Raw genomic sequence first — 143709 nt, 5'->3', positions numbered from 1 at the left:
CCTAGCGGTGCTCAGATCCCTTTGGATGAAATGCCTCTTTGTGCCAGGACACAAATACGTTTAATATTTCTTCCTCACTTGCGGGAACTCGGATCTTAGGTGGTGCAAGAATCAGGAGAGTCAAAGCTACAGGCTGTAGATGCCAGCTAGAAATGGAGAAAGGCTTGGCCAGCGTAACAATTGTCCCCTGGCCCAGACAAGACCATCTCCCTCTTACCCAGGCAGTAAAGCCCGACGCAAACTCCTCATGCAACCCTACTCTCTTTAAAAACCACTACAGAAAAATAAAGAAAAAAAAGCAGTTGTTAAGAGGACATCAGGGCATGGCTGAGACTCCCATGCCTGCAAAAGCAGGGAAACCCAAGGTGGTGGGGACCAGAATGGAAGTCTCATTGCCAGAGCTATACAGCATCAGATGCTCTCTCGCTCTTGGTTTTCAACTGCTCACACATGAAGCCCAGATGGTTTTCAGAGTGAGGGAGAAGGGTGCCATGCCATATTCCAGTAAATACCATATGCCATCCAGACACTTTGGACTGAATCCAGCTTCTGTTAGGCTGGGGACCTGGCTCCTCCAGCAGACAGCAAACTCCTTTTGTGCTCAGTGCATGCCTAAAACAGCTGTCTGAGGAAAATACACATTTTGTCCAGATAATCTTTGTTATACTTGGCACAAATAGAAGATTTCCAATGCTCAGCCATCCAGCATTTGCTTCCAGACTTGGCTCAAACAGAAAGAGTTAACTCTTCCTCCTGTATATACAGTTTAAGGATAGATTGTCCTTGATAGAAAACTTCAATCAATTTTAAAAAGCAGTGTTCTACTCAGCCCCAGTGACTGCTTGCTTCTCCAGACAGAGCTTGCTAGAATGGCTCTGGCATCAACAGCTCTGAATGAGAGAGCATGTCTGATACATCCACCCCAAAAGAGTAAAGCCCACCTCCCAAACACACCAGCACAGCAGGGCAGGAGGCTCAGCTGTCACCTTTTTGATTAAATTTTACTCTTCCTGTACTTCATTCTTTACAATTATTGCTCAAAACGTGTCTTCTGTAAGAAAGCAATGACATGAATAGATGTAATTGTGAAGGATATTTTTCTCTATGCCAAGATAGGGATTATGAAAGTCCGGTAAAGAGCCATGGTCATATTTTTGAGTTGAATATCTGATTGAAACCCCATACATTTCATTTGAAAATATGCAGCTCATCAACTGAAAATGGTCTTGCAAACATAAATTGATCTTTTTTTTTTGGCAGTCTTGAAACCCCAAGCTGTGGGGTGCAATTGACACACCAGAGGGTTGTGATGCCATCCAAAGTGACCCAGACAGGCTTGAGCAGTGGGCCCAGGTGAACCTCATGAGGTTCAACAAATCCAAATGCAAGGTCTTGCACCTGGGTTGAGGCAGCCCCCACTACCAATACAAGCTGGGCAGGTAAGGATGGAGCAAAGCACTGTTGGAGAAGACTTGGGGTACTACTGGATTGGACGTGAGCCAGCAATGTGACCCAGAAAGCCATCCATACTCTGGGCTACACTGAAAGAAATATGGCTTCTCTGGGGAGTTGGAATAGACAGCCTTCAGAGGTCTCTTCCAACTCTAAGGATTTTATGATTCTATTTTGTGGGGTTGTAATGTTATAATGGGATGGTAACAGCAGGATGGCAATATCTTTGGCTACAGCAAATAAGAACAAGCCCTAATGCAGCAGCCACAGATGCAAAAATGAAGGAGAAGTGCCACTTACCTTCGAAAGACCTCAGATAGGCAGGGATCTCCAGCAAGAGGTGCCCACACCTCCACTGCCAACCTTAAATGAGGGCTGGGAAGGGGTGGATCCTGGTCCCATCCCTTCCAATCACTCAGATGCATTGCTTGCACCTGAGCTCCCCTGCCTTCCCACCAGGTGCTCAAACAATTTCAGGCCATGACTATTTCCACTACACTGGTACTGTGTCAAAGGCCTTGCTGAAGACAAAAGATGACATCAGTGGCTCTTCCCTCGTTCACTGATGCAGTGGCAACATCGCCAAAGGCCATTAGGTTGGTCAAGCAGGACCTGGCCTTGGTGAAGCCATGCTGGTTCTCCCATACCACCTCCCTCTCTTCCATGTGCCTTAGCATAGCTTCCAGAAGGATCTGCTCCATGATCTTTCCCAGCACAGGGGTGAGACTGTCAGGGCAGTAGTTCCCAGGGTCATCCTTTTTACCTTTGTTAAAAATGAGTGTGATGATGCTTTTTTTCCACTCACCGTGAACTTCGCCCGATTGCCTCAACATTTCCAACAGCATTGAGAGCGGCTCGGTGACTACATCAGCCAGTTCCCTCAGGACTCTGGGATGCATCTCATTAGGATCCATAGGATTTCCCACCAGGCAGTGTCTCAAGCAGTCCAATCAAAGATATCAAGCAGCTAAAACAAAGTCTGTTTGACCTTCCTCTGCATTGCCCTAGCCAGCAGTGCTGCGCTGTCCCCAGCCCACGACCAGCATCCAGCCTGGGTTCTGGGGCAGCTCTCACCTTCCAGGACACGTTTTAATAAGAGAATCAGCAGAAACACAAAGAAAGCTCCAAGAAATAGCAGTAACAGACTGGAACAGCAAAATTTTGTTCTACTAAGCTACATTTTTACAGCACAAGATAGATCCAGCTACGGCTAAGACTCATGAGAGCACACGGAAGTCAACAGAATCTCACCTTGGGTGAAGTCCCATGTCAACAGCCCTTTCAGCTCCTGACACAAGGGTCCAGACTATTTGTGCAAGAAGAAAGAACTCGTGCATGTGGGGTAACATAAGGAAAACACAAGTAGACAACTACAGAGGAGAAACAGCTGCACAGTATACAGGAGCAAAAAACAAAACGAAACAGAACAATGGTTCACTTGAAGAGCTTGAGTGAATAACAGCTATTAATCTTCTCAGTCACCCAGGGACCCATGACACCCAGCCCCCGCAATGATCAGCAAGTATCCTCTCTCATGAAGGAAGTAAGAAGGTAGAAAGTCCAAGATGACACCTGGCACTAACCAGCTACCTGGAATGCACTGCAGGGAGCGTACCTGCTTAAATACATTAGACCTGGACTGCTCACGATCCAGTGTGTCCTAAAGAGCCTGCACAAGTAAAGCAAGGACCTTTTTTAAAAGGCACATGCTGTAAGGATTACATCGTTCATTTGTGTCATTAAACTTTTACCATGAAGTGGTATATAGCCATCTCTTCAGTTCCACGTTGACGTTTTGACTGCTTGGGAATCACAAAACTCATTTTGTGCAGGGGGTGAAGGAGAACCAGGCTCAGAAGGCCGAGCTGGGAAGACTTGGTTCTGAGTGCCCTGGAAAATTCTAGAAGTCGTTTCTCTGTATCACAGAATGTCAGGGATTGGAAAGGAACCCTGAAAGATCAGTTAGTCCAATCCCCCTGCCATGGCAGGAACGCCTAGATTAAGAGACCCAGGAACACATCCAGCATCACTCTTTGCTTCCTTCATCCACCACCTGCCTCCTCATTTTGGTTTCTACTCTCCAATGCACACAAACTGCTCAGGCATTCAGCTTCTGTCTGAAGAGTTTCAAGATCTTACGCTGGACAAGACAAACAATAGCTGATCCAAGCATTTCTTATAGGCTTGCTCTTTAGCCAAACTCACTTTTTCAGGACACAGTGCTTCAAGTACATATGGCCTGCAACCTGCAAGGGGGCAAGTGTGACTGGGAAACAAGAACAGTAAGAACCAAAAAAATGGAGGACTCATTCCCCCAAAGAACCAAGAAATGCTTTCTCTGACCTGAATTTCAAAGCTTACTTCCCTTTCAGAAAGCATGGCATAGCTTCCAGTCAGTTTTACTCACATCTCTCCTCTACAAATTAAGCAAAAATACTGGGGACTTGATGAAGGGAGTTTAGATGTCTGGCTCACAGGCAAAGATCAGGAACAGAAAGTCGTGCTCCTCTCCTACGGTCCACGTGCACAAGACTCACCATAACAGACAGTTTCTTTGTTCGAGCCAAATCAGAGACCCAGTAGCCCTTCTGGCATTTGTTTTGGCCACAGAAGCCAAAAAATGCACCCTCTCATGAAAGAGGACAGTGTGGATTTAACACAAAAACCAGCTAGCAAGTTTTGTCCCACTCGAGCTGTCTGCTTAGTGGGAGGTTTGCCAGCATTAACATGCTAGTCATGGCCCAGCTGGAGCAGCAGAGCAACCAGTTCCTCCTCACACACACGTGAAGGAGCAAAACAGGAGGTGGGCGCTGATGAAGCCACTGCAAGGCAGTGCATTGTCTGCTGAGCCCTGCCCTCGTAAGCGGCACTAACCTCAAGCCTGCCAGGGCTGAAAGCTCATCTGCTTCCTCTTCCACAAGGTACTGCTGTGAGCCCTTCCCCTGTGCAGCCCTCCCAGACACAGCACGCAAGGCAATGCTGCCTTCACCTTGGCATGGTAGCTAAGCTGCCAATAACATCACACTGGACAGAGTAAAGCCACAGAGAACAGCTTCTCTCTGATAGAGAATGAGGTAATTGAAAAATATCTGAAGCAGACACTAAATACAGGAACGAACTCTTGCTGATCAGAGCTCCGGGCAGGTAGGTGAATGTGCCCTTTTCAGCTTTTACACTGCAGAGTACACACGATCGCCTCACCATGAGGATGAACAAATACAATCTCCTAAGTCAGACTACTGCATCATGTATTTTCTCAAAAGCTCTATCAAGTCGTAGCTTTGAGCTCTGTAGCTCCAGTTACTTGCCTGGCTTTCTTAGCAGCCTGGAAACTGGTGCTGGCATTGCTCGGATAGCCTACTCACTCCTTTGCAAGCTCTGCATGTCTGCATACGTGTCTCCCATGTTTACTCATTTGTGTTGTGTATCTTGATATGCTACAGCAATTCACCAGTCTAATCACACGCCTTGTTGCATTACCACACCAGTGATAGTTGGTTGAACCACACACCACATCCTTGCAATTGTTCCTATTACTCACAACTGACTTATTTAAATTTCAGCTTGCTGGGCTTTGCCAAAAAGATGAACAAGGGCCCTGTCAGCCCTCCTTGCAGCTGACCAGGTGACTAGGCTGCGAGTTTGATCTGTGAAACAGTCCCAGCAATTTGGCAAGCGCCTGCTTTCTCCAGCAGCCAAGTTTCCTTGCATCAAACCAGCAGGACTCGAGGCCTGGGAAGTAAACTCTTGAATTGCAACAGGAATCAAAATGGAAGGCAGATGAAAATGAAGTCGAAGTTAAATTGTGATTTAAAGCACGTCAACAAGCACCTCCATGGCCTTGCTTGTAGCATGATGGCAGCTGTGCCTCCTGCATTGCAGGCCTTCCTCGGCACTCACCCTCACTTGTGGATGCACTGCAGGCAACCCCCAACAAAAGAAGTGAAGTGCGTCTAGTTAGGTACAAGTAACTGAGCTTGTGGGGGATTTCCTAGGCGTGGAACCAACAGCCTGATGGCTGCTGGCTGCTTCGGAGGCTGAGCCTACCATCAAATGCCTCACAAACGCTCCTCTGACAAAAGACTTCGACTCCTTGCTTTCACAAAAGGGGAACAAACATAAGGCAAGTTCAGACAAGGCTGGTGGCTGCTTGCCCAGCCAGGCCTCAGCTAGTCCTTCATAGTAAATATTTGTTCTTAATTACAGCACCATTTGCCCCCAGGAGCTTGCCTGCAACATGTAGAAGAGAGGGGAATTACACTGTTGATAGATAAATAATAGCTCTTTCATCCAAAGATGAAAGCCTCCTGAATTCTTGCCCCATGGCTTAGGGTAAGGGTTTAAAATCTTTGTCCCACTCCGGGGCATGCTGATAACTCCCACCAGTTACTGTAGGCTGTGAGGAGGAGCTTCACCGCTGCAGCTCCCTGCAGCCCTGCTGGAAGCCAGACTGGTCTCCAGCAAGTCAGACAAACCTCGCTCTTGCAACTGGACCAGCAGGCTGTGATCTGTCACTGTGTCACACAGTGAGGACATCCTGCTTCCAGCAGCACAAAGCACACACCGCTCTGCCGAGCTTCCTCCTCACCCTGCCAAGACAGTGAAGCTGGGTAGATGAGGTCTGAGGGAACTAGATCTGTGCTGCAGCCAGGAACAGTCTTCTTCTCTACTGGTCCACAGCAGACAGCTCTTCTCCTCTGTGCCCAACGGAGGCCCCTGAAGGCCTGGAGCACCTCCGAGGGAAGCACAAGGCACTCCCCAAACCCCGAGCAGCCACGTGAGGCAGTCCCTCAGACAGTACATGGGAGGCAGCCAGTTCCCACTCTCCCAAAAAGCTGACAGGTTTTGAGTTTTGATCTCCTGCTCAGCTTCTAAAATACCCAAAATTCAAATATTTATCAGCAAGACAAAGGGAAATCTATGGCTGACTTCCACTCTGCCTGATGAGGAGGCAAGAAGTGACATCTTCCCACTCACCCCGAGAAAACCCAGCCGACCCCCCGGGCAACAGTGAGGGAACACAAGCATCCCCCTTTTTTTTCCCTGAGCCACCTAGCTCACAACACCACTGCAAGGCCCTTGGCCTCTTGGAGTCAGCACTCAGTCCCACAACACATTACCCGTTTTTTCCATAAGGAAAAACAAAACACAACAAGCAAACAAAAATCCGAGCAATTAAAACCATTATTTACCTACGGCTCCTACTTCCCTCACCCATTGCCAGTCATCAGACTGAGCACAGACAGTAGAAAAATGCCTGCTATCACCAGAGAGGAGCCCTCAAACAGCAGGGGAAAGTTAAGCACACAGAAGTTGGATACTGTCATGTTTAAAAACCCTTCCTCCCACATTCAGCCCATGGCTCACCGGAGGCTTTTTGCAGGTCCTGACTAGGCTGGAACAGCCAGAGATGCTGCTGCACTTTTAATGGAAAGTCTCCAGCATCATCCATCATCTCTCCCTCCTTATGTCCTTACCATTTCCAAGCAAGTTTTCCCTGGTTTTCTTTCTTTTTTCCATATCCCATCAAGCTTTTTTGTTTTGTTTTGTTTTTTAATTTTTCTTTAAGCTCTGCTCTTAAAAAAAAAAAAAAAGTGCCATTCTCTCCCCACAGCTGTAACAGACTGGCCTGAAATCTGATGCTAGCATGCAAAAAATATTTTTGTCTTTCCTTTCTAATTTTGTTCACCTCTCTACTGCAACACTTGAATCATTTAGCATCTTCCCTCTCTTAGCCAAAGCTTTCAAGTTTCGAGAGATTTAATTAAGCCTCCAAAAACCCCCAACCTAATGCTCCCTATTAACACTCTCAGAGGGAGTTGGAATTTTTTCAACTTGACCCATATCTGTAGCGTAAGCAGAGGTAGAGAGAAAGATCTGCTGCACACATCCTCCTCTCTGTTGAACTGCTGCCATAGTTCAGGACAGCCAATGCCAGGCCTCACATCTGCTTTCTTTTTAATTTTTTTTACAGTAACTCAGACTCACGAGCAGTGAAGACAGATGTGTCTTGTGCCATTGTCAATGGTTTACGGGCTGGTTCAGCCTGGTGATTGGCAGCGTGAAGGGATCCACAGATCTGCACCTCCAGGAAGGGGAAACAGGACCCCAAATAATTAAAAACAGCGGCAACAACCTGAGGAGAAACAAACTAATTTGCTAAATATGGAATTGGAACGCAAGATAACACGCTGTAATACAATATAATCAGAATTGAAGCAAGGCAATCAAATATGATGAAAGAAAGAGCGTCTGAGAACGGAAGGCCTCACCACACTGAGGTGAGATGCGCAGTCGGGTTGAGCAGCAGCGAGGAGAGCTGAAGGTAAAAACAAGAAGGACATCAGTGACCTTGTCAGGGGTTATACCTCCTCTCTGAACACCAAGGTTCTGGGTACGTAGTTCTTCTCTTCCAGACAGGTGCCTGGAACTGGAGCATTAACACTTTAGCTCCCAGTGCACTACATGATGCTGTGATGTGGAGCAATAACCAAAAACCATAAAACCATGACAGGCATTATGTTTAGTAAAGGACTGCTCTGGAGCTACAGGACCAGAAATGTAACTGGTGTCAAGTCTTTCCTCTGGTATGTTGCTAAGTCCTACCTTCCTGAATCTCTTCATTACATCCTCTGGATGTTTACTTTGCTTCCTGCCACTAAATTCGTCAGACAGGCTTCCTTGCCTGTGGTTGTCATAAGGCGTAGAGAGGTGCATTCTACAGGGTGTCTAAACAGTGTGCCTATACATCTATGTATATCTTCACTCTATTTGGGCTAAAGCTTGTAAAGAAACAGTACATTTAAGATGAGAAGTCAACAAGGAGGGAAGTTCTAAACCACTTTCACAACAAACTTTTGCTTATTCCTGGTTGAGGCTGATTCCTTAACACAACAGTTTGCCACAAACCCAAACCTCACCTATGCCCTCCATCTGTAAAAGCAACTTAAAACCAAAACCATCATTCAGTTCCCACTGCTCACGCAGAGTCCCATTCTCCTGAATCTCCCGAGCCTCTTAAACCCAGACCACCAGCTTACAACCTTGTAAAAAATGAAAGATGAGGGGTTTGGGGTCAATTTGCCTCTTTTCTTCTGAAAGCATCGCAGGGGAAAACAGCAAGAAGCATAAACAAATTGACACACAAAGGGTTGAAACTAAGAGAAAATAAATATTCCAACAAAAACAAATTACTTCCAGATTAATACTTTTTCCTGTCCTGACACAGGCCAAATGATCTCAAAATGCTAGCAAGGAGGTGAGCTTCTCCTAACTCTGTTCTCTAACAGATGCAAAGCACTTCTGGGAAAGGAAAGCAGAGAGTGGGGCTGTATTGATGTCTCACAAAACCTGAAAGCCTGAAGACTATTGTGCAGTAGCAGCTACTGGTCTCTTCTTGAATGAAGTCACCTTGAGACCAAAGCAAAACATCCAGGCTCTTGATCCTTACAATCCCTTGAAATAATGAGGAAGGATGCACAGATATTAAGTTAATTTATTCAAAGCACCCCACCACCACCACCTTTGGCAACACACAGCATAAATATTCACTAGGGAATGGAGCAGGGCAGGGGAGATCAGAAAGCATGCTACACAATTTATGAGTCACAGCAAGCTGGAACAGAGGATTCATTAACTGGATTCAGGTGATCCTACTAGCTTTGCAATTGTTGCACATCAGGCTGCAGAGTAATTAGGGCTGCAGTTCAGAAGGCTTAGGCAGAACATTTTTTTATTAAAGTACAGTTGTTAATCACCCTGACTGAAGTCTTCAGAACTACTAGCCTGCTGCACAGCAGTCATAATTAGAATCATACAATCATAGAATCACTAAGGTTTGAACAAACCTCCAAGATCATCCAGTCCAACCATCCACCTACCAGGAGTATTTCCCAACTAAACCACATCCCTTAGTACAACATCTACGTGTTTCTTGAGCTCTTCCAGAGATGGTGACTCCACCACCTCCCTGGAAAGCCCATCCCAGCACCTGAACACTCTTTCAGAGAACAGATTTTTTGTAACATTTAATCTGAATTTACCATGGTGCAATTTGAGGCTATTCCCACTAAGTCCTATCTCTAGTTACGTGGGAGAAGAGTCTGACTCCCACCTCACCACAGCCTCCCTTTAGGGAGTGGTAGAGAGATAAGGTCACCCGTGAGCCTCCTCTTCTCCAGTCCCCCCAGCCCAGTTCCCTCATAAGATTTGTTCTCCAGACTCCTCACCAGCTTTGTTGGATACCCTTCAGGGCCTCAATGTCTTTCTTCTAAACAATGAATACAGCACTCAAAGTACGGCCTTAGCAGTGCCGAGAACAGCAGAATGATCACTTCCCTGCTCCTGCTGACAATCCTACTTCTTACACAAGCCAGGATGCCAGTGGCCTTCATGGCTACCTGGGCGTGCTGCTGGCTTATGCTTAGCCAGGTGTTGACCAGCACTCCCAGGACTATTTGTTCTGCACAGTCTTTGAGCCACCCTGCCCCAAAGTCTGCCCCAGGAGTTGCCTGGGGCTGTTGTGGCCAAAGCACAGCACCCAGCACTTGGTCTTGTTGAACTTCATCCTGTTACCCTCAGCCCATGGATCCAGCCTGTCCAGATCCCTCTCGTAGGGCCTTCCTACTCTCAAGCAGATCGACACTTCCTGCCAACTTGGTGTCGCCTGCATGGAGGGTGCACTCAATGCCCTCATCCAGATATTGAACAGGGCAGGCCCCAGTACTGACCCCTAACAGTCACCAGCTGGATTTAATTCATTTACCACCACTCCTCAGACCCAACCCTCCAGCCGGTTTTTACCCAGCACTACACCTGTCCAAGCCAAGAATTGCTAACTTCTCTAAGAGGATGTTGTGGGAGACAGTGCCAAAGGGTTTACTAAAGTCTAGATAGATCACATCCACAGAGCTTTCCTTATTCACCAGGCACGTTGCTCAATCATACAAGGAGATCAGGTTGGTCAAGCAGGACCTGCCTTTCCTCAACCCATGCTGGCTGGACCTGATCAGCCGGTTGTCCCCCATGTACTCTGTGATCTCACTCAGGATGATCTGCTCCATAACCTCTCCTGGCACCAAGGTCAGGCTGACAGTCCTGTAGTTCCCCAGAACCTCCTTATAACCCTTCTTGTAGATGGGAGTCACATGGGCAAGCCTCCAATCTTCTGGGACCATTCTGGCTGACCAGGAACACTGATAAATAGTGGAAAGCAACTTGGCAATCACCGCCGCCAGCTCCCTCAGCTGGATTCTATCCAGCCCCATGCACTTACGACAGTCCAGGTGGAGAAGTAGGTCTCAAACTGTTCTCACCTGAATTGTGGGGGGTTTATTCTGCTCCCCATCCCAGACTTCCAGGTCAGGGGGTATGATGGCAATTGGTCTCACTTTTAAAGACAGATGTAAAGAAGGCACTGAGAACCTCAGCCTTTTCCATATCCTCAGTGGTCAATTTCCCCGCTGCATACAGTAAATTATGGCAATTATCCTTATCCCTCCTCCTCCTGATAACACGTTTGTAAAAAAGTTTTTTGTTCTATTTTACCCCAACTGCCAAGTTGAGTTCAAGCTGAGCTTTCTAATTTCTCCCTGGAAATTCTAACAACTTCTTTGTACTCTCCCTGAGTTGCCTATTCCTTCTTCCATTGGAGGTAGACTTTTTTGCTGGAACCTCAGAAAAGTTCCCTGTTCATCCACGCAAGTCTTCCCTGCCAGCTCATCTCACAGCACAGGGGGACACTTGCTCCTGCATCTCTAAGACTTCCCTCTTGAGGGGCGTCCAGCGCCTTGCTCAGTGTCTGAGCAATTCAAAGTCTGCCCTCCAAGCCCACGGCAGCAGTTTTGCTGATGCCACTCCTGACCTCACCAAGAACAGAGAACTCTACCATGTCATGCTCATTCTGCCCTGGAAAGCTCCTGACCTCCACATCTCACACCAGTCCTCCTGTTTGTGAACAGCAGCTCTAGCACTGCACCTCCCCTGGTGGGCTCCCCTACCAGCTGCACCAGGAAGTTATCTGCCACACACTCCAGAAACCTCCTAGACTGCCTCTACTGCGCTGTATTCTATTTCCAGGATATATCAGAGAGTTGCCTGGGATCATCTGCGAGTTTAGAGGAACAAAGAAAACCTAAGGGAGTTCAATGGGACAGGTCCCTCCAACACTATCACAGACTTTTGATCAGGTTTCCAAGAACACCTAGGAGGCAAACAGAGAATGAAAAAACACTTCCTATGCAGGAAGGATTTGACATCAGAAACATAGCAAGACACCATCCAGATATGCAATAATTCAGAGTCAACTACTGTAAGTCCTAATTACTGCCTAAAATTTCAGTGGTCCACCTGAATTACACGGTCTCTATCTGCTGAGAATGTCTAGCCACCCTGCAGCATCTGATAAAAGCTGGGCTTATGTTTATTCCTCCAGAAGGAAGAGCATCTTCCAGTGCAGACAGACCCAGCCACGCCAGGCAGACATAAAGGGCACGCATCTCATAACAGCAGTGCAGTGTAGTTGGTTTCCCCTACACGGCCAGCCATGGGAACAGATAATGCATGCCAGCTCCAGTCTCTGATCGAACTGCCACCAGGTTAAGGCAGGTGTCATTCAGGTGACAGAGAACTGTGCTCAGCAAGTCCAGCCACAGTATTGAGAAACAGCAAGGCATCCAGGCATCATCTGTCCTGCCTCATTCCCATAGACAGTAAACACACAGTCCTACACAAAAATAGGTGGGCAGACACATTAGCAGAGTTAAGAGGAGAAATGTCCCCTTTCTACCTCTCAAACCTTCTCTTTCACCAGCACTGCTCATTCCCCTTCACCGCCTCCTGTGCTCAGAGGATTACCACCAGTACCCGTTTGCCTCCCTTCCCAGTTTCATCCCTGCCATACCAGCTGGTATCTGCAGCAAGCACATTCCTGCCACAAGGGAGCCATAGGCTACAAGACACTCTTCAATAATTCTGGGTACTCCATAATAAACCTTGCTAGAACTTCCAAAACCAAACACTCACACGCACACTAAGTTGATAAGATGCTTATCAACAGTCTAAGGGGAAGCTCAGAAAGGAGAATGTGTGAAAAGAACAAAAAGGAGCATGCATTTGTACATAGACTGAGGGGACACAAAAGTAATGTTAGGGCCAATCATCACTACAGGCACTGGAAGAGGTCTGTTTGTAATTACCAGGCACCTTCAGAAGGCATGCTTTGAGTTTTTGCTCTCTGGAGAGCAAAGACTGAGAAATTCTGCTTTGTCCAAGGTCTCCAAATAATTGACTTTTTGCTGCTCCACACTGGGCTTGGTCCAGTGGGAAATGCATGGTGGATCTCTGAGAGGAGCTCCCTCAGAAATGTCATGCTCAAATGCACAGCAGAGAAGACAAAGGAGATTCTGACCAACGCAGAAATGTGATTCTGAGGAAGTACATTTTGTTTTTCAATAACCAGGCTAAATGAAAGTGTTTAATAGCTTACTATTCAAAGTGGAAACAATAGGGCAGATTTTTCCTTGAGCACTTCAAGTACTTTAGGACATGTGCCCTACAGAGAAGGGATTCATTTCCTCAAGAACTTTGGTTCATTTTCCAGTCATGCAGACTTTCTTGAGACACTGAGCTGGGAGAAGAGAGTCTATCCACATCTGCCACAGCCAACACACCAAGGCAGCTTAGGTGATGTTCCAAAGCAAGCCCTGTCATTCTTTCACTCACTGATGTAAGGTGGGCTTTTGTATGGCATCTAAACTGGCACAGGTTTTGCATCATTATCCTCATGCAGCACCGAGCACAGGACTAATGATCTAACACAAATAATTAAATCATGCTTGGCAGTTGACAGAAGGAGGGAGTTGGCTGGAACAGCTCATTGTGACAGTTTGTTCTTAGCTTCCTCAAATTGCAGAGGTGAAAATTGTTGCCTTGCCTGGCAGGCATCACTCAGAATCTCAGCACAAGGATACCTCTGAATTCCCAGACAATAAACTGCCTGCAAACTGGATTGTCTGACCAGATACAGGGGGATAACTGCGTGGCTCTGGCCTTTCAGCATCCTTCCAAAAGGAGGTAAAAATGGTAAGATGCTCCAAAGCTTCTATAGACTCTTCCAAATAATAATAAAAAAAAAATAGTAAAAACAGATACGACCTTCATAACCCATCAATATTGACCTTAATTAAACATTTTGCTCTTTGAGATTCGATGGTAAAGCTAGTTGCAGAATTCAGAGTAAGCACTCAAATGATTTAGCTCCTTTCTCAGTTCACCTATTAGCCACAAACAAACTCCAGCTTCAGTGACTGTTCACTAATGCAGCGCATCTTCTATGTGAACATGTTTAACAGATAATTCGCAAACAATTCCTTTGGCCAACAAATCACACAATTTCCAAACTGAAAAATCACTTAAATTAGCTCCTGGATTTGTATTCCACTTGGAGATATATTTAAGGGATCTGCTTTTCTAGGTACTGAATCACAGAATCACCAAGGTTGGAAAAGACCCACAGGACCACCCAAGTCCAGCCATCCACCCATCACCAACAGCACTCACTAAACCACGTCCCTCATCACAAAATCCAGACGTTCCTTGAACACCTCCAGGGTCAGTGACTCCACCACCTCCCTGGCAGCCCATTCCACTGCCTGACCACTCTTTCAGAAAAGTAGCATTTCTCAACATCCAGCCTAAATCTCCCCTGGCGCAGCTTGAAGCCATTCCCTCTAGTTCTGCTTGTGGAATATCATAGCATTGGTTTGAGGGAACTTCCACAGTCACTTTTTAGTAGGCTACATTTCTCTAATTTTAAACCTGAAAGTTATGCACAGAGTTCCCAAATTACAGACTCACATTCCACAAGCACTGCTGAGAATAAGCTATTAACATTCCCACTAAACTCTTGGACAGTGGTGCACACAGCCAGAAGCTCTATGTGCTGATTTCCCTTTGAATTCTTTTTAGCTTTCCTCCCACCCCCGGAAGGCTTCATTTAGCTCCACTGGACATACACAAAAATTGAACATTTCCCTTTCTAGTACCTCACACCAACTGATAGTTGATTCACAGATTCTCCTGGTCTAGAAGGCTTTGCATTCTTAAGGGAATGTGTGGGGTCTTTTTGGTGTGCTTTCCTGTTTACACTTCCATTGTTTGTGTCTTTTTTTTCTTTCTTTCTTCTCTGAAGTAAAAGAAGCAGTTTTAATTAAGAAATTTTATATTCCTTACTTTGGGAGAGTAAGGAAGAGGCTACTGGAGCAGAGGAAGAATAAAAACAGAATTAGGGTTATAGCCTTTTTCCTTTTCAGATTTTAGAGATTACCTCAAATCCCTCGCATAGAAGATACCTGTCTTTCAGTAGGCACAGCAGAGGTGGTTACGTAAAGCTTTGAAAGGTGACACACTGAGCCCCAATGGCTGAAGAGCAGTGATGCTTGCTAAAAGCCATTGGCCTTAATCAGAAAGAGCTGCCAACAGCAGAACTGCCCATTCCTCTCGGTCTGTGTTTGCAGGAAACATGATAAATATTTTCCAAATGAAAGACACAGGACTTGCCACCTTCTTAGTTCACACAATAGCCATGTGTGATGCCACAGGGGTGCTGGCTGCAATGATGTCTCTGCTAAGTAGTGCAGTGAAGAATGGAGAGGGAGAAATGTTTACCCTCAGTTGGCTCACTCTGTTTATTTGCAATACACCTGAAACCACTTTTGGAGCCAGGAAAGAAGGAGACATAGACTAGAAGTAGGCTGTGCTCTCCACTCACAGCTTTGCCCTGCTCACCAGAAGTAGGCGACTGCGGGCAACTGAAACTGGCTCATCGCTTTCTTAGTGTTGATAACGCTCCTGTGATCCGTGGTAATAAGCACACAACAAAACTCAAGAAAGGCCTCTGCCTTCAGGAAACAGGTGATTTCCGTCAAAGCCACTCGGGTAACAAGTTCAATGAATGAAGAATGCCCTAAGGAAAAAGGAGGATGAGCAAGAGTTCAGTGCAGTACATCCAGCAAATGCTGTTTATGCAACATACCAGTCCATACCAGTGCTGCAAAGAGCATTTACCTAGTCTGACCCAGAGCTGAAAGTCAGACAGTCCTGAAACCCCATCCTGAGATGTGTGTTGTGCATCATCTGCCTGCAGCATCTTTCTTTGGGCCTTTCCACATGGCACGATGCTGCCGTGAGAGACACCTTCCCAGGTGTGGATGGCTACAGATCAAGGCTCCAGCAGTGAGGCAGTGTGGCATGACACCTTACACTATTGCTTAGAGAAGGTTTAAGAAGGCTGGGCCACAAGGTTCCAGGGAAAGATGGCTTGGTAGAAGCTCCGTTGATTTCTACCTTTCTGTTGGTGTCTCAGCCCAGGGTACACTCACTGCCCACACAGACTGGGCACTTCCCTCCATCCATGCCTGGGCTTAGCACAGCCAGCTTGCAGCACAGGGACTCTCCTCCAGCAACACACATGAAACAAGTGTTCTCCAATTCATCCTCCCAGCAAGCAGTTCTCACCCCCTTGGCACATTCCCCCATAAGGCTTTAAAAGCATCCTAGGCCAAAGGGGACTAGAGCTTCTTAATTGCAGGGCCTCTGCTGATCTGAGAAGGTAGACATATCACACAGTGGTAGCGGGATAGCAAAGAAACACCACTCAAACATCCATGCTACAGCAGGATTCACTGAAAAATCTAACAGACAAGGATGGGATTCAACCCATCTGAGAGAGTGGAACATCTGCCAAGGAGGAGAAGACATGGAAGGCAGCAAAATTCAGCAATCCCAGAGACCAAGCAGAGCACTTCACTAGGGCACCATGGAGCACCAGAGTCAGCATTTCCAGGTCTCAGTGCCACCCAGGCAGGACTAAAACTTCACTTTATCTCCAGCAACAGCCTCCTGTCCCACGCCAGCACTGCAATGGCTTTTCCCTGTCCAGCGGCTCAGCTCAGCCCTTGTGTGCAACAGCCAAACAGAGGTGTGCTACTACAACTGTCTAGGCTAAAACTAGGGCACAGTGCAGGGCTAACTCAAGGTATAGCAAATAATTTTATGCATTTTGATACATTGGCTAAACAGTCCCAAAAACAGCAAAAACACGTAGCCTTGCTTTCCATTTTTGATAAAGGAATGAGAGCAGGTTTCAAGACTGCAAAAAAAAAAAAAAATTTTTTTTTTTTTTTTTTTTTTTTTTTTTTTGTATATTTGAGACTTAATTTCCTGTTGACATAATATACATTACCTGAGAATTCTCAGATGGAATGTATAAGGTTGCCACCAGATATTCAACTTCAAGGAAAATCTGGTCGTGTCTCTTTATCAGACTTTTGTATGCATCCTTTGAGACAATCTTGCTCTCTGATTGAGTTCATCTTCAACACTGACCAAACACATCTTTCATTTTATTAAAAAATAATAATAAAAAAAAAACCAACACCAAGAAACAGCCACCAGAGCTAACCTGTGCACTGTTCATAAGAACACAGATATACTATTTATAATAAAGGACACAAAACCTGCTACAATGACAAGAAAATAGCAAAGAAAATCTCCTGGGTATGCTATGGAAGGCCATGTGGCACGACCTTTCTGCTGACTTTCAAGCAAAAATCAACCATCTTGGGAGGGCCAGAAACAGAAATGGGAAATGAAGATATGAATAGGCTGAAAGGGCTCATTCTAATGCATGTTTGGGATGGGGAACTACTACTGTTCTTCTTAGGTCAAGCCTGGTGTGATCTGTTCTCATGGGACTAACTCAAAGAGAAAGAAACCTCCTAAGAAACAGCAGGGGTTCTGCACATCACCTCCGCTTCACCAACTTGGCTTAAGATAAAGCCCATAAAGCTTCTGAAAGAACAAGCAGCAACCAGCTCAGAGCTGGGCAATAAATAAAACAGCAAGCACCCATACAGCTAAGCACCTCCAAAGAGGATAGATAGCAAAAAGCCAAACAAGTCCAAACCTGCAAGGACACCATGGGATTTTCTGGGAACTTGCAACACTGCCTTCAGGGTGGAGATGAACAACCGGTGTCCGTGCCTTGTTGCATTGTATTCGTGTGTATGGTTACCAGATTGCACTAGAACAACAGCTTCACATGAGCATATGGCTAATGAACCTCACACACCTCTGTAAAGGCAATTAATTTCTCACAAACACGCACGTGCTCTCACCTCGCTTGCAAACTAAACACATAAGAGACAACTGCAGGCTTTGTGTATGGTGCTGTGATTCAGGTAAGACAGAAGATAATCCCTAATTTTTATGGATTGTCCAAAAAGGGTTATAAAAGCAACTGTCTGCAGAGAATTTCCCACCACAAACAGTTCCAGCACACTCCACCCAGCCCACAAGAAAAGTAAGCAGGAAGGATAGGCTGAGAGCCTGACTGCTTCAGGCTCCAGTTCCAGGTTTATGCAGGAGAAAGGAACAACTCCAGACCTCTGCCAACCCACTTATGCTAAGAAGAAAAGACTTGTCATCTTCTGTATTTTCAGCATTGTCCTTGCAACATTAAATGCCAAACAATAAATCCTGTTAGCATGTCTACTTCAGAAAACAAACAAACAAACAAACAAACAAAAACCACACAGCCCTTTTTCTCCTCTTCATGTAGCATTTTAACCAAAACCAAGCTGAGAAATCAAAAAGCACTCCATGCACCATAGTTTCAGTCAGCACAAGAGTGACATGAAATAAAGGTTTTGAAGCCCCTTTGTCCTGTCCTTTTTCAGGCTACTCCTCCAGAGACACAAAGCAAAATCTGTCCCTTCCTCTCTGCCAAAGCTGAGATCAAACAGCAGCCTCAGCACATCTAAAGTTACAGTTAAAGCTACTCTTAGCAAAGATGATCTTTCCCTCACCAAATGCTAAAGATCTCTAACATTTTCCTGTATATTATCTGTATCCAGCAGCGTACTTATAAGATTAGCCTAAAATTAGGACAGTTTCCTCATTCTTCCTTCACTCTTACCACAGCCTGGTTCCTGGGAATCCGATCCTATCTTCCACATAGGTTACTCCCTGTTGATAGGAAATAACTAGTGCATGTGGGTAGGAAGCACCAACAAAGGATTATGAGGATTAAGAGAGAGTCCTCATTGTGACATATCTCCACAGTAGATCAGGAGACTCAGCAGGCCCATTTGATCAACAGGAACATTAGGAAACCGTCTTACTCTTGCTCTCCCACACAGTGTCTCATCCCACTGTAGCACGGGTTAAAGTAGCACAGGGGCTTTGGAGAGACGACGAGTTGCTCTGGCCCACCTAGCTACTTCCATGCCACCTTCTTCTCCAGCAGGAGAATACAGCAATGTAAAAAAATTAAGCAGAAGCACAATACAGCAATGAGAGATGACGGGTCAAACAAAGGAAACACTTGGAAATGGTGCCTTGCCCCAGCGTTACCCAGAAAAACGAGAGGCAGTTTAGTGACCAGGACAGTGGCTTTCCATCACCTAAGGAAGCTATTCATTTCAGTAGCTGGTGAGGAAGAAGAACTTCAAGATGCTTGTTGAGTAAAAGCTCCTCTCCCTGCTTTGATTGTCCTACAGTACATTGCCCATGCGTTTCAATGTCCTTTTGAAACAGATGTACAATAACCTCAAGAGTTTTCCTCCTCCAGCCATGTACTCGGGCATCTTTCTTCTCCAAACAGAAAGAGAGGACAAGCTCCAACCTCCTTAAGGCCTCCTCACAAGCATGCAGCCACAGTGAACTGTGCATGGCTTATTCCAGGACAGAATCTTCTTGGAATCATAGCTTTGAGTTGGAAGGGACTTTTGAAGGTCATCTAGTCCAACTCCCATGCAATGTAGAGGGACAACTACAGCTAGATCAGGTTGCTCACAAGAGCAGAAGAATCAGGCTTGATCCACTAAACTGGATCAAGCTCCATCCTGCTCCGTCTCCAACAGTAGCTGATAGTAGCACCTAGGAAAGCAAGAATAGAGTAACAGAGTGGCTGTTAGAAAACAACCTTTTTACCAGGCTATTTGCAGCTCCAGGACTTTCTCAACCAGGGACTGTGCATTGGTAATTCATAGCCCTCAGTGGATTTTCTTTTTATTAGTTATTCCAGTCTTCCCATAACCTGCATTAACTTTTGTTCACTTCAAACTTGCACAGTCCATTTATACAGTTTGTTCTCAGGGTGAGTTGTTTTCTTGTGAATTAACTGTCTGATGGTTTTGCTTCTTGCTGCTACCCAAACCTTGTTCCTATAGCTCAGTTCATTTTGCTTCTGAGATCTTATCACCAAGTGACATCATCCTGTTCTAATCTAAGTCGAAGTGCAGCAGGCTTAAGCTCTCCCTCCTGGATTGCTTTTTCAGCATCCTATGCCACAACCCCACCACTCCACATTACAAGGACTTACTACTGTTATTCACTGTAGCTTTTGTTTTCTTGCTGCTCTGATTAGTAAGCAGTGTACTTCAGCTGCCTTTTACTCCTCTTTATCACAATCAGACCCGCTCAACAACTCTGGCCTTTGACAGGCCCTTGTCACTGCTGACTGATGTCAATTTTCCATCAGTAAAGCTGGCTCTTCACCTTTCAATCTTTATTTCCTTTCTTTCAGATTACTATTTATCCATTAGAGACACACTTGTGATATCTCAAAATCCTAAGAGCATAACAGGAATTCTGACTTGCCATGGGTGGCTGGATCCTGGAGTGTTTTCTCAATCTACTCTCACCTTACACCTCAGCTTGCAGGCTTCAGCTACACCACACATGAAGCATCCCAGTGAGGGTGCCTGTGCCAGTGAAGGAGAAAAGCTGTACCCAAGGCACAGCACAGTCATAATATTTGGTACAGACCAACAAGTGAGGCAGCAGCCAGGCACTGAGACTGCTCTTCTCAGGGTGAGCATCCTCAGCACTCCTAAACTCAAGCTACTGCAAGAAAATAGCAGAGCTCAGATAATCCATTCCCTCCCCCCCCCCCTTTCTCTGCAGGAGAAACCTGCAGGTCTCCACAGAAACACTACCAGGACTTCCTCCTGCAACACCTCGGGCTTGGAGCAGCCACACAGTGAGCTGTCATCACACAGCAACCCAGCTTGCTTCCAAGCCCTAGAAATCATCCAGAGGAAAAAAAAAAAAGTGTGGCTCTTCCCAACATTCTTTTCCTGGGTATTGTTCCTCAATACCACAGAGATGAACAGCCTTTTCCCCCTAGTGACAACGTGCCATCCTGACACCCACATCCTACTCCCATTGTTCATATGAAGTCCTCACCTCCCAGCCACATCATGCTTTTGTGTCCTTCAGAGTCCTCAGCCCAGAGCTACCCACATTTCAGCACCCAGAAACAACCCCAAGGAAAAGCATCTTCCTCTTGCTTCACAAAGAAGGGCTGATTACTTCATGTAATGTAACGATAGTAAGTGAACAAGCTGGACACAGAGAAGCAAGATCAGTTCTCACAAAGATTGGCTAGCAATGAGTGGTTTAAGACAGGTAATGAGTGGGTGGCATTTGTCAGCTTAGTAATGTAGCTTATAATTTGTTTATTAACCTTGCTACTGCTTTCACTGCTGTTGGAATTAAATACTACCTGTGAGTCCTAATGAGCATCTGCCATGCCTGACCTACAAACATCCTTGGGCTTCTGCTGCACAGGCTGCACTACGCATTGGATGCATAGTGGCATTACAAAGCCAATAAAAAAAGCATCCCAACTTTCAGGGGAAAAAGTGAAGATCTCCTGAGACAAAACCAAATGCATCTTCACAGAATTTTTGGAGAGTGAAGATGACTAACCCTCATCTAGAGTTTCATTCATAGTTATTCCAGCTTGATTTTTAACAGTGAGGCAAGGAGAACGTTCCTGCACACACATCTTCATCTATTGGTGGCTAATTAGCTAGGACAGCCACCATTCTCCAGGTGAGGTAGCCCCATCCCAGCTGTCTCAGTTTCAGTTGGGACAAAGTTGTTTTTCTTCATAGCATCAGATATGATGCTGCATTTTCGTTTGAGGAGAGAAACAACACTGGTAACACACCAGTGTTTCTAGCTGTCGCTGAGCAGTGCTGCACAGAGCCAAGGGCATTTCAGTTTTCTGTTTCTCCTACTATCATACCAGTGGGGGGACACGGAGCTGGGAGGGGACAAAAATTAGGACAGCTAACTCAAAATACAAAGGGATATTCCATACCATAGGGTATCACGTAGAAGGAAAGTTTTGAAAGGGATTGGGTCTTCATTGGGCTCTTCTCAGCTGCTTAGGGGGTGTTACCTCAACACTGGTCAACAGGTGGTACACTGCTTGTACATCACTTGTCATATAACAGATATATATAAATATGTGTGTATAACTGTTATCCTTTTTTTTTTCCTCCCCCCCCTTCCTTTTGTCTTAGTAAGTAGTTTTATCTCAACCCACGAGTTCCACTTTGTTTTGTTTTGTTTTTTTTCCAATTCTCTCTCCATTTCATGGGAAAGGGAGGAAGTGAGCAAACAACTGTGTGGTGCTTGGCCATCTACTGCAACACCAGCCCCTCACCAAGCAATAGTGTTCCCTATTTGATGCACTGGACCTCTCATTCAGGATCAGAGTGGTCACTGCCCTTGTTAACCAAAGACTGGCATGAGCATCAGGAGCTTTCCTGGTGTGCCACGTACAATCAAGAAGTACTTTCCACAGGATAGATTTGTGCCCCTCCTGAGAGGATCTGTCCTTCCCATCCAGGAGGGGCCCAGCTGGTCCAGTCTATGGAATGAGTCTGTGTGCACCAGACTGATACTGCTGCTCAGGGAGAAGCATCAAGAGGCAACAAGCTGGGGATCTCCTGGCTAGTGTTAGTTTAAGCCACACTCAGGCAGCTGTGGTCCTGTCCTGTTCACTGAGAATTCTCTCTCAGTGGTAGCACTAACTGTATGAAGAACTGCACACTGGCAGACAGCTTCAAACATGACCAGATTTGTTTTATTAAGAATACTGACATGTAAATCCTGCTATATGTGTGCACATGCACTTCTGTCCACTTCTACGAGATTTAAAGCTAGACCAGGAATTTCTCTAGAACACCATCGGCAGCTGCCGACACGAGAAAGGAACAAATTGGCTGCTTTGTGCTTTTTCAGACAGCTCTTTGTGCAGAACAGTTTGGCAGCTTATTTGCAGCCCTATTGGCCTGACACCTTTCAGCTGTGCTGCAGGACCCACCAAGCACACCTGGGTCAGTGGAGAACCGCTCCTTTACTAACATGCAGCAACACTCCAACCCCTCCCGAAACCACCTTCAGTCATTACCTTTGTAAAGAAAAACATGCTACAGCAACATAAATAAAAATCAGCAGCAAATTTCAGCACTGAACTGCACTATCAGTGCATGTTTGGGCACAGGCTAGCACCCACTGAAGTCAGCAAAAGTTTTGAAAGAGAAAACACCTCCCACACAAAGGAGAGACAGAGGAAGCAGTCAGAGCTGTGAGGCAGATAAGCTGCCTGTCAGAACAGGCTTGGACTGTCCTCTAGCAGGAAGAAATTGTCCAGTGAGAGAGAAAGCTATTTGGGGAATGAATTAATAGTGAAATTCTTGCTTAATTAATAAATAAATCGCCTTACCCAAACGTCTCTCAGCTTTCTGCCAAATGGACGAATGGCCAAGATATGGCTTCATGAACCTCTAGTGCAGGGTCACGTGAAGGCAACAGCCTAGATAGGAGCAAAAGGAAGGTGATGAACAGTGAAAAGGACACAGAATGGACAGCAGAGCTGATCACTGTGCTGTCTGGGGAGATGACAACTTTCTTTGGACAAAACACCCAGAATCCCTTCTAACTCACATCCAGCATCCTGCTTTGAACAGCTTTAAAAGAATCTTTGGCTTTTGGGAGCAATCCCGCAACAGCTGCTGCCTGTTCCAAGCAGCAGGACATCAGCCATTCAGGTAAAGGAGAGAATTTTAGAGCAAGAACCAAACTGCACCACTGGAGAGCAGCAGCCAAATGACGTGGCTCTGAATTGGACACGTCTGAGGGAGGCAGAACAAATGCCACAAGAAAGGCCACAAACACCTCTCTCTCCCTTGAGAATTTCCCGTACAGAAAAATGCTGTCTTCCTAAGGTGTCTCATCTGCAATCCAACCTTAGACCTCAGTTTCTTGCTAGCACAAGACTTTCATGAACACTGGATGAACACCAGGGTCTCACCAATGTGCACCAATATGGTCCCCTCCATTTTGTACAGGGTTTATCACAACTCATTTCCCAGAAGGGATAAAGACAGAAAAACAAAAACAAGACAAAACCCAAGCAAAACTGCAGCTCTCCTTACAAGAAAAGAAGGGGAAAAAAAAAAAGAAAAAAAAAAAGACAATACAACCAGAAACAAAGAGTGAACTTCATAAAAGCAGAACTCCAAATTATGAAGAGTTTGCCCTTGAGGCAGATACTGAAGATGAGAAGTACAGTGTCTGAATGCAGAGATTTTTGTTGCTACCAAAAAGCAGTGAGAAACCCCAGCAAATTACTTTACATAAGCCAGATGTTTCTCCAGGGGGAAAAAAAGAGTAGGAAAATACTTCTGGATTCCTCCTCTTCCACTCAGACTTGGTTCCCTTACCAGCTACTTCTTAAGGCCCTACATGTTTTTGGATTCCTTGTGCCACAAAGCAGCCATGATCACCTTCCCCGTAGTGCACTTGGTCTCCATTTCCAACAGGCCTGATATTTAAGAGAAAGCCCAGACTCCAGCCTCATGCAGAAGAACCCCAGATTCATAATGACAGCTGCCATGTGAGAATACTTCAAATCCCAATTATTCGGAGGAACAAAAAGCAGCAAAGAAGCAAAAAAAAAAAAAAAAAAAAAAAAAAGATAATGCAAAGCATGTGCAGTTTTAGCAATGACCACCATCAACCAGAGCAGAATAGAAAGACTGAACAAGGAGTGCTGGTGATCTCACCTTACACCACGTGGAGATGGGGGCCCCACCATGTGGTGTAAGGTGGGTCCAAGCTGACCACACAGGCCGAGCGTCAGCAGTCTGGGTGTCTGCACCTGCCCTGTGATTAATTCCCAACCAATAATTAATCACCACCACCGACTGTGCCATCAAAGCGAAACCACAGCTTCCGTCCTGACCGAGTTCCCAACCCAATGATATAATCGCGATACAGTCGAGCAGGAGAGCCCAGAGGCACAACTAACTCACACAGACCCACTGCAAGTAGCTCTTCATCTCTAACTGCTCCAGCCACTGCCATCACGGCTGCCAACATCTGCCACAGCCACCACAGGCAAAGGCGCTCGGCCACCGCCAGCTGCTGAAGAGCAATTTCTGGACGAGTTCTCCCACACTTCCTTTGCAAGACTCAGCTGTGCATTTGTAGCCACTGCAGCACTCACCAGCAGGCCTATCAGGCCTTCCCAGGCCATCAGACCAGGCTCCTCCACACGTAACCCAGGCAGCAAAACACGCATGGGGATCAGAGCAGATCCTTGAGGGGTTTTGAAGAAGGAGAGGGTGAAAGCAGAGCCACAGCCAGATTATTAAAAGGAGACAGGGGTTACTGAGGTATTTCCGCCTTGCTCCAATCCCTCCCAGCTCAAGAAGAGGCCCTTGTCCACCGCTCCAGAATCAAGGGGGTGACAGCCATGACAGGGAGGGATGTGCACAAAATGGCTGCCCCTTCCCAGGCTGAGGGAGATCATTCCTGAAGGGAGGGACAAACAGGGCACAGGGGCTGCTTCTGACTCTCCCAACCTTCCGGACGTTTTACCTCCCTTCCCCATCCCATTAAGTTCAACCAACCACGCATTCAGATCCAAAGCACTACTAGAAATATTTGAGAAGGCACAGGGGCATTTGGCTTGACATCCAGAAGAAATCCCCCTTTCACGTATTTCCTAAGCAGCCCAGAACATAACTGCCACAGACTGACCCAATCAGTCATAAATACAAGGATGCATTGATGAAACAAACTATTTACTTGATGTTACAACTCTACACATAGCCTGATTTTCTCATACCAAGGATAGAAAATGAAAACAACCATCAAAAGTAACCTGCCTGTTTTGGAGACATCAGCCTCCGTGTTCAGATGGTGGCAGGAAGACTGTTTCCCTATTTGCATCTTTGGGTGGCACAACAGGAGGCAAGTTCAGAGACGTGAAGTCTGAATTGCATCACGCTTGAATTGCATTCGATGCAACACCAAGAAGTAAGCACCTAGGAGAGGAATAAAAGTAGACAAGAGAAGGAAAACAAGCTACAACCAACTCTGAAGCCCTAAGCTTGTGTGCTACTCATCTGGGATTCTACTGCTGCAAAGAGTCCTTCCCATCTTTATTCTGCAGTTGTTCAGAGCACAACTCCCCTGCTCATGCTCTGTCAGTGGAAACATAAATAAGCCTTGCTGCCCTGCACAGGGAACGTGCACTTTTTACTCTCCTGTTTCACATGTAGTTATCCTCATTCCCAGGATGTACTTGCCCTGGGCCCTTCCTTCTCTGGCTAGAGTGAGCAGGCAGCTCTGCCAACGAGCACTAAGGGAGGCAGGCTAGGAAGGGCTATGCAAAAGACTGTGGGAAGCATTCAAAAGTAGCTACTTAACTTTTGCCCTGAATAGAAATGGAGGGAGAAACTTTTTGAAAGCACCAACCTGAAGTCCCTCTAGCTGTTCAAGAGAGAAGTCAAAGGGGTCCAATGAGGAGAAAAAAAAAAAAGCCCGTATTTGCTAAGGGCTTGTGACACCACACATGAAAACCTAATAACGGATCTTGCAGCCAGAGCAGGAGACTACCTGGTTTCGTAGAGCAGAGCACCACACAGCATCTTGCTGTGCAATCAGTGGGTTAACCAAGAAGCTTCACTCTGCTGCGTGTGGGAAGCAGTATCTCCTTGCCAAATTCCACCAATCTGAACATAACCAGCTTTCTCACTCAGCCCTTGCTCCTACGATTAGCTAGTGCTTATGCCCACCTCTGCAAGGGAGCGTACACAAACCCCACGCTCTGTCCTCTCATGTAAGGCTTTTCCCAGCATTGACCCTTTCCTGATGTCAGCTCTTATCTCCTCACTGAATCACTCTGACAAGACATGGGGTTTCCAAGGAAAAATCCCAAGTAAGGAAGCCAAGATGGATAAAACAACGATGGCTGAGGACCAGGCAGTCATGCTGCTCTCTGCCATTGAGGCCAGAAGGCTTGAAAAATGCTCTTTCAGGCCCCCTACAAAAGATCACTTTGCAGATGGCTTTTCAGACAAGCCATCTCCTTCCTTTGGCAACAAGGCTTTTAAGTGGAATAGCAGTGGGTTGCTCAGACTCGCAACTCCTGGGATGAAGTACCATGCAAGAGCTGCCTGCGTGTTAGTTTTTTGACTAAGGCCATTGCAAATAGCAGCTGTAGTCTTCCAGCCAGCCACAGCTCAGCTACTGCTCAACCATGCTCACAGAGCTTGTTGACTGCAAATATCCTATTCTACACCTTAGCAGAAAATTGTAAGAAATTAGGGGGAAACAAATACAACCATACACCTGATAAACATTTGCAAGTGCACAACAAGCCTACAGCATTCCTCCATTCCTTTCTCAGGAGCTGCTTTACCATGTAATTACAGGAGAAAACCTAAAGGTCTTCTTTTCCCCACATAACAGGTAGCTGTTCTCCTTTGCTGAGCCACAAACAAGCTTCTAATCAATATATAGATTCCCATCATACAGTCAACGATGGAACAAATTCTCACTGTGCACATTCTCCAAGCTCCTGCTTTAGCTTTTGACCACCTACCCAGCCCAAGCTCCTTCAGAAAGAAAACTAGAGATCTTTTGTGCTCAGGCCCTAGGGTTAGAAGAACAAATACTCACAGAGCAGAGGAATTGAACAATTAAATAGATAGTAATTTAATTTCTTGCTGTTTAGATCAGAAAAGGGAATGATGGAAGGGATTTTTTTTTTCCTGAGCTAGGACAATGGGCTCTGCATCCAGCTCCACAACTAGCACCAGCCAGTTCTTGTCTGCCTGTTTCCAGATGAGTTGTAAATGGCAAGCTGTTTATAACCTTTCCTAACCATTCTTGATAGCCCACTTGCACCAGCGCTCAGGAAAATAGAAGCATCCTGAACACTGGCAGAGCCATCTAAGTCTTGCCCTGCTGCAAACAGGAACACACAGCCACAGGACCTAGAAGTCATCGGTTGCCTGCAAGGCCATGCCTATGTGCTTTTCTACAAAAAAGAAAATCTGCTACCACAGCAGTTGTGAGCAAAGCTTTGCCATGCCTTCACAGGCCAGGCTTAACAGCAACAGTCTGCATCTATTTATTTTTGGCACAGAGGAATGGTTGGGGTCAAAGCCAGCCCCATTCTCAAGCTGCTCTTTGTTCCCTTGCTTTACCCAATACCCCATTCCTCTCCTCATCCTCCCACGTATCCATCTCCATTTTACCACAGGTCTTAAAAATTAAGCTCTGCATGAAACCAAACACCACACTTGAACATCTCCCAGCAAATGCTCTTCATGGTCACAGAAGAATACTAACCAACCCCTAAGAAACACGGATAGGAGAACAGCGTGCCCTTATATGGGCAGAGGCCAGACAAGCATCTGACAAACATCAATTTTAAAGAAAAAATAATATTTATTTGTAATATAAACAAAGTCCCAATATTGGATCAGTATATATAGGGTCACTAGTTTTCCTTCATAACTCAGAAGGCAGAACCATTCCTCACTAACAAGCTCCATTTATACTACTCAGAAGATTCTTTTTTTTCTTTTAAAGAAGAAAGACAGCTAACAGCACAGGAAGCCTTTACAAACCAGCTCAGCTGTAATGCAATACAGATGCACTGTCAAAAAATCCCTGAAAAAGTAAATTCCTCGATGAGGTAAGATGACATTCAGATATTCTCAGTTTGCTCACTCGCAACCGTACTTACACTCATGCTCTCCCCTAATGACCCATGATCCCAACGTTGTTATTAACAAAACCTAATGAACAGGCAAAAAAAAAAAAAAAAACCAACAAAAAACAAAACAGAAAACAAGAAAAGAAGCTCATTCCAACATTCTGATAACATCTTTAACAAAAAGAACTTTTTCAGGATGTGACAGCATCAAACATTCCTCCAGATGGAGGGTTTTTTTTTTTTAATTATTTTTATTTTTCTTGAAAAAATGTACAAAAAAATTGGATACTTAGAAAAAAATCCGTGGCTTTTTTTTCAGTTACATGAGAGTTAAAGTGGCCAGGGAGGGGGGGAGAAAGGAAGGACTACATTGCAGCCAATAAAGAAATCTCCAAATCCGTTCTGCTCTCCTCCCAGAGATTATTACCACTTCCTCCCCCTCCCGGCTCGGTTTAAGGTGTTTGCCAAACACTAGCCAAAAATATAAACAAGTCTTCTCAGAATAGAAGGCACAGCATAAAGTTATTTGAAAGAGGAAGAAAAAAATAAAAAATCAGAACCTCTGTTGAAAGCTCCAGTCATCTCAGAATTTGCCAGTTAATATATATATTCATGTGTGTATATATATATATATATATATATATATAAAATTCTGTTACGACACTCTCATCATCACTTCCACATCTCCCCACTCCTCTCGCACACCGAATGTGTGCCCATTCAGTCCCATTCTGCTGTGCAACCCTCGCTCTGCCCCAGGCTCAAGCCATGTCATCCAAGCCCCAAACACGTGCACATGTGAGAAAGACTCAACCGTGCACCAGGAATGCCAACATCACGTCTCCTTTCTGTTCTCAGGAAGCTGGAATGATTTCAGGCCAGCTGGATGACTTTAAGTCAGTCAACAGGCAGCAGAAAACGAAGCTGGGCTCAGACATGCTTCTACCAACTCTGGAGGCTACAAAGAGTTTTCTCTCTGGGCAATAGCAGTGTTTTGGCAGGGGTGGCATTAAAACAAGCTTGCAGCTTAGTCACCTTGGCTGAATCAGTGCAGAGTTTGTGATTGCAAATGCAGGAGTGGTGAAGGGGGTTGCGCTTAAGCCCAATTGGCCTTCCACACATCACAAAGCTTCCTACCAGATGCTAACAACAACAGCAGCAGCATGTATCTCTCTATGGAGTACCCAGTAATATGCCAGGACATACCAAGGCTTCACAAAGTGTGCAAAATGCATTTGGTCAATATAAACATTTGATTAAAAAAATAATGATCAAACAAGAAACAGAATAAAATATCGGTTTTGCAACATCGTCTGTACAAACAGTCAGGAACTTACATATTTAAAAAGAGTTTGAACCCAAAGCTTGAGTAAGATCTATTTTTTTTTTTTTCTTTAAATCTAAAAAGTAAACTTGGGTTTTAAAACAGTCTTGGCCCAACACTTTTTGTTCAAGGTTTCCAAGTGCATAAATCTCCTCACTTTCCACAGCAAGCCAACCCCTGGTAAGCTCTTCACACGTGTACGTGCTCTGACGGTCCCAATGCACCCAGGAAAGGAGTTATTGCTGGTAACAGCTGCATTCAAAATGCTTTAACATCGCCCGTGTTAGATAAGCCCTGTAAAAAAGGCTACCTATTCAAACCACTTTCATTGGAATACTAATGAATGGCATTAGCCTTCTTAAAGCAGCAACGTGGCACCTCTGCCCAGAGAAGCTAGTCCTTCCAGAGCTGCCTGGCGAGACAGATTTTTGTAAGAGTTGAAATGCTCAAGAGAAGCAATTTGATGCCCAAGTTTCCAACCAGATGGCGCCTTCTTCATGTGGACTCCAGCGTGTTCAGCTGAAACAGGTTGTGGTTGGTGGGGGTGGTAAAGTAGAGCTGTTCACTGGGTGAGCGGTTGTCGCAAGGGCTGTTGAGTCCCAGAGTCCTCTCAAAGTCCAGCAGCTGGCCCATGAAGTTAAAATTTGGGGAGATGTTGGATTTTTTCCTTTTCACAAAGTCATAGGCATCATTAAGGGACAAGTTGAGTTTCTGCATCAAGTAGGCGACGGTGACCGTTACGGACCGGCTGATGCCCGCGAGGCAGTGAACAAGGATCCCACACTTCTTGGAACGGGCCTCATCTGAAACAAGACAAGGGGAAGGGGGAGTCCATTATTCCGCACCGAGAAAGCAAAGCTTTGGAGCAGGGCCAGGTGACAGCTGCATACTCAAAGGACCAGGATGACTGCCAGAACTGGATCCCCTGCTCCTACTGACACCACCTCAAATCCCTTTGACACCTCATCCCTTCTGAAAGAGCTACTGAGAGATTCCCAGTATGCAGCAACGTGGCGCAGGCCCATTTGACACAGCAAGACCACGCATCTCAGACATTAGAGGAGAGCTTGGCACACATCCCTTTCCAGGAGAGCATCAGTACCATCTAAAGACAGACAGGGCTGGAGACAACAGCTCCAGGGAGATGCCGGGCATAGCACAACCACCACCAAAGCAACACCTGGCCGCACACAACACAGGAGCGTGGCCCAACACCATGCAAACGACTCTCCTTTGCTATTCTCATAGCACAGAGACTTTCCACTAGAAAGTTATTTGAATGTAATCAAAGCCAAGTGAAGCCAAGCCTGAAGTGCAGGAACTTCCCTTATTGTGAAATCCTTTTCAGGACTGAAAGAAGTGCACTTCACTACAAACAAATGCTTGCGTTGGAGAAGATTTTCTCGGAACGAATGGCAGCGGGGAGTAGGAATGCAGGCTGTACCAAAAAATTGCAAAAGAACAGAAACAACATTTCCCCTCCTTGGCCACTGATTGAAAAGCACACACATGCTCATTGTCTCTCTCACAGCCAGAACAGCATGACCTCTTTATGAATTGACATCTTGATGCTAACAGAGGGACACACTGCTGAGCACACTGAGCGCATACAAGTACACAGCTCCACTTACTTCTAGGCAGCTATATTTGCAGTCTATTGCTGGACAGAGTTTGGCAGGGAGGGAGAAGGTGGCAAGAGAAAGAGGGTCCCCAGGCAAAGCCAGAAGAGACACTCTGGCACCATCAACGTGGGGGAATGCAAAGAGGCTGCAGGCAAAGTGAAATCCAGACCCAAGCCACAAGACCCTGCCCCAGCCTCTAAAACCAGGCAGGGATTTCCAGTGCTGTGGGCAACCACCCCCCAGCACATCCAGCCCTCCCGCCACTCTCTCCCTACTCCATATTCTTCCAAGACATTACTGTTTCTCATCTGACTTGTGCTGCAGTTCTCGGTGTTCAATTTTTAGAGTGAGATAATCTTTCATTTCCTGCCATTAAACAGAAAGCATGAGCACTGTGTTCACAGGGACACTGCCTGAACGGAGCAGGCAGCTCCCAAAAGCCACATGCCAGCAGGGACCCTGTGAGCCACCCATGATGTTTAATAATGGATTCTGCATGGGAAGCGCAGACGGATGATCAAACAGGTCCCTGACGCAGGCAAAGGTGCCCCTTGCCCATATCTACCACATTATACTTTCAACCAGATAAAAAGCCATCAAGCTTTTAATAGCGTTAGCAATGACCTGTGCCAATTTCCCAAGTAAATCAGAACTGATTAGACCATCACCAATACTCCACACAGGTCACACTGGAAGGGCGCACCTCCTTTCAGCCCAACAGACACTTCCACAAGAAAAAGCAGCAATTTTCAAAATTAACACTAAAGGCATCCTCCCTTGTGCCCATCTCAACACCCAGCCCAGGCTGCTCAGAGGCTGTCTTGCACAGCACTTTCCCCAGCAGAGCTCTGGAGTGTAATTATTATCATTCATTGCGTTGACACTTACCTTTGGAAAAGTAACCATACAAGGAGTTAGTTACACTAGGGAGACTTCCAGCAGGATCAGAACTAGACTAGCAAATCTCCTGCTGAGAACCCTGCTCCCCCCACCCTGACACTCTAAGCACATTCGGGAAACTGCTGGCACCACTCACAGTAATAAAGCTTCCAGCAGCACTCCTTCCTGCAAGCAAAAACCAGGTGCCCAGAGCTCCACATTGCCTCAGCTCAGTGATTTCACACCATAGCGAACCCCCACTGAAGGGCAAGCAGCAGCAGGGCTGCTTCTCCTGCACTGCTCACAGGAGACCTGGCTGAACGGCTGGAGGTCCAGACGAGGAGGACTCCATGAATCCATTCCAGCAAACATGCACCAAAGGCATCACTCCAGCAGCGTGCCACCCAGCTGCTAAGCCAACAATGATGCCATGCCCAGAGAGGTAAGGCCAGAGACCGTCCGCAGCACCACTAGGAAGCTGCTTGCCACATTCCCAAGCGGTGAGCATGAGAAGAGACATTCTGCCAGCTACCTACCAATAAAAGCAATGGCCTCAGGAAAGAACTGAGAAAGGTTCTGGCTCCAGTGATCTGAGATGGGGATCTGCTTGTACTTGAACTCTCCGTCGTGCTCAAACATGTTTGGCAGGTTGGGAGTCACATTTAGGATGTATTTAATGCCATATTTGCCCAGGATGTCCAAGTTGGTAGAATCTTTGGCACAGCCCAGATACAGGTATGGAAGGATCTGGACTGGAAAGGCAGGCTGATTGCTGGGGATGGGGCTCCCATCTGACTCTGTCGCGCTGCTGGGTTCCCGGTCAGATTCACCATCTGAGCAGTCAGAGCTTATCCGCAGCCCTCCCAGGCCAAGGACAGACACCGGGGGAGAGTTGCTGGGTGAGGAGCTGTCAAGGTTTGTCTCGCAGTGCTCTGAATATTCAGTCTGAAACTTGTTAAAGCCACCTGGGAAAGGGAAAAGGCAGAGAGAAACGTGTTTTACTCTTCCGCACGGATGTCCTTCCACCCGAACACACGTGCACACGCTTTCAACTACCCAAGAAGTGCCATAAGGAAGGCTTCCCCCGCTCTTACTGAGCAAACAAATCCCAAGCAAAGAGCTTCTTCCTGAGCCTGACAAATACCAACCAAACCTCAAATGCAGGGAAAGTAACAACAAAACAAATGGCGAGACACAATCTTACTGCATTTAGCGCCATGAGATGCCAGGCTGGGGCAGTTTAGCCAGGAGCTATTATGCCATCCAGGCAGAAAAACACAGAAGTATCTGAGTCTAAAAAGACAAACTAAGAACAAGAAGCAAATAAGGGCCATAAAAAAAAAAAGCCCCATACAATAACAGCATCAAGCAAGGAAAAAGGCTGTATGTTTTTCCAAAGAGCCGTTCTCACCTCTAACTTATCACTACTTTTTTTTTTTGGACAGGGCAGCAACACAGGGTCACTCTTCACCTAAACCAAAGCAGGGCTGAGGAGGGATGGTACCTGTCTCCCCAAGGCCTTCTTCCATCTCAACAGCATGGGAAGAAAAGCAGAAGCAAACACCCCTACCAACCTGCCTCCTTCCAGGCAGCACTGAACTGTCACGGAGCCATCAGTAGCGGACACAGACAAATGGTTTAATTAGAAAGGCCTCCTGGAAACTTTGTTAGCAGTGGGGTCGGGGTCACAGAGCAGGACAGGCAGCTCCTGCCGCATCCATTCACCAACATCCCTCCTCCTCCTCCTGCGGCCGGCAGCACCGAGGAGCCATTTTGGAATTTTAATTTGAAACAGCTCTCACGCTTCCCCGAAAAAAAAAAAAAAAAAAAAAAAAAAAGGAGAGAAAGGGGCCACTCAGCCCCCTCGTGCTCATCGGGAGCGCTCAGATCAACTGGAGCACCGCTCCTTCCTACTGTTCGCGATGGGGACAAGCGCCGCGGGCGAGGCAGAGCAGCGGCAGAGCTGGACGGGACGGGCGGGGGCTGCAGCCACCCGCACAGGCGGGCAGCGGAAGAACGGCTTCAGAGGAGGAGGGGGGGAAGGGGCCCCTCGCTCGGGGCCCGGCTCTCGGACGCCGCCGGCCACTTCGGAAGGAGGCTCCTGGGAGCGGATCTACAAACGCCCACCTCCCCTGCCCGTATCGGGGGGAGGGGCTACCCACGTTCCCCTAACCGGGGGCTCTGAGAAGCGGCGGCATTGTGAAAAGCTCTGCCGACAGCGGCCTCCCCCGCTTCGGCCCGACTGTTATTTCTTTCTCAACGCCGCCTCCCAGCGACCGGAGAGGAGCGGGGCCGCCGACAGTTGCGGAGGCCGAGGGGTGCTACGACACGGCCCCCTCCCCACCACCCCCCAGCCTCCGCGCGGGGCTCGCGTGCTGTACCCGGAGAACCCTCGCTCCTCCAACGCGCTGCCGGGGGCGGGCAGCCCCCTCCCAGGCAATCTGCTGTTCCTGAGGGGGGGAGAGAAGAACGCTTTTTTGGGGGGAGGAGGGGGCTGGGAGATCATTTCTGGAAAGGAGGGGCACCCCGGGGCGGCGGTGGCACGGCCGGGGTCGGCCGAGGACAGCGCGGCGGGGCGGGCACGAAGGCTGCGGCCGCTGCCGGGGGAACGGAGAGGGGCACGAGGGAGCGGGGCGATCCCAACTCCCACCATTTTGTGCGGAGGATGGAAGCGGGGTCGGGAGAAAGGGACGAGAGCCGCCGGCGGAGAGCTCACCTTTCAGGTAGTAGGCTTTGCAGCCGTCGTCGCGCAGCTTCTGGAGCAGCAGCCCCAGCACGGAGCCGGCGGCCCCGGCGTCCTGCCAGTCGGCGGTGGCCTCGTCGTAAAGCAATACGGTGTCGGCCTTGCAGCGCTTGACGAAGCGCTCCTTGTCCTCGTGGTTGGGAATAATCGAGCGGATGGGCAGGTTGCCCTTCTTGAGGCGGCGGAGCATCAGGCCGGGGATGGCCAGATTGATGGCCGTCTCGATGTGCGAGCTCTCGAACAGCTCGTGCGAGCGGCAGTCGAGCAGCAACAGCGAACGGCCGCCGCCCGACTCCAGCTCCTCCTGCAGCCACTCGGCGCTCTTGCACGGCATCGCCGCAGCCATGGGCGCCCGCGGGGAGCTTCCCCAGACCTGCGTTTTCATGGGGCTCGGCAGCAGCCCTCCCCCCGCTCCCTTCCGCCGCGGCGGCTCGCCGTGCCGGGCTCCGCGCGGCCGTGCGTACGCGCTGCCTGCGGCCCGGAGCACAGCGGCCCCGCTCTGCCCTACGCGGCGCGCCTCATCCCGGCGGCCTCAATTAAAGCGGAGCTTCGCCGCCGGCCCTGCGTGTCATGCCGCGGGGGGCGGGCGAGGGGGCGGGGCCGGCGCGCCTCGCCCTGCCGAGGCCACGCCCCCAGCGCTCTGCACCAATGAGGTGCGGCGGGAGGGGGCGGGGGCAAAGCGCGGGAAGGGGTGCGGGGTCTCGCCGAGCGCTGCGGAGCCGGAGCGGCGCTCGGTAACAAAAGCGGTGCTGGCGGAGCTCCGCGCCCATTTGGGGAAGGGGCCTCGAAGCGGGCGGTGCTCGTGGCGCCCGTCTCCTTTTAGGCTAATTTTTAAGCCCAGCCCCTGCTGGAAACGAAGAGTCGACGCGGCGTTCGAGCGCGTGGTTATTTTCAAGCGGGCTGAGCGTCCCGCTGCAAGGGCTGCGTGGGTTCGGCGGGCCGCGCTCGGAGCCGTTTGCGGATTTCATCGCTATCGGCAAAATAAATGTCTTTGGCGTTGCTGTTCCGTGACTCAAGCGTGTGCCCCAGACAGCAGAACGGCTGAAGCCAGCCACTTCCCCTTGCTCGGTTTATTTTTACTGCTGGTTGCCGTGGGAAGCCGTTGTGATTCAGTGCTGCAGTAGGAAGTTACCAGCGCAGCTCTTACAGCAAAGGATGTTGAGATTCTTATGCAAGCCGTGGTGAAAATAGCTGACCTTTCCGTTTGTTTCACAAAGCGCCTTCAATCCGTATGAAGAACAGCAAAGTGCTGTGCAAGGAAGGCTCATCAGGGTCTGAAGCCCTTTTGTGCTGCACGTCCTTCGTGTTCTCAGTGCCCAGAAACTTGCTCGGCTCCCCTCTGGAGGCGCGAGGAAGGCAGCTGTAACCACGGTGACAGCAGGAGGGAGAGATCTCACCTCCGTTTCGTGGTCAAACACAACCACGTAAGTTTCAGGACGGGACAGGCTCCAGGCTGGTGTCATCTGCGGAGGTGAGACCAGATTTCACCCGGCAGCATTAAAGAACCCTTGCCTCCTCAGCTAGGAGCCCAGGGGCGTGGGGAGAGGGCAGCACAGAACCCCCGGCTCCTCCCGCTTTCGTCATCTCGGCGAATTCCTCCGACGCGCAGCCCTCCCGGACGTGGAGGCCGTCGGTGGGTCCCGCGGGGCAGGGCTGGCCGCTGGAGCCGGTGGCAGCCCGTCGGCTTGCTGCCCTCTTGAGTCAGCTGCTCCAAAATGCAGGGCGGCCAAGAAGAGAGTGGAAAGTGGCGATCCTGCCGAGACAGGTCCCTTCCCTCGCCTGCGTCCTCCCCGCAGCCACCTGCTGCCTGGGGACTAATGCAGAGGAAGAGCCCTCTGCTCTGCAGAGAACCGTGGGCATCACTTTCAATCTCCTGCACAGTGCATGCCACGTCTGGTTTCCTTTTCCGCAGACAAAAAACAAACGAGGTGGATCAGAAGCACCTGTCTGGGATAAGGATGCTCCGGCATGGCGGTGCAGGCTCTGGTGTTTTGGTGATGTTATCTGGTATTCACACACACGGCTTTGCTGAGATCAAAGCTCAGCACACATCCAGAAATGAGCAGCATTCAGATCAGCTCCAAAGAGTCCCAAGTGTTTGAGAACAAGAATACACTGTGATAAAAGCAGGTTGCTTCCTTCTTCATGTTGTACCATCAAAATTGGACAGGGTTTTCCAATATGCAGATGTGTGCATCTTCCTGGTTATTGTCCTGCTGTAGGACTCTCTCCTCCAGCAGCCTTTCTACTTGATGCCCACACTTACATCCTGGGTTCAGGCCACCTTTGCTCCGCTCTCCTGTGATGCTGATGCGACCACTAGCTCAGGCCCCTCATGCTCCTTTCCACCTGGGTCTTTGTGTCACATTTTAGAAACACAGACCATCACCAAGAGTTAGGACAAAACAGGGGGTAACAGCATTGTTAAATGCCTAACTAAGACTCTTTCCAGGCTTGATGTAGCCCTGCAACGGGCACTGCTTCCAGTGGTAAGACAGCCACAATGTGTGCCAAGGGAGTAGCCAAAGTCAGAGGAAAGGGAAGAAGGTTCTGCAGAAGATGCCTGCAGGGAAAGACGACAAAGGGAACCTAAATCGAGTAATGCAGAGTCCAGTACCCAAAGCACTGTGAGGGGTCTGAAGGCTCTAGCTGCAGGGAGGAGTGGAGGCAGGTTCCTGCTTTGGGTGAACCCCTCCCAGCCTACCTCACCTTCCCTGCCCTTGCACAATAAATATGAGGTTCTGGGACTTGAAGGACAGGTAAGTGAGGATGCTGAAGAAAGTCCATGCAGAAGGCTGTCTAGGGCGAGTCAGCCCCTCCCATGCCTCAAGACTGTCTCTGTCAGGAACAAAGGAAACGTGATTGTCATAGCTGAGTCCTTCTAAGGGAAACTGAGGGCTCGATGTACTGACAAGTTCCTACCCACAGGGCAGTCTGCTGCCTCTCTGGGGCCTGGGTCAGGAACATCACACAGAAGCTCCCTGGTCTGGTGTGGCCGTCTAATTACTGCCCACTTCTGCTAGTTTGGGCTTGCAGCAATGAGGTCATGGGGAGAAGACGGCAGGCTATCAAGAGGGACTTTAAAATTGAGCCTGGGGCAAGAATGTCAGGGATGGTGTGAGACCGACAGCCCAGCTGAATTGCATCTACACCAATGCATTCAGTATGGGCAACAAGCAGAAAGAGCTGGAAGCCACTGTGTGCCAAGAAAACTGTGAGTTAAATGCTATCAGTGAAACATGGTAGGACTGCTCTCATGACTGCATTGCTGCAATGGAGGGCTGTAAGCTCTTTAGAATGGATAGGCAAGGAAGGAGGGGCAGTGGCGTGGCTCTCTATGTTAGGGAGTGTTTCTGTGTTGTAGAGCTCAGTGCTGGGAATGGTAATGTTGAGTCCTTAGGGTAAGGATGAAGGGAAAGGCCAGCAAGTCTTACATTCTGCTGGGAGTCTGTTACAAACTTCCCAACCATGATGGGAAGTTTATATCATCTGTCTTCCAGGATGGAGAGATAAATGAAGCCTTCCAGAATCAGTTGACAGATATCATGTGATGGCCAGCTTGTAGTCATGGGGGACTTCAGCTTACCTGATGTTTGCTGGAAATACAATGCAGCAGAGAGGAAGTAATCTAGGAGGTTTCTAGAGTGTGTGGCAGATAACTTTCTGAGGCAGCTGGTAAGAGAGCCCACCAGGGGAGGTGCTCTGCTAGAGCGGAGGAACAGAGAAGGACTGCTGAGAGATGTGGAGGTTGGAAGCTTTCTTGGGCAAAGTGACCACAAAATGGTAGAGTTCCCAATTCTTGGTGAGGTCAGGAGAGGGGTCAGCAAAAAAAATGCTGCCTTGGGCTTCTGGAGGGCAGACTTTGAATTGTTCAGGACCCTGGCAGGGAGGGTCCCTTGGTGTTCAGTCCTGAAGGGCAAAGGGGTCCAGGAAGGCTGGACACCTCTCAAAAAGGAAGTCTTAGAGGCATAGCAGCAGGCTGTGCCCCTGTGCCATAAGATGAGCTGGTAGGGAAGATGAGTAGTGTGGATGAACAGGGAACTTTTACTGAGACTCCAGGAAAAAGAGAGTTTGTGACCTTTGGAAGAAGGCTTAGGCAAGTTGTGAGAAACACAAAGACGTCATCCAGAGGGAAAATTAGAGAGGCCTTCCGGGGCTGAGAAGGCCAATGGCAGCCTGGCTTGTATCATAAACAGTGCAGCCAGCAGGAGCAGGGAGGTATCACCCTCTGTACTCAGCTCTGGTGGGGCCACATCTCGAGTGCTGTGTTCAGGTTTGGGTCCCTCACTACAAGAGAGACACTGAGGCTCTGGAGCGGGTTCAGAGAAGGGCAAAGAAGCTGATGAGGGCTCTGGCACAGGCCTTATGAGGAGCGGCTGAGGAGGCTCAACGGAGACCTCATTGCTGCCTAAAGCTCCCTGAAGGGAGGTTTGTGGTAAGGTGGGGTTCAGCCTCTTCTCCTATGTAATCATCAATAGGATGAGAGGGAATGGCCTCAAGTTATGCCAGAGGAGATTCCGTTTGGACATTAGGAAGAATTTCTTATCAAAGGATGGTGAGATATTGGAGCAGTCTGCCCAGAGAAGTGGTGAAGTCGCCATCCCTGAAGGTGTTCAAGATGGATGTAGATACGGCACTGAGGGACATGAGCGGGCACGGTAGAGATAGGTTGGCAGTTGGACCAGATGATTATACTGGCCTTTCCAACATCAGTGAATCTATGAGTCTATGATGGTATGCAGCTTAGGTGTGGGATAGGGTTTCCAAGCATCTGAAGACTAAAGTAAAAGTACTTGCAGTCAGAAGCTAGACAGTTAAGTAACATTTTATTCTTAAAAATGAATCTCTGAAAAACAAAAAACACATCTTTCTTTTTGTTTTCTTTAGTATGCACTTTTTGTATGCACTTTTTCAACAGCATTGCACTGTGAAAGGATTTTCCTTCTGGTCTCATACATTAAGTCAGCTCTGCCCCAGCAGCTCTGGGCTGTAGCTGCTAAATCTCCCAAGGGCTCATCTTCTCACTGCTCAGTCAGCTGCTTTCAACATCTAATATCATGTACCAGCTATTATTCACTGCCCAGATATCAATTCATAAAGCCACTAGGCTCCTTTCAGCAAGTGCCCTCACCTGCCTGTGGTCGTGCATCCATCAGTACCCAGAGAGGATGCTCCTCCTTGGCACTTCAACCATGAGCTGCTCCAAGCAGCACTGTGTGGGCTGTATTTCAGCTGGGAATTGGCTCACAAGCCATCTGAATCAGCAGGGTGACTTCTGCTTTGCTCTGTAACGCTCAGTGAAATTGCTGCTTTCTGTACTGCAGTTCTCCCATCTGTAGAGTAGAGCTAGTTGAATCCTCATTACCTCTGCAGGCACTCAGGTGCTGGAAAACCAGACAGAAGGGTTAATCTGATGCTGGCATTCTCCCTGCAGTGCCAAATTCCTGATTTAATCACCTTCATTTTTCTTCAATACAAAGGATTTTTTTTTATTTTTTTTTTAAATTTAACTTCAGTTCCTCTTCCTATTTTCTTAATTGAGGTGGGAGTTATTCTGCCAGGGAAGGGCACATGTTGATAGTTTACTCCATGCTTCACTATTGCATGTAAGAAATTAACTCCTAGTAAAAAACAGATGCCCGGTTTTAGCAGTTAAAAAACAAACAAACAAACAAAAAAGACAAAGCCCAATTTTTCTTCCTATTCCTGTACTAATTTGTGACTCTTTTTATCAACATTAGCGCTGAGCCAGGGTAGAAATACTTCCTCACAATTTTAGAATTCATATTTGTCTTTATGCATATTCAGCAGAAATCGAGCTCCCCAGCCTCCGCACTGCCTAATCTGGATTCATTAGCTTCAGACACCCACTGGAGCAATGTCAAGTGACTTTGGCCTGCTAAAGCACGGCGCCCACAAGCACTAAGCGGGAGGACATGCTGTGCTCTGCTTCCTGCAGCAAAGCCATCCCTGTGCAGCTGCACCTGTGTATTTGAAGGCATCTCTCTTGGAAGTAGGAAGAGATTTCCCTGTTCCTCACACAGCCCCACTGCAAAGCAAGCAGAAGGAAGGCACCCAACCCCTCCTGTTTAAAAGGAGGTGCAGGCAAAGCACGTGCAGCCTCCCGGTGCCTTCACACTGTGCAGTCTCTACTGGTGTTCCTCCTTGCACATTACATTTGATTCCCGTGGATCTCCATCCCTGTCGTCCACCTGACTTTCTGTCGTCATCTTTGCCCCTCATCAGACCTGGAAAGCATCTTCAAGGTTAAGAAGACTCCTCAAGAGCTCCAATGAAAATCTGTGCCCAGATTTTGGCCTTCCAAAGGAGGCTGAGTAGGAGCCTTCTCCTTGGGCTGGTTCTTGCCTTGCCCACCATGTACGTCCCCCCAGGTACAACTAGAAGCTTGGCGACTGCCATGGGAAAGCAAAGCTGTACAGAGTGCTGCAGCCTACGGGAGAAGCGGATGTTATTTTCCCTTTAAATGCTTCCACAGCAACAAACAAGGCTCCAAGAACTTGGTTTTTCTGTTTTCTACAAGCAACTCTTAGCAGATACAGACTGAGGCTGGAGGTCCCTCTCTACAGCAGGACTTCATCCCAGTTGAGTACACCAATGTCTCTGAGCATGGAGGCTCCACACCCTCTCTGGGCAGCCTGATGATGTTGGACTACCCTAAAAGAGAAGAAGTGTTTTCTTATGCTTAATTGTCATGTTTCAAGCTTCAATTTTTTCTCATTGCTTCTTGTCCTTTCTCTGGGCGCCCAGGAAGAGTTTGGCTTCAGCTTCAGTTTGAGGAAACTTCCACATATTTGCAGAAAAGGGTTTGCTTCTGCCTGGGTGCAAAAAATAAAATAACAAAAAAAATCCAGTCTGCAGAGCCAAAATCTGATTTATCCAGGAGAAATTAGCCCAGCTTTTTTTCACACTGCTTTTGGGGACAACTGGCTAAATGACAGCTTGGGATGTCCCCAAGACTTGCTATAAAACCCAGCAGAGGAAGGAGGAAAGATGAAATAGTCCTCCAGCCAGTAGGGCAGCCTCAAATTCAACCAGATGGGTACAAAATACACAGCATATAATTTAATATACATCTTTGTGCCTCATTTCTAATCATTCCTCATTTTGTGTGATAGGAGAAGGCTGCTTTTAGTTAGCAGGCAGGCAGAGAGGAACAACCAAAAGACCCCGTGGTGCTCCCTGAGTGCCTCCCCTCTCTCCCATTTGCACCCCCAGCACCTCCCAGCTCTGCAGGCTAGGCATACGTGACCACCCACCCTCCACACACGTCAGTTCCTTGGCAGGTTCTCCCAGGCATCCAGGCTGTTTTTGAGAAGCAATTTCCTGCAGAGAAATATTTATTTTCAAGGAGGCTAAGAGGCAAGCTTCCTGGTGCAGGTTTTTCACTGGAAACAATTGTGAAAGTGGCTTCATCACTCACCAGGCACTTCTGTAAATGAGCCCAGGCACTTCTGTAAATGAGCCTGGGCTCCCAGCTTTGCTTCCCCAACTTTTCCCCACCCTTGCTGATGGGGTGAGATTTGATTGCTCATCCCTCCCAGGCTGCTGCTGGGATGCAGGTTTGGAGCAAGGGGAGCAGATGTATGGGAAAACCCTGACTTGGCCAGACTGGCTGAGCAGCACTTGGGATCTGCTGCCTTCTCACTGCCTTGCTGGGTCTGATTTCAAGCAAAGTGATCAAATACTGAGGCAGGACCTCTTTCCTGGCACAGCTGGGCAGCCGCAGCTCCTCAGAGTGCTCCTGGATGGGTTGCAGCCAAAACAGCCCTGGTGGCTTTGGCAGAGCTATTGGGGATGTACACTGTAAGAAGATTGGAATTGCACCCAGGAATGTGCTGGTGCACCACACCTCTGCCTATGGATGAAACCCTACACTTCTCCAATTAAATCCTTGTTTGATGCACAGATACTGTGGAAGAAGCCTGCATGGTTCTGCCCCTTTTCTATGTGTGTGGTGTTAGTCAACTGTGTTTCACAGCCTTTCATTCCAGTGAAATAGTAGTTCTGGTTTGGATGGTTTTTGGTGCCTACTGTTGGTCAGACACGGCCTCCTGTCCTCACTGAGGGCTCACTGCCTGTCTTCTCCTTGCAAAGCTTTGCAAGAGATCCCTGAAGATGCTTTATTTCCTGAGTTTGTTTCTCCTCGCTGTGAATAAACAAGACTGAGCAAAACCTAAGAAGCCATTTTCAAGAAGTTTTTCATGAGCAAGGGGCTGGATCCCCTTTCAGAGCATTGGAAAATGAGTTCTCTGTTTTCCTCCCTATGTCATTAATGCTGGTGGTCAGGGAATCCAGCTCTTTTTTAGTCCATAAAATTAGTTTAGGGAAACAAAAATAATAATAGTTTGAATGCAAAATGTCTCTTGGGAGAACTTCCATCCTTCTCCCTTCCTCAGTGCACTTATCCAAAAGGCAATATTCTGTGAGAAAAAACAGCTGTCCCTTCTGGTCACTAGTCCAGCCTGTTGGACCCTCGTGAGCACACTCACAGCTCTTGGATGCACATATATGACCTGCAAGAACATGATCAGCACAGAAGAAATCAGGCCAGGTCTCAGAAGCCACTGGCCCAGTCCTGAGCAGGACCCTTCCCCTTTTCCTAGCCTTAGAAGAAGGATACTCAGCAATATCACACAGCTTGACCTAAGCATTGGCAAGAAATAGCTGTGACACTCATAAGGTGCAAGTCCAGCTTCCACCAGCATCACCAATGGCAATTTGCTCTGGTTTGGCACATTCATCACCATTTCCTTACCAGGTCCTAAACCTGCATCTGCCCCCTCCTGTCCATGCAGCCCTCACATCTGAACCAGTGCAACAGCACTGTTTTCATCACCATATGGCAAGGATTTCCTCTTGATGCTGAGATGGTGCAGCCATATTAGTGCTCAGTAACAAAGGAGGAATCAAAACTTTTTTCCTTTTTCTCCCTTAACCTGCTGGCAATGCTCTTCCTAACTCCATGCAAATGCATTGTTGGCTCATGGTCAACTTGTTGACCACAAGGTCCCCCAGGCCATGTAGTGGTGCACAGGGTGTTCCTCCCAAAAGCAGGACATTGAATTTCCCTTTGTTGGACTTCATGAAGTTCCTCTCTGTTCATTCTTCATCCTGTCAAGGTCATCTGAATGGCAGCACAACCACCTGGAGGATCAGCTGTCCCAGTTTTGTACCATCTGGTGCAATTCCTGTCACCCAGGTCGTTAATAAAGATCTTCAACAGTCTTGACCCAGAATCAACGTCTAGAGCACACCACTAGCCTCTATCAGGACGTTGTGCTGCTAGCCACAACCCCCTAAGTACAGCCATTCAGCCTGTTTGGTTCACCTCACCATGCACTCCATCAGCATGTCTGTGAGGATGTTACGGGAGACAGCATCAAAAGCCTGGCTAAAGTCATTGCCTGCCAAGCTGGTTGTTGCCTTACAGAAGGCTGTCAGGTTGGTCAGGCCTAACTTCCTATTTGTGAATCCAGCCTGACTACTCCCAATCATTTTCTTGCCCTTAAAAATAGCTGAAAACAGCTTCAAAGATTATTTGCTCCACCATCTCAATCATCAAGGTGAGGCCAACCCTGCTGTGGTTCCCTGGATCTTCCTTTCCGAGTAACATTTGCTTTCTTCCAGTTTTCAGGAAATCCCCTTCCCTCTCCAATCACGTGCCCTTTCTTAGATAATCAAGAATGGCTTTGCAGTGACAGTGTGCTCCCATCCCATCCGCTCCCATAGATGAACCCCATCAGGGCCGGTGGCCATGCGTATGTCCAATTTATTTAGATGTTCCCTGACCTAATCCTTCCCCACTAAAAGGTCACTCTTCCTTGCTGTAGACTTCTTCTCTGCTCTTAGGATTCCCAAAAGCTGGTCTTGCCAGTAAGGACTGAAGCAAAGAAGACTTCTTTCCCATCAGGTTTATCACCACATTCAATTCCAGATGAACTGTGACTTTCCCATCTCCATCCCCACATCTCCCTACATTTCTTTCATGTCAGCTCTCCCTGCTTTCACCTCCCGGATGCTGTTTTTATGTTTGAATGTCGTTAAGTGTTCCTTGTCCACTCATACAGATCTTCCACCTGTGCCCGATGCCCTGCACACAGGGACAGATCATTCTTGAGCATGGAGGAGGTGACCCACTGCAGCCTAATTGCCAGGCGAACACCAGGCACGAAGGGGTGGCTAAGAAGGGGAGCTGAGGTGCAAGCAATGTACCTGAGTGACTGGAAGGGTGGAGCCAGGATCCACCCCTCCTCACCCTCATTTAAGCATTACCAGATAAGTGAGCAACATCCCTCTGGGTAGGGATTGCACTTTTCTTGAGCTGTCTCTAGTAATTGGAAAGCCAATTCTCCTTCATTACTCGCTTCATAGTGCCTGTATCCTGTTAGAAGGCACTGTCATTACCTTCTTCTGCTATACACCCTCCAATATATACTACATCTCTCAGACCTCTTCTTATTTCCAGGGCCATATCTCGTCAGATTCTTCCAAACACATCCTTGAAGAGGCCAAAGGTTGCTTTCCTGAAGTCCAGAATTGTGATGCTTTGATCCGGGGTTGGTTTTGCCTTACCCTTTTCTCAGGATGCTGCACTCAACTGTCCTGTGGTAGCTGTCCCCCGCTTTCACACTCTTCTCCAATGCACACAGCTATAAAAGGGCTGCTCTCACACACATCTGCATGGGCACAACTAAGCTGGCTTTTTTCCCCATAGAACTGTTTCCACATGCAGTTGGTATCGCTGGGATGGCCCAAGGACATGCAGAGGGTGTAAGAGAGCTCACATCATTTATTAGACCGAGAGATGGGCTTGAAAGAAAGGAATGGGCTTTGAAACATACATTTCCTATCTGAGAGTTACACAGTGGACCAGCATTTTCTCCTTGCCTTGGTTTAATGACCACAAATATCATAAAAAGGGGCAAGAGTTTTGAAAGGGGGCTTATCTGGTCTTGCAGAGCAGATGACAAGCTGGGACAGCACAGCAAACCTTCTATCCCAGAGGAGATGCGGGTTCCCTCCTCCTCCTTACCCACACACCGTGCTGACCTCTGCTGCAAGAAGGGAGACACACATCCTGGGGACACAAAACCCAAGGAGAACAAGATCCTGCACACAGATCCTGCTATTACTGCACAGATGTGTTGTGTCTGTGTCACCGTCTTCACTCCTGGTCAGAACAGGAAGGCAAGAGCAGGCAGAGAGAGAAGTGACCAGGCAACTCCTAAGCATGTCCTGGGGAGCAGAAACAAGACTCAACCCTGGATGGAAAGAAGCAGGGAGGGCACGTGGCAAAATAAACGTTCTGGGGAGTTGCAGGCTGCATGATTAGAAGGCAGTTTGGACCTTATGTTAGGAGACCTGTGGGAGATGGCGTTCGGAGGCATGAGCATAAAGCCCCACAAGCCAGGCGGCAGCAGGGATGAGCCCTGGTGGGAGCACAGCTCATCAGAGTAGGCTACTGCCAGGAGCTGGAGAAAGTACGACTTCTGCAGAGCCAAGCTTTTCTTGTGAAAGTCAGGAAAGGACATCTTGGGTGAAGGTGGCATTTCCCAAGGGGAACATTATTTCCTTGGGAACCATGAATATTCAGGTCAAGTGAAAGCTATTGGCGAAGTGGTCGTGCACTGAAAAAGAAATCTCAGCGCCCAGATTTGTGGAGTGAAAGGTATTGGAAATGCAAAACATTACAGAACTGGGACAGGATCTCAGGGTGCTGGGCGGAGCTGTTATTGGTTGCATCAGCTACAAGTGTGGCTTGGCATTTCAAAATAAAATCAGATTTGTGGCGCGTGATTTTACATATTTAAATTACTTTCAGCAATTCATACAGTGACATTTAAACAAAGGACGCCAAGCAAATGGCACCCAGTGCTTGAAGGAAACGTTTGCAGGTAACAGTACTTAATTTAAGAAGGAACAGATGATATGAAGACAGGTTCTTAACTCCGAATTCAGCCAACATTCCTCTTTGAACCACAGAATGGAGCATAAATACCCGGGCTTGTGAATGCTTAGATATGTAGAATGCTGGGATTCGAGTGCGGCCATTCTGCCCCAAAGGTGGGGACAGCTCCAGGCCAGGAGGATCGCTAGGCTTGGTGGTACCAGTGCTCTTGGCCTCTACTTGTCCCTCTGCCACCAGTCCCTCGTCACAGGTTCACCCAACTCCTTCTTTGGCCGTTCCCTGTGAGTTTGTTTTAATTTCTAAAGGCTAAACTCTGCCAGGGTGCAAACACAAAAAATTCAATGGAGTCAACTTACACACAGGCTGAGCATTTCTGTTGGTGCTCCCAGCCAATTTGGAGAGCTTAGCTGGGTCTATTACATCAGTCACACTGGATTTCATAACATTAGACATTTCAATGAGGGTGACTCATTCCCTCTTGAAGAGCACTGTATGTATGAGCAAAGATGATTAACTTCTGCTGAACGGTATGATTTCTGGGATGGGAACTGCTGTTAATTAGGAGCGGATCTCAGATGCTCACACTGTGTTGTCATGGCCTACTTTGTTTATTTTTCTCCATTCTAATTTCTTTCTTTCTTTTTCTTTCTTTTTTTTTTTTTTTTAAGCTTAGGTTAAGGATTAAAGTGCTCTGCTCTGCTATCCGTCTCTGAAGCAACCAGATGTCAAACCAAGGCATCTGATGGCTGCAGACAGGCATAGCCCAAGGCTGTCAGTTCCAGTGGCCAAGTTTCTGCTTACCAACCCCTCAAATATCTGTTTTCACATTAAAACCAACCAACCAATTAAAAAACAAACAAACAAAAAAAACCAACACAGCGCTTCCTACCATTGCAACAGCAGCAGCAGATAAAGTAAAAGAAGCTCAGGATGTAAAATGCAAAGAATTACCCTTCTCCACCCCTCCAACATTTTCTGTTTCAAAAGAAACTCTTAGAAGGATGTGCTGCAAATCTCATGCTTCTGATGCTTCTGACAGTTGAAAGCTGAGTCTTTGGGGTTAGCACTATCATTGCCAGCTCTCAAGCACTCTGAGATGCAGCAGCAGCAGCAGCCACAAGGCTGGGAGTGCTTAGAGGGGCTGCAGAAGAGTCACTGCTGTTCTCCCCTGCCCAGACCTACCTGCTTTCTCCTCCTGATGCTAACACCAGTCAGGTCCCATCCCAGCGATGCGACGGACGTCCTACCCCAAAAAGCCAAATGCTTCACCTTTGTCCAGATCTGCTATTGCCACAGACAGTCCCAGGAATGCCCAAATCGTGGTGAAACTCTGTCGGGCTTCTTGTTTGTGGATCCCGGTGTGAATCAAGTGGGACTTCCAAAAAGAGAGAGGACAGCCCATTGCACATCCTAGTGCCCTGCCAACAAGGATAAGATTAATCTACTTTGCCCAGCGCCCCATCATCATATCCCCTGCTCTTACAATCGCTCTTGAAATGTCAGGCAGGAACTGCAAGCAGCAGTTATGCAAACAAGGGTCACCATATCAGCACTGTTTTCTTGCAGTGGCAGAAGTTGTGCCCTTGGTCACAGGCTGGACGCTTAGTCCTGCTTTGGGGTAGGGAACGGTGTTACTGCTAGGACCAAAAAGCACAGGCAAACCTGAGAGAAGCCAACTTTTCAACTAACTGAGATAAGAAGAGATGTTATTTCTCATCAAAACTGACCTGAGGTTAGGCATTTCAATGTCAACAGAGGGTGGGCAGTCCTAACACCACACCACACATCACTCCTCACAGGCCCAGCCATCATCCTTTCAGATGAAAGCTCATTCTCAAAGTAGGGACAGTGTGGTGCAAGGACCAAAAGGACAGCACTTATTCAAACCAGAAGTTGGCTGGAAGAAGGACAGTGCCTGCAACTCCTGCTGGCCCCACAGCACTGCTGAGCTCAGTGTTCCCACACCTTTATTTTCTGCATCTTTGGAAAACAGCAGTGCAAGGGAAGCACATCATGGAGATGTGCTCTTGCAAGTCCCTTCTCACCAGTATCTGTGGTGTTCTGGCAACTGGGAGATTTGGGAGCACTAGAAGCTTTCTTTCAGACTTGATGGTGAAGAAGGTGCATTGGAAACACATAGGGCTAGTTTCTTTCTGGCTTACAGAAGGACATTGTTTTTCTGGCATACCAATTCAATGGCAAATGTTTTAAACCCGAGGAAGGGGCAGTGCTGGCACCACATTGGCTGGGTTTCCTCCTCTCTGAGCAGTCTTCCTGCTGGCACTCCTAAAAATGTACAGTAGAGCGAATGTCTCCAAGGCAGTTTTTATCACCATGAGTGCAGAAGAACAATCTATGCTGCTTTTGTGCCTCACTTGCTTACACACACACAGGAAGAAGCAGGCACTCAACAGGAAGAATGTTTAACCACTTTGGTACCAATTGCTGCAGGAAAGCCACCCAGGTGAGCTGCTGTCCACCAAGGGGCATGGGAGGGCTGGGATCCCACACTATCTGAGCCTAGAAGTGTGAGAAACAACCAGTGCCAAGGGTAGGAAACCACAGAAAACACTTCTACACTGGTGAAAACTATATGGGATTGGTGGTGCCCCACCACTGCCCAAGAAATGATGGCTGTCTCGTCACTGGAAGCGCTCATGCATGCATCAAGTGCTCATGCATCTTGACCAAGCGCAGCCAAGGCACTGAATCTTGAACTGCAGCATTTTACACAAAGTCCCTGAAGTGTAACGGTTTTATCTCAATTCTAGGAGGGCAGCCCTTGTGAAACCTGTCCAGATTTGCTCCTTCCCAACACTTATTCCACCTGACTTGCTACAGCCAATATTCAGCTGCTGCTTCAGGATTTAATCACTCTCATCCTGTGGTCACCAACTTTGTAGAAGTCTGTACAGAGCTCAACCTGTTGTCAGACACGCGCTAATTTGTGTGCTTCTGATGATTTGTTTCCATCTTAAAACCTGGTTTTCAGCAAATTGCAACTGCACTTTAATACATCCTTGGCTGGAACTTGAGATGCGTGTTGCCAGCCTCCCAGACACAAACAGGCTGGCATTGCACAGGGGAAGTGGGGGAGAACTGAGGCAAATCAAATTAAAGTTCCGTTCATATAAAATGAATTCAGTAAAACCATGAAGCCAGCAGCAGTTTTGTATCATAGAAGGTTCCGGTTTTATAATATCTGTTTCTTCCTCCTTAAAAGAAAACTGATCTCAGCCCTTTTGGAAATAAATACTTCCTGGTTCTCAGCCAGGCCAGGCTTCCAAAGGGCATTTAAGACATCTTACACAAGCACTTCAACTATCTCTATTTTAGATGATCAAGGCTCTTATTGTTATCTTGTTGTTGGTGGTGATTTTTTTTAACTTCCAAGCTTGGCATTAATAATGAGCTCAGAAGCAGATGACCAAGACAGCATCATTTCCCACTTGTTTTCTGTGGATGCAGGCAGAGAAGCTCGGGCACTGTCCTCTGCCTCTTTATTTAAGGACCACTCTCTGCTGGTGGCTCCAACAGTCTCTGACTCTTCCAGTGCAGGCTGACCTCTTCATTTCCTATTAACTTCACCCCAGTCTTCACTAGGCAGAAGCAGCAGCTAAAAGCAAACTGTGGTGCTAGCCCAAGGTAGCCAGCATCACTGTGATGTGCAGGACTACTCAGGTACTCACAGACCTACTGTACATTACGGTCTGGGGACACTGCAGCATGTTCAAGTCACAGGCTTGAGTGCCTTTGCACTCTCCTCTCTGCCAAACAGCCTGTGAAGTGCTCGGGGGCAGTATCTTTCTGAGCATCTCCCAAGAATAATCAAAGTAACTCACCAGCTCTCGCTATATCCATGTCTCCTGATGGAAAGCCAGCCTGGAGCAGTTTGGCATGCAGAGCCCCCAGTTCTGTTTCAACCCTCTGCTTCACAAACCCTCTGGAGCAGTTTGCACCCTGCCACCCACCCACAAGATAGCTCCACCTGCAAGGACAGATGAGAAGCCAGCAATCCCACAGGGCCCAGCCCCGCTGTGGATGAAGTCAAGAGCTGGCAAACCTGCTGCCAAACCCTCAGGACTTCCCCCACCCTGCTCCCTGCCCCTCTCCACAAAGAGCATGCTCCAGGCATCAGAAAACATCCACTCTCTAGCACAGGGGACTTCCTTCTAGTGAGGCACGTGTGGCCTCTGCCTCCTGGTTTCTTACCATCCCATCCAGACACATCTGCCTCCACCCGCCAGCTGATACAAAGAGGACACAGGGTTTTATCACCTCCTTGGAGCCCTTCCTCTCTTCCTCTCTTCTGCCTGAAAACACTTTTGGTGAGACTCTGCTGCTGCTTTGCTAAAAAGGAAAGAAATAGGCAGACTCAATGTTAAGGAAACCTAACAGAGCACACACAGCAATCCAACCACTGAGACACATATGCTGCTCTCCATACCAACAAGGCTGTGCTGTATTTAGATCTAGCTCTATCTCTTACAGACTGGACCAACTGTTTCTCTGCTGTGTCATCTTCACTTATTTGTCTCCAAACTGTTTGCTGAAATCCTCAATTCAGGGAGACGGGGAAGATGGGATCTTGTTTTTAATGACAGGAAAAGCAGCAAATGCCAAGAAAGCCAGGCAGAAGGTCGAAAGATTGCTCAGTGAGTCACCGCTTTCAGAGACCACCCATGTGTGCAGATAGATTTGCTTCCTAGAAATCTCTCTTCTTCGGAAGCAAGCCTAGTATCCGTCTTGCTGAGTCACTTGGCTTCTTCTCCAAAAGGCACTGTTCTCCTGTGACCTTGCGTGGTCTGCATCTTTGTGTCCTTCCTCCCACCATTCCCGTGCCTAAGGATGTATGAACTGCTCAAGTTTCGCAAGAACTTTGACTCACAGACCTGGAAACCAGCAGGATGCTTGTACCAGCAGCGCGCTCCCTGATGGTGACCATGCATGAGGGCAGACAGAAGCGTGGCCACATTTGCCTGTAGTGCAATGCTTCCAGGTGCCAAAAAGCTCCCCCCAGCCGCTTTACTGGCCTCTAAAGCAAACGACTGTCTGCTTCTCTGAGGAAGAAAGGATAAAGAAGTCCAGTAAGAGACAGATGTTACAAGTAGGAAACATGGGAAGATGCGAAGAGACAACAAAGGGCATTTTCCTACCGTCTTCAATGTGCTAAATCAGCACAAGGCTACCCTGGTGTTTGGGCACTTCAGCCTTTAGTGAAGCCTTTATCTTCAGGAGAAGCAAGAGCTGGGCAGGACAGCATGGTTAGCAAAGAATGCCTGTTCTCCTCCTACCTACCTGACACCATCCTGCTCAGAAATAGTTACTGGGTCAGTAAGTACAAACCTCTGATACCCACGTGAATGCAGCTGAGTCTTGCTTTCTCTTTTTCTCCCCTGCATTCTGCCCCAGTTGCTGCAGCTCTAAGAGCAATGCCTGGACATTCACACAGCTCTTCTGCTTGAAAACTCACCTGCCCCAAAACCCCAGCCTCCCCACCAGATCTGGGGTATGAAGAGGTATGAAGTTTCTGGGGCATGAAGTTTCCTCAGCTAGAGGCTGATCTTACAGATTTAAGAGCATTTTCTTGGCATGCTTTTCCAGCAGAACAGTGATTTGCTGCAGAGCAGATGGATGAAACTCTAATTTGAGTTTCACATGATTTATATAAATATGCTTAGACGAGGTTGCACATAGATGGTGCAGTCATCTGCCAGCCTAATTCCCTTTACCTTAAGAACCTCGCATTCTTCCCCATTAATTTTGCCAAGCACCTCGGATAACATCTGGTTGTGCTCGCAGTAAGCAGTCATCTTGGCCTGGGTCATTCCCTTCCAGGCCTCCTGCAAAGAACCCAGTGTAAGTCTGCCCTCCCAGAAACAGTAAGCAGCCTCATAGCTACTCCTCTCATCCCTTACAACACAGGACAAGCTATCCAGTGTATCACCAAAGCCACAAGTGTCCCAGTTCTCTTAGCTCAGGAGATCAGGCACGAAGGTGTGGACAGTGCCGTCTCCTTCCCAGGCAGGTGGAGACAGAAATGGAGCTCTCAAATCTCCTGTAGCAGGTTGGTTTCTGGCAGAGCTTCTCCCCACCACCATACACACGATAAGGGAGTGAGGGAATGCTGGTGTGCTCACTGCCACTGCACACAGTGAGACGACACAGTAGCTTCTTCCTCCTCAACAGATCAACGAGCACATCCCTGTGGGTTTACTTTGAAACCCAGCCTCATCCCTTCAGCTGCTCCTCATAAGGCTTGTGCTCCAAACTCCATATCGGCTTTGTTGCCCTTCTGTGGACACATTCCAGGGCTTTGATGTCTTTCCTGTAATGAGGGGCCCAAAACTGAACACAGTACTCTGGGTGCAGTCTCACCAGCGCTGAGTACAGGGGAATGCTCACCTCCCTGCTCCTGCTGGCTGCCCTGTTCCTGATACAAATCAGGATGCCCTCAGCCATTTGAGCACACTGCTGGCTCACATTCAATTGAGTGTTGACCAACACCCCCAGGTGCATTTCTTCTATACAGTCTTTCATCTACTCTGCCCCAAGCCTATAGCACTGCCTGAGGGTGTTGTGACCAAAGTGTGTGACCCAGCACTTGGTGTTGTTGAAGCTCATATAATTGTCCTCAGCCCATTCATCCAGCCAGTCCACAATTCTCTGAAGCGCCTTCCTACCCCAGGCAGATTAACACTTCCTCCAAACTTGGTGTCATCTGCAAACTTACTGAGGATGCACTCAACCCCCATGTCTAAGTTATCAATTAAACAGGACAGGCCCCAACACCAACTCCTGGGGAACAGCACTTGAAGCCATTTGCAAGCTGGATTTAACTTCATTCACCACCATTCTCTGGGCCCAGCCCTCCAGCCAGTTTTTCACCCAACAAAGTGTACCTGTACAAGCCACAGGCTGCCAGCTTCTCTGGGAGAATGCTGTGGGACACAGTCAAAGGCTTTGCTGAAGTCTCGGCAGATCACACGCACAGCCCTTTCCTAATCCACCACTCAATCGTAGAAGGAGATCAGGTTGGTCAAGCAGGACTTACCTTTCATGAACCCATGCTGGCTTGGCTTGATCAGCTGGTTGTCCTGTGTCTGCTGATGATTGGCTCCGTGACCTGTCAGGCTGACAGGCCTGTAGTTCCCTGGATTCTCCTTCTGATCCCACTTGTAGGTGGGTGGCACACTGGCAAATCTCTGGTGGTCTGGGACCTCCCCTGTTGGCCATGACTGCTGCTAAATGATGGAAAGCAGCTTGCAATCGCTTCTGGCAGCTCCCTCAGTACCCTCAGGTGGATCCCACCTGGCGCCATGGATTTGTGGCACTCCAGGTGGAGCAGCAGGCCCCTAACTTTTGCCTCCTGAACTGAGTGGTAGTGGTTATTCTTCTCCCCATCCCTGCCTTCCAGACTCAGGGGGCTGAGTACCCTGAGGATAACTGGCCTGATTATTAAAGACAGATGTAAAGAAGACATTAAGAACCTCAGTCTTCCAATAGGAAAAATTCCATCCTGGGATTGATGTATATGGAAAGAAACCTTGATGCCAGGGCATGCCTGTAGGCATCTAGGTACAAGATGGGAGCAGACAGCTTGTGAGATTTCTCAAGAGACAAAGTGAGTAAAACTCCATGTTTTGGCCTAATTTCTCTGGCCATGCATCTCTACTGGCGAAGAAGAACAATGTTATGTTGGCATCTGATCCACACTGTGGAAACGTGAGCAGACCCAGCTCCCAGCTCTGCCCCCCTGTAAAAGATAACGTGAGCTTTTTCTGGCATCTCTGGCTTTGGATGCGCAGGTCAAAACTTACAGAAGCAACACACGACTTGGAGCATCTTGGGATCGTGGTCTGATACACACCAAGGGACACTGAGTTGAGAAGGCAAAGACTCACGCCCATCCTCAGGTATCACTGCCCTGGTCCTTGTGGATTGGAGTCCTTTACTGAGGTCTTTCCCAGCCAGCCTGAGCCATGTTAACCACCACTCCCACATGGGTTCGTTGTTTGAGATTTGCCCCTAATTACAGGCAGTAGAGAGAAAAGAAGAGCCCAGAAGGGCAGGAAATTCAGGTCAAGGAGCGGTGGAGTCCTGGCACACCAGCAGTCCACAGAGGAGATGCAAACGTGCTGAAGCAAGGATGGGAGCCAGGAGGGATGTAAGGCATCAGGGCTGCATGGTCCATGGAGTCCCACACTGAGCTGCTTGCAGCTGTGGCTTGAAAATCTGAATCATTCAACTTCTGCCAAATTTGGAGACTCCCTTCCTATTGTGTGAGTAAGAAGAAAGTTCACAGTACTGTCTCCAGAGCAAAGCTTCCCATTGGCTGTTAGGGAAATTCTCTTGCATCTCTCCAGCACCCACAATGGAGGCAGATGAGGAGTGTGTAATCTGGAAAATATTTGGGTTTCTGCTTCAGTGCTGAGAGGATGCAACAGAAAGGGCTGAGTCTTCTGTCAAAACCATTTCCCATCATTGTGATCGTTTTAATCAGAAAACCCAAGTGTCTGAAAAAAAGACCAAGGAGAAAATGACACAGCAGATGCAAAGCAGCTTCTGGAGCATCCTACTGCTTGTGGGAAGAATGGCAGGAGGAGAAAGCTGTACCTGGAGCCTCTTGCTGCGGCACAACGAGACAGGTGTGTTAACAGCAACTGAAGAGCTACCAAGCAATGGCAGCCCGGGACATTATCCTGTCACCCATTGTCGTTTCCCTGCTTGAGAACACAATGCTGGGCTGAAGGACAACCCATCCACCACCAGGACACCTCTGCTGATGGGAACCCAGCGCCCAGCTCAGCTGTGCCTGTCTTCTTGCCCAAACAGCAAGTGAGTTGTAGCTGTGCTGGGAATTAGAGGAGTCAATCCACAACCATGACAATGCTTCAAAGAGACATTTCTCCAAGAAAACTTCCGGTTTTGAATTGATTGCAAAACCAGATGATTTGATTATTCCTGGATTTAATTTCAGGTTTTATTTCTAGTCCCTTAAAAAGCAGCTGCTTGATTTTAATGGCAATAACATTCTCCTGCAGAAGTTTGAGTAGCTTGTAGAGAAGATGCTTGAAAAATTACAAAAAATACTAAAACTTTGCTAGCTCCTGAGACCGTGTCAGGAAACATAACCACATGTGTAGGATTTCACGAGCACACTGACCAGCTTTAAGGAGGAACACAGTCCCTGAGGCTTTCTCTGGGAATTTACGATAAAGTGACATTATTTCAGCCTCAAGCAATCTAATTTCTTACGAATTAGGCATTCTGTGATGAAGCTGTGATGAAAGCCTTGATGAACAGCACAGTTAGTTCTCATCATGGATTGCAAATCACTGCTTTCCCTTTCCCTCTAGATAAGCGTGGATTTGGGAATGAACCATCGAGACCTCAATCCAGGCCTGCACAAGGACTGGGACAGGGCTTGATGCCTCTTGCCTGAGTGAGGGACATTCCTAAGCTGCCTCTTGCCTCTCCCTCGGGACATGGGGGCATTGCCTCTGCTCTTCTGGTCTCACATCGGTGAGATCAGCGCTGCCACGGCCGTCTCCATTCACAACTTCCATTCATTCAACCCAGACCATTCCCCCTGGCCAAATATTTATTGCTCTTGTATCATCCTCAAACTATTTTGCAGGGGTGGAAGGAATAGCTTCTGGAAGACATTAGAGCACACATACATAAATACACACTCGGGTTGCTGTGCGTTTGGACAAATCAATAAATGCAGCTAAACAAAAAGAAGTGTTTGCATGGTAGGCTAGCTGCAAGCAGGAAGAGCATCCCATCCCAGCCAGAAAAATCCCCAGGGATTTCTGAGTGCACCCAAAGCCAGCTAAACTGAGACTCCAATTACATGAGTGGGTGAGGAATTCAGGAAAATAGTAAGGGTTTTTTTGTTTGTTTGTTTGTTTTTTTGGGGGGGTTGTTTGTTTTTTTTTAAGAGAAAAGCGTATACATGCGTATTTCCTTACCATTTCCTCATCTTCATAAAACAGTCTACACTGCCTGAAAACCACCTTGGCTGTAAGACTTGGGCACTGTGGCCTCCAGGCAGGTCTGAGCAGTATCCCATAGCTCCAAGCACCTGGGGACCAGCAGCACCTGCAGGGCTGGAGCATCGTTACACGTCCCTCTGCTTTTTCATCAGCCCCAGCCTGAAGCAAGAATTTTAAAAACAAGCTTTCAAACACTATTTTTTAATTTATGTTTTTTTTTGAAGTGGGGCAATCTGCTCCCAGTTACAAGTTGGGCTTTGAGTTTATCCTTTTGGGTTTGCAGATACGTACTTTCATTTTTTTAACCTATTTTATGAACACAGCGAGGCAGCTCAATCTGTGCAGAAGTGTTTTTCCCAGCCCTATGGCACTGTGGATGAGAAACAACCCTGGTATGATGCCACTGATGGCAGTGCTTTTCCACTCAAGGTGGAAAGTTGTCCCAGAGCCATTTGCTTCCACATCCAAAGCAGGCACCGGTGGAAGCTGGCATTCACACTGGCTGCACACAGTGACCGTTTCTGTGACACGAGATGGTTTCAAGAAGGAGGTGAAGGACCAGAAGTGGTTGTTGCTCAGTGAGGTTTTATGGGGGCTGAAGTTTTTTATGGGACTGAGTTTTTTATGGGAGCAAAGCCTGGGCTGGCCTTAAGGTGGAGGGAGAAAGCTCAGGCAGGGTATCCACAGACATCTTAACTGCTCCACAAATCTTTCATCCCACGGGGAACTGGCTGCTGAGCTTGACAGGGCGGATGTGCTCACAGCCTGTCCTGATCCCTCTGAAACCAGCAGCTAAAGTTCCCATTCAGCTTCAATGGGGACAGGATTTTGCCTGGATCTGAGCTAAATCCACACTTATGAGTGGCTCTGCTTGGGATGCAATTCCCAGGATTAAAGGGAGTTTACACCACAGAGCCTTGTGCCCCAGCTCCCTCTGGGAGCTCAGGGTCTGCATCCCACCAACCATACCGTCACGACCAACGCCAGGAAACCAGGGCAAGGTCCCCATATTTAAATAAACAACAAAAGGAGAGAGAGAAAAAAAAAAAGGAAAAGAAAAAGGGAATGAAAGAGAAAAGAAGAAAATTGAAGAGGAGCATTTATTTCACCTGCAGCTGTGCTCCTGGACAGAGGACTGCTGAGGCAGGACAATAATGCTTTATATGGCAAAGTTAAGTTTCAGTTACCTGAAACTATCAGCTCTGATGTTCAAATCACCTTAATAGCTCCCAGTCCAACACAGCTTCCCTGCTGGAAAAGATTCATTCATGCTGTTTAAATCAGAAGCAAAGTGCATGCGAGGCTGGATTTGAAGTGATCTGCTGGGAAGTGCCAGACCTACAACCTTACTTGACCTATTGGGCAGTCCAGCCTCTTCCCTTCCTCAGAGCTGAGCTCCACTCTGAAAGAATCTAGCTCTGGAGTTGGGTTTCCAATCCCCCAGTATTCCCTCCATTTCTGGCAGTGGTGGGCAAACACCTGGCATCAGTTTGGGGCAGCATCTAATCTAAATATCCAACCCAATGCACTTGGTGACCCAAAGGGAAAGAAAGCGCCCTAATCCCATCAGCCCATGACAGATCCAGTATCAGCAAGTTACTTAATGTTTGTGCATGTACTGCAGTCAGCAGTGCTAAGCACATGATGAGGCCGACGTGCATTTTGGGGCTGATAAGCTAAAGATAGCAGAAGCACAGAGGTGAAGCATTTGCCAAATGTTTTCTGGAGAGACTTGGAGCTAGCAAAGCCTTTGGCCAAGGATTTGGTTCTCTAGGTACCTGCACTCTGACAGAGCCACCAAACCAAATGCAGGGGATGGGGAATTTACAGCCCAATCTGGTTCTATGAGAACAGGAACACAGAGAGAAAGGAAACACCCTGCTCTGCTTTTTGCAGACATGAAAGCAATCTGCGGTGAAACAGAACGGAAACAAATTGCCTGTGTCCTGTTTCTTTGCACTGAAAGCTGCTGCTCCTCCATCCAGCCTCGCCCTCCAAGCTCCCCCGTCCCCTGCATAATGTGCTGCTGCATCAGGGCTGGGGTTACAGAGAAAAGGTAAAAGTTAATGCACCCTCAGCAATACCAAGAAACCGCATGCTGCTATTATCAGTCTCTTCCTTGAGCGTCTGTGTCCCAGTCCTAGCAAGCTCCCTGTGGCTGACCATAACTGCATCAGGCTGAAGCCTGCTTACTGCCATGCCAGCACTGACTTTGTCTGTCTGTCCATCTCCTAGGTAGGATGCTGAGATCCATTAAGAATCATGTGAATGGAGGGAACAGGCAGCACGAAAAGAAGCATGCTAACAAACTAGGGACATTTCAACTCATCCAAATACCACAGCTTGTGTGCTACAGCTATCCCAAAGCCTGTGCTGGCCTAAACTTCATAGCATCAGCCAGTTTACTGCTTCTGCCAGCCAAAGCTTGGCTGCTCCAGCAGCCCCCTAGCACAGGGCTGGCAACCTGCCCCCAGGTCTGGGAATCATACTTGGAGAAGTTTGCAGAGCTGAAGCAATTCCAGGGGAAAACCATAGCTCACAGGGTTCTGATGCTTCCCCTCATGACACATGGGAACAAAGCCCTGGTGCAAGATCTCCCATGCAATTAGACTGCTGCTCTGCAGTTTTGGCCACCAAAAGAGAAGATACTGTCTGAGCACTCAGGAGTTATTCCACACTCTGGGAAGGGAAAGCAACACAGAAACCTATCTGCATCTACAACTTCACCCTGTGCCTCCTTTTGGACCAAAACGGGTTTTGTTCCACCCAGGTTCCTTCCTGATTCCTTGGGAACTCAGTCCAGGACAGCCAGGAGAAAGTACAATGCCAGAGGGCTTAAGCAGAGCTTTCTCTTTTCCAAGCTTTACCAAATTCCAAGAATCTCAGCAAACAGCAGCTCTATTTCGAAGCAGGTGGACACTCTCAGGATAGCCCAGACTTGACCATTTCACCCATCTGATTTCTCAGCTCCCATCCTCAAATAGCAATTAAGCAGCTGGATGTAATGATTTGATTCACACCAAAGACTCAAGCTACAAAGAAATTTGCACAGACTTGTCAATGTTGTATAATACAGCAACGAGCAAAGCTCCCAGGAGCATCACCCCAGGGATCCTGGTCACAGCTACTACGTTATCTCCTGCTTCTCCACCTGGTGAGCATTCCTCAACACTTGTCACTGGGTGGAGGGGCTGGCCTGGGGCCTGTGTCCATCACCAGGGCAGATGTGGTGGAGCTGAGCATGTCCCCTACTGGCTTAGCCCTGTTCTTCTGCCTGCCCCTGCCTTGCACCACCACACAGCCCTTTCCTGCCAGGCAGTTGGGCTCTGAGCCCACACTCATCACTCATCACCTAACTAACATCAGCTCAAGATAATTCCTCTCTATTCAGCACAGCTCAGAAAAGCCAAAAGGTTGGACACCCATGTTTTAAAGCATGGAGCGTCTCCAGTGGAGACACTTCTTCTACTCCCACTCAAACCCATTTCTACAGCCCTCCATCCAGAGCGCACCATGAGGCTCCTGGGGCTTTAGCAACAACCAAAAGCTGCACTAATGATAGAGCTGGCTGGCTGCTGGCAGAACAACGCTGCCTGTGTTTGCAACCACTACCTGTGAAGGATTATGAGGATGAAGGCAATCGGCAGTGCTTTGCCTGCTCTCCCTTCCAGCAGCCCTCGCTGCAGGGAGGCGGTGTCTGATTCCCGGAGCAACTCCAAGTCATCCTTCTCCTCCCTGACGTCAGCCAGAGAAGGCAGATATAACAGTGGTCCTCTGCTGCAGGCTTCTGAAGGTATCACTGAAGGATGTCTCTGCTCAACCAGCATTCCCAGGGAGGACTGCAAGCACGAAGCAAGACACAAAGACCAGCGAGGGTAAGCATTCATGAGCGGTTGAGCAGAACTTGTTATGTCACTGAAAGCCCAATGGGGCTGAATATCTGCTGCCCAGAGCACTGTGGTGCTTCCACACAAATCCCTGAGAATCCTTGGCTCAGAAGCATCCTCATACCTGCACCTCAGACAACCAGAAGTTCACGGGCTCAGCAAAGCCACCATCTGGGTCCAAAGCCCCAGGATGGAGACTAATTAATTAATTAATTAAACATCTTTAATTTTCACTGATTATTGATCCCGTCTTGCTGTCCCAGGGATATGCACGTGGATGCAGAAACCTTCATTTAAATGAGATTGCATTAGTGATGAATGAATCAGTGATGATCTTGCTCCAGCTGGAAGGGCAGCTCCTCACCCCCTCTGATGCTCAGCGAGACACCCAGGCAGATGAGGAATTGTTGTCCTGGGGGACAGTGGTACTCAGATGGATGGCCCAAGGAGCAGGGAATGTTGCCAACTTCCAGTAGCTACTGCTGTGATAGACTGAGCAGAACTGCTTCTTTTCACCCAAAGAAAGGCCCAGTACTGCTTCATCCTGTAGCCCAGCATCTGCACGGGACCCTTAAGAAAGGTTTCCTCCACTCTGTATTCCCACATGCACTTGCCATCTTTCCCGTTTTTGAGATTGAATGTTATAATTAAAGGAGGATGAATTACATCAAGAAGAGTGGGACAAACGCATGCAAAAGGTGGAATTTCTCTTCCTTATTCCAGAAACCAGCTCGGGGCACTTTCCTCTTTACAAATCCCTTAAGGAATTAACTGGAAAATCAAACATTTAGCCTTTTCATTACTTCTCCCTCCTTTTCCCTTTTTCAGTGATAAGTTGAAAAGAAATGTTGAAATCATTGGAAAGCATATGAAAAAAGAAGCAATGTTTCACTTCTAAATACAACATTTTTAGTCTTTTCAGCATCCTCAAACTCTATTCTCTTATTTCTAGGATATATCACAAAGGGGAAAACTGTCCTCATATGTTCAGCTCTCCAAAAAGCCACAGAACACCTAAATTCCAACAGCTTAAAGTACAGTTTAGGCATTAAATAGAAATTATGCTCTCAGGAATCTTGCTTTGCTGAGCTGGCCAGGAAGAGCCAAGTTGGGCCACATTAAAAGGCTCCTGCTGTTAACCAAAAGTGCTGGACATGCCATGGTGGGGAAGAAGAACTCATCATTCTGCATGCTTACAAACTTTGTCACTGTGCTGAAACTGACAGAGAGTAAGCCAATAAAATCCCATCACCAACAAAAACTGGCCTCAGTTGGAAGAGACTTTCAGAGAAGCCAAATGAGCATTCTTGGTCCAGCAATATGTGCTCCAGAGGAGGAGAGGTTAGGATGTTGCAAGGGCATAATCTGCCAAACCACGTAGCTCCTGCTGCAGAGGAAATGGAGTCCTTTGGTCCAGCAACCCTTAGGTCATCTATCACTAATGGCACCTTGCACTTGAACCCGGGTTTTCAGAGTAAACAAACCTTTCCATTTTCCTCCAAGGGAACTCAGAGGATGCTAGTAACCCTGCCGAGAGATAAGAGCAGCTCTGGGCTGGCTGTGGCAAGAGACTGAGCATGGTCTCATCTTCATCCCTGGCCCAGCCAAGGCACAGTTCTGCCCAGCTCCTGCTGTCAGGAGTTCAGATCTGAGGGGAGTGTGTGAGCTCTGGAACACAGTCCAGACTGAGATGGAATCCTACAGCAAGCAAGCAAGCCTTAATGCATCTTCTAAGGAAATATACAGCCAACCTTACTGTCTTGTGGGACAGGCAGAAGCTTCAGATTTCCGCTCTGCAGCTCTTTTTTGGCAGTCATCCTTTAAATTGATCTCCTATTACAAGCATGCAAGGCATCTTCTCAGCAGAGTGAAACAAGATCCCAAGAACCTCACTCAAACCGCAGTCATGAGCATTTCTAGCATGGCAGGAAACATCCCTCAGCACTGGAAAGTTTGTCCTTCCCAAGCCAAAACACTCCTCTGGAAGTCACTTGTGCTCTTATCTCAGCAAACGCCTCCCCTGTCTGCATGCACAGAGAAGCTGCAGCGATCTGCTCTGCAGCCATGCATGTGCTGCTGCCATCAGTATGCTGCAACATGCCTGGACACCAGCAGGAAACACTGCTGCCCCCCTACACAGCACGGCAGGAGAACACCTTGTTCTAGTCATAGAAATGAAACAAACAACAGCCAACCCTTCTCAGTCTAGAGACAAAAGGGTTTCACAGCTGCTTGAGCCCTGCAGTAGTAGCAGTGGTGATTACTTCAGGAGGCTCTTGAAGATCACTTGCTGTTTTTGTTGGTAGCAATGCAGCCGTGTTGTTATAAATGCACCTGCTTAATTAGTTCCATTGGAAAGTCATTCATATCCCTGGGGTAAGCTAAGCAACAAACATCCCCACGTTTCTCATTCTTCACAAAACTGTTTTCAGGCACTTCACGGCTTTGGCCAGGTAATGACCAGTGATGGGCTGGGAACCATCACTGCTTGTAAAATCACAGCTTCATCTGTGCTGCTTCCAGTTGGAGCCATAAAAGCTGTGCTCATCTCCTCCATCAGGCTTGTGCTCAACACCTATGCTGGGCAGGGCTGGAGAGCAACCCAAACACAAAGCCCAGGTCTTGCCAAAGGGCACACACACAGTCCTGCACACATCTCTTCCATGGGCTAGACAGGGGATAGCTGCATTAGAGCTGCACAGCAGCAAGGGCTTTGCAAGCACAGAGGGATGCAGACAAGTCCTTTCAAGATGCCAAAGAGACAGGGCTCTACTGCACCAAATGGAGGTTGTGACACAAAATTGAATAAAAATTCCAATCACCAAAACCAGAGAGAGAACAAAGCTTCAGCTGTCACGTGTAGGAAGCTAAAGTGCCCCCGTGAGCCAGGAGGAGGGAAGGAATGGCATCACACACCAACCTGCCCACTAATGTCCAGCTGCTGTCACCAGCAGGAAGTGCTCGAGGCCCCGCACTGCTGATCAGCAGCACAACGGGACAGGCTGGAGGTGCACCCAGTGTCACCAAGGCTGGTCTCACCATCTAGGCAGGAGCGCTTTCAACATCCCATGCTGGAGCCAGTGAGAGTTATCTCCCAGGCTGGGGTTTGGCAGGTATTAAGCATGGTGAAGGTTGATCCCACATCAAGCGCATACCTGGCTGCCACTCCCAGCAGCCTGGGCTCCCAGACCGCATGGCTGAGCACCAACTACAGATCTTCCAGTTTCTCTGGCCCTTTCATCATCCCAGACATGCAGCACCAAGAAAACTTGGCAGCTTATTTGCCTTCAGAAGAGTTGAAAGAACCTGACCAATATTTATAGCAGCAAATGAAGCTTGCAGTCCAGCGGCTGCTTTAAAAAATAATTAAAAAAAAAAGCAACAAACAAACAAACAAAAACACAAAAAACCCTGAGGCTTTTCTGAGGCCCAGATTGTTTACTATTCATCAAATGGGATTCCACCTCCAACCTTCAATTTTCTGCATTTTTTTTCCCGAAAATATGGGTTTTTCATTATTGTGAGGTTTCGTTTAATGAGGACACAGAAAGCTGAAAAAGGAGAAAGAGGAAAGAAACCAGAAAAAATAAAATTTTTTTGAACTGCAAAATTTTTAGCCGGCAAAATTTACCCTCATAGAAAGCTGCAGAGGAGAGGACATCAAAAAAGCATAATACATAAATGCACAGATTCCTCCCTTCTTGACCACCTGGGCACTCTGCCGGCTCACGTTCACCCAAGCATTGACCAGCACCCCCAGATACAATCCTTCCACACCGTCTTCCAGCCACACTGCCCCAAACTTGTAGTGTTGCCCAGTCTGCTGTGACCAAATCACAGGACCCAGCACTTGGTCTTGCTGAACTTCATCCCACTGACTTCAGCCCAGCCATCCAGCCTGTTCTGATCCCTCTGTACTGCCTTCCTACCCCCAGGCAGATCCACACTTCCTGCCAACTTGGTGTCATCTGCAAACTTACTGAGGGTGCACTCAATCACTCAATTCTCTTGTCCAGGATATCCATAAAGATATTCAATAGGACAGGCCCCAGTGCTGACCCCTAGGTGTTTGTCCTAGGAAGCAGTGAAAATGGTTCTGACAAGCTCTTTGCCATATCAGGCAAAATACTGTAGGGAATACCAATAATCTAGGTCTGAAGGGGAGGGGAAGGATAGCAAGCCTTCCCATGACAAGGTGTAGGATGGCATAGATTAGAGTGACAGGATGCTGGCAGGGGCGTTGAAGGACCTGCTGCCTCGAGATGTGCTGGCAACACTGTAACACATGAAATCCTATGATGAGGAGGCAAGGGCTACTGGGGGCAAAAGGGAGAAGGTGACAGGGCAAAAATCAAGGGAAGTACTTAAAAGAAATTAAGGAGTTATCCTTTAAGAAGTTGACAAGACCAGCTGTCCAGCTGAAGTGCCTCTACACCAATGCACGCAGCTTGGGAAACAAACAAGAGGGAGCTGAAAGCCACCGTGCTGCTAGAAAGCCACAATATAGTTGCTGTCACCAAAGCCTGGTGGGATGATTCCTACAACTGGAGTGTGGCTATTGAAGGCTACAAGCTACTCAAGGCAAGGAAGAAGGGAAGGGGGTATTGCTATCTATATTAGGGAAGGACCAACAACACTTCAACATGCTCCAGTGTCCATGAGGAAACATCATGACACCTGATGGTGGACTGCTGAACTTTGGGAACCAGCAAGCTCAAACCTGAGCTGCTACCAGTCCTTGAAGAAGATATGCCTCCAGAAGGAACATCAAGCACTGGCCAAGAGAACCACAAAATACTGTCAACAGTCGTCTTCAGTGCCCTAAATCCTACATCACGATAGGTATTGTGTTGCAATGTGCACTGTACTTTGGGTTGCCAAAACAGCAGGAGCTTACCCCCAGCCTGCTCAGCCACAAGTCATACTGCCAGGGGTGCAGTGCATTGGAACTGCCAGGTCACAGCCTGAACCAATGGCTGAGCACCAGGTGAGAAGACGTGGCCAACCCAGGGAGCAGAGGTGCAAGCAACGTACCTGAGTGACCAGAAGGGGTGGAGCCAGGATCCACCTCCCCTCATCCTCATTTGAGGGTTAGCAGCTGGGGGAACAACATCTCTCTAGATAGAGATTACAGTCCTCTTAAGCTGCCAATGGTCATTAGAAGGGGTGAGCCAGTTTTCCTCTTTGCTACCTGCTTATTGCTCCATAGTGCCTTTATCCCATTAGAAAGCACTATCATCACCTTCTTTTACCATTCACCGATATATATTCCTGAACTGGTGCTATAGATGTAAGTTCCCAGGCACCCAGCACCTAGTCTCAGCCAGGTTTGTGTTATGGGAATCATTTTTCCCCAAAACTATAATGGAATGCATGCCTAGGAACTGACAGATTGCTGTAAACTATAGATGTTTGGGCTCCAGTGTCAACCAGAGTCATGACCTGTTGTACTTGTTCCAGAAAAAAGTACACTGTAAGCTCTTTGCATGGACTCTGGTCCCCAAGGAGGCTCTCAGAGGATCTTGGCCCTCCCTTCAAGCCATTAATGTAGCCAGGCCTAAATCTTGTTCACAGGGGACCCGGCAGTAGCCAAGTGGGCTGCGTGGGGCAGATGTCTTTGCACAGCAGGATTCCAGAATGTCCTCTGAATTCTGTGGTTGGGTGGGGAGTCTTTCTATTCTTCATATACTCTCCTTTCTCTTTGAGGAGAGCTTAAAACATTAAGTTGTCACAAAGCCAAGGAAATGGATTTGGAGATGGGAGGTATGTCTGGTCATTCAACACAATGGTGAGAGCTGGGGGAGGCTTACGCTCCTTGGATCACAGGGAGAAAAATTCTGAAGAATGAAGACATAAGGAGAGTGTGGACCACAGCTAGAGGATTCACAAATAAACCATGCACCCCAAATAAGGCTGCTGAGAAAACCAGCTGCATTGTACCTGAAAGAAGTGGGAACTGGAGGGAAGCTGTCTTCAGGGAAAAGGAAGAGAGGCCTTTCTCAGATCTCCAGCAAACCCATGAGGCAACGTCAACCCCTTAAGGATGAAAGGGAATAAGTCACAATCTGAGAAGAGACAGAAATTTGTCTAGAGTCATCAGGGGAGGAGGCTCAGTATGGGAGACAGGAATGCATTTGAGAGAGGAACCACTTGCTCAGGAAATCAGACCTGCACCTCTGTACCTGGGCACAACCATGCTCATTTTGATACAAGCTGTTTCCTTGGTCTAATGTGGACACTGCTGAGAGTTGGAGGTGATTGCAGGGACCTCTGTTAAGGACGCTGTTCTACAGTCTCCAAAAACAGTTCATTCTTAGCAACCCATCTTGACAAACATTTCTGCCTTGGAGACTGTAGTATCAGAGAAGAGAATATGGGTGAAACTTGTAGCTTTCAGACACTCTCAGATCTTTCAGCACTACCTCTGCTCAGCAGGTCCTGTTCACTTGGTTTTTACTTTTACACCAACCCATTAATGGAAAATACTACCTCTATCTGCAGAAGGAAATGACCTGGGATCTTCATGACTCCGTTCACCAGCTCTAGTTGAAGATGAGCCAAACCAAAATCCCTCTGCAGTGCTGCATCTCCATCCAGCACCCAAACACCAGGGCATCTTCCAGGACCCAAATAAGTTAAGGTTTGTATGGGATGGCCTGGCCAAAAGAAAAAAGAATATAGGTGCTGATTTTGGCTCAGCCTCTCACCAGCTCAGACACTGTAACAGATCTTAACACTGGATGCAAACGTCAGCTGAGATGGTGGCAAAACAGCCAGACAGGCAGCCTTACATTTCAATGCCAGCAGCACCCTAGTAAGCCAAGTTAAAGAAACCATAGGTCTCTGCATCAAAGTTGTAGACTACAGTGTGACTGCATTGTGGGCAGAGCTGCGACATATGGCCATAAGCAAGTCACCATGCCTCCAGTCAGGATCCCTGTCCATGAGAGGCAGTTTCAGTATCACCTTGCCCATCTCACAGAGCTCCAGCTAAGATCTCCAAGACACTTGCTCAGTGCTGCAATTGTGTGACTGGTTTTCTATGTGATGCTGTGTGACTGCTGAGAAACGTACCAGTAAGGTCTGTGAAGGGCCTCCAGCTGCAGATGACTAGTTGCAGCAGCACCCAAGACTTCTTAGGGTAAGCTGGTTCACTGATGAGATCCACATATCATCACGTAAGGGCAGCTTCTCTTCAGTCAGTCCCGTTTCATCAGGTCCAGCTGTACCAAGTCCAGAAATGTCACGGTGTGATGAGAAACATGATCACGCCAGGCTTGCTCTTCAGCAGAGGCCACAGCCTCAAGTAAGTAGGGGCAAACCAAAATCAAGCCCTATGGATAAGCCCTACACTTTCCCAGAACTGTTTTTTCTGGCTTTACCTGACTGTTGCACTAGAGGGTACTGAGTTTTTGAGCACGTACCATGGTGGCCCCTCGATGGGATGGACGGGTGGATAGACTTCCATCCCTGTAAAGCAAGATAAAAAAACACAATTAAACACAGAGCCTTCTGTGAACAGTACACCTCTCCTCCACTTGGAGTGGGATCACCACCAGCCAACATGTTGCTTAAATAGTGCCAGGGCCCAACTGAATACTACCAGCTGCAAGACAACAAGCAGTTTGTCCTACAGGGACACATAGCAGCTTTATGTCACGACTCAGATTCAAAAAAGAAAAGGCTCAATGCTCAGGGTGAAGAAGGCATTTAAGTTCCTCTAGGTCAACAACTACAAAGTCCCCAGCCGGAACTTGACTGCAGGCTTGACACAACTGCAGAAATCCTTTAATTTAGGCACAAGGGCTAATTTTAACTAACCTCAGGAATTTCAGCTGATTTAGTAGTTAAGCCGGTGCAGATAGAGATGGATGATGATAGCAATGGATGGATTGCAGCAGTCATGCTCAGAGTGCTAAGGAATTGACTTCAGAAAAATCAAGGTAAACCTTTTTAACTTTCATACAGACAGAGAATTAGCAATATCAAGAAAAATAAAATAGAGCAACAACAAAAACCAACCTTCATTAATTGTTTAAATCATACAGTTTCTCACTGGACAAAACAAGGAGGGTTGGTGAGAAAGACATCCTAAGATGCAGTGTGGCAAATGCAGGGCAGTGCCTGGAACAGGACTAAGAAGGGAAGGAAGATAATTTCATTTTGTGAACACTGATGACCAGGCAAGCCGTTGTGGCTGCCCATCCCTACTGCTCACCCTCCACACGTGCAGAAAGATGTGAGAAAGAGTTCAAGCGGTCTCTAAAAGCCTTTCTGTGGGCTGGCATGGACTCTCGCACATTATGTGTCTCACAGCCACAGCTCACTTCTTCAACCTAGAGGCTCTCCTGCCCTAGGGTGCGTATAAGCTTAGACCAGCAAGCTCCTTCCTCCTAGATCACCAGTATCAGGCTCCAGCCCGCAGCAGAAAGGAGCGGGAAGGACGAGCAGCATGAAGGACCAGGAGCACTCTCCATTATGTTTGGCTCGTGCTGCTGTCTGGTGGGTCTAGAAGCCAGCACGTGTTCGGCATGGTCCCAAGAGCTACAGCTAAACAGAGGAGCCTGGAGCTCTACAAGCTACAACTCCCACCAGCTGAAACCACAGCTCGTCAAAATCTCTGCGATGCTTTGTGCCCCCAGGATAGCTGGGAGAAGACAGAGCCCACACCCATGTTTAATGTTCATACATTAAAATCAAATCCTCAAATTTGGATTTTTTTATTCCCCCCTCACTGCTTATACAATGTTCTAGAGCTCCCGACCCAGACAGACACCCATCCTCTCCGTGCCGCAGCATTCCACCCTCTGTGGTCCCCAGCCTTCATCCTACAAGCATCCTTAGATCTAAGAGCAATGGCATGGTCCCTCAGATGGTTTTAGCTGCTATAGAATGCTTTCCCAGACCACAGTGGTCTGTTGTACACAGTCCCCTATTGTGCATAGAACCCCTGTGACACCCAAGTAAGCTAAGGTACATGACTGAGTGGTCTGAAGATGTAAGGGGACAGCTCTTATTAAACCCAAGATAGGTTGGGAGGGATAAAAGAGAGAGGTACACACTGCTCAAGTCCAAGGGAAACACAACACCTTTCAAAATGAAGGTGGGTGAAAAAGCAGCTCACCACCTCCTGCAACGTTTTACCTCTTGCAACCTTTTACCAGTGTATCCCAAGCAGCAGCAATAACAGCGAGGGGAGGAAGGAGCAATGCATCCCTCAAATCTCTGGACAGGACCAGAGCAGCTTATTGCAGTGTGAGAGCAGCTCTGACCAAGCCTGTGCAATACTACAGTGAACTAAGGAAACATGGCTGTAGCAGACATTTATTTCACTTTCTGCTGCTTCTCTCCCATCATGGCAAATTAGTAAGGTATTTGCATCTAAAAGGGGGACAAGCCTCTCACGGCTAGCCCTGTACTCTGAGGCCAAGGCAGAATTCACCAGGAGCCAGGCTAGAAAGTGCAGATAACACAGTGGTAAAATTCGCCACTGGATCTCCCTGTTCCTCTGGTGCAGTGGTGAAACCAGGTGGGATGGCCATGTGTGAATCCAAGGCTGCCTCTGAACTACAAGAAGAGGGATCAAGGGAAGAGCAGTGGCCCCTCGCCACCCTGCCAATTTTCACTGCTGTTAAATATAATAATCTCTACTCTCTTTAATCTTGGCTTCTCCTCTGAGACCTGGCAGTAAAGGAAGCCCTGTAATGAGGTGGGGAAAGAGGTGGAGTAATTGCAGCAAGAATGTAAGCCCTGAGAGTTTGCTCAGAGCAAGGGGCAGAGAGCACAGGGACACCCACCAGCTGCAGGAAGGTGAAGCACTGGCACCTGTCTGGTGAGAAAAAGGGAGCAAAGCCAGAGGCTGGCTCACAGTTTCTTGAAATGAAGCAAGTGGATCTACGCCTGGCGGAGGGAATGCTGCAGCACCAACCCCAGGTTCTCCATCAGTACTTTCACTCTCTTGAATGCCGCTGCATTTGTTAGCAAGCAGGCAGCAAGGTTAGCAACAGGTATAGGCAAAGCAGGCAGCTGCTTGAGGCAGCAGATTGCCAGAGGTGGCAAAAGAGCTGGCTGCACACCACGGCCCTGCAGAGCCAGTTGCTATGGCTGCACCCTCACCCACAGCCTGGGAACAGCACAACCCCTGCTGAATTAGACAGCACTGACCTTCCCTGCCTTTCACAGCACCAGGGAGATGATGGAGATAGCTGCGAGCAGGCAGTCACTCCTGCTTACACCAGCACCAGCAGGGGCTGCTGGCGCAGACCATAACAGCTCTGTCTGGAGATGCTATTGTAAAGTACCACAGTGGGGAGCAGGACACACACAGGGTTTCCCTGGGTGCTACTCCCCACTCCACCCTCATTCCTTTCCATCCACGTTGCAGGTTGGAGTGGTTCACCACCTGATCTTCAGAGTTCTCAATTACCTGTAGAAAAAAGAAGCCAGTGCATCTCTGAGCTCCTCCTGGTCTACTTCCCCCAGCTGGTATTGAAGGAACACTGCACCGACTGCCTCATAAGCTGGCTCTTCTAGTGGCTTTCAGTCATAGAATCATTAAGGCTGGAAAGGACCATTGAGATCATCCAGTCCAACCATCAACCCATACCACCATGTCCACTAAACCTCAGTGCCACATCTACAGTTCTTGAAAAGCCCCAGGGACAGTGATTCTACCACCTGCCTGGGCAGCCTGTGCCAATACCTCACCTTTCTCAGGAGAACTTTTTTCTAATATCCAACCTGAATGTTCCCTGGTGCAACTCTGTGCCATTCCCTCTTGTCCTATTGCTAGTTACCTGGGAAAAAAGGCCCACCCCCACCTTGCCACAACATCTTTTCAGGGCCTCAGCCCAGCAATCCAGTCAGTCCAGATTCTTCTGTAGGGCTCTTCCTACCCCCAGGCAGATTGACACTTCCCCCAAACTTGATGTCATCTGCAAGCTTACTGAGGATGCACTCAATGCCCTCATCCAGGTCATCAATAAAGATACGACCTGGACAGACCCAGCACTTACCCCAGGGGAGCACCGCTTGCAATTGGTCACCAGCTGGATTTACCTCCATTCACCTCCACTCTCCGGGCATGCAGCCAGTTCTTTACCCAGCAAAGTGTGCACCTGTCCAAGCCACAGGCTGCCAGCTTCTCCAGGAGAATGCTGGGGGAGACAGTAAAGGGTTTACTGAAGTCTAGGTAGATCACATCCGCAGTGCTTTCCCCATCCATCAGGAAGGTCCCTCAATCATTGAAGGAGAGCAGTCTGGTCTAGCAGGACCTGCCTTTCATGAACCCATGTTGGCTTGGTCTGAGCTCCTGGCTGTCCTGAACGCACCAAGTGACTGCACTCAAGACAATCTGCCCCATGACCTTTCCCAGGAGCTCCCCTGACTCTTCTTCTGACCCTTCTCGTAAATGAAGTCTCGTCTTTGCTTCCTTTAAAAAAAGCCACGTCTGCAGAGCATGGTTAACAGCTGGTTCTTCTCAACACCAGCTTGTGACCATACCTGAGCCAAGACAAAAAAACCCAAGCAAACAAACAACAAAAAAGCTGTTCTCTAGACTACTGGAGCTGGGGTAGAAAGTGCCACCTCTTCTCCAGGCCACAGTACAGCTGGATGAGCTGAGGCAAAGCCATAGTTGGGAAGCTGCATTCCAGTTTTGGGTTTGGGACCCTAAAGCCAGAGGGAGCTGTGTCACTCTGACAGGCAAAAAGCTAGACTATATCTGTGTTAGGAAATGACAGTCTTGACAGAGACGATGGGCAGTTTTGTACCAGCTTTTGCAGGGTGCTGCACAAGATTGGCCCTCCAAAAATCAGATCAAACAGCCTTATAGAGCATCAGAAGTTCTTCAGAGCAAAATAACTGCTCAGTGCTGCCTTGGTGACAGGCATCTCAGGAATTTCCAGCATCCTTAGGCCTCCACTCTCCCACCTGGGCTGCCAAATTTAGAAAGCCAGTCCCATGGCCCACCCACCCCATCCCTATGACTGCAGGTACTCGGGCAGGAATTTCTGCCCCCATCACCTGGACTGCTCTCAAGGCACTGCACTCATGGACAAATCACTCCTCTGTGCTCAGATGAGCCCCTCTCCAGCAAAGATGTCTGACTGAGGGGAAAGGCAGGAAAAGCAGGCGTGTTTTAATATTCTCATCAAGCACACCTTGCTCCAGACACTTTGCAGCAATTTTTCCTTTGTAAGGTCTATCAGTTTCATAAATAGTACAGCAAAGGGAAGAAACATATCCTGTGATGACACAGGTCAAATAATCTCTCCCTCAGGAAACCAACAATCTACAAAAAAATAACCCAGCATATGAGTATTGATCTTCAAGCAGATGAAGTGACACTAAAGGCATTTCTTAACCACCTTGGCAGCACGTAGGTGCAACCATATTGAAGTAGGTCACCTGGAAGGGTTTTGCTCCACAAACCTGCAGGCTTTTAGCCTGCATTTCTCTCAGAAAAACACTTGGCAGTAGCCAGACAACACTTGCATGCCTCGAGCATGTTTGTCTCCTAACACAGAAAGTCAGTGGGATGGGGAAGGAGGTGCAGAGAGCAAGGCTTAACTTGGAGCTAATAACCCCCCTTAGGGTTTCTTTGAGGGAGAGGCACAAACAGCTGTGGAAGTATCCATGGTATTTTAACACCATATTGCAGTCCTCAGTACCAAGCCTTGGGAGAACAGACCAGCTCCATTGCAAATGCAGCTGGACCTCTCCCAGATCCTTCCCCTCCACCCCACACACTGGATCTCAGTCTGCTGCTGGGGCCCATCTGAACAGCTGTTGTTACAGTACACCCTCTGCTTCCCACAGCTTTGCTCCTTTCCAGCTGTGCCACCATTGCACAAGAGAGAGAACCAGGGAAGAACTTTTTTTTTTTTTTTAAGCACAATGCTGCCATTTTCACTCCACATCTTTTCCTCACATCAACTCTGTATTACAAAACATCACCCTAACTGGGGCTTAACCTACAGCCAATGTGAAAAGAACAGAAAAGAAGCAGTAAGTGGAGGAGTTCTGCAAAGTTTATCCACGTTAAATGCTGTCTTTCCCTAAGACCTCAAAAGGAGAAACCAGACAGCCTCTTGACCACGCTGTATTAACATATTGGACAAGACAAACTCTCCTTTGGTAGGATAAACCCCCTCTGTGAGGGCCCAAAGCCTCATTTTATTTAAAGCTGCTTTGGGGTTGGGTTCCTTAAGCTCTGCCACTACCACAGATAGATGCAAGACAGGGTAGAATGTCACAAAAGAGAAACTGATGTACAGCTGCAAAACCAAAGCTTGCTCTCCCAAAATCTCCTACGATCTGTGATTAAGCCAGAAGAAACTTTCACAGACTACTTTCCACAGTAGGAGCCAGCAGACCCACAGAGTCTACTGATCTTCCCTCAGAAGAAACTGAACAGACTGACACGGCGCTTCCCCTGCTGCATCAGGCCACGAGTCCTGGCTGGGGACTTTCCCCTGCACCATCCACATAGCTGCTGAGTTCAGGATGTTGCCCTTGGGCCACTGTTTCCCAGGTAGTGAGTTTGCTTAGTACAGGAAAAGCACTCTCAAGAGCTTGTATGATGGCACGACCGCTCCCATCTTGGTGGTCACAAGAGACAGGGGCAATGCTAGTCCCTTGTCTTTTGCAGAAAGCTCTTCCTTGGTGGGGAACATGCAACAAGTACATTCTTCAGCCATAGATCTGCATCACAAGACAGACACAAAAAACACGCCAGAACAAAAGCAGTAATGTCCTCTGAATCAAACACAGTCTTTCAGAGAAGATGGGCAACTAGAAGAAACAAACAAACAAACAAACAAACAAAAAAGGATATTCCTAGGTTTTCATAGGATAGAAACCATCTGACTGCTAACCTGATTAGCACCAGGCAGCCTGCTGCACTGTATGGACCCAGCATTTATATTTGCAGAGCAGATTCACAGAAGGGCAGAAGCAACAACTCCTCAATGAGATTTTATCTTGTTACAAGGAGCTTATCCTCCAGGGATGACCTCACAGTGCTTAGCACCCTCAGAAGCTTGTAAGGCTGAGAAGGGAAGTTTCTCCTCCATTCAGAAGATCTGCTATATTTCAGGCACCAAAGCCTGGCTCTGGCTTTCAGATGGCTGCAAATGTGACAATGGAAACTTTACCAAAAACAGTGTGTTTTTGTAGGCACACATGAGGGGAAGTCTGGGTGGAACAGCTCCCAGACAGCTGCTAAGAAAATACTGACAGAAAGGGTGGAGAAAAGGAAGTGAAGCAATGCTAGAGCTCCATCCAGGCAACAGCTTAGTTTAACCCTTCTGGTCATCAGCTGAAAGAGCAGCTGCCACCATCAGCACACTGCACGGCCATGAGCTCTCAGAGTAAATGGGATTAACCTTTGTAGTACCACTTGTTGGAACTCTGCTGAAAAACCATCTTCGTGGTTGACTATAAGCATTGTACCATGCAGAACATTGCCATACTCTCAGCCTGATGGGTGCCCAGAGGGCAGCAGCAAGTCATCAGCAGAGTGGAAGAGGCCTGCACGGATCAGGAACAGTGAAGGAGACAGAGCAGTGAGTTTCCTGCTGTGTCAGGTTATTGCTAAGACAGGACTGGAGTGAGGATAAAAATCTAAAGGTAGTCAGCATGGAAACACTTCCTTGCAGATGGCAAATTCAGACTCAAAGCCATCCAGCTTGTCTCAGTTGCTGCTAAGCAGGCTATGGGATAGCACGTGCCACAACATCCCCAGTCGTTCATGGCGCTCACTCCCCACCAGACGTCACCCCACAGCTCCCTCTTCTGACACATATCTCAGTTTTCGCTCAGAAATGATCCCATTTAACTTCAAGGGATTGTTTTCTCCTCTAAAGCCAGGTCATTTTGATGGCTGTTGGTGTAGCACAAGCCCTTTGGCAGGAAGTCCTGGGGAGCAGCACCTCACGCACCAAGCAGGGAGTTGCAGCCTCACGCTGAAGCCTCAGATGGCAGCAATGGGTGCACTATGTAACAGCAAGGTGGTCAGTCCTCACATCCCCAGAAACACGGCTGCTGGGCTACAGGAAGGGAGAAGGTAAAGGATGAGAGACGTGTTCTGGGAATGAGCTGACCCCTCTCTTCCCTGACACACTACAAACATTCAATTAGCTCTCCATCCACAGAAACTGCACGTCAAAAGAGGAAGCAATTTATATTCATCTCCAGCAACAAAGAGAACGGGGGATTGAAGAGTGATTTTTGCCCGCAGTGGCAGTTTCTTCACAGAGCTAGAAATAGATCCCAGCTTTCCTGGAAACACACACAGGCTTTCTGAAGCAGGCTAAATCGAGGTTGAACATACAGAAGAAAATCAGTAAGAGAATATTCTTTTTCATTACACTTTGTTCTTAAAGCTGACCGGTATGAACGATTTGAGAAGCATCTGCACTGTACCAGGAGACAATTTCTGAAAGCCAGGGAAGAAATGTAGCACCACTTCCATGTCACAAGCAACAAACCTTTGCACACTGATCCGTTTCCCTCCCCTCCTGCTCAGTCACGTTTCAAATAACCCTTTGCTTAAGAGCAGATCTTTAAAGATGTTATGCAAAGTGGTGAGCACCAAGAGACTTAGATCACAGTTGGGTCTTATTTTCTAATTAGCTGACAAACACATGTAACCATTATGCAGGCAGAGGATTCTCCTGGCCATCTCACTTCCTGGCCAGAAGAATCAATACCACAGTGCTCTGGTGCTTTTGTCTGCTCAGTTATGAACTCAACTGCTGTATCTGCCCAATTCCAGCTCTCCCACAGGAAGGGATGTGGGCAGAGATGAGGATTCCTAACTTGTTCGCCCATCGCAGTTACGTTGAACGTGCCTCATGCTCAGAGCAGCCAAAATCACAGATTCATAGAAATATTAAAAAGGCATTTGCAGCAGCCTCCAGGCACAACCTGCTTCCCCAAGGGACCAATCTCAGCACAAAGAACTGTTGCTAAAACTTGAGTGAGGTCATACATCTGGCAAATATAACGGCAACAAATTAAACTACTTTTTTAAGAACTTGGCTTGGCTGCCTGTGTGCCTTGGAGATCCAAAACAAAATATTTAACTCTTCGTAGCCTCCTCCTGCAGAGCTTACCACAAGCAGTTTTCATGCCATATCACCCTCACAAGGTGCAGAAGCGATATCAGGCTCCTTGTTCACAGCTGATCCATTGCTTCTCGGGTTAATGGCTTTGCAAATCAGTTACTGTAGATATTCCCCAAGTAAAATACAATTTAAAAAACAAACAAACAAACACAAATGTAAAAGCAGAAGTGGATTCAACTCATTCTGGAAGCTATCCTGACCTCAGCATGTGGAAACATGGTGCTCCATGGATGGAGCTAAGCACAGAACCCAGGGAGAAGATGGACAGGAGGATTTGGGCTCCTCAAATGTTTTTTTGAGCTTATTGCTCAAGAATGATTACTTAAAGTGTTGTGCTTTCCACATCTCACCTGCCTCCCAAGTAATACCCAGGTATTAGAAGTGCTGGTACATTTTAAGTCCTGATATTCAGCTCAAGGTAAGAGGCAATAGGAAGGGGACACTGAAATGAAAGCATGCTGCCAAGATACAGGACAAGGAAATGATTGAGATGGAGAGCACTGTCAAAAGAAATCCCCTTCTTACCACCTAAATCATGTGGAACTTGGTAGATTCCCCCTTCCCTTAGCTCTTCACACGCACCCATGGCACATTACTTTTACAAGAACAGGTTTCATTGATCAAATGAATACTTCTAAGAAGCTGAGTAGGGAAAAGCAACTTCCCCTGCATCCCACTAGCTTGTCCTTCAGCACCTGAGCATCTCATCTGTTTTACAAGCACAATTATCTTTCAAACAGACTCGCTTAATGTCTGAAAGAAAAAAAGCATCTTTATCAAATGTGCCCGAGTCATTTGTACCTTATACAGTACTTTAGGGAGAATGGCAAATCACTTCTGTGGCGTCCAAGACATTAGAAATTACCAATTAAGAGAAGTTTAAAAATTGATGGCCGCTGGAACAGCTCGTTTTCACATCCTCTCCATACCCACACCTCAAAAGCCAGCTCACAGCGCTGGGGATCAGGTTGACAAATGAAGGTCTTGCAGCTCATTTTTGTCACTGTTTCAGAGGCAGGACAGGCACACACATCAGAATCCCCTCCTCCCAGCCAATCCATCACATCAGTTCATCTCAGCTAAAACGCTTACAGTCTCTCTCTCTGTCTCTGTCTCTCTCTCTCTGTGGAAAGCCACTGAAAGCTTATAGCAAGAGAATGGAAGTTTTTCAGTGAAGTGATTCCATTATCGTAATCTGACAGAAAATAACATTAATCAGACTGGGAGCTCAGAAACACAAAACAATCTGTGATAGAACACAGAGAAACTCACATTTGCAATCCACCCAAAAAGCACGGAAACGAGAAAGCTTCATGCAAATGAAAGAGAATTAATAAAAATAAAACATAAAAACAGTGACAGTGCCAACAGGGGCTAAAGACATGGAAAGCACCAGGATGGAAAGAGCAAAAACCTCCTGGTGATGGCAGGGGATGCAAACAGCCTTGTCCACGTGGGAAGAGGATTAACACAGTCCAGACACAGTACAAGCAGACTGCAGCAGGAACAGGTGCAAAACACTGGTGTAGCCTTAAGGTCTGTAAAGCTCTGTGTGAAAGAAGGGTGCCAGCCAAGTCGCAAGCATCTGCGATGCCCACAGCACATCTGGAGATGGGGGCTTTGGAAGCTCTGGAGTCTGGCAAACAAGCATGACTGTCACGGATTGGGAGAGAAGCAAACTCCCAACGGTGCAGAAAGTCGTGGGGAGGGTTTGGTGAACCCTGAGACACTCAAGTTCCTACAGCTCATCTCTTGAGAATGTACAGAACAGATTATTACAATAATTCGTGTGTGTTCGCAAAAGCTATCTTGTAGAGCAGTGTGTACCACAAGTCCAAATTCTTTTGCAACTACATACTGAACACCTGCTAAAGACCTGCAAGTCTTAGGAGCGTGTGATGCAGGGAAGGGGGTGAGTGATGAGCTGTTCAGCTGTAAAATCATCTGCAAAATGACTGAAAATTAAAGGCAGTCCAGCGTGAAAAGAGAAAAGGTTTCTGACTGCAGCCAGTGTGCTGCTATCTGGTTGCCTTTTCTCCCCCTCTCCCCTTCCTTTAAATTAAATAAATGGACAGACACAAAACAAAAGCTGCCTGACAATCCACCCAGCATCTGACCTAGCAGAACTAGGGCCTCTCCTCTAGCCTCAGCACAGCACAGTCTTCCACAGACTGCATGAGGAAGCAGGTTAAACCCCACCACTGGGCTAACCTCTGTACAAAATCAGCATTTAATCCACGCCATCAAATTTGCCAGGCACGAACTGGAACTTGGTGAGGCAGACCATTCAACAGGTGCTAACTAGGATCTGTGATCTGAGAACAGAGGGGAGCTCCCACTGGCCAGGACATTCTGGGAGATTTTCCTTGAGCCACACAGCCAGCAACAAACCATCTGGCAGCTCTAGAATGCTTAAACGCTTTAACTGAGCAGCAGCTAAGGCAGGAGAGATGAAACCTTTTGAGATGGTCCTCAAACCCCTCACTGGTTCCTACAGTACCTGGAAGACATAAGAAATCACAAAAATCATCCACTCTTACAAATAAAAATCTTTTATTTTAGTAAAGTAACAAAGCTTTGTATTTACAGATACAGTAACTGTACACATGAATTAAAAATTGATTACTTTCCAAACCATTGAAGTCACCCAGTCTGTTAAGAATACAAACCCCTGCAACCTCCAAGGGCCTTCAGCGCTCCTCTTTCACAAACTCAATTCTCTTTGTTCTGAACTATTTTCTGCTGGTTCTCCAGAAACTCCTTCAGCTTGTTCTCCGTGAGGGTCAGCCTCTGCTCCAGGATGGAAACTGTCTGCAAAACAAAAGGAAAGCTGCCGCCGAGCCACGCAGAGAGACAAGCTATGTGCTGTGCTGTCAGAGGGCAAGGGAATGCTATGTTCAAGGAAATACTCTGAGCTATTCCAGAGCTGTAGCACCAGGGTCAAGTGAGGAACCGTCCCAATGTAAGGCAGCACAGTGGGGTGACGAAGGCGAATTACAACTCAAACTGGCAGCACATACCTCAACATGTGGCCTGAATTTCTCTGTGCAACCCAGTTACCTCACAAAGGGGTTGTTATTAGCTCCTCCTAAAGCTGAAGTCATCGTAGACAGAGTATATGGAAAAAACATTTTAACCAGGAAGCAATAAAAGCCTCTGCTGAAAATCCTTTAATGGACCATCCTTAGGTAACCAAGAGAGCTATCTGTGGAAAACCACTTTCAGATTCCAAAGATGCTGGAATAACTGATAATAGGCAGTAATTACATTTAATGCTTTAATACCCATAAACAGCAGTCAATAGCTTCATATTCTGAGCATTTTTACTGCCATCAATAACATACCTTGTCAAAAACAAAGGATGTTCAGAACCTCAGACTTCAATAAAGTAATTCAAACAAACTTGGGCTATTTGTATAGAGGTTATAAATAAAAAATCTTTAAATAGCACATTTCATAAGCACAGGACTAAGTGCTTGACAAAAGAAAGCAGGTCTCTTCATCTCCATTTTATTACTGGGGAAACTAAAATGTAAAGAAAGGAAATAGTTTGGCTAAGGACAGTTGATAGGCCAGGAAACGACTCCTGCAAAACCATTCGGGAAATGAGAGGAACAGCTGGAAGGGATGAAGTGAAAACACAGGCATGGTGAAAGCACAACACCCAGCACTACTATGAAGACGTCTCTGTCAGCCACACTGCAACACCTCATCTTGACAAAGTCAGGAAGGGCTTTGCATCGTAAGATTCACCACAATACACTTCTTTTCTCCCTCCAAACACAGCTCAAATCTTAGCTGAGGCCCCAGGCAGCATATCAGAGCTAATAGGGGCCAACCACACTGCTACACACAGCGGTGGAACAAAGCACAAATACAGTGGACTTCAGAACACGTCAAATTTGAGGAAGAGTTGCAAGGAAGGTCTTGTCTGCTTCATACTTTCATGTAATTTTCATTCCAATGAATTCGTAGTGAGCACTGTTTTGCAAACTAGAAAAGGAAAAGGAGAAAGATGGGAGATGCACTGAATTCAAAGAGCTGATGAGCACAGACCATTTTGAATACACAGTGCTTAAAATACGCAGTCATTGGAAGGTGTGGGAAAGTACAAAAATGCCATTACTGATACACAAACGCACCACACAAAGAGAGAAAGTAACTTCCACACAAAAAGGCTACTTCCTTTTCAGCTGACAGTTTTACAATGTTTCTATGGCCTATTCCCAAACCAAACCCTTGTTGGAAAGCAAATTAACCCATGTGTACTCAACTGGAGCTACTTTTCAGAAGGTAATGAGCCAACAACCCCAGGAGACAAATGCCACCAGCCCGGGTTGACCAGACGCAGCTTTGCACTCGAACTGTTTCCCTATGGCAGGATTATGGCAGGGAGGTGGTTGAGTCTCCATCCCTGGCTGTGTTAGAAACCGTTTGGATGTGGTGCTCAGGGACAGGATTTAGCTGAGGGTTGTTACAGTTGGGGTAGGATGGTTGGGTTGTGGATGGACTCGATGATCTTGAAGGTCTTTTCCAACCTGAGCGATCCTACGATTCTATGACTTTGGGTTCTCAGTGTCAGAAGCCTTAGCCATGTGTGCATGCACACTGGAAAATGGTGAGGAGAGCCACACAGAAGAGACAGCGTTGCATCATTTGCACTTTTTAAGGTCTGGAGAAAATATTCAGCTTCACCTCCCCTAAGCTGAGACACGAAGCAGTCTTATTTGCTTACATGATGATAAACTTCCCATCTCATTGCCCCGTGTTATTGCAGTGACGGTGACCCAAGTACAATCCTGCAACAGTTTCAGCTTTTATCAACATCTTCTCTTTAATTCAAATCAAATACTTTCAGTGGGGACACGGCCTCCAGGCAGAGGCTTTTGCAGAGCCCTGTGGGGCAGTCCAGCTGGCTTCTTTTGAGAATTACAGATAAGCAGAGCCCAGCAGCAGCTGAATGCCAGCAGAAACCAGTTCCTCCACTGCTCAAGGAAAACCCGAGCAGCAGAGCAAAGGACATTTGTGTTCCTCAGGTGACACAGACTCCTCATCATAGCCTGTAGCACATTTTGGAGAGCAACGAGACAAATCCCTGTGGTTAACCACAAGAGAGAGCAGTCCGGACAGAAGGCCAGTAATTAACTAAAACCAAGCACTGAGCACGGAACTGACAGAGAAGCAGACCAGAGCATAAAAACATAAATAGCGCTGTGCCCACTGGGCTACAGGATGCCTAACAAGCCGGGGATGAGACAGGGTTTGACTGAGTAAAGGACAGGGGATGCAATGCTGCTCTGGTTGAGCACTGCGGGACCCTTCAAAACATTTATCTGCACAATGCTACTGGAATCAGGTGCTGGTTGTGCCTGCAAAGGATACAGCCAAACACCAACCGCAAAGCGCAGCACTGCCTCTTGCAGGCAAAACGTTACACACGTTTCCTCTATTCCTGACATCATGAACCATATCATAAAACCCCTTTCTGCACTGAATGTAGAAGTAGTTTCCTAGTTTTACTTCTGTAAAAAGATTCCTAAAGTTCACTCCATCCCTAATGGTTGTCAGTTTTCCGCTGACTTATAATGCATCAAATAAGAAGCAGCGTTGTTTCTACCTCTTCAGTTTTTCCTTTTCATCTGCATGTCAATTTATGAAGACAGCATTTTCCTCTCAATGTATTAAAAAAACGCATTTGCCTGCAAAAGAACAGGCAGCAAATGCAGAAATGTTAGAATAGGAAAAACTATCAGACAATCCAACAGCAGTTGTAAAATAGGGATTTCTAATCACAAAGCACAAAGACACTGGAATGATTACACCTCTGTGCCATGAATACATCATTCTTTAATTCTCTGCATCAACTTACAATGATGTTAGGAGTGTAATATCATGTTTTAAACTTCTAGGCATACGTTAAGTAACAATGAAAGTTGAAGAGGCTTTATGTTGCTTACCTGCAGCAGCACTCTGGGCAGGACACCATAAGCAGCTGTACTTATTCACTATGTTGATGGCAAAAGCTAGGACATGCAATGCTGTGGCTATTTAAAGCTTCTCCTTGCTCACAGTGAAGCTCAGAAGTTCCTTACAGTCCTAATTCATCCAGGGACCAACTGTCTACTGGATGGGGGAAAAAAAATCCAACCAAACATATCTTTCAGTATCTTTACAGATTCCATGCAGCAGCCTCTCCTTCTCTTCACCTTATGGGACCGGCAGAGAGGGCAGGCAATGCAGCAGCAGAAGAGCAGAGCACAAAGGGGATGGATGGCATGTGGACTTGCAGAATGAGACAGGTAAGCTCCGACCTGGACGTGCAGGCTTAGTTGCTCTGACTCCTGCCATGCAGGTGGCATGCACACTGGCTTGTTTGAAGAGTCCAGCTGTGGTTCCCTACGGGTTACCCAGCTTTCCATAAAAATGGTTAAGCCCCAAAGAGGCCTGAAAGTACAGAAAGTAAATTGCATTACAAAAACACTGCATCAAAAGGGGGCAGAAGGGTCCCTCCTCAGCAAATGCTAATGAGTGGGCTCAGTGGTACCTACGCTTTCTCTAAACAAGTTCAGTGAGTAAAATAAACTAGCAGAGAAACAGTTCTCATCCACGTAGCCATAGATCTGCATGTTTGCAGAAAAAACACCTCCTTCCACAAATGACAGTTTAAAATCCTAGACATAAACTGCAGAAATGAAGAGGCTCATGGGAGAACTTGAGCAGCGAGTCACACTGAAGTTCACACACAAATGTGTCTGGTGAGAAGTACCCTTTCCCCCCACTGCACAAAGCTTTGCCCTGACTTGCTGTCAGCCTCCCTTCCACTTTAGTCGCCGTATCCAGAGGAATCCAAAGGATGCTCCTGCTATTAGTAAGTATACTTAAAGAAAACTAGGCTGCCCTCTTTATGCACAAATTATACCCTAGCACTGTTTCTAGTTAGGACTCGAACCTGCTACCAACACTCAGAATCTCTGAAGCATTCTTAGCAAAAGCTGGTGCTTTAGCCTAAGCAAGGGAAAGATAAATAAATCTCACATCCAGTAGCAGAACAAGACACGATGCCTTCGCTGGTATCAATGCATTAAGGAGCAAACAAATGCACTTGGTGCTCTTCGTATGGCAGGACCAGCCTTACTTTATACGAGTCAAAGCCTTCAACTCAGAGACCAAATACACCAGTAACTTTTCACATGAAAAAAGATGATAGTGCCTTGTTCCTTCAAATTAAAACAATATCTGCTAAGCCAGAGGTATTTTAAATAAGCTCCATATAATAAGCTCCATCATCCTACTTATTTTGAATACAAGCTCTAAGGTAAACTCACAAAGCCTGTCTGCACCAAGTATCTCACAGCAGCCAGATTTAACGGCAGCACATTGATTATTTCAGAATGAAAATGTTTCATTTAATCATTCTGTCTTCACTCTCCCAATATTTCTTTAATGCAACCTCATGAATTTTCAAGCTTATTTTGAAACACTAATTCTACAAAATTCTCTGCTGCTGCCAAACACTCAGCCCTGGTGCAGGCAGACAGGGCTGTACAGCTCACAGCTGCTGTACAGCCAGGGTTAGGAAGGCCCACAAACACACTGGATGAGCTCTTCTAAATACGTGTTCCTTCCACCTCCCAACACTTCACTTTCTCAGATGCCTGAATCAGTTCAATGCTCCTCAATGAAAGAGGACAGAAGCAGCTTTGGTGGTCCTGCAAAGGGCTTGGGTTCAGTGACAACAACAGCACTATCACTTATAACACTCATTTCAACTTCTACAACAGAGAAGGCACACAAAGTACCTGAAAATGCCAGCACTGTCAACTTTGCCAGACTAAGCAGCATGGTCAATGCCAACGCTGCAGCAGCCAAACGGGCCCTGGAACTCAGCCAAGGCTCTTCATTGCATTAAATCAGACATGTCCAACCTGCAGCCCATGTAATGCAGCGTGCCCTCTGACACTGTGCCATCGTGGCAGCAGCTCTTCCCAGCCCAGCTCACCCCCGGCGAGCAACCGAAACATCAGCCCTTCACTCACTGCAGCCCAGGCAAGCCATTAGTTTGGACACCAGTGTACTAAAATCAATCCTAGAGTGCAGGAGATGAGCTACAGCTGTGACAGTGAGCTCTGTGCAGCGCAGAGACTCAAGGCACGAAGCTGTATCTCTAACTGTGCCTTCCAAAGCAGAAGGCTCTCTGGATGAAACTAAAATGTTTCATCGTGCCTCTCTGTTGACTCAGTAGATCAGAAAAAGCTAAACTGACAGTACTTGCACAGGGTGCTGAGAGTTTCTGGAGGAGAAGAGCTGTGCTGTTATAGCTTCCACAGGTCACGGAGTCCAGCGACAAAATCTGGCACACTGAGATGAGCCACGGTAAAATATTCAGGTATGCATGTTGAAAATGACTGCACGGCATGTTGTTTAGAAACCCCAGGTCTTCTCAACCACAGGGATGATGACGTGCCTCAAAGATGTACTGTCCTTTACACATTGCATCCTTCCAGAGTTCGACAGGGTAAAGCACTCAGCTGAACGCACCCAGCTCCTGCCACTCAGTGGCTGCAAAACAACAAGATAATCAAGCAGTATCAAGTGATCCCTCTTAAAGATCTGCTCTTATGAAAAACAAAACAGACTGTGGGAGGCGTTGCATGTGCCTGCCCACCACCAGCTACATGAAGGGGAAGACCCTCAGAACCTGCAGGGAAACAAGAAGTGTTTCTGAGAACCTGGCCTCGGGACAGGGCTGTGCGAACACAGCGCAGTCAGTGGAAGTGCGAGTAACCCAGGCAGTCCTAGAAAGAAACAAAATCCTTAAGAGATTCTTATAGCAAGCGTAGTTTAGAAATGCATTTCAGAAAATAATAACTCAGATCATGGTTTATTGAGGACTGCAAGAAACAGGGTGCTTCATTTATTTCGAGCAAGAGGTCAAAGATGCCACATCTCCAAGAGATGGTTTTGAGTCATCTCTAAGCTCTTTTAATTAAGATTTAAAAATGAAATTCATCTAGCATTTCACAGACTTCAGATTTGGATTTGAATGCTTTATGCATTTTTTTTTCCCCCCCCCAAATGCTGGTTTGGATTTCAAATCATTTCTTTTGGAAAAAAAAAACCTGTTTGCTGCTTTCTCCTACTTGCTGGGAGCTCCCATAGCCAGCAGCAGTTCAGATATTACAAGCAACATATCAACCAAGACATTTGTGCAAGGCACAGGTAGCAGCTTTTGTAACCAAGAACACCATTTCTTTACTTCTAGCTGCTTGTCACTGTGTAAGGATTTACTTTATTGCATGTGGATTAAACAACAGGTTTAATGCCTCTCAGAAAAGAGATGGCATTTATTCTAACACGCACTTCAAAGATTGTTTCCCTAAAACGTACGATGTAGGCATGATATTAATCATCTGTATTACATGCATTGCACACACATTTAGTTTTAATTAGGAAGCATCTCATTTCTCGCAGTCTTTTTTCACAGTAGACAACTGCAAGTATCTGGAGTGAAGGCAGCAGCATACAAACTGTTTAATATCACTGTTGCTAATGCAAATTTTTCACACACAATCCTACTCCAGCTGAGCAGTTCAGCTGCAAGTGCAGAAAATGCATTTCAGATACACACACCAAGTAATGTGTGTTCTTAATATCTGCTCCATTTTGGTTCCAGCTGAAAACCACCTTTACGCCCCACGAGTTTAAGGAGAAGTTATCCAAGAAGAACACAACACCTTTCATCTTCATCCCCACCCCTTTGGATAGACACTGAGATACTGAGATCCAGCCTTCAGTTGTAAACAGACAAACAAAAATCTCTTTCCTCATTTTCACATCTCTGAAATAACAGTAAATAAGAGGATTTTAATAAATTGTTTAGACACTGGCAAGATACAAAACTGCAGGGGAGGGAGGAGCAAGGCTTACATGATGCATGCTCATCACTCCCATCCTCTTCTTCTTGTTACTGGATTTGAACTGCCCACTTTCCTACAGAAGGGCACCAGGGCATCTCTCAGTAAGCCAACAACTAATGCAAATGACTTCACGTCATATTTCAAGATAGCAAGACTATCGAGCATGTGCTACTCACCTGAAAGAGGCAGTCAAAGACTAACTTCTTTATTTTCATGTGAAATACGGTCTACAGACATGTTCAGAAAAAAATATGGAGCTGCTGTCAGGTTACGTTAGACCACTTTCTTACTTAAAACAAAAACACAGCTTGCTGGTGAAGAGGAAAAGATAAAGGTTTTATTAAATCATACTTAAAGGACGCTGTCAAGACATTTAAGAATAAAATCACAGAACCACAGAATCCTTAGATTAGGAAGGGACCTCTGAAGGCCATCATCCCCCCAGCTTGTATTGGTAATGAGGGTCACCTCAACCCAGGTGCAAATCTTACATTAGGATTTGTTGAACCTCATGAGGTTCATCTGGGCCCACTGCTGAAGCCTGTCTCGCCCCTCTGACGGCTTCCCTTCCCTCCCTGTGCTGTACTGAACACGCCCCACAGCTTGGTGTCATCAGCAAACTTGCTGAGGGTGCCCTCAGCCCCACAGTTGATGTCACTGATGAAGACATTAAAGAGCATCAGCCCCAGCACCGATCCTTGGGAGACATCACTGATCTCCATCCGGACACTGACTGCCACCCTCTGGACTCAACCCTGCAGCCAGTTCTTCATTCATTGAAGATTCTGCCCATCAAACCCACATCTCCCCAATTTGGAGAGAAGGGTTTTGTGGGGTACCGTGTCAAAGGCCTCAATGAAGTCGAGTTAGATGACACGAGTGGCTCTTCCCTTGTCCACTGATGCAGTGATATAGTGATATCACAGTCAGAATTTCACAACATAAAAAGGAAGCACATCTATTAGTTGTAACAGCAACTGCTCCATGTTGAAGCAACAGAAACCAGTTTCCTCTGCTCTTATTAGAGAAATCTGATGAGAAGTGCCAAGTGAAGAAACAAGCCTGTTCCATGCATCCTGCTGCGCGCTAATGCCTTACTGCTTCAGTGTTTCTCCCTTCATTTGGTGGCTGGCAGGAAGACACCTCTTAAATAGAACAAAAACAATCCTGCTATCTTCAAGTGCATGACACTCCATCCAGAGATCTATTAGCAACAGTGAAGGCGTTGGTAATGGATGAGCAGCAGACAATGCAGCTTCAAGCGTGTGGCACAGAACAAAGCTGTGTGCCAGCAGGAGATGACAGTGCTCAGATGATTTCTTGCTATTACCACTTTCAGCAGACAATTTTTCTCCTTCCCTCTTTTTACCACAATAAACCTTGTAATGATAGCTACGGAAATGCTACAAAAACGACAGACTCAACAGATTAATTTTACGTTCGCATATTTTTGCAGAATAGTTTATCACAACTTCAAGTTTCCTCCACACTAAATTGATACAGTGCTGGAAACTCTGATAAGCACAGAGAGCAGGAACTCAAGGTGTCACAACAGAAACGCACCCAAGCTCCTGCACTGCCAACCAATCCGAAATTCTTGGTGAACTCATGGATAGCAATATCAATATCAATAGAAAATGTCTGGAAATATTTTTGGGGTGCTGGTGAGGTGTGCCTCTCCTTTCCCTTCAGCTAAGAAAACAGCTTACAAATATCAACCCACTGATGCTGTTAGTGTTATCTTTAAGTGAGCAATGCTCAGGCATTATGTAGCAATGACTTTTAACAGAGCACTGGGAGACTATTGGTATAGCCTCAGCCTTTCTTGAAGGGAGAAAAATGATGAAGCCTGTGATGCCTTGTTTCTTCACAAAGACTTTTTGCTGTTTATTTGTGAAAGCTTTTTTTAAAAGAAGCAGTGGCGTCCTTTCACAGAAAGAAGTCACCAACTCCAAAGCTGGAGAAACTGTAAAAATATACATTAGCTTGAGCCTGCAATGTGCAGGAAGCAATGCTCTGTCAGGCTCTGAAAGGAACAGCCAACAAAGAACCATCCAACAATCACTGCTGCTGTCTCCTCTTCAGATCTCAGTTGTGGTTCCACCTGGACAACACTTAATTGGCACTGACCAGGTGATAAAAGATTGAAAGAGGTGATAAAGGTGCCTTCGAGGGCTCTGTGCTCCCTGCTGTTATAACTCACCTGCACAGCATGCCCATAAGGAGAAGGAAAAATGTGCAGCTACACAAGCAGGTTCCATTTTGTTACCTTCTGTTTCTTTGCCCTGCTAACTGCACCTGTGCTCCTCCTCCTTCAGGAATCTCCTCTCCTACTCCAAACACAAGGGATTCTTCCACGTTCATTTGCATAAGCGTGACAGTTTTGTGCAGACTTGTTTCACTTCTAAATATTACAACGTTACAATTATAATGAAGCCATGATTATTATGAAACCATTTGAACAACACGTTGGGTACATTTGTGCATACGCATCGTGTTAAAACAAAACAAGAGACTAGAATCAAAGGAAAACAAAGTACTGTACAGATGGCAAAAAAAATCTACAGCTGAAAGGTTGCTGAATGCACAATTACTCAAAGCAGCTTCTACTTTGTTTGTTTGCTTTTTTTCTTTTTTCTTTTTTTTTTCCCTCTTCTTACACTATAATTTCAGGGCTAGTTTCAATGTTATCCTAAAACCTCCTAATTCATTCCTCCCCCAGTGATCTCCACTTCACTCTCTTTTTGCTAGGTTTAAAATAGCATTTTATTTTTTTTTCAGTTATGCAATGACTTGCAGAGATGCCTGAATTGCTTTTATCTAGTTTAAACCCCACACATGCTGCTTACTGCAATATTTGCTCCCTCTAAGTACCTATGAAGTTGAAAAGGAGACATTACACAAACTTCATCAGGACCATGGATCTGATTTGTGTAATTAAAGATGAATATCACAATCCAAACTTACTACGGAGACAAAAACAGTAAGATATTTTGTGCATGTACTGGGGTGTATTTCATCATAAAAACACAGAACCAATGTCATAGAAGAGCTTTCTCCCTCCAGTGAAGATTCTAAAGACTATAGAAAAGTGTTTTCTTGCACTTCTGCCAAACGAATTTCAATATCTTTTGGTTTTCACTCTATTTTAGACTGCCTGTAGTCCTACAATGCTGTATATCCCCAAATCAGCTGTGCTTCAGTACTTGTTGGGTACTCCAGTGCATCATCCTAAACTTCTTTTTGGATAACACGTACTTCTCTGAAGAAAAAAGAGCCAACTCAAGCCAGTAACTCAAGTGTTCAATATTCAGTGATAAACATCTGCTTGCTCTTCCCCAGAAAAAACATTCAAACTCGCAGAAAAGAACTCCCATGCAGTTTTCTTCCTTCTGATGACGTTGTGCTCTACAGATCAATGGTGTTTACACCACCCCATGCCTTCTCCCCACTTCTCACATCCCTCAAAAATATACAATGAAATTTAGCCCCAAGAAATGGTCAGAAACAAACATTTCCTAACAGAAATAATGAGTAATGATTTGGTTAAACAGAAAAGACTGCTTAAGAAGAATTTAGGGACACACTGTGATGGATGATCATTAACAGTTGATGCCATTCCAGCACTACTTTGGGTCTCTGGGGAAGAACAGCATGTGAATGCTTTGCAAGGGCTCAGTTGTTTGCTAGCTGTAGGTGAAAAACTCATTTGAGAGGTGGGGCCCAGACATGTAAGATGAGAAAAGAACACTGCAGAAATTGAATGGCATAGGTGAATGTTGGGGGCTGGGGAAAGGATCTGAGTTTACCTACAGAATACAACATAACTGGGGGAGGAGCAGAAACCAGCCAGTCACTGAGACAAGAGTTCTACTACCTGCAATTTTAGCCACACCTTCAGATATTACCTCGGATAAACTTTGGCTAATAATAGAAGGTACCAGAGCTGGCCTGTTTAGCTCTCTGCTACACTGCAGCATAACAGAAATGGGGAAAGAACAGACTCTGAACTAGAAGTCCTGATGTGAGAGAACTGAGATACGCTGATAGATCAAAAGATTCAAATTAACCACTAAAAAGCAGAGATTTTTAGACTAGCCACATTTATTCTATGAAGCTACTGGAAAATTTCATTATAAAATCAAATAGCACACCATACCTGAGTCAGAACATCCAGCTGTCCTATAATATGCTCCAAGGTATCTGCAATATGGACATCCTCCTCTGGCCGCTCATGGTTCCTACCAGCATCCTGAGATTTTGTTTTCTTAAGATGAACACCACAATCCATTTCTGATGGCTAAAAAAATAAACAGATAGAGTCTGCTACTGCAACAGAAACAACTGGAAAAGATTTTCAGTTTTATGGAAGGTAAACACTGAAGGACAATTTATGATGGGAAGCAGTCTGAGAGGGCAAGAGAAATTCAAGTGTTTGTTCTTTGTTCTTGCCATGGCTGAAGAAAGAAAAGCTGCTGCAAACTCATCTGTCTTCACAGTCTGGAGTGGCATGATTTTTGTTGGCAGTATGTGGTGCATTTTCTTTCTAAAGCCTGCATTAGGAAAGGCAAAGCTTAGATAACAATACTGAAGCAATCCTGAAAGGCTCAAGTTCTGTACGATCAAAGAGCTTTGCGTACAGCCACAGACTGTGCTGGTAAATGGATATTCAATGGAGCCACACAGTGCTATCTCTAAACTGTAGAATTAAATAAGCTACCTGACAGGAGTCAAATTATTCAATGCAAACAGTGTAAGGAAGAAAAGGTTTAGTGCCTTGTGCAGCAAAAGGTTCCCTCCACAGTCTGTTAGTTGTAAGAAAGCAATGATGTAGAACTGAAGCTCAGCTAAAGCAAAATGATCCAACATGCATTACAGACACAGCTTTGACTTAACCCTGATAATTTATCTTTTTTTAACTTGAACCAGTTTTCCCTCCCCAGTGAGATTAACTGTACAAGATTACTTTGAAATTTCAATTTCAATTGTTTTAGTTATGCAAGTCTGAATATTCCATTCAGAAGAAATTTTTAAAAACATATACAGATCTTTACTAAGGAGCTTTTTCTTTTCAAAATCCCTTCTAGAACAAATGCTATTTGTGTTAATTGTCTGCATTATCACCAGCAGAAGTTTAGAGTTCATCTAACTGAACAATTTAGCCAACCAACACACTAGTCTGCAGTTGCAGACAACTTCCTTACCTTACACTGACAGCCATTACTTGGTATAAACCTGAGAACTCAGAGCTTAAAACGTGGCTCTCCACGGCCCGATGCCTGGTGCATTTCTATCCCATGGATGGGACTTACTGCTCATGTGAATGGCAGAAGTTTGGAAAACTGACCAAAAAGAAAGGGATTCAGATAGACTGAAAAAGAGTCTCTATGTAGCTTCCATTTCTACACTCACACACATTGCTGTGAAGGCATTTTTAATGCTGCACTTAATCATTCACCTCTCTGCATTTAATGCAAAGAGACCATTTAGAACATTTCTTGTAACTTTCAAACCAGAAATGTTTAGCATAGCAAGATTTCTTTTCAGATAAAAACATAAAGAGAGTCTACAGACACTCAGCTCGCTGTCTTTTCAATCAAGGCTGGTTGGAAATGCACGTCCAGGCAGAACATGTTCCCCGGGACAGGACACACAAAGCCCAACCATCATCGCCACGTGCAGTGAAAGGCCACCAACACTGCTTGTGCACAGCTGGGTGGCACTGTCAGAAAGGCTCCTGTGGCTGCTATCCAGCCCCCCAGTTAAGCAAAGTAAGCAACAAACAGTGTGATGAAGAAGACACTGGACTACAAGAAGAGAGAGGCAATAGGCTTTGGCAGAACTCCTGCTGCTGTCCACTACCTGCTTTTAAGAGCTGCACTCCACTGCAACCAAGTCAAAGACTATCCAGAGTCCTTGGCCAGCACGGGTCACACTGCAAAGCCCAGTCACAGGTTTGTGCTGCAGGTAGCCCAAGAGCCACGTGTTGTTCACTGATGCACTAATTTAATCAACTAAAAACATGATCTCGTACAGACACCACTCTGATCGCTGCTCACAAAGAGCCAGGCAGAGAAACTGAGATCAGCTCGCTCCAACCTCTTACTCATCCCACCTGCTTGGATGGAATGAAGATACACTCTGAAATCTGGGACCTCTCTGAGGAGGCCTCTCCAAGAGCGCTGCATAAGGTACACAACAAAGGTTAAGAATCTGCCCAACACAGGCAAAAGATAATCTCACTAAAAATGCCTGCAAACACTCATCTCGTCACACCTGAAAACATTCAGCAATAAATGCAGCCCACAGCATACACAGAAGAATCATAGAACAGAATCATAGAATCCTTAGAGTTGGAAGGGACCTCTGAAGGCCATCTAGTCCAATGCCCTGCAACAAACAGGGACGTGCACAGCTAGGTCAGGTTGCCCACGGCCTGATCCAGCCCCACTTTGAAAGTCTTCAGGGATGGGGCATCAACCACGTCGCTGGGCAACTTGTGCCAGCACCTCACCACCCTCACTGCAGAAGACTTTTCGCTTATATCCAACCTAAATCTACCAACTTTGAGCTTGAAGACATTTCCCCTTGTTCTCTCACCACAGACCCTGCTGAAGAGTTTGTCCCCTTCTTTCCTGTTGCTCCCCTTCAGATACTGACAAGCCACTATCAGGTCACCTCTCAGCCTTCTCTTGTCATGTTGCACAGCACCAGCTCAGCCTGTCCTTGTATTCCATTGTGTTCCATTCCATGGATCATTTCCGTGGCCCTTCTCTGGACACACTCCAACAGGCCCACATCTCTCCACGTCTCCACAGGACTCCTCATCTGGATGCTGTACTTCAGGTGAGGCCTCAAAGCACAGAGCAGAGGGGCAGGATCAGTTCCCTGCCCTGCTGGCCACACTTCTTTTGATACAGCCCAGGATACAGTAGGCTTTCTGGGTTGCAAGAGCACAGTGCTGGCTCACGTCCACCTTCCCATCCACCATCCACATACAATCACAGAATGGCCCGGGTTGGAACAGACCTCAAGGATCACGAAGCTCCAACCCCCCTGCTGCAGGCAGGACCACCAACCTCCATATCTAATGCTAGACCAGGCTGCCCAGGGCCCCATCCAACCTGGCCTTGAACACCTCCAAGGACGGGGCATCCACAAATCCACCAGCACACAGGTGAGACTGACAGGTAGGTAGTTCCCAGGCTCATCTTTTTATAACCTTTGTTAAAAATGGTTGTGATGGTGTTTTGTTTTTTTTTTTTTTTTTTTAAACACTCAGCAGGAACTTCACCTGAAATGCTTCAGAATTTCCAACATTACTGAAAGTGGTTTAGTGACTACAACACCAATTCCCTCAGGCCTCTGGATGCATCTCACTGAGACCCACAGATTTGTGGGTGTCTATGGGACAATGGTAAAGGATGGGCTTACCACCAGCTCAACAAAGGTGGCCTGCTTCCTCTCAAAGTCACAGCACTTTCCTTTTTTTTTGTCTTAAACCAGAGCATGTGCATCCCATTTGGATCAGCTTCAGACTTCCCACGCCAAAACATACTCTTTCTTTTAAGTGAATGAAAGCTTCTCCTGCGTTAAGAAAGCACAAACAGGACATCATGGAGCAGATGCCACGGTGCTTATGCACAAAAACTGAGCGGACCTTGAAAATTCAGTCTGACATACATTTTAGAAAGTTTCCAAATATTTAAATGAGATAAAACTCTTCTCTTTCCATTCTTTCATGGAAAGAGACTGCAATGCTCAGCGTGACAGGTTACCTTCCACAAGCAGCCTACCTCCACTCCTGTCACAGGTCAAATACAGAAGTGGCACTAGTTGGAGCTACTGGGTTAAGGCAACAACGCCACATCTCTATCACACTGTCCAACGAGCCTCCAAATTTGGCAGTGGTGAACATTACTGTGACGCTGTTCAGGGAAAGCCCTGCCCCTGTATTTTAACAAGAACAATAACAGCAAATACATGCATGTAGCAATTGGACAGATCGATACAATGGGAAAGGCATTACAACAGAGGGGTGTTGACAGGAGGACCAAAACAACAGAAAGGTGCTATGAAGGAAGGGAAGAAGACTGCTCACCTGGATCAGAAAATCCAGGTTTACAGGGGAAAGCTTCACCAAGGAGGGATCTCCAACCAGAGACCCTTCCCCACCAGCAGTCAGCCCTTCAATGAGGTCTAAGAGAGGTGCAGCCAGGCTCCACTCCTTCCTGTCTCACAGCTCAATTGCCTTCACCTGTGCTCCCAGGGCTGACGGTCCTTTCCTCAGGTGCTCAACCAGTAGTTCAGGCCAGGACTCAACAGTTCCCATACAATGCATATATATATATATTTCCCATTTGGTAAAAGAACATTACATCAGCCCCACTGTTGTTCATAAAAATGGTGAAAGAAACCCCCTCAAAGACCAGACTACGACTATCCTAATCTTAATAGAAATCTAGACGCTGTGGTGAACCAGACACTACTGATTTCAATTCAAACAGATATCTAGAAAGTTGCAAAGAAATACAGAAAGAGCCCTGGAATGGGAGCAAACTTATATGACTGTCTGTGCTGCGAAACATTGTGGCTGCACAGAAACCTGAGGTCCCATCTGACTCAGCCGGTGCAGTGCCAGCTGCATTCCACAGGCAGGCACCACAAGCAGCGACTGCTGTTGAGGTTTCATCTGTCTTAGTTTGAGTTCAAGTACACAGTAAATGAACAAATGTATTTGCCATTAAATACCTTATCACAACATCCACTTACTAAGCTCTGTGGGTACAGCAAGAAGCAGTTTAACATTACAAGAACAATGGATAAATAGTTTCAGCATATGATACAGCTCTTAGTGATGAGGCAGAAACTGAAGTGATTTACCCATGGCAACTTCTTAGCACAGTGCAGCTACTTGCTAGAAAGAGAAAATTCATTAGCCTTCATTCCAGAGCTCCCTTACTTAACCTTTCATGAAATCTATAACGTTGTAACCAATTATTGTAATGCTGATGAGGAAGTTGAGGCAAGGGTTAACTACAGAATAGATTGCATCAGTAATGAAATTGCAGTGGATGACGCAAAAAAATGCTGCTTTTCTCTCTACGTAGTGATATTTAGAAAACACACTGACAAGGTAAGCACCTACCTGTTTGATTGCACATCTACATCAGAAGATAGGATTCTCATCAATAAACCCTGTGGAAACATCTGTGTGTTTTGGTGTTTTTTTTTTTCCCCTCTTCTCTTTGCTCCTGTCCACCAGAAAAGAATAGGGGAGTTCAGCTTTACCTCCATCCTTTAAATCCCATTCACAAAATAGTAACAAGGGCAGTCCTGTCAAAAGCACCTAAGCTGTGCGTTGTCCACAGATTCCAGGAGGTCTGTGAGCACAGCTACATCATTCCATCACCTTGTTCTATGTGCCACCTGAGATCAGGGTCCTGTTTCCCACATTCTGTATTCCTCACTTTACATATGCCACTGTAGGAACAGAAACACAGACAAGAGAATCATAGGGAATGATTTCCACCAGAAATTGAGCTACTGCTCTCCGACTGCATTTGAGGCTGCTCTTGGGAAAAGTTCCCAACAAAAACTGCTCAACACTGAAGCAAAATGTCTATCCATCAACTTAGATTCTCCTGCTACAGATTCTTCCACATCAAAAGCAACAGATTCCAAGGCAAAATGCAAACCATACTGAGTGTGAACATGAAGTATGAACAACTTCCAGCTTGTGCTCTTCTTATGCATCATTTATCTCCTTCTAATGAAGTACATGTGTGTATGTTGCACAAATATTGCCATGCCTACGTAGGTTATATACCTATGACTGTTATGCACACACGTAAACATAGCTTCCCCCTACTAGACAGGCAGAAATGCCTATTTGCTATTTCACTCAGTGGAAGTTTGGATTTCAGCAGAAGAGTTTGAGGTCTTATGAAAAAAATCATGGAGAAAAAAAAAAAAAAAGAAAGAGCTTGAGGCATCTTCACCCATCTCCTAAACCTGGCACAGAATGGCAGATTGGAGTCAAGATTTATATATTACTCCATCTCTTCACTTTGAATTATAACCCAAGCATTACAACAAGTCACGTACAGTAGCAACTTCAGTGGGTGAATTCATCTTAATCAACCTGAGATGGAGCTGAACTAGAAAGGCAATTTTTATTCCGACCTCTAATGAGGGGGTCAACCTTGAGGTCTGATTGTTCCAAACTCTTGAAGAACAATTCTATTCGCTGTAAGAGAACAAAAATCAGAATCTTACTTCCATGAAAAATCTTGTCAAAGTAGAACACTAAGGAAACAGCTGGAGCAGCACAGCTGCCCCCAGCCGCCACTGGGAAAACTGCTGCAGGTTGTTGCAGCCATTCAAATCCTCTGGGAAGACCAGGCTGGGAGAATACAGGGAACTTGTACTCAACCTCTTCTTCTCACCCAAGTCCTTCTTCAAGACAAGATGGAAAAAATCTGACAAACTGTCTAAAGTAGCACGTAAAAAAATGTTAAAGCTCAGAAACAGAGAAGACATGGGCTTTTGTGCATTTACCCTGCACACTGCTTCCTATTTTCACAGGCCAGATCAATGGAAAAGCAAACTCAAGAATTTCAGGGGAAAGAGGAACATAGAGGCAAAACTCACTAGCCTGAGAAAAATATAGTTTCATATGGCAAAAGCAACAACAAGCCAAAACAGAACATTACAGGGCTATCAATGAACAGAGGCTTGTAGGAATAACTTCTGTGAAGAAGTGCTGCCATTATCTGCTCATGAAGTTGGCAATAATGGAGAACAGTGAAAATACTTGTTTTGCTATGCTGCAAATTCAGTCAAATTAAGATGCAAAAAATGAGACAAGGGCACAGGAAACCAATGCAGCTCTGCTTGGGTAAATCCAGGCCTCCTGCTATGGATAAACCTGGAATTGCTATCTAGCATTACCCTCTGACCAGTTAAGAGTTGAACTCCAGAGCTCATCTGAATCCAAGTTTTTCAACAATGAAACTGAGGGGTTATGTGGTGAATGTTCCTCCCAATAGATTTCCTTTCTATATTCCTGTTCCTACGGCAGCTCATTTCCACACATAACCATACTTTGGTACTGAGAATTTGGTGACGTTATTCTCCAAGAGCATTAAGACAGCCTGCTGAACACCTTCCACACTTAATTATTCCATCCTAAATTAAGGAAAGTCCCTTCGTACCTGCCAGAAGAACTGGGGCAAATACAGCCTCTTCAGGCACAGACCACAGCAGAGAATCCTTTTGTCCACATCAGAAAGAACAGCTTGAAAAAATAAGCAGCCTTTTCCTTTGTTCCTGCTGAACCTCTGTCTCCTTGCAAAAATGCGAGGTCAAAGGTTACAACAGCCTTATGAGAGTGGAATCCCTTCAGCAAAAAGGAGAGTGGAAAACCAGACAGCTATGAGTAATCATCAGCAACTGCACCCCTTGCAAATGATGTAGGGATGATCACAGAATCATAGGATGGCCTGGATTGAAAAGGACCTGTAAGATCATCTAGTTTCAACCCCCTTGGAGATGCCTTTAACGTCCCCCAATCAGCTGTAGTAAGACAGCCCTTTCTTAGCAGGTCTGCTTGGACAGCACAGAAAGCAGAAGCAGCTTATCATTTCATCACTGTTGCTCATGTAAGTAAAAAAAATCTACCTACCTATTCCAAGAGGAAGGTAACAACATGCCAGGATGAAGCTTCCCAGAGTGGGGAAAAAATCCTCAGAGAAATAAGGTGAGAAGCAAATTGGAAAACAAAACAGCAACAACAGAAAAACCCACAACAACTTGCAGGCCACATTTAACCTGAAGGATAACCCTGTTGAAGACATTACTAAGAATTGAGAGAGAAATTCTAAGGCAATAAGTAGACCGAGGTGAAGGAGATGCAAACAGAAATACATATCTACATTCAGCTGAAGAGAGCTCCAGCTGTGCCTTTCTAGGAGAGAATTTCACAGCGATTAAAAAACGTACACACTTACTTGTAAGTATTAATGGATGCCAAAACTGGAGTTAGTTTGGAATCCACTAGGTTAAAAAAAGAAAAAGCACATCTGGCCTCTGAGTAATTCAGGAGGAATTTATTTACACAAAGACTGAAGTGCTGCAGTCAGCATGGAGACCAAGGTCAACACTGCAGAAGGAAGGTGGAGCTGGGTTTGGAAGTTCAGCCTATGGGCTTCAGAGAGAGAGCCCTGACCAGCCCAAATCACCGCTCACATCCATTTTCCCTTGAAACAATTTATGACTTACCACCACTGTCACAGCTCCAGCTTTTGTACCAATTGCTTGTCAAACAAAAAAATGAATTGCAGCTGATGATCATTCAGGCTCTTGTTTGTTCAGAAGGGCTTCTTAGTCAAAATGCAGGAGAATCATGCAGAGATGAGAGTTTGTACAAAGCCTCATGGACTACACAAGGAATTAAGTTTCCAATCTGTTTTGCAAAAATAGATACTGAAGAAACAAACAATCCAATACCTTCTGGAGAAAGTTGTATACTTAGAGTGTAAAAAGAGGCCTAAATGTCTATCATCTTAACAAAAGGCCCATCGGAGGAGTCATGAGCTGTTTACCTTTTCATCAAAAGCCCTTTCCACGGAAGCCCTGCTCTTCCTGATCCTCACCAAATCTGCTATGTCAATAGCTTTCAATTGGGTGGCTCTGAAATTGACCACCATTTGCCTTCAACAGAGCTAACTACACTTAAAATATATGTGCACTTAAACTTTAAAAACAAATAACAACATCATGAAGATCTCCTGGCAGAAGAGTGACAGAGGACAACTTTACATCTCTACCCACGTGAGCTCAGCCTCCCAAAACTCTACTCACATGGGCAGATCTCAGCACATCGGGAGCTGAAAACTAACCTGTGTCTTCTGAGAGATGGTAATTAAATACTTGCTGCCTTTATCATTTGAACTTATCCTAGAGCTTACCTCCAAACCAAGAAGCCCGCTGGTCTCAGGAAAACTAGCACTGTATCCATGTGAAACACTCACTTCAGTTATATGGCTGCAGGATTCGCAGCTGAGGCGGCAAGAAAAACACCTCCAGATCCCCACCTTATGTTTTCTGCCCTGCTGTGCCAGTTACCTCTCCCACCAGGATACCCTGAGACAAACAAGCAAAGCACTCGAAACTCACAGACTTTTCACTGCCTTTTGAACATGAGAAGCCACTTTTCCCTCTATTAAAGCTTGCAATTCAAGTATTTTTCCTTAGAAAGTTTGATGCAACAGCAAAAAGAATCAGAGGATTAGATGGAAAGTCTCCTCATCATCCCTGCTTTGCCTAGAGAAGTACTTGGCACAACAAGTTGTAAGGTGCCAAAAGAATGTCTATAACTACATTGAAGATTGAGTAAAGAATCCCTCCATCAATGAGTATTCCCTATTTTCCATAACTTTACATTAAAATATTTACCAATTTGGCTCATTCAATATTTTTCTTATCATTCATCATCTTCAAGTACGAATGTAGAGAAACACCCAAGCACCTTCCAACTGTCCACGTGATATGAACTGCTTAGCATTTGTTCATTACACTTCACCACACACTGCTTTCTTGGAATTTGCCAGGCAATAGCAGCAAATCCATCCCACAAAGAAACAAGAGTCACTGTACACTGTACACTCACGTCAGCAAATACAAATACAAACACACATACAAAGCTTTCCTTATATCTGAAAAAACAAACAACAAAAAACACCCACATCAACCCCCAGAGTAAAACATTATTATCTACCTTCTCTGAAAAATAACCAATTGTGGATTAAGTAAATATTTTCAGTAACATACCAGCTCTGAGAACATGTCCTTTGATCCTATCCAGCGCAGCTCTTCATACAGACCAACCCTTTTGCTCCTATTCTGATCCCACAGCAACTGTAGGAGCCCATAATATGAAACAACAGGCAAAGATCTATGACTATTATCACTTTCCTGCAGGTCTTCACTGCTCAATATTCCAGCTTAGGACATAATTTTACTTGTACCCATTACATTCTAGATCAAAGCCACAAACCAGATCAAGATACAGGACTGTAAGACGTTTCTTCCCCTGAGTTCACACAGCACTCACTGTGTTTGCCCTTCACTGACGTTTCCAGGGCAATTAGGGAACACTTCATTGCAGCAGTTACTGGTTTATAAATGGTAAGTAAGCATTTCAGTTTCCATAACTCTGATCTAGCACCTAGAACCTCTCACACCTACAATAACATATATTTACAATTTATATCAGCCAGTTTTAGCATTCTTTCTGATCACATTTTTGTGGTTTATGCTTTTACACCACAGTCATGACTGTAATTCCTACTCATCACAGCCTTCTTTCATTTACAATCATTCTTGCACAGAGAAGTTCTGCTTCCAAAGCAAGCTGCATCACCAAAGCCTCATATATTTACAGAAAACACCAGCAGGTGGGCAGAGCAACTTTGAAGTTCACACCTATCTCTGCAAACAAGCTCCATGCCCTGATTGACAGTGAACTTTAACCACTTGCCTTAGAAATTAGCATCTTCTGCAGGCTTCAGTCTCCATCTACCTACTGAAATGAAAACTGTTCCTGAACAAGTTTGTTTTCAAGCTCACCACCCCAACAGGGCTTTTCATGCCTCTTTTACAACACAGGTTAAGATTCTTTTCTTCTTCCTACTCATCTCAATGACCGACTCGCTTTGAAGGCTGCATTCACTTATTCCCTAGCACTTGTATGTTAGACTGACTCTTCCATGAGAAGCTGGATACAAAACATTGTTTTTACACATCCACTGTTTTGATAAGCAGCCATGCTTTCAGTCCTTAAGAAAAAAAAGTTACAGAGCTGTACAACACAGCACAAGCTTTGAAAAATATTCTTTCATTTAAGTAAAAGGTAAACAGATTTACATGTGTCAAGGATAATGCTAGCTCACTGACAATAAATTACAATCTACATGCCCCTAGCACATAATTATAGTATAAAAAACATCTGCACCATTTCTCTTATTCCAGAAGAATCTTGGTACTACACAGCAGTAGAGAAGAATGAAACAGGTCCTCTTTCCATAGAAGGACATCAAGAGGAGATGAAAAAGCACACACTGCTGCTTTCAGTTATTTTGTTGAGAGAGAAATGGGAGAAATAATAATACTGACGTCTGCTATTCAAAATTAAAAATAAAAAGCAGTGCCTTGCTCAGAACAGGAAGCTTTTCTGAAAACGAGCAGCAGAGGTCAAGTCTTGCAGTAAGCTGCAGCAGCACTCTTCAAAACCAGCCTAACAACACATTTCACTTGAAAGAAAAGAAATTGGGCTGTGGACAGTTGATTAAGAAGTCAGAATTACCACGTTCAGGTTCCACTTACGTTCCTTAATAAACCAAGATATTTTCAGAGACATTCATTTCTTTTTAATAGCTAAGAACATTTCGTACCAATTTTAAACTTAACCTGCGGTATTCAAAACAAAGGCTCTCAGAGAACATTATTTTTCTTATTATTTTAGCAATCACAACTGTCTTAATGTTCAGACACTGCATTCTTACCAACCGTAAGAGCACAGGGACCAGTCACGTCTTGCATTTCTACTCTCATGAAACACAGTGAACCATCTGCAGAGACCTGGTGCAGACTCTACTTCTGCTCTGCCTGTTCTGCTAACAGGCAGCCACTATTCGGGTGATACTCACCAAAAACTTCACTATCTTGGCTTTGGTCTCACAGATCACAATATGACACGAAACAAGAGCAGGAACTTCCCTCCTCTACAGCAGGACAAAGATGCATCACACTTCCCAGGCAACCATGAAGTGAGAGGCAGTAACAACCGCACAGAATTGAACTGACAGACAACTGGCTACAGTCATGTCAGCTATCACCAAAGCTCTCCACTGCTACTTCCTCCATCCTGCTTCTTAGCCAAGGACAGTTTTACTGTCAAAGGTTTAACTCACATCAAGTTTCTCTTGATGCTCACAGCTGATCTGGGAGATCTACCGGATCCTTTGTGCTGTTCACACCAAAAGGTAACACTGGTTACCTCAAGCCAAAGTGTTCCTCCATGTGGCCAAGGAATAAATAGGAGGTAAGAATACCACTGACTATTACGTGTTATACCCATAACACAACCACTTTCCCTTGCTTTTTATATTCCAGTGAAAAAAAGCTGGATTGGAAAGATTACAGATACTGCCACAGAGTTAAAGGTATCAGGTAGAAGTTTACCTTTCAGTTAAGACACATCATGCATGCATACCAACACTCACACATCCACTGTTTGAACCATATGCAACAAAATAGTCACGGTAACAACATGTTCTGAAATACTGCAGTTATACTTCAACACATCAAGGAAGCATCCAAAGATTCGTAAGAGAACACGAAAATCCAAGTGAAACATCACTCACACCAGCAATAACTTTAAAGGGTTACTCTTGTAAGATCCAAGACATCTAACATAAACACTACACTGAGATCACTGCATCACACAGCATTATTCAGCTAATGGATTCATGCATTAGATACAGTCAGAACTAAGATGTCTCCAAATATTTAGAAACAAAGCTCTAGTACAATGTCACCCTTTTCTCACCTGCATTAAGTCTCTGCAGAGATTTCTTCTGTCTTTGATAGTTGTCAATGAGAAGACTTAATGAACATCTATTTTCAGAACTAATGGCATCCCTCAAGGATTTCTACCATCTAGTAAAACTGCTTTCAGCTGTTACTCACATCTGTGCTTTTATTTCTGGGAGGTGAGGAGAGGTGGGAGTACAGAATATTGTCCAAGCTTTTCACATCTCCTTGTGCACACAAATGAACTACATTTATTTCTGTTTTTTAATCCTTATTTCATTTTACCATTCTCCAAGTACATATGTCTAAACAAACCAGAAACAATACCAAGATGGTAAATAACAGACAGCTCAAATTAACACCAAGGAAAAAGATGGCTCCATAGTCCAACCACCTGAAACCAAGTCACATCTTACTCAAACTGTAGACACTCTTCTCCAAAAGGAGCTTTATGTAACCTGTGTGTGCTGACCTACCAGACTGTGATGGGTCCCATCCACATTAGCACCAGACTTGTGAGATTTCAGAACTTCGCCGTAATCTGCTGCATTGAAATTAGTCTTCCATACCATCACCTGCAGAACAAGGCCAGATGGCTAAGTCACTTTTATGAAAACTTTTCACCACATTTGCTTAGAGGCCGATTTCACCTCCACGTCCGAGAAGGCTGATGTTACTGAATACAGATGGAGTTCTCAACCTGAAAGTGTCTTCTTTCAACATTTCTTGGGTTAGGAACATCATGAAACTAGACATACCCAGAGAACTTTGAAGCAACACATCAATTATAGCATTAAAACCACAAATACATTAAAATATTACATGTAGTATTACAGCACTTAGTCACACACCAAACTAGTTGCTGTTTTATCAATGCATTCATTCACAGGAAAAGGAGAGATCAGCACTTTGAGACGAACATCAGACATTTTGAGTCAGTTTGCCAGCTAATAAGTCCCACTTAAAGGCATGGCCTCTCCATAATGCAGCATTTATTTCAAAAGAGAAGAGTTGTAACTGAACCTCTAACACAAAAACCACTTCAACACATGAAGAGCAAGTCTACGGGGCAAAATCCTGAAGAGCTGACATTCTAAAGAGTCAAAAAAGTCTAAGGGCATCAATCGACTGTTTTGAAAGTCTGAAAGACATTGTAAATCTCAGTAGTTCATTTTAGTTATCAGAAACATTGCTGTACACACAGCTTCATTCCTGCCTTCTGTGAAATGTAGAAGGGCTTTTTTTTGTACTTACATAGATCCAACGACCAATATGGCCATTCCAGAGAGTAATAGGAGTAACAGGAAAACACGATGCTCCTTATTGTACACAATACTTTCTTCACAGCTTCATAGATCAGTGGCCAGACAGCCTACTAACTATTCTATTCAGTATTTGAACCATCTTTTTGAATGAGAACATCTAAATTTCCTCACACACGTTTTCTCTCCGATCTCTAGAGATGTGTTGCTATTTTCATCAGCTCTCATGTTTCTCCTGATCCAGAAAGCCAGTGTCCAGCAAGATCCTTCCACAGAAAAATCTCATACGTATACAAGGACCAATGTCGCTTTTAATCCATGCCCGTCCTGTATGTGAAAGTTCTTCCTCCGTACACAGGAGAAAGAAGCACTGCTGAAACTGTGCTCAGAAACAAACCTAACAGGGGAGAGGCAACTCCTTCACGAAAGCTCGCGGCCGATGCTCCCGATGGCTCAGAAACACATGCAACCATGAGCTGCAGTGGCACTGATGGCCACAAGTGTCAGTGTGACCAAACGGCAGAAACATGCCTTCACAAAGCACCCTCCTGAGGAAGCACTGCCACGCAGTGTCTCAGCTAACAATACCCAGAGGGAGATACTGCAAAGAAAGAGTGAATCTCGTCCGCAATGAAAACGGGTCCCAGCGAGAGGAAAGACAGAGGACCTGATGAAATAAAGCTTCTCACAGGAATCTGCGCAGTGGGCCAAGTGCAGGGTAACAAACCTCTCAAAATAGAAACTAAAAATCATAAAAAAGAAAAATCAACTTCTTAGCTATGCCTAAGAATCAAAGACAAAGATAGGAGTTTTCACAAAAGTGAATGCTTTGGAAAATAAATAACAGAGAATCACTAAGCAACTCCAACTTCCAGCAACACCAGGCGTTCTTATGGGAGAAAGAAACAACAGCAAAGATGCTTATTTGCTTCTCGTGTTAGATAAGCATTTCAAGAGCAAATCTTAATAAAAGTGACACTAGTATAATTTTATAGAAAAAAAAAAAATAGATGAGTTTCTCCTCTTTAAAATCCCTTTAATTTTTTTAAAGGAAATAACATGGTATTAAAGAGACAAGATGGTAAACTACACCACCTATCTTAGCATAAAATGGCATTAAAATGCAGCTGACAAGAACTACAAGCAGGACTGATTTCCTTCTCAATAGTATGCTGAGAACACATATTACATAGAGAACCTACCAAGGCATTTCAGCACAGTCCAGACATGTCTGCTATGTTTTTGTTTTCTCATGCAGACAACAGAAAAGAAACCCCAACATGTTTTAAACAAATGTGAACCTGGATTATAATTCAGGACCAGAAGCAAAAGGAATAGAGAAGGGCTTCATCCACAAAAACCCTTCACCAGCAGTACGATACGCTCAGGTTCTCAATCCCAGAGTCCATGTCAAGCTCAGAGAAAAGCCCAGCTCTGGCTCCAGCAGCTGTGTAACTGCAGCATTTGCAAAGCTTTGCTCCAGCCCTTACTAACAGAACAATCTCATGTCTGCTCAGAATCAAATCCACCTAAGGAGACAGCTTCTTCTCAAATAGAACTGAAAGGCAGATCTACAGGAGGATAAGAGCACTGTAAAATGCAAAATATAAGCTCACAGGCAGTGGAGCAGTGGACTCTGGAAGAGCACTGAGGGAAGCATCACCACCTGCTTCCTCATCCCTTTACCCATCTCTCAGAACTAGGCAGAGGCAGAAGAGGAGACAAACTCAGGCAATGACAACAGATCTTCAGGCTGTTTCAGTGCAGGCAGTTGCACCCCCTATAGCCTATTCTCCACCAGCAGCCAGAAGCCTCAAAAACGCATATCACAAGGCCTGTACGCAGGGTAATGTTTTCTGTTGTCCATACTACACTCCCAACTAGCCCACCATAAGTGCTTCCTCAGTGAGAAAATATTTATTGTTACTTTCTAACATTGGTTCTCTCTCTGAAAGCAGTAAGATGCTTAAAACAAACAAACAGTAACATAGAAAGTAACAACAGCAACAAACATAACAATAAAAGGAAACCAGTCACCCACCTGCTCATCAGATCCTCCAGAGGCAAAGAAGTCTCCAGTTCTGGAGAATGCTACGCAGGTGGCTGGACCCTGTGAATAAAATTTAAAGACATTTAAAACAAATATGGAAAAAAAAAACCAGTCTCCATTGATTACAAGGTATGTCCCTCATGACATCAGCAAGATGTCAAAAATCCTTCTCTGTCAGGTAAGCAGCTCACAGTTACTGCACTAGGATAACTGGCACTCGGTTATCCTTTCCCCCACTTTCACTTGCAATTTAAGATCCACAGCATTAAGATGGAGTGAGGAACAAATCAGTTTTACAACTCCAGGCTTTGCCTTTTTCTCCCTCAGTCATCCCCTTCCCTTAAGAATTAGCATTTCCTAAAGCTCCTGCTCATTTTTTCACAAATGCTGAGTTTGTTACGGGCAGCCTTCAGGGACACACCTGAAGAGGAGGCTCAAAGGGGAAAAGGAGGGTTCAAAACACACTGATGCAGGTAATGCTGCATCAAGTGGTGTTAGAAAAAAAATATTGACAAGTCTGAGCATTCAGAAATCATTCACTGTGCCCCATAAATATACAGGGTTTCTTTTACAAACTGTTAAAAGGACGATGATCCCATACAATCTCTGAAGTCATGGCAATTACAGCCTATGTTTTCCAAGTTCCTCTTCACACCATCAATAATCGAAATGTGAAAGAAAAACCCACTGAAACAAGATTTTCCACATAATCACGTATAGCTCCCAGGTCCATAACTTCAAGAGTTACCTCACATCTTCAGGAGACTGACAACAAGAGAGAACACATTTCATGGACTGCTATGAACAATAGGACCACCATGGAACATAGCACCTGTCCTCCACGCACCACCTCAACAGCCTGTCTTTCAAAAATACACAGATGCCAGTAAGGGACAGCATAAAACAGTGGCTGATGACAAAAACACTAACAAGTAGTGCTAAATGCAAGAGGTGAAAGGCAATCAGTTCTACTATGAGTTATTATGAACAAAAGGTTTTGTTTCCACAGCTGCCATGTGCTCTCACAGATTTCTCTATATGATCCATGCAGACTGCTCAATACAGAAGATCTTGCCAGTCCACCATGAAATAACTTCACACCGTGCCTGAGCAGTTATCAACCAATGCAATCAATTTGCATCAATCAATCTGGCCAAGGTTAGAAGAATTTCCAACCTAGGAATCTGTACAATCTGGATAACTGCAGAGGATTCAGGGCAGGATACAGTTATTCATTTTGATGACCCAGTCATCAAGGTCCATAACAAACAAGCCCACGGTTCTCTGCACAGGAGGAAGAAAACGACAAGGCTGCCTGAGCACCGCTGCAAAGAATAGGTGGCAGAAGAGTGGCAGATGGAGCAGCATCAGCAGAGCATATCTGTCTTTGCACATTAGCTTCAGTTTAAGGAGCACTGCGATACAGTTTTGGAGGCGGCAGCAATGCTTCGTACCTCCTCACACGTGGGATGTGCAGACAGACAACAAATGGACACCTGCAGCAGCAATGGAGGGTGCAAGAAGCAGGCAGGCATTCCCTACAGCACTGCAGTTGGCCACTGTTAAGCTACAATGTGACAGCAGTTGTCACATTAAGTGAAGAACAGAAGACTAGCCCAAAACAGACTCTTTCTTAAAAGATTTATGGAAGAGATGCACAAATTAATGTCTCCCGGATCCCACCTTCGTACAGCACAGGCAGCTGTATTTTGAAGAAGCCTTTCATTTTGGGAAGTCACTTCTGAGTCTTTAGATGTTACTGACTGAAGTACTACTTGAGCAAAAGCATGAATTTCACACCACAAATTTATTTTAGTATGTTTCCAATCTTTTAAGTAATCCTACAGGAAGAAATACATGGGAAGGATGAGCCAAGAAGCTAAACAAAGCTGGGAAATCATTAAGTGTGTTCAAGCACAGGCACAAGAGACAAACTGTTCCAGTCAGAATCAGGCAAGGATCCAGACAATTTCTGTTTTTTTTCTTAATGTCAACTGTTAGAGCCACTACCTTGCACCGTTTGAAGCCTGAGCTTTTGCCAAAGCTGGAATGAGCAGAGGCTGAAATAAACGTTTCCAGAGCTGAGCTGGCTGAAAAAGAAAGCTGAGTTTGCAGCAGACTGAAAAACGATCAGAAAAATCACCACTATTACAATAAGAGAACTCCACCACACTCTGAGTTATCTTCTTTCAAGTAACAGTGTATGTATCTAAGAAGACAGGTAAGAAGCTTCTCATTACTGCACTACAAGTTACAAGAACGGACTGTCCCAATAGGAGCTTTCTGATAGGAGCTCACGTCTTCCCAAAGAGCTCTAGATGTGAAACTCACATCCAGCTTATTTCTGTTTCTCCTTTGTTCTTCTTCTTTAAAAAGGTGAACTCTTCATTATAAGTCTTACAGCCCGACGAACACACAGAGATCACATTTGGGATGAACACACTACACTCACTGCACTTGGTGCCATGCAGTCCTTCCTGCCTTCAGATCTGCTGGCACAAGATTATACCAGCAAAACTAACATTTCAATTGGGAGTTCTAGACTCCTTAAAAAACACTGGAAGATATTTCCATGCTATCGTTTCACTAGAAGCAATTTCAAAAGGTTTCTTAGGCTTCTTAATAGAAACATTTCATTCTGCAGAAATCTTGCTGAAGCACACGCACAATCATTAGTGTGACTAAGCTTGTACAACTAATTCAGCATTAATTACTGCAGATATTTCAAACGAGAGACACTGTCATTTATCAGCTGAGACAAAATGTGCTTATGCCACTTTCTCCCACCCACCTTCTCCAACAGTTCAGCTGTCTGACCACACCACTGAGAACGCAGACCCTCTGAAGTAAATGGAAAAAGACAGGAACTGCACAATATTGCTCAAAGAAAGTTTTCTGAACGACGCAGAAAACGTAAGAGAAAGGAACCATTCACACTATCTGTGTCTGTCGGGGTATCAGATGCTATATTTAAAAGAATCAGCCTCCTGAGGTACGGTTAGGAGGGTGAAGAAACTATTCAAGATACTGCCTACGTCTCTTAAGACTCAGTGTTCAGGAACCGACTGAAGTGTGGAAGACTGCAGAACAGCAGTGTGTTGCAAAATGGCTTCATCAGTATAAATATTTCAGTGTATTTAGTCAAAATTTACTACAACGCAATCACATAAAATCAGGTAAACTGACTCCAAAGTCACAGCATTCTGAAAGGGAAAAAAAATGAAGTGCAGCCGAAAATATTCCTCCCAACACAGAAACTGATGTCAAAGGCCAACTGTACTCTTCTAAGTTCAAAGAAGGGAGACAAACAAGTTGACAGACACAGCATCCTCTACAGATGTTTTTACATTAAGTGAAAAGTCTATTTGCTATGCATATTTACAGCACCCCTCCCAGATAGAACAAACTATGTATGTCCTATTTGTTGCTGTAGCAAGCACATAAAACATCAAAACTAATCAGTGTGCTACTCAAGGAAGGAGTGTCGGGCAGAGTGGAGACACAACAGAGAGTCTTCAAAAGGACACACTGCTCTCACTCTGGATGCAGCCTACAGCCCTGGAAATACACACAGACAGAAAAAAGAAAGAAAAAAAAAAGAGAAAGCCATACAAAAGCAATGATAACAGGATTATATCTAACCCTCTGCTGCGGATGCACAGTATCTTAAGCAATCTAACTGATGTGCAGGCTATCCCCAAGAGACAGACATTACTTTCTCCTTTCCCACCTCTAAGCTTTCTCACTTAGAGAATCACAGGGGTCAGAAGGGACCTCTATCAGTCACCCAGTCCAACTCCCTGCTAAGCAGGTCTCCTACAGTAGGTTGCACAAGAAAGTAACCAGGCTGGTATTTGAGTATCTCCAGAGAAGGAGAGTCCATGACCTGTCTGGGTTCCCATGCTCTGCAGCCCTTCAAGTAAAGACGTTTTCCATAACGTTCACATGAAACTTCCTCTGCTCCAGCCTGTGCTTGCTGCCCCTTGTGCTGCTGCTGGGCACCTCCAAAAAGAACCCATGGATCAAGGCTAACAACCACACAGCATTCGCTGCCTTAGCAATCCAGTTTGATCAGCTAACAGAACAAATTGCAGCCTTAAGAAAAGATGCTGAGAACTGTTCTGAATGGCTTTAACACAGTGTGCCTTCGCTGCCTTAGAAGGATGGAATCTGAAGCAAAGGTACAGATTACAGGACTCAATGATGGCAGGATGCTAGGAGCATCTGTAACAGTTGGCAAGGCCATGACAAGAGACAGAAGGAATAGCATCTGTGAAAACAAAGCTCTCAAACATGGTTCCAAAAATAGATCTCTCTAAAAAAATACTGAAGAGAGAGGCCAAGGGTTTGGTTTGGAGGAACGGAACTACGCTTGGAGCACGGAGTCATACTTGCTCACAAATGACAAATAAAAATGACTTATTTACCTATAAATAAGAATCAGATGATCACAGAGAAAGTCTTCTGGATTAGCTTTTCCTCCACAGCAAAACCAGTGAAGGAAAGATGATGATTTCACAAACAGCAGGGCCAACACCATCAGTCAATTCAACTCAAGAGAGGAAAGATTTTCACTTTAGAGTAACAGAAGGAACAGGAGCCAGTCTAGAGAGAATCCAAGATTAAATCACTGGCAAAAAGTTTAATGATGCACACTCTCTGAGATCAAAGGAGAGGCAGGCAGTTGGCTACAGTGACAGGCAGGGTCAACAGCGCTGACAGAATTATTTAATTTTACTTTCTAAAAATGTGGGAGAAACTAAGTCATACTAGAGAAGAGCCAGACAACAATGTAAGAAAGGTGCCAGGAGCTGGAACAAGGCATTTCTAGAGGATATGAATAACTTCTTTTGGAATACAACTGCTTCATTTGCTGCCCATGGGACAGAATATACCAGCCAATACATTCATTCAAACTCTCTTAGAACAGACTAAATAGTACAAGGAGGAATCACAGAGTGGCCAGGGTTGGAAGGGAGCTCAACGATCACGAATCTCCAATCCCCAGCCACAGGCAGGGCCACCAACCTCCCCATTTCATAGCAGCCCAGGCTGCCCAGGGCCCCATCCAACCTGGCCCTGAACACCTCCAGGGATGGACGGGGCATCCACAGCCTCTCTGGCAGCTGTTCCAGCACCTCACCACTCTCTCTGTGAAGAACTTCCCCCTGACATCCAACCTCAATCTTCCCTCCCTCAACGTCAAGCCATTTCCCCTTGTCCTGCTGTCATCTCCCCTTTCAAAGAGTTGATTCCCCTCCTGTCTGTAGGCTCCCTTTAGGTACTGAAGGCTGCAATGAGGTCACCCCACAGCCTTCTCTTCTCCAGGCTGAACAAGCCCAGCTCCCTCAGCCTGTCTTCAAAGGGAAGCTGCTCCAGTCCCCTGATCATCTTCGTGGCTCCTCTCCAACAGCTCCCTGTCTTTCTTGTACTGGGGGCTCCAGACCTGGACACAGGACTGCAGATGAGGCCTCACAAGAGCAGAGCAGAGGGGGAAAAAATCACCTCCGTGTCCCTGCTGGCCACCCCTCTTCTGATGGAGCCCATGATACCATTTGACTTCTGAGCTGCAAGAGCACTCTGCTGGCTCATGTTAAGCTTTTCATCCATCAGGACCCCCAGGTCCTTCTCTGCGGGGCTGCTGGGAGGGTAAAAGAAGAATAAATGGTTGTTGAGGCCTGGGAAGCAAATCAGAAACAGCAACAAGTCCACTGAAATCCCAGGTTCACTGACTGAAGATACAAAAACAAACAAAACAAACAAAAACAACACCAAAAAACCCACACGCACACACACAAAAAAAACAGCGCAAAGAAACCAGAACTGCCACTGCTCACACTGCTTTCAGTAATTCCATAGCATAGGAGGAAGACAGCAAACAGACCCTGCAAAGACAAAGGGTAAAAGAGTGTCGTGGTTTTATGGTTTTTTGTTTTTGATATTCCTCGTCATAGCATCATGTAGTGCACTGAGAGTTCAAGAGTTAATGCTCCAGTTCCACAGACTGACAATTTTCCAGGTGCCCAGTTCTCAGAAGAGAAGAACTACACACCTCAGGAGACTTTTTTCCACTGAAAAGACAAAAACTGCCTGCTGGTCACAAGACCTCGCTCTCCATTTTCCCTTTCTGTTCAGCCCAGCTAGACATCTCACCTTCAGCATAAGAGCAAGGCCTTCAGTTTTCAGACACTCTCTCATTTTATTTATTAGCTTAAATTCCAATTATATTGCATTACATCGTGTTATCTTGCATTCTGATATCTTTTCTAATAAATTAGCTTTTTCCTCCTCAGATCACTGCCAGTTTTGTTTTTAGGCCCATCTCCCTACCCTTTTCTCTTTCCCCTTTTCCCCTTTCGCAGGGTGTGGGTCCAATGGTCTCCCTACCCCATTAGGCATAGAACCCTGATGAACCAGCCTGTAAACTGTTGACAGCAAGAGATGGAAAAAGATCAGGACTACTGGGAAAACAAGAAAAACGCATCTGAGCACCAAAGAACATACAGAATCTGAGATGTGATGTTGATCATCTTATCACTCGGCTTCATCAGCCAGGGGACAGAGGAGCCAGTGGGCTGAGCCAAGAATAAGGATTGGAATATCCATGCCTGACCAATCTGGGGCAGAGGCAGGTGGTTGGATATCTGGAACATGGTTAGGCATAGAACAGTCCATGCCTACCATGTATCCAGACACCAGCTCACGCAGTCACCAAGGAATGATGAAGCCAACACACTAACTCGGATAAGATGGCTAGAAGATTTCCAAGAGATAATGGCTACATAACAAGGGCAACACGCTGGACAGAAGACAGTGTGGATGGCAGTAAGAGCATGGGGGCTGCCCATCTGAACTCACACATCGCCCAGGTATGTCATGAATGCAAAGCATGCTCCAGGATGCAACTGAGACCTTTGCCAGAAACAACAGCAGGTCTCGCTAGGCGACACCACCCCTTGCAGAGATGGCAGGTCGACTTTACAGGACCCCTCCATCAATCTGAAGGGGCCACGTACACCCTGACCTGCATCAACACAGGAAGAGGATGAATGTAGGCCTAACCAGTGCCAAAAGCAAATCAAGCCTACACCATCAAGGCATTAACTGAACTAATGGCAGCATACAGAAGCCCCAAGTCACCAAAAGCGACTAGGGTATGCACTTCACATGAGCAATGGCACAAAAGTGGGCCCAGGACAATAACACTGAATCACACATTCCATCTGCCTTACAATCCAATGGGAGAGGGCCTGGTAGAGTGGAGTCATGCATTCCAAAAGCTGCTCTGAGGACCGAGCACCAATCCTTGCTGGGGGAGACTACAAGACTACATGAAATACTGAGATACCTGAAAGAAACACCTGAAGATGACAGATCCAGCACCTTGGATATGTTACAAACAGCTTAGGATCCAAACTAAGGGCAGTGATATATGACAGTTGTGGTTTTATGGTTTTTGGTTATTGCTATTCCACATCACAGCATCATGTAGTGCTCTGGGAGCTAAAGTGTTAATGCTCCAGTTCCAGGCACCTGTCTGGAAGAGCAGAACTACATACCCCAGGGTATTTGTGGTCAGAGAGGAGCTGTAACTCCTGGCAAGGTCACCTGATGTCCCTTTTTTTTTTTCCTCTGGCTCTCCTCACTGCTGCTTGTCCCGACCGCATGCATCACTGCAGCACTGGTGTAAGGCCTACAGCTTTTTACTCTTTCTCTCATTAGATCTGATTCATTACCTTCAATTCTAATTATATTGTATTATATTGCTTGTTATCTTGCATTCCAATTCCATTTAGTTTAGTGAATCAGTTTGTTTCTCCTCAGATTGTTGCCGCTGTTTTTAATTTTTTGAGGTCCCGTTTCCCCTTCCCGCAAGCATGGATTTGTGAATCCCTCCACCCTGCCAGTCACAGAATTGGGCCAAAACAGCCCTTAAACCATTGACAGTGACTGAAACCCCAAGCTGGAATGATAAATAACCTTCTGGTCCCTGCCCCTTAGAACCTGGAACCCACAAGGTAAGCTGGTCTTGGGAAGTGCAAGTAGGGCCAAATTGATGTGGACAACTCGAACCACAGGGAAGAATATTAGAAAGAAGAGGAACGGTAACACCACCAGTAACTGGCATATGGCCATCAGAAATTATGATACACACGCCAATTTTCACCACGAAGGGGACTCTTGTTATATCTCTCCAACAGATCAGAATCCTCCTTTGGTACCTGAGGTAATTATCCAACCATCCGCCAGAGGACGTGGTACAAAAGGCCTTGACGTGCTCCTGTCCAAGCAGAGACTTATGCAGTACAGGAATACAGCACGTGGTCTGCCATAGAGGACAGGTCTGCATCTCCTAGCACCCACTGAACACCTCTTCAGCTCCCCTGAGATGACTGACAGAGGCAGAAGCAGCAGGAGGTGGGGTGTAACTGAAGAATTACATGACATTGCCTTCTTCAGTGACATTTAACGATGGACTTTTTGAACATCTTTTGCCAAACAAGCCAGAAGGACAGAGAACTGAAAACAGCAGCCTCTTCATGGAAAAAACTGAGCCCATGAACTTATAACACAGTGTCACAGCAAACTGTATCTCTGCTGGGACCGCAATTATGTGCTACACTGTAAAGGACAGTTTGACCCTCATACACTCAACCGCTGGTTCATACCATGAAGGGCTTGAGTGCACAGGAACTGCTGGGTCACAGCCTGAACCAGGGATGGAACACCTGTTGATGGGGCACAGCCAGCTCTGGAAGCACAGATGGGAGCCCCCGTGCTCCCTGAACCTCATGTAAAGGCTGGCTGCTGCAAGGCAAGTATCTCTACTTGGACACTGCCTCCTTTGGAATGTTTCACAAGCCCTGAAACAGGTAAGTGGCTCCTTTGTTACCAGATTGTGACTGCTACCTTTCTTGAGTGATCAGAAACCAGTTTCAAGTGGCATCTGTATTGCCTATCCTTGCAACACAAACCACTGGATTCTTAAAAACTACACAGTGGTAGCGAAAGTAAAAGGAAGAGAAAGGGAAAGAGAAATTAGGAAAAGCACACAGGATTGAGGTGTTAAAGGTAAATGGCATGTTTTCATGCTAAATGCCCCCAGTTGTAATAATTTTCAATGGACGGAGTTTTAAAGAGCCTTTCCCGGCTACACTGAGTGAGAAAGCCAAGCCTGCCCCTTCCCAGCATAGAGTAAGGTGTGTTACAGCTTAGCACAGGGGAAATCTGCTCTGCTTCCCTAACATACTGGCACCTTGTAATTAATATATTTTATTTAGATTCCTGAAAGCTCCAGTTTAAAAAGCAACAAACCACCAACAGAAAGCACAAGCAAGGGAAGAACAGAGCACTCGTTTCCTTTCAATATTCACAAATGCTTATCAAAAGCCAAATGCTTATCATAATGCATAACCCCTCTCTCTCCCCGGGTTGATCCACTTCTCTGCAACCCTGAATGTCTTTGCACCCTCCAGGGATGGCGAGGCCTGCATGGACGCTTAATGCCACCCACCAAGAGCTGGTAGTTAAGCAGCATGTTCATTTCCTGAGCACTGCTCAGAAAATCTTGCTCTTAAGTCAACCAGGAAAGCCGAGAGCACTCATGCCACCCAGGCAGGTGGAATGCGGCTATTTGGTTGTTCAAGTCACTGGGAGAATTTATTTTCTGGCCTCCTATTTGTACATACAACCAAGCCCCGTTTCCTAAATATTTACAAGGAATATTTATGCCACTACAGAAGCTGTCTGGAAATGCTCTACAACCTGCTACTCTCTAGCAACTACCCAGATGCTCCAAAACATTGTGTTCCTCCGTGATGATTCAGTGCCAGAGATGGACTTACATACCAACCCAGTGTCTCATCTGTATGAGTTCAGGCAATAGGACTTTACAGCCTGAAGCACGCTAGAATGGAAATACACAGAACAGAACAGGATGGTATCTCACAGCTGCAAGATGTTGGCTCCAAGCTGCAAACTTCTGCCTCTAATGATCCTTCTGTTACAACAGGGCCAGCTCCATCACAACTTTAAGAGACAGCAATGCTGTCCTCCCCATGTAAACTACAGCTAATCAGCTGGTAACAAATTCCCAGCACTCCAACAGTTGCATCATAGTACACAAAAAGGACATCAAGGCATTGCCCTGCAAGTGTCCACGCACACACAGCCTCCCCAGAACAACACAGCAGCAGTCAGCTGCCAGAATAAGAACTGAGGACCAACACAGTCACCCACACAGTCACAGCTCAAGAATGTCTTCAGAACAGGCTGTTCATTTGGTGATTAACCTACAGCCCTCCCTTGAAAAAGCACATCTACTCAATGAAGAACAACAAAAATCCACACCCACTTCATTTTTAGAGATGCAGGCAGAAATCACAGTGAGACTGGAGGAAAAAGGCCCTGAGAATCAAAAAAATCCACATTTATACACCAACACTGGGAACAAAGAACAGGTTATTATGCTCGTTAAGTGAAAAAGTAAGATACATCTGCCGAATCACAAATTAAAATCACAAATTAAAAACCTCACAATAGTAATCAGCAGAGTGAAAGCCAACCCAGGATTATGCCAGGATTGGTTCTATTTCTATTTCAGCTTCTTTTAAGGGTATTACATTAAGATCAGAAAGCACTGTCTGCCACTTTTATACTTCTGCTTGTTTCCAAAATGGAAGAGGTACAACCCCACAACAGCAGCTAGCTGTGCTGCTGTCAAAGCCTTTCCAGCATCAGTTAGATGGCTAGGAGAGAGTGATGGCTGTTATCTGAGGGATCTGAAACAACAGGGGAAAAAAATCAAATAAAATCAAGGGGCTTTAACCCCACATCTGAATAGATGATTTAAGAAACAACTGTTTTGTAGGAACCCTGACTTCAGAGGGTCTTTCTATTACCTCATTCTGAGGACCTGGTTGGCAATAATCCACGTTGAATTCTCATTCAAAGCTAAACTGCCTACATTTCAGAAAGGAGGAGGGAATGGAAAGCAGGTTCAGCTTCCAAACAAACAATAACCATCCACATTGCTTCCTAGGAGAAGTATAAAAGGCACAAAGATCCACTCTCCCTCCACACTGACCCTTTTCCAGGAAACTACTTCCTAAGCTTCTGCTTCACCAACAAGAGACGAATACGAAAATCAGATTAGAACAATAGGCAAAAGCTTTGAAGTCCCATCTGATATTAGCACCCACTCACCACTTTCCAAAGAAGAAAGTTTTATGCAGTTGAAGTTTATGTCTTGAGATATGCAGCATTTGTTATCTTTTCTCCAAATCTTTGTTCCATTCCTTTCAGCATAAAAACTGACCAAGGGAGTTTAAAATCAGATCTTTCCATGAGGCAGAACTTCAAGTACAAACTTGTTGTATTTACCCACTAATACCACAAAAAGGAGAAAAGTTTACTAACAAAAGTTAAGGAGAAGTTGCTGAATGAATTCAAGGATTTTTAGATATCAGATAAAGCAATCACAAGGCATAAAGCCACAAGAAACCAGAAGGATCAGTTCCTCAGCTTACACAGATGTTGCTATTGCCCAGAATCAATCCAGCAGCTTCAGGGCTCATGATTTTACTCAGATAGTTTTGATGCTTCAAAACTCAGCCTCGATGTAACAAAGAGACAAGTGGGTTAGGAATTTGTTTTGTCCCTTCGGTAAATGAATCCTTAAAACACATTTGCTTATTTGTGCCTTTGAGCCCCAATTGGAACAGACAATAAAATTAATCAATGTATTTAAAATGAGAGCTCCAAGCATTCATATAATAATTAACTTCACAAGGAACATGTCCGGCAGCATAATACTAACAGTTCAATCAGCCAAACCAGCTGGCAGTATTTATCACCTTCAATTATTTAATTCAGTCAGTTAACAAAATGGAAACGCGCCCAAATGACATCTCAAAATGTAATTTCCTCTGTTTCACACCTACTGTCAGGCAAACGGCATATATCTTCATCAGGTCAGAAGGCCAAGCGCTGTTTGCACCTCTTCAGGGAGAGGGAGGGGGTCTGATCTGCAGAACACAGACTGCACAGCAGTGTTAGAGCTGAAGCACAGCACTGGTGATGTCCCTTGGGCCTCAGGCTTCACGCTCAGAATCTGAGCACTCAGACCATCCTGCTTTGTCATCATCTATTCTGTCTGCTCCCATCCTACCTCCCTTACGCCTTCCCTCCAGAACAGTGATGATCTCAAAGGTTTTCATTATAATCATCATTATTATTTTAATAAGCAAGGAAGTTTTCCGAAGACTTTTGGCCACAAACAATGCAAGGCTTGAGCACAGATTGGCCCAGCGAGTTGCATGTTTCCGTGCTTTCACACAGAAGGCTTTTCCTCACCTGGTGACCATGAAGAGTATACAGAAGTCTTCCTTCGAGCAAGTCCAGAATTTTGAGAGTTGAATCGTTGGAAGCAGTAATCAGGTAATTTCCAGAGGGGTGAAAGGACAGACTGTTCACCGCAGCGGAGTGCACTGAGGATGTAAAAGATGCACACAATGATCACCGAGACCAGTTTACATCAGCCCGAGGCAAAAGAAGAAAATAAAGTACATGCACACTCCAATGTCTGTTACAAAGTTTAATAGGAAAACTGTCAAGGGGAAAACATTCCACCAAACTCCTCAAAGCACTGGAGAACAAGGGCAGCATTCAATTCTTGTAAAAACAGCCACTACTTCACTGAGAGGAAAAAGGAAACTTTGCCAATTATTCTGAGATTTAAGACTATAAAAGCTTCCAGTGTACTCCTATAATGTAACTATATTCACAAGTGAGTTATACAGTTCTGTGACACACAGGGACACTGACATATCTGACCACAGGGGAGCTGCTGTTCTTGTTCCCGAGTAATTCTGGAATAGAATCTATAAGCTTATATATTAATGAAGGCTAAAATTCCTATGAAACACAAGCTTCACATTGGTATTGTGCAGGAGTGTTCGTTTGGTTGCTTTTGTTTGTAATTATCATGCTTTATTTACTCCCTGACTCTAACCAATGCTAGGTTTAGCAAGAAGTAGGAAAAAAGAACCAACCCAATTGAAAACGGTCCAATACAAACATTACTTCTTCAGCCATCCAATTCCCTACCACAGAAAAAATTAAAATAACCAGAGTGAGTGGACAAACTGTTAGGAGTACCATCCTGTCCAACCCTGGTGCCGCTACAACTCCACGACTCAATAAAGCAGCCCTTTTTGAACAAACATGAAACCTGGGAGTCGTTCTGAAGAGAGCTAAGGAAAATGCTCTAGGAAAAAACACTTCTGTACGAGGCAGATGCCTGATGTTGCAGTAATGCAGAACTTCCTTCCCCCAGCCTTTTACAAAATGAACTATTGTGGATATATATATTTACAAGACATTTCTCCATTGCTTTCTAAACATACGTGATGTACAATAGTAAGACTATGCTTGAAGAGAATTTTAACCACCCAACTGTTCTTAATTACACCAACTGCCCTACGATATTCCATCTTGAAACTATTACTACTGATACAACCCCTTCTCAACACCTCCAAATTAAACCTATGCTCCCTCAGCAGTCTGATGTACATGACAAATCTAAACTGCCTGTTAAAAATGAACAAGTAAAATGCAATTCCAGACACTAGCATCAATTCTTTCACACCTACGTGTGAATGTGAAGAAGGAATCCAAAGAAAATCTCACTCAACTGTGAAGCTGAATGTATATGCTTTTCAAAGTCTCAAACACAGCTAACTCAGCGTGAGTCCTTACAACACAGTTCCTCTTGAGCTGCATGATTGAAAAAACACACTGATAAAAAGCATCTAAACACAAGACTGGTAACTTCTCCACAGTTTTTCTCGTAGGTGAACACCATCTGCAACAGACAGCTACATCTTCCTCTTGACCCATTATGATGTCAGGCTGGACAAAAAGCATATGTGGAATTTTAGCTTCTAGAAGAACACTAAATACATGTTTCCTTGGAAAATTTTATTCTGAGGAATTTCTAATATCCCTCGGCCCTTCATTGCCTATATTCAGATACAAGCAAGCACATATTATGTCAACAAAAGCAAGTCCTAACTGGAACCAAATTAGAAAGAGATGAAACGAATGACATAACCTTGGAGTTCCAGAGAGACAATGCAGTATTTCCAGGTTTGTGAAAAAAACTTTTCATCATGGAAAGAAGTAACACAGGCTGAGCCCTTGGAGGCAGTCACAGCTTCTTGCCTAAGCAGCTCTTGTCTGCCTAAGCTCAGGGAAAGCCGCATCTTTCTTCTGCCACACCAACTCATACCTCCCAAAAAAGCATTCACAACAGCTTCCCCAGAAGCTGGCCAACACAGCAATTTCACACTGTAACCAATATCTGGGGTGCAGCACAAGGTGGCACCTCCCACAGCCGTGCTGCTACAAGGTGACTCTAGCTATCAGAGCCTGAGAAAACTAACTTCCAGTTCAGCAACGGATGTCCTGCTCAATCACTGCATTTACAGGTGAGCTGCTGAGCACTGAGTCACTTCACCATGCAGGACTGAATACACAGAAGTAGCGACAAGCAGGCAAAAAAAACCCCAGTAAGCACTTGCCACGGCCACAAGCCCAGAAGCTGCTATCCACCACACAGCTCTGTCTGGAGTGCAGACGTGTCCCAAGAGCTCCTCTGAACCAGCCATGAATAACTAGGTTAAGGCTGTTTGCACAGGCGTGCAACTGAAATGCCCTGCACACACCTTCACACAGGAAAAAAAGCCTGCAGGTAATAAATACTGACCATTTTAATTAGGGGTTGACCTGCTGTATGAACAGAATTAGCGCTACCTAGGCAAGTGAGTAAAGCATCTGTTTACTTTTCTGAACAGCAAATGGGACCAGAGCACCTTTACTTTTCTAAACACACACCATGCAGGAAGTTTTGCAGTCTGCACTCCACATCCAATTTTCCTTTGCAAATGTTATAGTTGGAACAAGGCCTGGCAACAGGAGCAGCACAGCTAAACGACTTACCCCTTCTGGAAAACAACCAGACTTCAACACGTAAGAGTCTGCGGCAGGGCTGCTGAGCCATTAAGTCCTCAGTGCAACCGCGTATTTAAAATGGATTCCCCTGAAATCAGGCAGCTTAAGCACACACAAAGGAAAGAGACTCCCCCTAGTGGGACTGGGCGGGCAGCTCCACCTGGGAAAGCCACAAAACTGAGTCAGGTTTAGCCAGAAGGTGCGTGTGAAACCCCTCGCAGAGCAGAATTCACAAACTCATCTTATGAACGCATCAGTTTGAAGCACTCGCATCGGGGGATGAAGTGACAGCCAACAGCACTTGTACGTTACATTGCTTTCACAAGTTTAAGCTCAAAATTTAATTCATTATGAGGACTTGCACAGTAGCTGCTAAAAAAACATTCATAACAGGAAAAGATCTCTTCAACAGAAAGAGTGTCAGCCAAAAATGCTATTTAGTAAGGGTAAGAAACAGGCAAAGTACACAACTCCAAGACAAAAGTGAACCTGGCAGTTGAACCTAAACCACATTACACTCAATTTACCTGCAGTAAGGGGAAAGCAGGAAGGACCATTTTTTGAGCCAAAGGATACAATGGCTGGAAAAAAGCACTGCAAGTCTTGTCACTGTTGAAAAGCTGATAAAGTAGGTTACGGGACAACCTGACACCACTGAGGTACTTAAAGTTGCTGCCTGTGTTAGCAGCAAGACCTCAGAAAGGCACTGCCAAGTTATGGTAAGGTTCACAACAGGAGCAGCACAGCAAAAACGATGCATAAGAAAGATGAATATCAGCATTCAGCGCTGATGATGTAGCCGGTACGATGACAATGATTTGGAACAACAATCCTCAAAAGGCTCTATTCCATGAGATTGTTAACTATCAGAACCAGAAGTGATTGAGTCAGTAACAACCACGGGAATAAGTAACACACAAACAACCTTGGACGAGAGTTTGAGATGCTCAGACAGTTTAAAATTTGAACAGTTCAAATGCTGTTTGACCTGCATGCAAAGAAAAAACAACACAGTTGGAAATGTGAGCTTAAACTTAGAAGCCAAGACAAAACATAATCCAGGTGGAGGAATACTGTGTATGCACACACATTTATGTGTGCATGTGCATTCATGTATATGTGTACACACACGTGTGTAATTTTAACCCAAGAAGAAAACCATCAGTGATGATGATGTCACGTTCAGTGCACAACAGTCAGATTATGTGATCAAAATACAAAGAGCAGAACAGCCCACTATACACAGAAAATTACTGAAGGCTTCCAAAATTTGCAGATTGCTCCTTCTTCTCACCAACCTCTTTTTGTACAAATCAGCAACGGTAAAGGAAGAGCAGCCGAATTTAGGCTCAACTAATATGCACAGAACAGTAAAATGAGCTCAAAGAAGCTTGTAGGGATGGGGAAGGTCTGCTATCAGTACACAGTTCTACCAAATAACAGCACTAATCCATCTGACAAGAATAGGTAGTTTTGAAAGTAAGGGTGAAAAAAAAACATTAAATACAGCCTCTTAATTATAAAGCTAAGCTGCTCCAAGGATAAATGAACTTAAGCTACTCTTTTTGTTTTTGTTTTTAATTTGGTGGCAAATGCCACATCTTTTTTACTGCACATCATTTCCTGAAGTAAACAGAAGCGAAGTGGCACAGCAGGTATCACCAAAGCACACCTGCAACATGGGACAGTTCCAATTCAGGGCTTTTTTTCCCCTTTCCATTGGTGAGCAAAGAGAAACCAGAACAAAAGCATTTCTTATCAATAGCCAAGAATTAATCTCTGAGCTAGAAGAAAGCAAAGCAGGAGGCTGGTAAGGAAAGGCTTCCCCTTGTGGGCCTAAGCCACAACCTTCCTGCAAAAACAGCAAGACAGACATTCCTGGAACTCCAGACAACCCACACCAAAACACGGACAGGTCGGGTTCTTCAAAGATCTTAACTTGCCTTGATAATGTTGGAGGAGTCTGTTCATCCTAACATCCCACACCTTCACTGTGTTATCTGTACCAGCTGCAGCAATGCACGTACCACTGCCGTGAAACTCCACGTGATTTGCAAACCTGCAAATTGCAGTTAAATCCAACTGTTTATATTCAGCTTTGGTTGAGATCAAGAAGTTGGCTTTTCAGGAAAGAAAACTACATCACAATCAGTGAACATTGTGGAAAGGAGGAAATAAATTGAAATTCTATACTGGCAAATTTCCATTAGGACCAAGCTCATAAACCCAAGCAGATTGCAAGACCGTAGCTCAAAATAACTGCCCCCAAAGCTCTTCATCACTGCTGTGTTAGGAGCTGCAGGTGTTAAGAACCTCCTGAAACGTCATGGACCTGACCATAGAACATTTTGAAGTGTAAATGTCTACATAATATCTGCCCTTCACTAATTCAGCAGTATTTCTAGATCAGTATATACAAAAATGAACACAGATTTTGTATTTTTCCATTATTAGTCTTAAACAATTTTAAAGATAGAAATGAATTGAATTTCTGCCTCAAATCCCATGCTGCTACTAACAAGACAGTGAAGTAGAGACCAGCTTCCTTTCTGGACTTGTCTGCAATCATTTTTCTTCTTTTTTTTTTTTAAAACACAAAACTACAGTAAAAAAATTTTAGTGAAGAACATCTTGCACAAAATTGGGTAAAATTAATGACCCTTGAGAAGCTGGGAACAGGCCCATCTCAGTACTCCGAGGGCTCATTTTGTATTTCTTGACAAATTAATTTTTGGTGCAGCTAATGTATGAAACAAAATCTCCTCAATTGACAACTAAAAAAAAAAAAAGAAACTTTTTTTGAGTAACTCTTTGTCACTCTGAGGATGCAACAAAGCATCCAAAGCATTTCTGCTTTTAGTTCACTTCAACTTAGGACAAGATCAGAGCAATTCTGGATGCTCTTTTTGCATTTTGTTCTCTGGCTGCCTTCTGTAATAGGCACTCATGTTTTCCTAAGAGGTGCAAATTATTTCCAGGGGAGGAATCTCCAGCTGCAGTAACAAAAACAGATGAACATCCATCACATCCCCACTTCAGCAATCACAACAGGCCAGTCCTTACACCCTGGCAGTACTTACCCCCCATGCTCACAAAAGGAATGTATACATTCTCTGCTAGTTTTATCCCACAGTTTGACAGTTTTATCATCGCTGGCTGATGCTATTAGTCGTCCATCAGGAGAGAATCTAGGAGAACAGTTATGGCAATTAAAAGTGTATCAAAATTAAAGGTGTCCGGGATCAACTGGACTCGGCCAGCTTTGTCAGTCTGCAAACACACTTCATCCTTCAGGAAGCCACACTGACATTAGTTAGAATGAAAATCCAATTGTCAGAAGTTGGGGGAGAAAAAGCAACCTGTAAGCCCTCGAACTATCCCCAGTGCCAGAAGTGCATTCCATCATCTCCAGACAAGTCTTCAGTCTGACTTAAGGTCCCCTGTCCTACTTGTTTCAAATGTATCTCAAGTTGTTTCTCTATCATGATTCAAAACAATTCCTACTTTTGCCACAACTACTCACAGCAACGTAATTACTTCCAAGATAACAGCTCTTAGAGGAGAAGCTTCATCATTCTCGTGCATCAAATGAACGTATGTAAAATTTTTAGATGGGAGCTTAATATAAGAGATCAACACACAGCTTCAGAGGCAGATATAATACAGGATCAGGACTTGAGTCTAAGTGAAGAACATCGTGCATGGCAGAGAACACATCCCACCTACTCTGCTGTGGACATCTATAGTATTACAGGTCACCATGCCACCACTGCCACCATGAAAGTATCTACTGAAATTATCACACTTATACAAATCTGCAGCTTTATCCTAAATACCTCCACACATCAAAATTCCTCAGAACTATGACAGATCACTGAAAACTGGCTTTTTGAGGCAGTAACAAGGAAATGATGATCTCGTAATGGCAGCCCTTTCAGCATTCTGTGCACCTGCTTGTTATCACAGAAAAAGCAAAGATCATCAGCTGAACTCTCTGCATGTGTGAAACGAGTAACACAAAGCACCAAAATTCTTGGAGGTTATTATTGTGTCATTGTAAGTATTCTTAACCAAGTGCTAATGATGAGGCACCCATGACCCTTTTTGAATAGATGCATGACAAGACTGAAGGCAACCAAGCTGCAAAACCAATTATATTATAATCCTTCTTTTACCTCTGTTGGTAAATTCAAGATATGGAACTCATGACTGATACAAAGTGAAAGACAGGACTAGGAGGGAAAGATCACTAAAGAAATATAAAATGGTTACACAACTGCTATTTGAGGCCTCTCTATGCAGGTTAACAACACATTTCAGACACTGGACACATCTGAATATGAGACCACAATGCTCAGTTTCTACTTTGAAGGATAAACCACCACCAGAGCACTGTACTTACCTGGCACAACGGACCCAATTTATGTGTTGACTGAGTGAGAACAAAAACTTCTGCCTGTGAACTGTCCACACTTTGATTGTTTTATCATCAGAAGCTGTAACTAAGGACTGGCCATCGCTGGAGAAATGAACGCTTCTCACAGTTGCTGTGTGAGCCTTGAACACAGTAGATTCTCCTTTGCTATATAGAAGGAAAGAACATTTCAGCACTCAGAGCAGCACAGGAAAGACGTATTTTCAGATACTGTAATGAAGCTTCTGTGTGCCTATGAAGTGCTATTAACCATTATTTCTATGGAAATTTATGTTTGACACTAGAGAGAAAACTCTGGCCAAACCCAAACAAACTGTACAGAACACAAAGCTAAATCAAGTTGTTCTACTGCAATACTGCCCCAGAAAGGAGCAAAAATGCTGTTGTTAATTTGTGCAACTATTTAAAACATTCACAGAACCATCAACACAAGAGGAGTGGCTGGGATTCTCTACTGCTAACCAGCACCTTCACTGCAATGCAGGTAAAACCGGAGGTGTTTCTACAGCTCATCCAGGTAAAGCCAAGAAGGCAACTACCTGACATTCAGTAAGAGTCTCATGCATGCACAATGTATTCTTTACTATCACAAATGCAATGAAAAGAACAGAGACATGTTTTACTCCCATTCTCCTTAGCAGCCCAGCATTTTGGAAATGTTTCTGAGTCTTCTGGAAAAATGGATTCTGTTGCATATGCTGAGCTCCCCGGCACTACTGAAACCGAAAAGCAGAAAATCACACTACGTGCTTCCCAGCAACACCCCCACCCTCTTCAGAAAGGTCAAAGCTTCCAAGTTTTATTTAATCTTTAATTGTCAGAAGGCAAAGAACAGTAAAGATTTCTTCTTGGTGAAGTTTTCCTTTTGTACAGAACCAGAGAACGTTCCCAGATCTGGTAAAATTTCACAGCAGAGAAGCAAAATTGTAAAAATCATTAACATGGCTTCCCTCCCCCCCAAAAACAAGGAAAAATCCACAACCAGGGTAGCATTCAGTTAGTAATATATCCTTCTCAAAAGCAACTACAAGGCCCCAGATTCTTCAGAAACAAAGTCCTGACCAACAAACAGACCAAGCTATGGCTTCTCCCTCCCCTTTAACAATTCTAAACAACAAGCAGTAAGCAAACAAGTCACAAACCTGACTCAACCTCAACACCTCGTTTCAGTCATGTCTAAAGAAAACAAGCTAACAAAGAACCCTAAATAAACACATATTAAAGCTGCCACACACCAAGATATTTCACAACTGATATGCCAATAATTTGCCTGTCACACTAGCACCTTTCTGACACGACAGCCATAGATGTAGTTCAGTCCACAGAGATCATCCCTAAATTACTAAGATAGCATCACTAAAGTTCAGTTTTGCCATTACCCCCCTACTCTTTTTATTTATATGACAGCTTCCTAGAAATGTAACAAGCTTGTGCAAATCATCCTTCTGTATGGGAAGCTGAAATCTCCCATCAGCTGGAACCACTGCACTGCTGCAACAAACACGTGTAGGAAATTCCTGGAGCGTAGTGAAGGTAACGTCCTCTGACAAGTGCTGAGAGAGACAACTGGGAAAGGCCCTCCTGGGTCTGTTGTTTCAGAACAGGGAAGGCCTTATGGAGACGTGGCTGTAGGTACCTTCTCAGCCACTGCGGTCACAAAATGGAATTCAAAACTTTTGGTGTAACGAGAAGATAGAAGAGTTGCCACCCCGGACTTTAAGGGAACAAACTTCAAGCTGATAAGGGAGATAGCAGGCAGGGTCCCTTGGAAACTGGCTCTCCAGAAGACTGAGGTGTGCCTAGAAGCCCAGGAGCACACAATCCCACTGTGCCACGAGTCAAGCAAGCAGGGCAGAAGGCTGGCATGGCTGCACAGGTAACTCCTCCCTGAACGCGCACAGGAAAAGAAAATATATCAACTCCAGAAGCACAGTCAGGCTTCACAGGGAGATGATAAAGCAGTGGTTCACACCTGTGAGAAGAACACAAGAAAAGCCAAAGCTCACCTTGGCCAGAGTACGTTAGAAGAAAAAAACAACAAAAACCCTTTAATGTACATTAACAGCAAGAGAAAGGAAAACATAGGATTGAAACTTGATGAAGACAGTCACTAACAAGTAAGGCTGAGGAAAAGGCAGAGGCTTTAATGAGTTTCTGTGTCTGTTTTTAACACCAATGATAAAGTGTGGGCTGCCTAAACCTGTGAGTGGCTGGCAGAGCAGTGACTTTCCACCTGTTTCCATCTATACCAAAACTGTATAAGACCAGTGGTACCTAAGTCCATCAGCTCTGATGGAATTCATTCGACTGGCTGAGGCAGTCAGTGGATGTTGTAGCTGGCACCCTCTCAACAGTTTACCAAAAGCATGGGGAAGCCCCCGTTGTCTGAAAGCTAGCCAACATTATGCATGTCCCAAAAAGCTACAAACAGCATGGAGGGGTCAGACAGCAGACTCAATTATCTTCATAGGTCCTTTCTAGCTCAACTGCTCCATGCTATTATTCCTCTCCAGTGTTATAAAAAGTGAGCAGTACAGCTCTGGAACATCAGAATGACACTGTGAGTCTCTTCTGTTACTCCAGAATGATGAGTTGCAAGGTTTAAAATTTTATCAAACATAATTAACCTTGTGTCTCTAAATAACATACAGGCTGACATGCCACTGCAATCACTTACTTCAGGAAAGTTTAACTAAGCTGAAGTTAACTGTAATTTAAATAATGTGCATATTTTTGTTCTTTTTTACTACAAATTCAATTTTAACTGCATTAAACTTCTCCCGTATTTATCGTGTAGTCATTACATCATTATGAATCACTGTAATAATTCTGCAGTTAAAAAATACACTGAGATTTACACTAGAAGGGGTCATACTTTTGTCAACTGAAAATGACACATCTGCCTCAGATATGTAACTCATTCAGAATACAAAGTGAGTTCTAGGAATTTTTACAAGAGTTCAGGCATCAGTTTCAGGTGAGTGCCATGATCACTTCTTGGCCTTTTAATATCTTGGCAGTTTAATTTCTGATACCTCCTCTATGAGAGGACTTTATATTAAGTGGACTGTTGGGCATGGGAGTTGGAGGCAGTACTTGCTCCCTCCACTTTGTGCATCATTCCAGTATGGCAGTCCCTTCATTTTTGTTTTCCCAGCTTGACAGCACAGGCAACCCCCATCCCAACCTACCTCAGCTCCCCAGGTGCTCCAACATAATAGTTTGAGGCTCTGGAACCTGAGGGAGGTGAGTGAGGATGCAGTGGGAGGTCCAGCCACGAGGCTGTCCAGAGTGAGAAGGTCGACTCCATACCTCAAGACTGCCTCCACCAAGGACAGTAGGATGACTGCCATAGGTGACTCCCTGCTGAGAGGATCAGAGGGCCCTATCCTACCTCCAGGGAAGTGTGCTGCCTCCCCAGCACCCAGGTCAGGGTTATTTCTAGGAAACTTCCTTGTCTGGTTCACCCCTCTGTTTGTTATCCATTATTGACAGTTCAGGCCAGCAGTGATAGAGTTGCTGACGGAAGCCTGAGGACTACCAAAAAGAACTTCAGGGGACTGGGGTAGTTAGAGGACAGAGCGGGCATGCAGCTTGTATTTTCTTCTATCCCTTCTGTGGCAGGAAGGGATACTGAAAGGACCAGGAAAATCCATCTCTGGTAGCTGAGAGGCTGGTGCAATTGCAGGAATTTGGCAGGTTTTTTTGACCATAAGGTGGTTTGCTTGGCACCTGGCCCGATGGCTGCAGTTGAGTCTCATCTGTCTCAAAGGGGGAAAACAGATTCCAGCACAGGAGCACACAGTGTGGGCTTTAAACTAGGTATGAAGGAGGAAGGGGTTAAAACAAGGCTCACAGAGGGACCTCACTGTTCTCTACAAGTACCCTCTGAAAGGAGGTCGTGGTGAGGTGAGGTCAGCCTCTCCTCTCACGTACCCAATGATGGGACAAATGGGAATGGCTTTGCGTTGCACCAGGGGAGATTCAGGTTGGACGTTAGGAAATGCTTCTTCTCCAAAAGAGTGGTCAGGCACTGGAACAGGCTGCCAGGGGAGTGGTGCAGCCACCAAACCTGGGGGTACTCTAGAAGTGTTTAGCTGTTGTAGTGAGGGACATGATTTAGTGGGAAATATTGATGATCTCAGAGGTCTTCTCCAACCTCGGCGATCCTGTGATGACTGGTGAGTGGATGGAAATGAGGACACAAATTTAACTTAGCTCAGGGGACACAGAGAATAGTAACCTAGCAAACATTATGACAGATCTTTAAAAAGACACTTTCAAAATCTAACAGCTCCATGACATAGGCTGCTTATGATTTAATGTATCAACAACAACAAAAAAATTTTAAGTAGGTATTTCATAGCCAGCAACGAAACCTAAATAACTAAAAATGCTTTTGCAGGTTCCTGAAGGTTTAAAATTGGGGGATATTTGTTTTGTTTGTTTTTTAAACCCCTTTTATTTTACTACCACAGATTTCAGGTCTGCTTCACTCCTGGGTTCTAGAAACAACTTATTAACCTTTAATAACATCAGTCAATAAGCTCAGAAGCAAAGGGACCTCAAACACCTCTTTATATCCGTCTGCCCATTCACGAAAAAAAGAAGAAAACAATTCCACAAGAAGCTAGAGGAAAAACTGGGAGGTCCTTTTCTGCATCTCAGCCACAAAAAGCTTTACTTGCAGCAAAATTGAGTTTTGAAGCAGAAGCTCTGCTCTCTCCTGCTTGTGTTCTCATACATCACATGAAATAATGCATAACAGTAAAACAAAAGAAGCTATGAAGATTCTCAGTGACTGCCAAGATCTTGACAAATGAGTTAAGGTGTGCTATTAACGTTGCCTGGGGTGAAACCAGGGCACAAGGTGGGCACAGCACAGGGCTGACTCCAGTTAATAACTATGTATTTTAATACTGTAATCTATGATGATAGCAGGGTGGCAAAATGCTTGGCTACAGCAAATGAGAAGAAGCCCAAATGCAGCAGCCATAGATGCAAAAATAAAGGAAAAGAGCTGCTTACCTTTGGAAGGTTTCATGGAGGCAGGGCTCTCCAGCAAGAGATGCCCTCACCTCCACTGCCAACCCTTAAATGAGGGCTGGGAAGGGATGAATCCTGGCTCCACCCCTTCCAGTCACTCAGCTGCACTGCTTGCACCTGAGCTCCCCTGGGTTGGCCCTGCTTTCCAACCAGGTGCTCAAACACTGCTTCAGGTTGTGACTGAGCATTTCCACTACAGATACATTGGCTAAACACAGTCCTGTGAACAGCAAAAAACATGCAGCCTTGCTTTTCATTTTGACAAAGCAATTTGAGAACAGGTTTCAAGATTGCCTGAAAGAATCATCAATTTTTTTGTGTACCTGTGACTCCATTTTCAGTTGACATAATATACATTATCTGCAAATTTTAAATTGGAATGTATAGGGTTGCCATCAGATATTCATCTGAAAGAGAAATCTGATTATGTCTCTTTACCAGACCTTTATAAGTTCCATCTTACCAGAGGAAGATGTCCCTGGCTGCACAACCTGCCTTGTGAACAACTGTTTTCAAGGATGAAACACAGAAAGAGTAAAATCTCATCAAAAATCTCTGCTGAACACCTTAGGAACTCACTAAGAACTGCAACCACTTCCAATGAACCAGACTGATGCATTAGTTCCACTAAAACAAGGTCAAATATCCTGCTAGTTATGGTTTTTGGCTTTTTAATGCTTTAATAAAAAAAAAAAAATTAAGAGGTTTTGCAGCTTATATACCTTAACAATATTAAATATCTTATATGCAGCTCAAGACAATTCCTCTTCACTCAGGACAACCCAGGCAAGCCAACAGGTTGGACAGCCATTCAAAGGAACTAAGCCTTCTACTCAAAAATTGAAATCTTTATGGGAAGAGCAAGTAAAGTACTGAAAATGTAAGTAAATTCTAATTAATCACACGAAAGCTCACAAAAAGCAGTCAATACACAGTCCAAAAATCATCTTTTAGTGCTATGCCATCATTTACAGTCAGTGGAGGAAAGTTACTAGTTTAGATCAAGAAATAAAGATTAGAAATGATCTAATATTGGATGGACTACAGCAGGTTTGAAAGCTACTGACCTTCACCCTGCTGACAGAACAATTATCTCCATCACTATACTCCAGCTGGAGTTTAAGCATCTTGCCTTCGATTAGCAGAGAAGCAAAGGATTGGTTTGCTACAAGAGACTGACAAGGGCAGGGACAAAGGGGCTACATTAGTGACTTCAAGCTTTTTAAGGGGCTTCCATTTCATTTCCAGTGGCATTTCAAGACTGAATTGCCTCTTCTCTGTCTGAGCTGCTGCTGCATGAAACTTTTCTTTCCTCAGTCCCAGACCTGGAGAACTGCTTTCAAGAGGTAAAAATCCCATGCCAGAGTTAAACACAGAAGGAGACACAGAGGGAACAGACACTTACGCACTGGGAACCCATAAGCAGACAGTTTTGTCTCTGGAGCCCGAAGCTACGAGGTGGCCAGAAGGGGAAAACTGAACACACATCACTGCATCTTTGTGGCCCACAAGGCGATAGGCTCTCATCTGAGGTTTCATACTCCAGATCATCAGGCATGAATCCATTGAGCCACTCGCTGTGTTGAAAAGAAAAAAGGCAACTCGTGTTAGTTCTCCTCCGATTAAAATGGAGCTACTTTCTCCATTTGGCAACACAGCTTCCAACAGCTTCACGCACACTTTTACATTTCACTGATGCGCTGCACGCTCTGTATTTAATTAGCAATTCATACCCTTGCATTGGCTTGAACTGACATTTCAGCTCCCAAGATAATGCAAGAGCTGCAGAGGAAAAGGCCACAGCATCTGCAAAGCCAAACAAACACACACTAAGGAAATGCATAGAAGTTCTAAACTTATCACTTTTTCAGTGGAAACAGAAGCAGTCTGAATATCAAGTAGCACCCTGCCAATTAGGCAGAAAAGCCCTGTGACCTATGACTTAAAGGCAACCCATACACATTTCATCCCCCTGACACCCAGCTCTTTTCTTGTAGCAAAATGTTGATTGCTCCCAGCTCAGGACTTAGGAAAAATCCAAGCTTGCAATAAAATTAGAGCAGTGCTCATTTTGCAATGGGAGGAGTTAGTGGGCTTCATGGCAATCATGAAAAGCCTTAACGGACTCTGGGTGGAGACAGGGGTCCCTCTACCTATCTATACCCACTCAGCATTCTCATGCCTACTTCTATACTCAACAGTTAGAAGAAAAAAAAAAAAGAGGGGAAAAAAAGCAACCACCACGAACTGCAATTTGTCTTTATTCCTGGGCTTCTGAAAAACAGGTGAAATGCATGCTCCAAAGACAAGAAGAGGCTGTAGGGACTCTGCAGGGGACAAACGCTTTACTTATAGTAAGAACAATGTTCGTGCCCCCAGTCAGATGCTGTTTTTCTAAGACTTCCTTCATCAGCAAGAGCAAAAGATCTGCAAATCAGAGGCAGGATTCAGATGTGTGCACATGGCACCCACAGCAAATAAAACTGACCCCGTCTTCAAGAAATGCTCTGTTCTTTGCCTTGCTTCCCTTCTGCAGCTCACTGCTGGCTGCAAGGAGAGGCCAGCTCCAACCTGACAAAAGCACATCTCAAATAGAAGCATCTCCATGCTGCTGAAATTTATACAAGCCATTTCTCCTCCCCACATGTAGGGAGGGAAAACTGTCCCTGACAAGAACACCAGACAAGCAGCTTACATGGAGAAATTGCCCTCCTCAGTCTCACTGCCAACTCAGCAAACTGAAAATCTATTCATCCCCCTGAAGCCCACCATGCTGCACAAAGTCTGCAACAGAGTGCCCCTGGTTATTGGTAAAGAGTAAATATATCAACTTAGCAAAGAGAAAAAACACTAGACAGCAAGTCTCAGAGACTGTGCCAATGAAGACTGCCTCCTAAAGCACCTCAGCACCTAAACCATGGAAAACTTTGTAGATTTTCCACAGGGGAGTACACAGTGTGCATGTCTTTACCTGCCAAGGCGTCTTTCTCTTCCCAAAAGTTACATGGGACATACCTGCACCAAGATCTTAAGATTCCTCTAGGAATAAAGATCAGTTTGACAGTAGGTCCTAATATGGCAGCATCATAATTACGAGAAGATTTCAGTTCATTAGCATTATGGCAAAACAATAAACAGCTTCTGCCAGAAATGTCATTTCACCACCTCTTAAACAGAAAAATAACAATCTTCTTCTGATGCTGGTTCAGGATATGTTTATTTCATACAGAGTCACTTGTAAAGCAGGTGCTGGTGCACAAGCAATGGGGCAGAAGAGTGCTGAGCTCTGAGTCTGGCAGATGTGCAGACCTTCTTTAGGGGAGGTCCAGGTTGGATATTTGGAAGAATTTCTTCCAAGAAAGAGCAGTAATGCATTGGTACAGGCTGCCCAGGGAGGTGGTGGGGCCGCCGTCCCTGAAGGTGCTGCAGAGCTGTGGAGATGTGGCACTGAGGGACGCGGTCAGCGAGCCGATGGGGATGGGCTCACGGCTGGACTTTACGACCATAGTGGTCTTTTCCAGCCTCATTGGCTCTATGATTATGTATGTTCTTGATGGAGAAACACACAAAAACAAACAAAAGCCCACAACTTTACACATTTGCCTGTTGCTTTTGTATCTCATTCAAGCAATATCTTAAGGTTTTAAAGGGAGACAAGTGTACAAAAGCAGATTGAGTACGTGGCTGAGCAGAAAGGGATTTAAACTTCAATCACAGTTTCACTAAGACATTGTCTGGCCAAATATCTATTGTAAATACCTCAGTTTTTACAGGATTAATACAAAAAAAAATAAAGGAAAATAATGCTCTGATGTGTCATTAGTGTTCTGGTAGGATGCCATTTGGAACTCGTTAGCAGTAATTACCATCCTTACTGGACTAGGCAAGGAATCTAATCGAATAGAAAGATTGAGTCCTTCAGGGTTGGTTGGCTGATTTTGGTGGAAAAAGAAAGGATGTGGGAAAAAGAGAACTCTAAGATCTCCTAAGAGTAAAGTACACGTGACTGACCCAATGACGCCTGAAAAAGAAACAAGCTTAGAACTCATTCCCTTTCTTACACAATCACATTTATTAAAATTACCAAGAGTACTTCTTTCAAGGTCCGGTTGGTAAAGGGTAAGTTACATTCAGAGCATCCCAGCTGAGCAGAGATTTGCACTGACCAGATACGACCAGACAATCAAAGATACCAGGAGCAGGACGAAAGAGACAGCAGAAAACAACACGGACAGCATTGGTCCAATACAGGTTTGATTTTCCTTTCCTTGTGTCTTCCAGAACTACAGTGCTGCAGGTTGTAAGACACAGAACAGGACTATGACAATTTACAACACTTGCTAGACTGCTTTATTTCTGTTTACTCGTGTCTGTATCCACAGCCCATCAGACACACTGCCTCCAAAGACTGCTTCTGCCTGATCTTCCTTGTGAACCAAACCAACATTCCCACAGACCAAACCACAGCTTCATCAAGAGCCAAAACTTCTGCTGGTTCCTGATCCAAGAATACACAGCAAGTTAACTAACAGCAGCTGTGACGCAAGCCTTGATGTAACCACAGGCAAATGCCAAACCAGGAGAAACAGAAGATGGAAGAAGAAAAACACTTATGCAGAGCAGAAAAAAAAAAAAATAAAAACCAGTTTTAATTTGTAATTTTTTAATTACTGCACCACAAAGCAAGGTAGCTTTAGGCAGCAGCAGACATTCCTAAAGCTCCAACAGGACGCTCACAGCCTGTCACCCTGGTTCAAAAACAGGACAAGAGGCACTGGGAACAAACAGAAAGTTTGCGGATAGGAAGTTGCAAATGAAGATGAGGAAGAACTTCTTCCCAGAGAGGGTGACTCAGCACTGGAACAGGTTGCCTAGAAAGGCTGTGGAATCTCTCCCTGGAGATGCTTAAAAGCCATATGTATACAGTCCTGGGTAACGTGCTCTCAGGAACCCAGCAGTTAGGAGATTGGACCCGACAAACTCCACAGGTCCCTTCCAACCTCAACCACTCTGCACTTCTGCAATTCTTCCAGTCGTACGTAAAACACTCGTCCCAACACTCACCAATCTTTTCACTGTAAAAATGAATTCTTAATTCTTTTAGAATTCAGGACCTCCATAGTTTCGTATAACTTAAGAAGAGAAATCCTTTTTTTTATCAGCAGGCCATCAAAATACAGAGAGATGATGATTTACCCAATTGTTTCTTATTGAGACTGAAGTCCACACTAGTGATGGCATCTCTGTGGCCTTTGAAATGCCTCTCCAGGGACGGATCATCCTAGAAAACAATAATGTTCAGACAAGACAGACTAAGAGTCATCTTCACGCAATAAAAACATTCCACCGGTCCACACAAACGGTCCCCCGGCCCCCAAGCCCTGCTCCCACACACGCAGCCCCCGCCTCCTGACCGCGCTCACACCTAAGCGCCACCCGATCCCTGCCCCGTCACGCAGCCCAGCCTCGGCAGCGCTAAGGCCCCACGCAACCAGAGCTGCTCCTGCCCACCACCAAAGCGCTTCCGACCGGGCCTCAGCGGCTCTCCGGACGCCGAACTCCCGGACCGGCAGCGCGTCAACCGAGCCCTCACCGCTCCGCCAGCAGCCATGCCGCCCTCCCGCGCGCTGACGTTTGTTTTCGGCTCCTTCCCGCCCCCGTAGTAACGGAGCTGCGCGCGGTCGCAGGCGCGCGGTGGAGCGCCCTCCGGCGGCAGGGAGGTCCCACTACGCCTCCTCGCGGCTGGGCGGGGCAGCGGCAAAGGAGCGCAAAGCGGCTGTGGGTCACGGCTTGCTCTGAGCCTCCCTGACGCCTTTACAAAAAATCCTTTTCAGCGTCATCAGGTCTATTTTAGGGTCCAGATACCCCATTCCCAGGCTCCCGAAGCTCTTTCTTTTCCATGGTTTTTACCATGTCTCATTTCCAGATTCCAAACTTTGCTTTCGGGTCTCCAGCCTCTATCTGCAATAGCAAATCCTTTGCTCGGCTGGACCCTCAGCTCTTAGTGACCAAACTCGTGCTGTCAGGACCCCGAGACTCCATGCTGAACCAAAAGCTGTCGTCACTTTGCTTACACTCAGCTCTGATATTGATTGATAACAGCTCTACAGCCCAGGCTGTCATTCTCAGATCGTAATGTCTAATTTTTAGGCCCCAAGCAGCAAAGCCACCTTTTTAGGGTCCAAAGAGAAAAGACCCATCTTTTTAAGTTCCCTAATCCCCATTCTATCAGACAAGGCCTGAAAATTAGAGCTCAGAGCCTCCTTTTATGGTCCAAATACCCATTTTGAGGGATCAAAGCATCATTTTGGTATCCAGCGGCCCCTAAACAGGGGAGTCCAATGCCCCACCTTTAAATTCTAAAGCCGTATGCTGAAGTGCTGAACCCCCACACTTTTAACATCTGCCTTCCCCACCAGGCCTGGCCTTGAAGTGCAGGCCAACAGCGTGCAATAGCTACTAATCAGCAGACTCCACATCATCACCCTTGTGATGGCTATGGAAAGGTTGTGCTCTAGCCTGCCTGCCCCTCCTCCCAAAAAGCAACAGCTCAAGCCTGGGGGCTGCGCAAACCAGGTCAGCCATGCTTATCCGCCGTGCAGCACCTGCTCTGTGTCCCACCATCTGCCTCCTCCGTGCAGAGATAATCTGGGAGCACACTGCTCTTCCTCACACCACTTTCTCCTTCGCATTCTCTGATTTCACATTTCCCTTGTGCTGATCCATGCCACAAATCAACTTTCCCAAGACATCTGCAGCCAACCCTGATTAGAGGGGGCTGCACCTTTGGCAGCTCCATCCTCCTTCTCGTTTTTACTCCTGGGTATGCAAGGATCCCATCCATTGCCTTATCCCTGGGGAACCTGGAAAGCAGGAACCAGAGGCCCCTCTACATCCCTGCTCCCATGGCAGCAGGACAAGAGCCCAACTGCAAACACCTGCTCCATGCCTCAGGGCACTGCTGATCCCAGCAGTACCTGTGCAGAGGCTCAGATCACAGCTGAAGAACAGGGCCACAGCAGATAAGTCCTACCCCCTTTAAAAGTAATCTTTTTCTGTACCCAAAATTGTGGGTTTTGTTTGTTTCTGGTAACGTATGTAAGCGATTTTTGTTCATTGTTTTTATAACACTCTCTGCCTGATCCCAGGTCTGCCTGAACCTCAAGAAGGGCACAGTGCGTATCCAGGCAGGGCCCTTAGGGGTAGATGCACCGCTGCAGCCCCAAGCAGCACTGACAACACTGGAGCTGTTGTATCTGTATTACACAGGCTTTAATGATCCAGTTCCTGTAGCTCTTGGGGTAGTGCTTGGAGGCTACGCGCAATCAGCTGCCGGGGGACCAGGGGCTCCCGCTCTACATTTAAGAGGAATGATGCAGATGGAGTTCTTGGCTTCTTTTACTCTCCACCATCGGCCCAACCTGCAGGTGAAAAGAGTGTCACCTCCATCCCTTCCTGGTCCAGCCAGGCGCTAGTAGGGAAGGTCTAAGCCCTGGAAAAGGGGGCCTGGGAATGGTACCGGTGCTCCTGCCCAATGCCAGCCACCAGGAAGTCTCCCGTTGACGAGAACTTCAGGCTGTTGACAAAGCCAATCTGGAGGAAATAGCAGAGGTGTCAGCACCAGCGCACTGCAACTGCCCCAGGCCTGCTCCCACCCTGGGGAGCTTGGCAAGGGCCTCCCCCCAGCTCCAGCACCCCCTATCTGTACCAATGGGATATCACAGAGGGGCTCCAGCTTCTGAAATCCCTCGCCGCACTTCCACAACTTCACACAGCCACTGTGGGAACCTGGAGCAAAGAGGGCACACACCCTAGCACCAGCAAAAGCACAGGACCCCAAACCTGCCAGAAGCACTGCCAGAAGAGAACACAGCTCTCCCAGCACCAGGCACCTGTAGCCACAAGGTCACTGTTGAGCAAGGCGGCCACTGCAGATACCCAGTACGGCTGCTGCAGGTCCTGGGCAGCGCCCTGCGTCCCGTGCGACTGCCTCACCAGTGCCAGTGGCTTCTTCTTCGCCAGCCCCCACAGGGCCACTGACCTGCAGGGAAGGGGCTGAAGGCGCTGGAGGCACAAGGATTGGCAAAGCTGTGCACAATCCCAGCCCTGCACTCACCCATCATCAGCACCTGACACCATGTGCTCCTCATTGATGAGCTGGATGCAATCGATGGAGCCCCTGCAAGAGCAGACAATTAACAGTAACCATGAGCATATTGTGGAATCCTGTAGGGCACAGAGCTCCAGGCTTGACAAAATCCCCACAAAAGGCTTGACAGAATCCCCACAGTACTGACAGGCTCCTGGTGATGCTGAGCACATACAGAAGCTTTGCTGGAACCGCCAGCAGAAGCACACCCCCTTCTGCCCCAGACCTACTGATGCCCATAGAAAATGAGCTGTGACTCCTCGGGGATCTTCCAGAAACGCACAGTGCCATCTCGTCCCCCTGAGGTAACACAGCACTCCCGACTCAGGCTGTCCATCCCTGTGATGATGTCCTGGTGCCCAAAGCTGGCAGGGGAGATGAGAAGGAGCTGCAGGGGCCACGACCCCACCGCACCCTCACTCCTCCCTTTGCTTGGGGATACAGTGACAAAACCTCTCTTCACCAGGGTCTTACAGGGTCTCCACATAAGCATTCTCCTCCACATTCCAGACCTTGACGGAGCGGTCATGGGATGCACTGTACAGCTGGTACGTGCCCTTCCGGAAAGACAGGCCCTGTGGAGGGACAGACCAACAGATGAAACAGTGCCCTGCCCAAGTGTCCCCAAGGGCAGTCTGAGAGCTGGGCCTCCACTGCAGGGAGGCCCCACTGGTCCCAGGTACCAAGAGGACGTGGCATGCACTGCCCACCAGAGGTGGGAGCCTTCCTCCCTATTTCAGCCAACATCCTTACTCACCGACACGGCATCACGATGACCAGTGAACGTATAAAGACGCTTGCAGGTGGCTGCCTCCCAGATCAGAATCAGCTTGCTCCTGTCTCCTGTAGCCTGGCAGAAAGGAGGGGATGCCCAACACCTACCCCAGCAGACCCACAACTCCCACTCCATGTGTTTTGCTGGGGGGGCATGTCCAAGAACACTCCTGATGATGGCTGAAGCAGGGACTGCTTCAACCCAGCTTCACCAGCAAGATAAGCTGGGTGTTAGGAGCTGTTCTCCAGAATCCTGGAAAAAGACACATCTCCCCACCTGGCCTCCTCTTTCAGAGGTTCATGACTATATGGGAACAGCCAAGAGCTATTGGTGACAGCGTGAGGCACCATGGGGCAGCACCAGCACCCAGTCACCGTACCAGGTATTTGCCGTCCGATGAGATGGCAATGCAGAGAACGTGGGCCGTGTGCCCCATGGGCTGCCCCTCTGTGCCTTTCTTGCCCCCAGGCACCACGCAGAGTCTCTTCCCACTCTCCACTTCCCCTGCAGGACAAGCAATACCATCACCCACAGGAGCCTCCCTTGCCCCAGGAAGCACGAATGAGCTGTGAGCTGTGCACAAAGCCCAGAGCAATGCAACCCGCCCTGCCCAGAGGCCAATCATAGAACAGCTTAGAAAAAGCCTTAAAGACCATCTGGTTCCTACTCCCCTGATGTAGGCTGGCTGCCCTCCACCAGATCTGGCTGCCCAGAGCCCCATCCAGCCTGGCTGTGAGCACCTCCAAGAGAGGGGCACTCACAGCTTCTCTGGGCAGGCTGTGCCAGGGCCTCACCATCCTCTGAGAAAAGGATTTCCTCCTCACGTGTAACCCATATTTCTCCTCTTTTAGTGTAAAACCAACACCATGCCCTATCACCATCCGCCCACGTGAAAAGTCGCTCTCCCTGTTTACAAACTCCCTTTAAATCCTGGGTGGCCACAACAGGGTCTCCCTAAAGTCTTCTCCCGGCTAAACAAGCCCAGCTCTTGTGCACTGCAGCCACTTCCATGCAAGAGATGGGCAGATCCACCTCCACCCACAGCCCCGCTCCCGCCAGGCTCCCATGGCAGCGAGGCTGAGCGCAGCAGGCAAGAGAAGGGAAGCACTTGCATTTGATGACGGAGCCATCCTTAGCAGCCGAAAAGATGAACTTGTCATCCGGAGAGACGACGAGGCAGGTGACAGAATGCTGGTGGCCCCGCAGCACTCGGATGGCGGCAGCGGCCGGAGGGCACACCTAGCGGGACCGGGCCGTGAGCGGGACGGCGCCGGCTCGTCCCGGCCGCGATCTGGCAGCGGTGCCCTACGGGCCGCACGTATACTCACGTCCTGGGCCGCGGGGCGTCGCAGCCGGCCCTGCTGCTCGAGCTGGGGGAGCACAGCGGGTTAAGGGAGGGCCCCGAGGTCGCCCCACCGCCGCGCCGTCCCCCCCCCACTCACCACGGCCTCCTTCAGGCGCTCGCCGACGAGATCCCCAGGGAAACCCGCGGCTTCCTCCTCCTCCTCCTCCGCCCGCTCCTCCTCTGCGATAGGTGCGGGATTCAGGGCCGCCCCGCCGCCGCCACCCGCCCCGCCGCCGCCGCCGCCTCCCGCGCTCACCGTGCCGCCGCAGCTCCTCCAGGTACAGCTTGGCCAGGCGCAGCTTCTTCTCCTGCGGCGTCTCCTCCAGCTCCTCCTCGGCCGCCGCCTCCTCCCGCCGCCGCCCCGCCGCCGCACTGCCGGAGTCGCGTCAGCTCCGCGCCGAGCCGCGGGAGCCCCGGGAGCCCCGGGAGCAGCGCTCACCTCTCCGCCTCCTCTTCGCTGGACACCTCCTCGTCGCGGCTCCGGAGCGGTGCCGGCCGGGGCTTCCCTTCGGCGCCCGGGCCCTGGGGAGACGCGCCGGCACCGTCAGCGCCACGCCGCGCAGGGAACCGGCCCGTCGGAACCGGCCCCGCGCTCACCTCCACCCGCGGCCGCCGGCGCCGCCCCGCCGCGACCCCGCGCGCCGCTCTCGCCCGCCGTCCCGTCGCCGCCATGCTGCCGCCGCACGTGGCCCCGGCGCCGCCCCGCCTCCGCAGCGCCGCCTCCTCCGGGCCCCGGGATGCTGGGCCGCCGGCTCGGCGCTGCTGAGCCCCGCTGCGGAGCAGGGCGCCGGGCTGGCGTGGGGAGGCGCTCTGTCACCGTTTTAGCGCCGTGTCTCTTCCTTAACGATGTGAAGAAGTAAATACACCGTGTTTTTACTATTCGTAGAAATACAGCTGTTGAATTGTTGTGTGATCAGCTTTTGCTTGCAAAACTGTGATAGCTTTGAGATGTTGCGAAGTTATGGATGCATTGTAGACTAGAAAGCGTGTTACAAGGCTATTCTGTTTTAACAAGAGAGCTTCAGCAAAAGAAGCACAATAACGAAATGATGCGAGTAGGCTTATCACTCATGAAAAGAAGCCAGGGCATCCACGCAAGGCCAAATTGCCTCACTGTGGGGGTAGGCTGGAACACAACAGGCAGGTGTCAAGGTACTCCCCTCCATCCTCATCTTCCAACACCAACACTTAGGTTCCAGCACTATCATTAAAAGACAGGTTGTCAGGTTGTTGCCTCTGACCAAGGATGAGCTCATGTCCAGAAATCACGGCCGAGTGCTCAGTGAGCAAATGTTATGGTTCTGGTACCTGTAAATAACTCATAATAGGCACCTTCCCACTGGGTGTGAGTCAGTGGAGGAAGTTCATCTGCAGGGTGAGTGAAAAAGACCCCTGGATGGAGGAAAAAGCGAATGTGATGCTAAATGGCTGCTAGATAGTAGAGGAGACCCTGGAATAGAAGTCTGGAAACCTCATAAATCACAGCCTGAGACAGGTGTGTATATATGTTAATTCTCTCACAGATAACTGATGAATATGTACTATCTGTGGAAATATAACGGGCTCTGAATCATGTCATCTTTGAGCATTTGTGGTGGAAATATCCCCAGTGCTTCCTGGTGTCACTAAGAAAGAATACCTGACTGAACAGTAACTAAACTTGGCTAAGCTTCGTTTCTTCAGATCACTTAGGATGCACAGCAGCTGTTTATGGCATAAAGAATCATTCTCAGGGCCCAGAGTCTGAGGTTTGAACTCTGAGATTTCGTTTCCAGGATGTAAAAAACCCTTACAATTTCAGGTTCCTGACCCATTTTCTTTTCATTCAGGGTCAGAGCCTCAGTTTTAGGCTAAAAAATAAGAAAATAAATAAATAAAAATAAATAAATAATAATTAAAAAAGCAAACAACCATTCTTGGAGCCCAAAGCCTCATTTCAGGCTCCACGGCCTTATTTGGAGGTACCAACCTTCATTTTTACGGCACAAACTCTCTTAAAGTTCTAGAATTCTTTTTGTATCTAGAAAATATAGTAGCGGGATCAAAAGTGTCTTTTTGGAAGACCAGAGCCTCAGTGTTGGGCTCCAAGTCCTTGTTTTCAGGACTCAGAGCCTCCACTGAGGATACAAGGCCACTTTTTATCAGCTCTCACACCACAAAGCCTCCTCTTGGGGATCCAAAGACTCACTGACAAGTTGTATCCTTCTTTGTAGAGCTCCAAGCCTCATTTTAGGGGCTAAGGCCTGAATTTTAGGGCCTAAAGCTTTGGTTTGGGGTCCA

The 143709-nt window shown here is 46.2% G+C and overlaps 3 protein-coding genes and 3 long non-coding RNA genes across 6 annotated transcripts; all 6 read right to left on the bottom strand.

The window, feature by feature from the left end:
* Positions 1 to 28036: 28036 nt before the first annotated feature.
* Positions 28037 to 35410, bottom strand: DUSP7 (dual specificity phosphatase 7). Its single transcript, XM_052679338.1, has 3 exons — positions 34869 to 35410; positions 32689 to 33117; positions 28037 to 30454 (listed from the first exon to the last, which is right to left on the bottom strand). Exons 1-3 carry the CDS (start codon positions 35278 to 35280, stop codon positions 30147 to 30149), a joined length of 1149 nt encoding a protein of 382 aa, XP_052535298.1. The 5' UTR covers positions 35281 to 35410; the 3' UTR covers positions 28037 to 30146.
* A 216-nt stretch (positions 35411 to 35626) lies between these two features.
* Positions 35627 to 50905, bottom strand: LOC128078786 (uncharacterized). Its single transcript, XR_008205798.1, has 3 exons — positions 50667 to 50905; positions 48007 to 48242; positions 35627 to 41731 (listed from the first exon to the last, which is right to left on the bottom strand). It is a non-coding gene; the product is annotated as an uncharacterized LOC128078786 (long non-coding RNA).
* Positions 50906 to 79378: 28473 nt separating this feature from the next.
* On the bottom strand, positions 79379 to 136884 carry POC1A (POC1 centriolar protein A). The gene is made up of 10 exons (XM_052679349.1): positions 136754 to 136884; positions 136357 to 136441; positions 132566 to 132737; positions 126082 to 126261; positions 124760 to 124867; positions 123623 to 123738; positions 119022 to 119155; positions 106659 to 106727; positions 103832 to 103930; positions 79379 to 79653 (listed from the first exon to the last, which is right to left on the bottom strand). The coding sequence occupies exons 1-10, from the start codon at positions 136769 to 136771 to the stop codon at positions 79555 to 79557; spliced, it is 1080 nt and encodes a 359-aa protein (XP_052535309.1). The 5' UTR covers positions 136772 to 136884; the 3' UTR covers positions 79379 to 79554.
* LOC128078785 (uncharacterized) lies at positions 89413 to 99724 on the bottom strand. The gene is made up of 3 exons (XR_008205797.1): positions 99042 to 99724; positions 90919 to 91059; positions 89413 to 90021 (listed from the first exon to the last, which is right to left on the bottom strand). It is a non-coding gene; the product is annotated as an uncharacterized LOC128078785 (long non-coding RNA).
* On the bottom strand, positions 95977 to 98374 carry LOC128078787 (uncharacterized). Its single transcript, XR_008205799.1, has 2 exons — positions 97976 to 98374; positions 95977 to 96242 (listed from the first exon to the last, which is right to left on the bottom strand). It is a non-coding gene; the product is annotated as an uncharacterized LOC128078787 (long non-coding RNA).
* Positions 136885 to 138410: 1526 nt separating the features above from the next.
* On the bottom strand, positions 138411 to 142101 carry RRP9 (ribosomal RNA processing 9, U3 small nucleolar RNA binding protein). The gene is made up of 15 exons (XM_052679334.1): positions 142027 to 142101; positions 141869 to 141951; positions 141686 to 141801; positions 141527 to 141609; positions 141413 to 141454; positions 141197 to 141323; positions 140464 to 140588; positions 140067 to 140159; positions 139784 to 139884; positions 139540 to 139674; positions 139277 to 139339; positions 139053 to 139201; positions 138869 to 138948; positions 138680 to 138753; positions 138411 to 138581 (listed from the first exon to the last, which is right to left on the bottom strand). The coding sequence occupies exons 1-15, from the start codon at positions 142099 to 142101 to the stop codon at positions 138476 to 138478; spliced, it is 1452 nt and encodes a 483-aa protein (XP_052535294.1). The 3' UTR covers positions 138411 to 138475.
* Positions 142102 to 143709: the final 1608 nt, after the last annotated feature.

The sequence above is a fragment of the Tympanuchus pallidicinctus genome, unplaced genomic scaffold, assembly GCF_026119805.1.
Source record: "Tympanuchus pallidicinctus isolate F22 unplaced genomic scaffold, pur_lepc_1.0 scaffold17, whole genome shotgun sequence".
NCBI lineage: Eukaryota > Metazoa > Chordata > Aves > Galliformes > Phasianidae > Tympanuchus > Tympanuchus pallidicinctus.
The sequence above is the reverse complement of the archived record's forward strand: the minus strand, read 5'-3'. Positions and strand labels throughout refer to the sequence as shown.

Bases quoted from the DNA above. Each gene is read 5' to 3' on its own strand.
- DUSP7 (XM_052679338.1), bottom strand. From the start codon at position 35,280: ATGAAAACGCAGGTCTGGGGAAGCTCCCCGCGGGCGCCCATGGCTGCG. The intron at 33,118-34,868 runs GTGAGCTCTCCG...TCCCTTTCCCAG, and splicing joins CAAAGCCTACTACCTGAAAG to GTGGCTTTAACAAGTTTCAG. The intron at 30,455-32,688 runs GTAGGTAGCTGG...GTCTTGTTTCAG, and splicing joins TGAGGCCATTGCTTTTATTG to ATGAGGCCCGTTCCAAGAAG.
- POC1A (XM_052679349.1), bottom strand. The intron at 123,739-124,759 runs GTAAGTACTGCC...TGCAATTTGCAG, and splicing joins TCCTTTTGTGAGCATGGGGG to GTTTGCAAATCACGTGGAGT. The intron at 103,931-106,658 runs GTGGGTGACTGG...CTTGTTCTGCAG, and splicing joins CTGGAGGATCTGATGAGCAG to GTGATGGTATGGAAGACTAA.
- RRP9 (XM_052679334.1), bottom strand. From the start codon at position 142,101: ATGGCGGCGACGGGACGGCGGGCGAGAGCGGCGCGCGGGGTCGCGGCG. The intron at 140,160-140,463 runs GTACGGTGACTG...CCTTTCTGCCAG, and splicing joins CATCGGACGGCAAATACCTG to GCTACAGGAGACAGGAGCAA. The intron at 138,754-138,868 runs GTACAGATAGGG...TATTTCCTCCAG, and splicing joins CCCTCTGTGATATCCCATTG to ATTGGCTTTGTCAACAGCCT.